Source organism: Schistocerca americana, chromosome 8 (genome assembly GCF_021461395.2).
Source record: "Schistocerca americana isolate TAMUIC-IGC-003095 chromosome 8, iqSchAmer2.1, whole genome shotgun sequence".
NCBI classification, from domain to species: Eukaryota; Metazoa; Arthropoda; class Insecta; order Orthoptera; family Acrididae; genus Schistocerca; species Schistocerca americana.
In genome coordinates this window covers 461105714-461249892 of record NC_060126.1, presented here as the reverse complement: position 1 = coordinate 461249892, position 144179 = coordinate 461105714, and the positions used below count along the sequence as shown (strand labels likewise).

General features: G+C 42.1%; 1 protein-coding gene across 1 annotated transcript; it reads right to left on the bottom strand.

Annotated features, from left to right (window-relative positions):
* Positions 1-28108: 28108 nt before the first annotated feature.
* LOC124544915 (cytochrome P450 6j1-like) lies at positions 28109-142957 on the bottom strand. The gene is made up of 8 exons (XM_047123654.1): positions 142915-142957; positions 116933-117342; positions 82509-82633; positions 66503-66762; positions 64440-64563; positions 56085-56303; positions 36498-36749; positions 28109-28719 (listed from the first exon to the last, which is right to left on the bottom strand). Exons 2-8 carry the CDS (start codon positions 117319-117321, stop codon positions 28547-28549), a joined length of 1542 nt encoding a protein of 513 aa, XP_046979610.1. The 5' UTR covers positions 117322-117342; positions 142915-142957; the 3' UTR covers positions 28109-28546.
* Between the last annotated feature and the right edge of the window lie 1222 nt (positions 142958-144179).

The window sequence follows — 144179 nt, the reverse complement described above, 5'->3', positions numbered from 1 at the left end:
CTACAGCGCTCCCAACACCTTCTCCAATCCCATCTTGACCGGTTCACCGCTTGGTGCAACCAGTGGTTGCTCAAGGTCAATCCCTCCAAAACCCAGGCGATCATTGTAGGCAAAACCACCCCTTCCTTCCGCCTCCTTGATTTCTACATCACCATCTATGGCCGTCATATCGCCCTCACTCCCACCCTTAAGTACCTTGGCGTCACCCTCGACCGTCGCCTCTCCTGGACTCCCCACCTCCGGGCAATCCAAGCCAAGGCACGCTCCCGACTCAGTCTCCTCAAGCTCCTCTCCATCCGTACGTGGGGTCTGGACCCCTCCAACATCCTCAACACCTATAAATCCCTCATCCGCCCTATCCTTTGTTATGCCCATCCAGCTTGGATCTCCGCCCCCCCTCCCTTTTATAAATCCCTCCAAATCCTTGAACGCCATGCTCTCCGTCTCGCCTATCGCATCCGTCTCTCCTCCCCCACGCGGATCCTATATGATCTCATCCCCTTCCCCCACCTCCTCCTTTTCCTTGAAAGGATACGGATCCTGTACACCTCCCGTAAACTCGACCCTCCTCACCTGCTCGTCTCCCCGATCCTCACCCACCCCCGCCCGCTGCCGCGCCTGTATTCCCATGTCCCACCCGGTCTCCATCTCTCAACCCTCCTTACCCTCTCCCAAGGTGGCTTCCGCCAGCTCCCCCTCCCTGATGATGTCCTCCTCCCCCACATCTACCCCTCCTATCAACTTTGATCCTCCCCCCCCCCACTTCCTGTGTCCTTTCCTTTAGGCACCCTCCCTCCCCCCCTTTCCCTTCTCTTTCCTTTCCCCCCTCCCTCCTACCCTCTCCCCCGGGCTTCCCCTCCCCCTTCCTCCCTCCCCCTCTCTCCTTTGCCCATGGCATCTCTGCTCTCCCCTCTCCCACTTCCCCTTCCTCCTCCTCCACCTCCTCTCTTGGCAGGTCCCCGGACTCGTACACGCTCAGTGAACAATCGCGCGCCGGAGATCATTGCCATCAGTGTTTAGTGTGTGTGCATCGTTTTGTGTTTCGTGCAGTTACAACTCAACTGTTCACATGTGCCGTCGCCGTTCTCCGTGTTTTGTGCGCCGTGTCTCCAAGTGTTAGTGTTTTTTCGTCCAACGTGAACGGCTTCTTGTTTATTGTTTTTTTGTATCTCCATTTTTTGCCCGCCATTTTTGTATTGTGTATATCACCTCTCTGTCATGTTTATTGTTCCACTTAAGGCTGAAGAGCAGCGTACTATGCGGCTGACAGCCCGCCTGTATAGGTGTTTAAAATTACAATAAAGGAAAAAAAAAGAGGGGTTTGAAACTGTCTAAAAATTTTTTGGTTCGTAGCTACACCTGTTCATTAAGAACAAAACCATCTTTTAGAGACAGATGCTTGAAAATCTCTAATTCTTCGAGCAAGTCTAGTTTGTAACCTTTATTCGCTTCATGAAGCAGCTCTACGTCGTCTAGTTCACGTGGCGTATGCTGTAAGAGCCATAGATGTTCGGCAAACGTGGAATTATGTACGTTTTCTCCATTTTTACCTAACATGTGTTCTTTATACCTAACTTTAATGGGTCTACCTGTCTGTCCAATGTAATAGTTTGGGCAGTCGTTACAAGTAATTTTGTATACACCGGACTTAGTGCCGAGTTCTTCTCGTGCTCCAATATTATGAATTACTCTTTGTTTCAGGCTATTATTTACGGAAAAGGCAACTCTGTAACCGTATTGTTTCTGTAAAAGTCTTACATGAAACGTTCCCCAAAAATGGAATAGAAATAAAGTTTTCGCCCTGTTATCTCCTAAAGTTGAACATTGTACAGCTGTTTTTTTCTTAACAATTTGGTCAATTAATTTAGGGTCGTATCCATTGTTAGTAGCTACTGATTTTAATAAAGATATTTCATTTTCTAAACAATTCTGTGCTAAAGGTGTGCTCACAGCACGATGAACTGCAGAATGAAAGAAGGCGATCTTGTGAGTTTGAGGATGACAGGAATCTGCTGGAATAATATTATCGGAAAAAGTTTCTTTACGAAAAATGTCGAAGCTAATAGTGTTACCCGATAACTTAAGTTTCAAATCAAGAAAATGGAGTTCTCTCTCATTGTTTTGTATCTCTTTTGTGAATTTCATTTTCTCGTGAGAACTGTTGAAAACATGAAACAGTTGTTGTAAATCTTGGTCACTCCCTTGAAATATTATGAGTATATCATCAACATAACGAGCATAGAAAGGAATCATATTACCCAACGCAGGATTGTTTTTGAAGAAATTTTCTTCTAACGCATTTTTGGGGAACGTTTCATATAAGATAAGAAGACTTTTACAGAAACAATACGGTTACAGAGTTGCCTTTTCCGTAAATAATAGCCTAAAACAAAGAGAAATTCATAATATTGGAGCACGAGAAGAACACGGCACTAAGTACGGTGTATACCAAATTACTTGTAACGACTGCCCAAACTATTACATTGGACAGACAGGTAGACCCATTAAAGTTAGGTATAAAGAACACATGTTAGGTAAAAATGGAGAAAACGTACATAATTCCACGTTTGCCGAACATCTATGGCTCTTACAGCATACGCCACGTGAACTGGACGACGTAGAGCTGCTTCATGAAGCGAATAAAGGTTACAAACTAGACTTGCTCGAAGAATTAGAGATTTTCAAGCATCTGTCTCTAAAAGATGGTTTTGTTCTTAATGAACAAGTGTAGCTACGAACCAAAAATTTTTTAGACAGTTTCAAACCCCTCCTTGCCTTAATGTAATATAGTCTGGCTGACCAGAAGTTAATTTTCTTGCTTGTTGATGCCGGTGAAATGCGCTTCTCCTGTCTTGTTGGGATTTTACGTATTTCTGATGTTTGTTGGTTGTGATTTTCGATGTGTATGTGTGGTTAATTGACTAGTATGTTTTTATTCACAACGACAGATGGTTTCGTTTTATTATAACATTTTGGTTGTTTTCGCTAGTATGTATTTCACCGCCTACGTTACGCGAGATTCTCGCACATTACACTAGTGCCCTCTCTCGTTAGATGTTCCATAGCGCAAGCTTTATCTGTTTGACACTAGGACACAGGTAAATTGGTTCTATATTTTCTATTTTACATAAATGTTTTTAAATGGCCTGATACGTTTTATTTATTATGACAGAAAGTTTGAATTAACACAACTTTTAATAATTTTTGATGCGCTTATGTATGTATTCATGGATTTTAATATGCGCGAGTGTCTGGCACATACAAGTGCCCCCTCTCGGCGAAACCATCTGCCCTAGTGCTTTCACACTCTTGTCTCGATAGTTCATAGGCGAAGTAATGGTGCTAAACTGTTCGCTTTGACCCTGTGCCCATAGTCATGTTGTACTAATGGAGAAGATGTGTCAATTATTGACGACGCCTTTGGCACAATTGTTTTATTAATCTCCATTACATGATGTAATTTCAGTAAGTAACTAAAGATTTGGTGCCTGTATTACTTTGGTAATTTCACTGTTACTTAAGCTTTTGTTTCTCACTTCCGATGCTATGGCTTTTCTAATGAAAGTGTCTTCCTGTTGAGGATTTTTTTACTTCCGATGAAGGTGTATTTATATGGACTGAAACCTTGGGCAAGAAATTTTAATAAAATTTTTATCCTGCAACTGTTTTTGGCTGTCATCCTTTATCGTGCAGAATTTCAACAGTTGCTGTGGCAGCCATGTTTAAAATCTTGAAATATCCCAACTGTCTTCTGTTGTATTATTCATGTGGAAGTGTGTGAAATTTTTTCTAAATGTTTATGAATCGTGTAACTGAGGTGGGCATTGGGAACCACTTCAGTATTCACCCATTCAGATGTGGGTAACCATCTAAAAGCTTCATCCAGGATAATCAGCACGCTGATCCTCATCACTAATCTGCTGCACAGATTCGGTCTGGAGCCAGCCCACATCATCATCCTGGAAGTAATGCTTCAACATGGGTCGGCTGATGTCTTTAGTTGCCATAAACAGAAAAAAATATTTATCAACTATTTTAGTGATTACATTCATGAGGAGAGGAATTTTCATTTTGATGTGCTATTTATACATAACTAGCAACCCACCCCACTTTCACATGGGTAGTGTTAAGTATCTACGATCGGACAAGTTCTCTCCTAAGGAGGTAATTGTATTCATAGACTACCGTGGAGAATTGTGACTAAAGTTAGGACAACAACCTGATGTAATGAACATCGTCACGTTCTGTGACACAAATGATGCAATCAGTGCCCATCACGAAAGTTCTTGGGAGGGACAAGCATTACCTGTTCCATACGTAACTGGTGCTTGGATTGACATCTCATGACTATGATGAAGCCTGGAGGTACTGTAACACCTCGTATGCCCTGTACCAGTGTAACTGTTAGTGAAAAGTGTGTCAAAATACCTAAAGCATTTCTTGCAATGTGCCTGAATACACAGGCAGGAACTGTGGTGCGGGACTTTAATTTTTAATATGTGTGGATGGAAAAGTTATGTATAGATTGTGGTGTAATAATTTCATATGACCCAATGGCTTTCACTTCATGTCCATAATAGACAAAATTGACTTGTGAGACCTCAGTTTCTGTCAGCATATACTGTTTCCAAATAACTTATCGGAATGTAGCCAGGTGACACCATCGATAACTGCCGATATTTCGACAGGGACTCACCCTTCCATTTTCAAGGCACAACTGCAGCAAGTAAGCGCTGTGCAAGCAATTGACTTGATCCATAAAGATGAGTAGACACCACAAAATGTATTAACTGCAGAATAGAACATGACAATAGGCCACACAGCCACATTAATGGTGTCTGAAAGTGAGCAGAGAATCATCACCACCACAGGAAACAGCAAAGAACAAACCATCACACTTTATTGTGCAGCAACAGCCCTGCTGCGACAGATGTCAGTTGACACTGCTCTCGCTCTTCTCCACTTAGCAGTCCTGATGCAGGGGCGTGGTATGCCTCATGAATTTCTGACACCCATAGCGTCACTCGTCAACTATCATGGATAGGCAGAATCTACCCCAGAATTCTACTGCATTTAGAAATGCCAAAACTATAAACAGCATTAACACAACAGCTGTAACAGGATATGAACAAGGAATTCTGTATGATGAAAAAAGGGGTGGTTTCATCTGAGTAAGGTCAAAAGTGGCACAGTCCCCGAAAATATCCTTAGCTTTCTGCAGAAGACCTTTCCGAAAAGTAACAAATTTCCAGATGAAATGCTTGTAACAAAGGATCTGAATAACAATTTCAAAGTTAGTGTCAACTTTGAGCAAAAAGATAAAGTAATGGATGACAGTGTATTACCCACAAATATTATGATACATCATCTTTTGTTCCAGGGAATTGACAAAATTCCAATAAAATAGGCTCTGCACTGAAAAATAAGCAGAAAGAACAAATGCTAAACAGTAAGTGCCAATGTACAATTCCTGAGAACTAATTTTGATGTATTGCTATTCTTTATAGAAGAAGTGAGGCCAGATGTGCTGTGTCTATGTGAGTGCGAGTTATCAGCACAAAAAGGTGAGTACTACAAAAAAAGAAAGGTGAATACTACAATTGTATTGAATTCCATAAACCAGGGTGACCTTGCAAATTTCTTCTAGGGAATCGTTTTTGACCAATTCTGAAGGTGTTGTTGTTGTTGTTGTTGTTGTTGTTGTTGTTGTTGTTGTGGTCTTCAGTCCTGAGACTGGTTTGATGCAGCTCTCCATGCTACTCTATCCTGTGCAAGCTTCTTCATCTCCCAGTACCTACTGCAACCTACATCCTTCTGAATCTGCTTAGTGTATTGATCTCTTGGTCTCCCTCTACGATTTTTACCCTCCACGCTGCCCTCCAATGCTAAATTTGTGATCCCTTGATGCCTCAAAACATGTCCTACCAACCGATCCCTTCTTCTAGTCAGGTTGTGCCACAAACTTCTCTTCTCCCCAATCCTATTCAATACCTCCTCATTAGTTACGTGATCTACCCACCTTATCTTCAGCATTCTTCTGTAGCACCACATTTCGAAAGCTTCTATTCTCTTCTTGTCCAAACTGGTTATCGTCCATGTTTCACTTCCATACATGGCTACACTCCATACAAATACTTTCAGAAACGACTTCCTGACACTTAAATCTATACTCGATGTTAACAAATTTCTCTTCTTCAGAAACGATTTCCTTGCCATTGCCAGTCTACATTTTATATCCTCTCTACTTCGACCATCATCAGTTATTTTACTCCCTAAATAGCAAAACTCCTTTACTACTTTAAGTGTCTCATTTCCTAATCTAATCCCCTCAGCATCACCAGATTTAATTTGATTACATTCCATTATCCTCGTTTTGCCTTTGTTGATGTTCATCTTATATCCTCCATTCAAGACACTGTCCATTCCGTTCAACTGCTCTTCCAAGTCCTTTGCTGTCTCTGACAGAATTACAATGTAATCGGCGAGCCTCAAAGTTTTTATGTCTTCTCCATGGATTTTAATTCCTACTCCGAATTTTTCTTTTGTTTCCTTTACTGCTTGCTCAATATACAGATTGAATAACATCGGGGAGAGGCTACAACCCTGTCTCACTCCTTTCCCAACCACTGCTTCCCTTTCATGCCCCTCGACTCTTATAACTGCCATCTGGTTTCTGTACAAATTGTAAATAGCCTTTCGCTCCCTGTATTTTACCCCTGCCACCTTCAGAATTTGAAAGAGAGTGTTCCAGTTAACGTTGTCAAAAGCTTTCTCTAAGTCTACAAATGCTAGAAACGTAGGTTTGCCTTTTCTTAATCTTTCTTCTAAGATAAGTCGTAAGGTTAGTTAGTATTGCCTCACGTGTTCCAACATTTCTACGGAATCCAAACTGATCCTCCCCGAGGTCCGCTTCTACCAGTTTTTCCATTCGTCTGTAAAGAATTCGTGTTAGTATTTTGCAGCTGTGACTTATTAAACTGATAGTTTGGTAATTTTCACATCTGTCAACACCTGCTTTCTTTGGGATTGGAATTATTATATTCTTCTTGAAGTCTGTGGGTATTTCGCCTGTCTCATACATCTTGCTCACCAGATGGTAGAGTTTTGTCATGACTGGCTCTCCCAAGGCCATCAGTAGTGTATGAAGGTGTATGTAAGGTGAACTTATGGCTCAACCATTAAACTTAACACTATTTTCCTGGAGTACACCTGCCTACCAAAAATAACATTATAAACTTGGCACAAAGTCACCCTGTAGGGGAGGGTGGCTTGCATCATTGTCTTGTTCTTGTTTTTTTCCTCCAATGCTAAACAGTAAGTGGCCTACGTGACAGCCAAGCTACAAGGAAGCTATGTGAGAATAAAAAGGTAAATACTCCAAAAGAATTAGACTTTCTTGAGTATTTAATGTTTTATTACAGGTTTTGCTTTACAAGATTACTGATCCCAAATTCTTTTTAACTCAAGAATACAAAAGCATTCTCTTTAATTGTTATTCACCATATAGAGGAGACTTTCAGTTGCAGACCGGCACAATGAAAAGACTGCTATGCATTTAAACTTTTGACCAAAAGGCCTTCTTCACCTAAGCATGATCCACACACGAGACCACTGTCTCTGGCTGCTGTGGCTGTTGTTGTTGTATCCTGAACTTTCCACTGTTTGAAAGAGTTTTGTTTTACTCTAACTATGGAATTTTCATTTTTTGGAGATAGTTTGTGTTTGTATACAAAATTTCTTCTTTTTATTTTTGCTACTTCCGAAACACACAACTTTTTTGTAGAACACTCACTCGAGCAGAGCCAGTTTGATTTCCTGTGATTTACCCAGGTGAAACTCTCCCTCATGTTGGACGATTACACTGTCCACTGTAGAGAGAGCTTTTGAAGAGAGTACAGATAGTGCAGCATTACTGCAGGAGTCATGCACAGATGGCAGACTCTCCAGTACCGGCTGTTTCAGTTTCATTGTCAATGAACAAGCCACTGTTCCTGTCCTGGCATGGAACGTTGCTTACATCTTCACTACTGTCACTAGAGCTGCCTGTTTTTGTTGGTCTCTTCTTTCCAGTTTTTTGCTATTGATGTGTTAGATAGTGAAGCTTCTGGTACAAATGACACTGATTGTGTGTCTCTTCCACTACATTGCTGAGCACTGACCAATGCTAAGTATGAAATGCGCTTACCAGGAGGAACATTCAAGCGTTTCTGCATCTTCGTAGTTTGTATTACTACACTACTGGCCATTACAATAGCTACACCAAGAAGAAATGCAGATGATAAACGGGTATTCATTGGACAAATATATTATACTAGAACGGACATGTGATTACATTTTCACGCAATTTGGGTGCATAGATCCTATGAAATCAGTACCCATAACAACCACCTCTGGCCATAATAACGGCCTTGATACGCCTGGACATTGAGTCAAACAGAGCTTGGATGGTGTGTACAAGTACAGCTGCCCATGCAGCTTCAACACAATACCACAGTTCATCAATAGTAGTGACTGGCGTATTGTGACGAGCCAATTGCTCGGCCACTATTGACCAGACGTTTTCAATTGGTGAAATATCTGGAGTATGTGCTGGACAGGGCAGCAATCAAACATTTTCTGTATCCAGAAAGGCCCGTACAGGACCTGCAACATGTGGTCATGAATTATCCTGCTGAAATGTAGGGTTTTGCAGAGATCGAATGAAGGGTAGAGTCATGGGTCGTAACACTTCTGAAATGTAAAGTCCACTGTTCAAAGTGCCGTCAATGCGAACAAGAGGTGACCGAGACGTGTAACCAATGGCACCCCATACCATCACGCCGGGTGATAACGCCAGTATGGCGATGACGAATACACGCTTCCAACGTGCGTTCACCACGATGTCGCCAAATACGGATGCGACCATCATGATGCTGTAAACAGACCTGTGCTCATCCGAAAAAATGGCGTTTTCCCATTTGTGCACCCAGGTTCGTCGCTGAGTACACCATCGCAGGCGCTCCTGTCTGTGATGCAGCATCAAGGGTAACCACAGCCATGGTCTCTGAGCTGATAGTCCATGCTGCTGCAAACGTCATCGAACTGTTCGTGCAGATGATTGTTGTCTTGCAAACGTCCCCATCTGTTGACTCAGAGATCAAGACGTGGCTGCACGATCCGTTACAGCCATGCGGATAAGATGCCTGTCATCTCGACTGCTAATGACATGAGACCGTTGGGATCCAGCATGGCATTCCGTATTACCCTCCTGAACCCACCAATTCCATGTTCTGCTAACAGTCATTGGATCTCGACCAACGCGAGCAGCAATGTCGCCATACGATAAACCGCAATCGCTATAGGCTTCAATCCACATTAATATCTGCAAGTGGGGTTGCCTCTACCCATCAAGACCCTGTCAATCGCTGTAATAAAGTAATGGAAGCCAATAGAGATTGGTAGCAGTCCCATGAGGTCCAAATGAATGTGTTGTAGCATCCGAATTGGGATGTCAAACTTGCCTAATGGTGGGCTCACATGTCTTCCCATCCTACTCCGCTGACGGTCTACACACAGCTTGAGACCACTGTCAGCAATCAGGGTTCAATCCAGGCCATACAAAGACTTCAGTCATTAACGGAACCAATGGACATGACATACACAGGGATGTGCCAGGCTGTGCGAACATCTGAATATAGTCAAACTCTATGGCTTAGAAATAAATGGCCCTGCACAGTCCTGCGATGTCACACCACAATTTACAATTCATAGTATGTACTTGGAAATATTGAAACTTAAGAGTACTTCCATTGCCTGTTAACAATTGTCATAATTCAACATGATTGTCCTGAGCTTCCGTAATTTATGCCATTTCAATAGGGTTTGACAGGGCATTAATCCTTGACAGGATAAAGTGACTAAATTCTCAGTCCCCTTAATTTGTTTCATAATTGTTGAAAATTGTACAATAAAATGAGTTTTCTGAAACGGCAGGGAGGGTAGGCTCTCCTGGGTTTCTAACTACCTCTGCCAGTGGCCGGCGATCCATATAGATCCCGAACTCCCATTCCTCTATGTCTAGTTTGAAGTACCAAATTGATTCATACAAGGTTAACATATCTTCGTTAAAGGATGACAGGTTTTGCTGGGAAGCTACAAATTCTTGGAAAAAGCTAAGGGGCAATGTTGTCCCTGTATACTCTTAGGAAGAATTCTGCCTATTGCCTTGTTGCTTGTGTCAGCCGTGAGGGTCAATGCCTGTTGCATTTCTTCCATCCATTTTAAAACCCTCTTTCCTTATGTATCCTTACAAGCCAATGTATCTCTTAGCAGCACTTGTACCTGTGCTGCTCAGGGTATGTGTTTCCTGTAATATTTATTGCACTGAGAAAATAGCGTAATTACTAGAAATTCATGGCACATGGTATTTTACAGATAGTTTTCTTCCTTTCTGTACCTGGTCTGATTCCCTCACTACTAATGGAGTGGCATAAAAATGTTATCTGCTCCTTAAATAAATTACATTTTTCTTTATTTACTAAAACTCCATGTGAGCCTAGTGTGTAAAGTAGTATTTGAATGTTTCTCATGCTCTTCTGCCAACAGGGAACAAACCAGAATGTCATCTAAATAATTGAAACATTGAACTGATAAAATGCTGCTTTGTTTGGGCAGCATTTTTAAATCTGTATGTTATTCTAACAAATTCAAACAATGTGATGGGCAGAATGATTGCTGTCTTATCTATGTCGGATAGTAACAAAGGAATCTGGTGATATGCATTTGTGCAGTCTCTTATACTGAAACTTTTTACACCTGCTAAGGTATGGGAGAAGTAAAGCAGGTACAGTATCGTGTTCCTATCTGGTACCACTTGGGAAATGAGTGCTCTGTAATGCCTGCAAAGCCTGAGTGACCCATCCTTTTTTAGAAATAAAAGGATTGGTGAAGACGAAGCACTGGATGGAGGTCTAATAATTCCTAAATTTAACAGGTCTTCTTCCATTTTCTTAGCGTTTCAGAGTTTGTCGAGCACCATTCGGCATGCTCCGGTGAAAACTGAAAGCCTGACCACAGTTTGAATGTGATGCCTTGTGTTATGTAAAACTCTGCTTCCATCCTCTTTGTCTGTCCTAGCCTTGACAGCTCAGTTTTCACACCTCTGACCTTTTACTGTTGTTGTCGATGGTCAGAAGTGACTTGTAGCACTTGTGTCTCCAGTAGTTGCTGTTTCAGCCTTTGATGTGATGGAGAGCATTGCTGGCCCTACTGAAATATTTAGTACTACTGTAAAGGAGTAGTCTGTCATTGGTGGCTAGATGCTTGGGGCACTGCCAGCAGTGCCTGTGGTGTTGCTAGAGGATCTGGAGCTTGCCCCCACTGATAAGACTTGTGATGTGTTTGTAGGAGTTGTGAAAACTGCTGTCTTCTGTGCTGACGCGTTTATTAATGTGACTAACGGAAAAATTGCTGCTGTATGCCTTGCCCTTCATCTTGTGATTTTTGTTGGCTAAGCTGCTGATGACTGTCAAGATTGTCCTGATGTGTGATGTATTTTAGTGCAGGTATGGCCTTTTTCAAATCTTGCAACTGCAATTCTCGGTCTAACACATCAGTCTGCAAGGGTGCATTTTGTCAATATAATGATGCAACTTCGTGATTAACAGCCCATAATTGTGAGCTCTTGTCAACAATGCCACTTTCTATTTGGCACATGCAGTCCATCAAACTGTTCCTGCTGTCTTGTTCTGACAGTGTATCGGTTGATCCAGCGTGTTCTCTTGTGTGCATTGATTTTTTGTACCCCCATCGCTGATTTCCAAGGTACCAAGGATTATTGACAGTTTATAGTGACTAAGGAAGTCTACACCTACAATCGAAACTGACAATTCAGTCACACAAAAATTCCACACAAAACTGAGTTGCAGTCCCAGGTCAATCGTTAAAAGTTTGTAGCCAATATGCTGCACTGGTGTGCCGCTAACAGCCCACAAGGATATCACCCCACATTTATTGACTCCACATGACTGTTCATAGGGGATGGTGTTAATTGCTGAGCCTGAGTCCATCAGAAAGTCAGAGTCAGGGCCACTCATAAATTCTCAGGGTCTTTAGATGGCTAAGCATCATGTGTGATTTAGTGTCATATCCTGGTAATTTGGAGTCCCACGCTGTCACATTGTCCAATGTGTCTACATGTGGTGGTTGCATCTGGTGCAGAAAAATGCAAATTGGATTGCATTTGTGTGCAGAAGCCATAAACAATACATGAAACCAATAGAAGCATGCTGAGTGATGTTCCTCCTTGTACTGAAGCATGCTGACACGTTCCATGACCTTGGAGATTTGCTCCTCAGTTTGGTCCTACAGAACTTGATGAGTAAATAGAATAAATAAATAAAAATTAACTGCTGAGTGGTGGGCCTGGTCCATGCAGCCAACACCCTGCATTCTAGATCTCATACTCTGCTAAACCAAGTTTGCTGCTGATAGAATTTCCCTGACTGATTACTAATGGTGTTTGCAGAGCCAATGGCAACTCCAGAAACCAGATCCTCCATAAAGTGGCATTCGACAACATATAAGTTTCCATAGATAGCCAAAGGTACCACCATTACAAACCTTCAACATCGCAGCGCGTCAGCAATCGTTGGTTAATATATTAAAAAACTAGAAACCCGCCTCGATTGCGAAAAAAGCACCTAGTGTTAACCTAGGTTTCGACATAGATAACTACACCTTCTTCAGAACAATAAAACCCACAAGTGCCTAAGAAGACCTTTGTCAATGATTAAAAGACCACCATAGCTTTGTATATATAGCTTAGCTTTGTATATATAGACTTTGTATATATGTACTGTTTGTGTTTGCCTTTTTTCATTTATAAATTTATAGCTATGGTGGTCTTTTAATCGTTGACAAAGGTCTTCTTAGGCACTTGTGGGTTTTATTGTTCTGAAGAAGGTGTAGTTATCTACGCCGAAACCTAGGTTAACACTAGGTGCTTTTTTTCACAATCGAGGCGGGTTTCTAGTTTTTTAATAATTTAATACCACCATTACTCTGATGATGCCTTATTGTTGAGCATGCTTTCATAATGTATCTGATACATCTGTAGTTCTGCTGACGTTGATAAATGAAGTAATATGAATTTTTTTTAGCACATTCATCTTGGTTGATGACAGGAGTGCTGCTAATATGTTACTAACTTTGAGGGTGTTGTGCTAAACCATTTAACGCTGTCATGAACTTATTATCTTCAGTGATACTGTAGTTTTGTAGAATTAATTCTATTATGCAAAGCCATGTTTGTGGTTCTAAAAGCTGACAGGATGGGAATTTGGGTATACCTTTCCTTTTATGTTGCATTTGCCCATCCATATTTTGCCTGAGATATTGGCAAACTCTCTTGAGACACTCACAGCATGGTTCAAAATGCAGGGCAACACTTATGCGTCTGTGTCTGCTGTAGAGATAGCTTTGGACATATAACTTGTGCATTTCTTGGTTGTGCAGATACTGGCAAACCTTGGGACATTTCTTGACACTGAAAATTGAAGCTCGGCATGGTAGATCTGATGAACAGCGTTCACTGATTGTGTACATAACCAGCACTGTCACAATCATACACAGTTCACCACCCGATGCTTGTGATGAAACACTAGTTACAGCTACCCATACTGGCGAAGTCAATATGTTGCATGTTCACTTCCCCATAACTGCTACACACACTTTTTTCTTGCACTCTTGGGTTTCGGATTTCTGCAGTTCATACATATCTTAGGAATTCTGGTAGGTGAGGTCCCTATCTTGCCATAGAAGTCGATGAATGTTCATGTGGATAGCTTACAGTACCTGTTTTGTGCGCTCACTGGGGTTACCAGTACAGTAAACTAATGTCCTTATTGTGTATATGCCTTTGAAGAAGCCACATTTTTTGTTTGTGTGAGGATCTTTCCCAATATCGACCATGTTTGGATTGACCATTAAACAGTTATTGCTTCATTGCCATGAGGTGTTCTTCACGAAGTGGGTTATGTAGATAGAAATTCTTTTCACAGAAGCTCTGGAAGTAATCTTTGTAACTGTCATACAAACTACTCAACAAATTTCTTCCCTGAAAAATATTATTCCTTTCATTACATTGTGTACTGTTAGACCAATATTTGGGTAATAATTCTTTAATTAACTCCTTATGTGACTGGCAATACTGTCCTGCTCTCATTTTCCATACGAGAGCATGCACTTCCGTTCTACCGGGACACAGTCTATCTTTCTCCTGTCATCTAATTTCTCTGGTAATACACCGTGAAACCTTTTTACAAACACCTTGGGATGTAGTCTCTCTTGTGATGTAAAATTGTGGAATATACACACCTCTAAATAGTGGTCCTCATTGCTACTGTTTTCACAATTATTATTGTTATTAATATAATAAGCTTTCTTAATTTTGAGTCTAACGTTTCTCCTAATCTTTCACCAAAGATGTCAGTGGCCCTGGCAGTAAAATCACTGGCCTCTTGCCAAATAGCAGCTACACTGTCAAATATCTCTTTAGTATAAACTTTTACAAAATTTTGCACTGACTCTATTCTGTTAGAAAACACTGACCCAGTTTCATTGAATTTCCTGTTTAACTTAGAGACCAACACATAATGTTTTTAAATCTCATTGGAAGTTTTAGTATTCTGTTTGAGGTCCTTGTTACATTTATCACGATTTTCAGCCTTGGTTACTCCAGAAATTATTCAGTCTAACAAATCCTTAGCTTCTGCCTCTGTTCCTCTAATATGTCCCCTATTCTTTCATCTACTTCTGTAAATATTTTGTCAGTCTGTCTGATTTATTCCTCTAATTTATCCTCACCATTTCCTCCTCAGGGGACACCGCCTTAACGTAGCACTGTCCGTGCGGGCGAGGAGGTTTGCGTGCTCCGGATCCGGAGGGCTATGCCGGCGGTAGCGTAGCTACCAGCAGGGTCACCCATGCCAGACAGGCCAAAGGGGAGGAGCCAGACAAAGTGTGTCCCACAATGATCCATCGCCCCCCTTTCCTATCCCAAACCTGTCCTCACCATTTCCTTTTCCTGTCATTCCCTGGTATATGTACAAAAGAGCAGAAAGATCTCTATAGGCGTGGAGAAGCCAATCTTTCTACGGGAGAAAATCCCAAATGAAAAATCCTGGTCCTCCAGGTTGGGGGTTGGCGACGGGCTACCAACCTGTCCTGGAAAAAAATAATCACCGGTACTAGCATCACAGAAGAGCCTCGGATAGGACTGATCTCTGTAAAACGACCTAAGCAAGAACATGGACTACGGAAGGAAATACAACTAGGGACCTGGAATGTCAGAAGCCTATACCAACCTGGGGCAGCAAAATGTGTAGTAAGGGAGGCAGATAAGTATCAAATTGATCTATTGGCCCTGCAAGAAACAAGGTGGACAGAAACCGGAGCTACAGAAATGGAAAACTATGTCATATTCCATGGAGCCTCAGAAACAAACCACTCACTAGGAACTGGTTTTGCAGTGAAGAAATCACTCTGTACCACTCTCATAGATTTTAAATCAATCAACCCCAGAATCTCACTCCTAACCATAGACACGGGAAAACACAAACTCACATATATAAATTGTCATGCCCCAACCGAAGAAAGCGATGACATCAAAAACGATATTTTCTACGAGGAATTAGAAATGGTTTTAGACAAAGTACCAAGTGAACATTACAAAATTATCCTAGGAGATTTTAATGGGAAAATAGGGAAAGAAGCAGCCTTCATGGGGACCAAAGCACAATTTACATGATGTGAGCAGTGATAATGGCACTAGGCTGGTTAGCTTTGCTACTGCAAAAGGCTTGTTTATAAGTAGTACTGATTTCGACAGGAAGAGAATATATAAAGGAACCTGGGTGTCTCCAGATGGGAAAACAGTGAACCAAATTGACCACCTAATTGTAGAGAAGAGAATAAAGAAGTGGATACAAAATGTTAGAACGGCAAGAGGTGCGGAATGTGGATCAGACCACTTCCTTGTCAGAGGAAGGATGAAAACAATATGGAGAGCCAGGAAGCACAAAAGAATGCAAAGAGTCACTTGATATGACCATTAGAGTCTGACTGAAGATAATATAAGAAGAACTTTCAAGATAGCACTAACAAACCGTTTTGAGGCTTTGAATGAAGAGGAAGGAGATACTGTGGCAGATCAGAACTGGAAGGCGATTGCAGAGACCATTAAAGAAACAGCCCAAAAAGTAATCCCAAAGCGAACTAGGGGAAAAAGAGTGTGGTTCAATGAGGAGTGTGAGGGAGCTATCAGGGAGAGACAATGGGCCAAACTACTGTGGATACAAAGCAATATGCAAGAAGAAGAAAAATCGAAGTTTGAAGAAACACGACGGCAGACCCAAGCCACATTGAGGAAAGCAAAGAGAAAATATGTTAAAAGTATCATGGAGGAAGCTGAACAAGACTTTCATGGAAATAGGTATAAAGAACTTTATAGAAAAGTGAAAAGTTTTAAAGGAGGGACATACCATCAACACAGATTCATAAAAGATGCCAATGGAAGAATGTTAACAGAAGATCAAAAAATTGGAAGAAGATGGATGGAATACTTCAGAGAATTACTAAACTCTGATGAACCAACTGAACTACTTGAGTTTGATGAACCAGTAACAGTAGACCCAGAATATCCTCCACCCACCATTGAAGAGATAAGGAACTAGATTAAAAACCTTAAGAATGGTAAAAGTCCAGGTGAGGACGGTATTCCTGCTGAACTTCTCAAGGCTGGAGACGAAATCCTCTGTTTCAAAATCCACAAGCTAATCGAGCAAATTTGGGTAAAACATGAAATACCAGAGGAATGGAAGGTAGCTGTGATATGCCCCATATATAAAAAGAAAGACAAATCCGTATGTGACAACTACAGGGGCATAGCGCTACTTAACACCTGTTATAAGATCTTCTCCAACTGCCTATTAGAACGAATAAAACCTATAGCAACAGACATAATTGGAGAATACCAAGGAGGTTTCCAGGCAGGGCGATCAACCACGGACCAGATTTTTGTCCTAAAACAGGTCTGTGAAAAAATGTACGAATACGGACGAGAGATACATCTCCTGTTTGTAGACTTCAAGAAAGCTTACGACAGTATACATAGACCTAGCCTGATTAGAACTATGACAGAGTTTGGTATACCAAAGAAGTTGGTCAAACTGGTAGAGGTATGCCTAAATGACACAAAACTTAAGGTTAAGGTAGGCAATCAAATGACAGAAAGCTTCCAAGTTGTAACAGGATTATGCCAAGGAGATGGGCTATCACCTGTCCTCTTCAACTTGGCACTCGAGAAGGTAATGCGGGATTTCAACAAAGAAACCACCAAGGGCATTCAAATTGGTAATGAACACATTACATATCTGGCCTATGCAGACGACATTGCACTATTAGCATGCACACAAGATGATCTGAAGAGAAGTATCCAGACCTCGGAGTTATTGACAGCTAGGATCGGTCTACAAATTAGCTCTGAAAAGACAGAGTATATGACCATAGGAAGAAAGATCCAGAATTCTCAAGATTTAATTGTGAACAACACCAGGTATAAACATGTGAAAGAGTTCAAATACCTTGGATCATTTTTTACAGAAGTAACATCAACTGAAGCAGAGATAAAAGCACGACTGCAGGCGGGAAACAGATACTATCACTCTCTAGACCCTATATTAAAATGTAGAAGTGTCTCGCAACAACTAAAGCTACGGTTGTATAAGACGTTAATAATGCCAGTAGTACTTTACGGTTCTCAAACCTGGAGCACTCGAAAACAAGACCTTAAGTGACTGCTAACATTTGAAAGGAAAGTCCTCAGGAAAATATTTGGACCAGTCAGAGATCAGACTACTGGAGAATGGAGAAGACGCCATAACACTGAATTAGAAGAGCTGCACAGGGAGCCTAACATCTTGGGAGTGATGAGAAGCAAAAGACTGCAATGGGCTGGACATGTTAGAATGGACGCAACAAGATGGCCCAAAATCACAATGGACTGGATCCCGTCAGGCAGCAGACCAGTGGGAAGACCTAGAAAGAGGTGGATCGATGGAGTGAGAGAAGACCTGTTGCAGCTGGGAGTCACGGAAAACTGGAGACAGGTAGCAGAAGACAGAGACGGATGGAGAGCTCTAACTGTGGTGGCGCGCGGTCCTCTGGGTTTGATCGCGTGATGAAGAAGAAGAATTTATCAGTGGATCTTTTATTAGTTTCCTGAATGAATTTCATCAGCTGTTGGTTAGTAAACCAAGCAATTTCTTCTATTTTCTTATTAGTTGCATCCACCTTATCTTCTCAGTTTCTTCTAATTTCTTGTTAGTTGCTTCTAGTTTCTTGTTATTTGCATCTATAGTTGTATTTAATTGTTTCTTAGCATTCCTAACAGTTTATTCCATTTTCTTTATTACAACTGTACACATTCCCTGCATATTAAATTCTGTGTCCTTACTCCACATTTTCTCACAATGAACACTTTCTTCCTTGAAGATGGGTTACCCCAGAACATTATTCCATATGACATTATGGAATGAAAATATGCAAATTATATCAACTTACTGATTAGTCTCTCCCCATGATTTTCAATGATTCTAAGTGCAAATGTGGCTGAAGTAAGTTGTTTTGGGAGTTCCAAAATGTGTTTTTTCCCATTTAAATTCTTATCGATATGACCCCCCAACTTTTCAGAACTGAATATATTGTATCTTTTTAAAATTAAGTGTGAGACTATTCACAGAAAACCAGTCAATGATATTTTAAGAATTCTGTTTACCACTTCTGTACATGTGCTTGTATTGATTATAATACTAGTGCCATCTACAAAAGAACTAATTCTGCTTGTGGTATACTAGATGGAAGGTCTTTCAAATAATATGAGGAATATTGGTGGACATAAGATTGATCCTTTAAGAACCCCATATGTGATTTCTCCCCAGTCATAATTATGTGCCGTTGATAAAATATTGATATATAAATACTAATGAAACATTGATATATCAATAATTATTCCAGAAACATTGATAATTGTTGGTGATATCTTTCCACTGATATATTGATATTGAAATGACAACATTGAGTGCTGATACAGGTGTGGTTTTAAAAGTTTTCGGAATGGAATAGAAAAAAGTACTTACATCACTGACACTTTTTTTTATTTTTCAATGTAGTCCCCTTGTAGATTAAAGCACTTGGTTCAATGTTCTTCCAGTGTCTTGATCCCATCTCGAAAATGAGTTTCCTCCAGGCCTGAAAAATAGTTGTCAACTCCAGCTATCAATTCTTTGTTTGAAGTGAATCCACCAAGAAAAATTTACAGTTTCAGGAAGAGATGGAAGACTGACGGAGCTATGTCAGCTAAATAAGGTGGGTGTGGCAACAATTCGTACCTTAGTTTGTGTAATTTTGCCATGGTGATGGCACATGTGTGCAGGCGCACATTAGGAGTTGCAGCACCCATCTTGCAGATAATTTTTTCATTTCTAATCCCTCAGTTAAAATGTGATATACTCTTTCAGATGACATTTGGCAAGCATGAGCAATTTCATGCACTTTCAATCGGCAATCCTCCATGACCATTTTGTGCACCTTTGCAATGATTTCAGGAGTAGTGACACATTTTGGCCAACCACTGCATGGATCATCATCTAAGCTCTCCCAACCAAATTTAAATTCATTTGTCCACTTGGCAACAGTTGAATATGAACTAGCAGAGTCCCCCAGTGTATTATGGAAATCAGCATGAATGTCCTTTGCTTTCATACCTTTCATTACAAAGTACATAATCACTGCTCAAATCTCGTTTTTTTTCCCATGTTCGCAAATCAATATGTGGGAACAACAACAGAGCCATGCCACTACTGCCACAGCTCTCTTCCAAGAGCATTGATGTGGCACGTGCAGTGTGCTCTTTCTTTACATCAGTATTCTTCAAAAACAGTTGCTGAAAATGATGAACAAAAATCTAAATGACAAGATTTGTCTTTGCAGTGAGTGGAGGTGCATGAGGGGAAATGCTGATATAATCAGCACTTGGCACTACCAACAGAAACCACATTTAACTTCACGATACAATTTCAACACTAGAAAAGCTGGGTCCCTGGTATTTGCAGAAATGAAAATACAGGGAAGTCGCCATGAAGTGCTCTGGACAAATCCAGTTTGTAATGAAACTGAACGATGGACCCATCGGACACCTTTCATCATGTGACACACACACACAGTTGCCATTGTTAGTAAAGTGTTAATCGCCAAGAATGAGCATGCATTGTCTTCCTTTCAGTTCTTGCTTTAAGAGGGATAAACTGGCTGCTAGCTTGTTGATGTACAGAGTATCTAATAATAGATCAATAATTAAGTATACTGCTCTAGAACTGGCAGTATATTTACAATCTGCAGCTGACATATCTTTAAACTGGTACAATAAAATGATATATCGATATTTTATTTTGATATATCAAGGGGCAATAATGATGTTTTTTTAACTATCAATATATCGTATTTAATATAATAGAGGGAAACATTCCACGTGGGAAAAATATATCTAAAAACAAAGATGATGTGACTTACCAAACGAAAGCGCTGGCAGGTCGATAGACACACAAACATACACACAAAATTCAAGCTTTCGCAACAAACTGTTGCCTCATCAGGAAAGAGGGAAGGAGAGGGAAAGACGAAAGGATGTGGGTTTTAAGGGGGAGGGTAAGGAGTCATTCCAATTCTGGGAGCGGAAAGACTTACCTTATATCTCTCTCTCTCTCTCTCTCTCTCTCTCTGTGTGTGTGTGTGTGTGTGTGTGTGTGTGTGTGTGTGTGTGTGTGTGTGGGGGGGGGGGGGGGGGGGGGGCGCGAGTGTATACCCGTCCTTTTTTCCCCCTAAGGTAAGTCTTTCCGCTCCCGGGATTGGAATGACTCCTTACCCTCTCCCTTAAAACCCACATCCTTTCGTCTTTCCCTCTCCTTCCCTCTTTCCTGATGAGGCAACAGTTTGTTGCGAAAGCTTGAATTTTGTGTGTATGTTTGTGTTTGTTTGTGTGTCTATCGACCTGCCAGCGCTTTTGTTTGGTAAATCACATCATCTTTGTTTTTAGAAATATATCGTCTTTCTAACATTTTAAAAACATCATCAATCCTACCCTGGAATAAACTGCCTGAATTAACTAAGTTCAACTTTCTGCATTATTTTGGTCACATATGACATTATCCATTGGTTTGCTATACCATCAGGGCCATAAAATGTCAATTCACCTAGGAGAATACTGTATTCACACAGTCAAATGGCATAGAGCGCTTGCAGAAAATACCAACTGATACTGTCTTATTATTTAATGCTTGTAAAATAGAATAACTCTTCTGAAACCCAAACTGATTTGCTAAGGATACTGTTGTTGCTAACATGAGATACTATTCTACAATACATCATCTTCTCAAACATTTTGGAGAATAATGTCAGAAGTGAAATAGGTCGGTAGTTATTGACATCTCTCTTATCAGTTTGCTTAAAGAGGGGTTTAAGAACAGCATATTTCAGTCCCTTTGGAAAAATGCCTTGAGATAGTGATGCATTACATGTTGCACATAAGACTGACCTTATTGCTGGTAACATATTTGTAGTACTCTATTGGAAACACTGTCAAAACCAGATGAATTTTTATTTTTACGAGAATGTATAATTTTCTTAATTTCAGAGGAAGAAGAAGTTGGTGATTCATAAAATTCAGTCATATGAATGTAAGTTACATTATCAGCATACTGCTGTTGCTCTCGAATGCTTTCTACTATATTTAAGAAGTGGTTATTGAACGCATTACTACCTGTGCCCTTCCATTCAGTTCAATAGTGATGTCTTGGTTTATGACAGGTTGTCCTGTCTCTCATTTCACTACATTCCATATAGACTTAATCCTGTTGTTGGAAGTCCTGATTTCTGACATGTGCATGGTCTTTGATTTTTTAATATCCTTTCTTGGTAGTGTTGAATAGTTTTTGTAATGTGCAGCTACTGCAGGACCCCTACCTGTTCTTGTCAAAACATACATTTCCCTTTTCCTTTCACAAGATACTTTAATCCCTCCAGTGATCCAAGGTTTTTATATGGTTGTTTAGTGTCCTTTCTCATTAGCTTATGTGGAAAGCTATTTTAAAATGATACGAATTAGTTATGGGTTCTAGTGTTGTAGGATTGCTGAATCAGGAAGAATCCGCAAGACTTTAAGCGTTGTTCCATCACTGTGGATGAAACATGGATACATTACCATACTTCTGAGACCAAACAACAATCTAAAAAATGGGTTACCAAGGAAGAATCTGCACCAAAAAAGGTGAAGACCATTCCTGCAGCCGGAAAGGTTATGGCGACTTTCTTTTGGGATTCACAAGGGATAATCCTCATCAACTATCTGAAAAAGGGTAAAACTATTACAGGTGCATATTATTCATCGTTATTGGACTGTTTGAAAACCGAGCTACAAGAAAAACACTAGTGAACCGGTGAACCATCCTTGCAACACTTCACACGATTCTGTTTTTGGTCAAGTGTGAGCAATCGCAGAACCCATCTTGCGGATAGCTTTCTCATGTCCAAATGTTTATGCAAAATATTATGTACCCATTCATTTGAGATGCCCACAGCACTAGCAATCTCATGCACATTAACTCTTCTGTCATTCATCACCATATCATGGATTTTATCAATGATTTCTGGAGTCGTAACCTCCACAAGAACGTTCAGCATCTCTTGTGCCCAGATGGCCACTCCAAAAATTTTGAAACTACTTATAAACTGTTCTAATTGAAGGTGCAGAGTCACTGTAATGTTTACCAAGCTTCTCTTTAGTCTCCTGAGGTGTTTTACCTGCTGTAAAGTAATGTTTGATCACCACACAAAATTCTTTTTCGTCCATTTTTTGACAATCACTCGGCTTCCTTGATTCACACGAATGCCAAACACAATGAAATAGACCAATATGGCTGAAACTTGGTGTGCGTTCTTTCCAAAGATGCTACTAACTAAACATGACCTCAATACACATCAGTGGTGCCATCTCTCGGATTCCGCATGGACTTTTCAAACGCCTCTCGTACATTACATTACATTAGTAACTGAAGTCTTCGAGCCAGTGAGGGGGGCGGATGGTCCTGCCTGCCCAGGTGAATCCTCATACAGCAGTCGAGGGATCCAGGGAGGGGACAGTGGTACATTACATTAGTAACTGAAGTCTTCGAGCCAGTGAGGTGGGCGGATGGTCCTGCCTGCCCAGGTGAATCCTCATACAGCAGTCGAGGGATCCAGGGAGGGGACAGTGGTACATTACATTAGTAACTGAAGTCTTCGAGCCAGTGAGGTGGGCGGATGGTCCTGCCTGCCCAGGTGAATCCTCATACAGCAGTCGAGGGATCCAGGGAGGGGACAGTGGGTTGTGAGGGGCCAGGGTAGCAGACCTGAATACCTGTTGCGGTACGTAGTACTTTTACTATTGATGGATCAGTACCAACAGGTAAGGGGACAGACTGGAGAAGATTAATGCGGGTTAAGTTGGCATTGGGGGAGCTGGCTCATTTGTAGAAGATACACACATTATCCGGCTGCATAACAAAAAACACTTTAGAGCTGCAAATAAAATGTGTATTGACATTCGCTACCACTTCCATATACAGGTTGATAGAATCTTCACACGAGTTGTCATCACTGACATCACATATTCCGACGCTGGCTCCTGATATGTCACTGAATCCTAACAGGTCTCACACACACCTGTAGCATGTGTAGCAGGGGGTCGGAGCTGACTGCGTGGGGTATTGGGCAGTTCTCCCAGAGACCACGCCGGTTTTAGGCGGCAGACAGATACTGTTTGAGGTGTGCCATTAATGAGCACTACGAACGTGTTGGTACGCCATGATATGATTCTGTGCGGGCCCAAGTATGAAGGTCTGAGTGCTGGTCGGACAGTGTCATCGTGCACCATGACGTGAGTGCACGACACTAAGTACTTATGCAGAAATACCGGAGGGAGCGAGTGCGGTTGAGGTGGAGACATGAGAATGTTAGCGATTAGCTCCTTAACATGCCCGACGAATGTCAGATTTGATCTGGAGGAAGTGAAGGCTCGACTAGCTCTGCTGGGAGTGTGATTGGTTCTCCGTACAGTACTTCTGCCAGGGATGCACCAAGCTCTTTGTAAACGGCCCGATCGCCTAACCTTACCTATGGTAAGGCGTCGGCCCACTCACCTCCGTGGCACATCAGGGAAGCTTTAAGCATTTGGTGCCAGTGTTTGACAAGCTCATTGCTCTGGGGGTGGTATGCTGTAGTCCTAAATCGTTTCACCCCACACAGATCACAAAGCTATTGGAAGAGGGCAGATTTGAACTGGCGGCCCTGGTCAGTGGTGATAGAAACTGAGCAGCCGAAGCGCGAGATCCAAATTAATAAAAGGGCTCGGCCCACTGCGTCAGCTGTGATAGTAATGAGAGGAATTACCTCTACCCAGAGAATAAACCTGTCAATGGCGGACAGTATGTAATGGAAGGGTCTCAATGGGGGTAAGGGCCCGACGATATCATTGTGTATGTGCTGGAATCATCTTTTTGCTACATTGAACGTACCCATTGGGGGCTGTGCATGACGTCCTACTTTTGTGCGCTGTCGAGCCACACATGCTTGCACCCAACTGTTTTATCACCCTGGACCAAATGAAATGTTCATATACCAGATGTGTGGTGGCGCGAATGCCAGGGTGTGCCAAGTCGTGGATGCTATTAAAAAGTCCTGGTGGAGAGGTGCAGGAATCACTGGACATATGCGTCCTGTTGAAATGTCACACCAGATGGGTGATGAAAACCCAGGAAGTGTCCATAACTCTATTTTGCATCCTGTTTTAACATCAGAGTGCAGTGTGGTGAGTTCGGTATCCTCTGTCCGCAATTTAGGGAGTTCGCTGAGGTCCAGTTGTGAAGATAAAACCGACACATGAGATAGAAAATCGGCGACGACATTGTCTGCCCCTCTGACGTAGTGTATATTGTTCATAAACTGACATATGAGGTCCATATGCTGAAAACATCTCGGGGATGATTCCATGCCTGGGATACGGAAAGCGTATACCAATGGCTTGTGGTTGGTAAATAGCACAAGATGGTGACCTTCGATATCATCTTGGAAATATTTGATAGCGGCGTAAATCGCAAACAGTTCTCGGTCAAAGGTCGACCATTTATGTTGGGAGAAAAATCTGAGCAGCTTTACAACAGAACCCATGGATTGCTGAAGTACCGCCCCCTCTGCTGTATCACTTGCATCTGTAGTAAGCGAGATGGGAGCATCGGAATGGGGTGAGCAAGTGTAATGGCTGTCTGTAAGGCTGACTTTAGGTTATTAAATGTGCAATGCATATCTGGAGTTCATGTGACTGCCCGAGACCCTGAAGTGTTTTTTCCTGCGAGAGCACCAGCCAGTGGGGCTTGTATGTCGGCGGTGTGGGGGATGTGCTTGCGGTAGTAATGGGGGCCCTGAAAATCTTTGGGCAAAGGCACCATACTAATGGCCTCGACCTGTTTGGGTAGGAGGCGGATGTCATCGGCAGAAACCCCATGGCCCAGAAAAGTGGCACTAGTGCGGCGGAGGTGTGACTTAGCATTGTTCACTGTGACACCATTTGCTTTTAATAGTTGGAGTTCATGTTCCTCAAGGGAGGAAGAAAAAATTAACAAAGTCATCCAGGTAGGCATGTGCAAAGTCCAGTTTTCCAACCAACAAGTCGATGAACCATTGCCACATCTGTGCAGCATTTTTAAGGCCGAACGGCATAAACAAATACTCAAACCACCTGAATGGGGTGATGATAGCAGTTTTTCCAACATCCTCCGGTGCCATTGGCAGTTGGTGATACAACTTGTGACAGTCGATTACATGGAAAATTTGTGCCCCGTGCAGTTGGGAAGCAAAGTCTTGAATATTTGTGATGGGATAATTATCTAGAATTATTCTGGTGTTAAGCACCTGATAGTCACTGCAGAGGCAGAAAGTGTCATCTTTCTTGGGCATCAAATGAATGGGTGATGACCAACTACTAGAAAAAGGGCAAATAGTCTTATTATCTAAAAGTTCCTGACTAATAGCTGTGGCGTGTTTAAGTTTTTCTGGATTTAAATGCCTAGCCTTTGCACATACTGGTGGACCTTCTGTGGTATTGATTCTGTGGACAGTACCATTGTTGACTGCGAATACCGATGGGGATGATGGACCTGCACCTGATGTACCATGACTAACCTGTACCATCTGGCCTACAGCGCTCTCATGGCTACTACTTAGAAGCAAGACTCTTTTCTTCCTACTCCTCAGAAAAGAGTCTTGCTTCTAAGTAGTAGTCATGAGAGCGCTGTAGGCCAGATGGTACAGGAAAAATTAGACACAGAGTACCAGGTCACAAGTATTGTGAAGCCAAATGTTATCCTTAACCAGATGGTGGAGGACATAGGGAATTTGTGCAAAGGTTTTGTCAAAGAGGATCAGGCTATTATAGTTGGTGCACCAGGGAAAAGACTGGATAAGAACAGTAAGTACAGCATTAGGGGTGACCTGAATGAAATATAAATAGCAACTACACCCACAAATGTGGGATTTGTGTAGGTCTTGCAGCATCATGAGCAGCCCTTAATAAATACTGCAGTGAACTGTTTGAACACTGAGTTGAGCAGGCTGCTGCTGTTTGTGGCAAACATTGAATTTCTTTGCTAGAAGTCTGCTGCATCCTACTGTGACTTACAACTGGTGAGGCTCTTCCCCTCCTACTTCAGGTAACAAGCCAAATTTGTTTGCTACTGTTAGTTGAAATGTAGATGGAGTTAGTTAAAGAGCTGTTCTTCTTTCACCCATTGGTTGTTATCTTCGCCAAGTTCCCAAAACCTCTTTCCTCTTTCAACCTATCTAGTACAAATTTCACATGAAATAATTCAACCTGAAGAGCACAAATCTTTGCCTTCTGCTCATCATTTCTCTTGTGTTTTTTACAAAGCATACAGTTACCTGTGAGAGCCTCATTGAGTTTCTCATTCAGTTCCCACTACAGTCACCCTAGTGAAATTCCAACCCACTTTCTACACATACCACTCTCCCTGCGACTCTCCTACGGTGACAGTCACTCTTCTCACACATTGTAACACAGATTACATGCTTAAAAATAGAATTAAATCACTTAAACTTTACACTACATGAATTTTCAAAACTTGTGAGCAGCAAAAATTAGACCTACATGTTAAATAAGTGCATATAATTCTTAGGAAAAACAATTTTATTTCCATTTTTAAGTTTTTTCCATTACTCTTAACATAGTTTGTTTACAAAAAGTATAACATTTATTTGTTAACATTGCTTTTTTTGTTATTTTTAATCCTCTCATACTGAAACAGGTAGTTTTACTCAATGTGCTGCAACTGAATGTTGCATGTACAGCAGATAAAAATGTTCTATTTTCTAAGAGGAGTCTCCTCTCCAGTATTATTTACTGTGATAAACACACTGAAAAATAGTCTCACAGGAAAGCATTTCTCCACAAATTATTTATGGTAGTTGACTCAACAAATATATTTTGCAATGTACAATCTACAAGTTTACATGAACTCTGCAGAGAAATAAACATAGGCAGGAATTTAATTTTAAATGGTCTCTCATATAAAGAATGCTCAGTCAATATGAGCCCTGTAAATCTTCATGAACAGATCACATTAAACAACACAAAGTTTTTGGCAAGTGATATACATAAAGAGATGCTTATCTCTACGTCATTAATACTCTTACAGTCTGTTGTATAAACAGAAAGCTGTACTCTTGAGAGCATATGGTAGCTCCTGAAGAGTGATACAGTGCATGGTAGATTTTACCAGTGAAACTGTTTGCAGCACAAGGTCAGAACCATGTTTAACTTAAAATCTAGACTCCCAGTCTAGAGTCTTTTCCACCCTATGAAGTGATTTTTAACTTAGCAATGACAGTGTGACTATGCTGCACTGGAAGCCAGAACTAATTATGGACTAAGACATCTTGTTTAATAAAGAAACAAGCAAGTCTAGTAACTTGAGTAAACTTCTTACAGATGCAAACACACAAGACCTTCAAGCCCATTTAAAGACAGTGTAGATCTACCGAAATTATGCTACTCTGGCATAGTTCCAAGACACACGTAGCCTACCTCTTTCAGAAGATATATTATAACACTCATGCATGGTTAATATCTTGAGTTCGGGAACATTACCATGACAATAATTTAAATAGTTGCTGATGAAGCAGTATCCGAGACTTCAGTAACAGTATGTAACTTACTTCCTGGCTTCAGTGTGCTGGATTTTTGGATTTTGTTTCCACTTTGTTAGCAGTACTTTCACTGCACTGTTCTACGACAACTGTCAATAGAACTAAAAGAATGCAATTATGCTGTGATGCATTCACTGACACACTATGGCAGTCCACTTCTGTGAGTGTTGTGCCTGGACTGTTGACTACCCAGGACTCATCACTGTGTTGCCAGCTTCTGGAAGCTGAGCAGCAGTGGCCCTTGTGGCTTCCGGAGGAAGGTTTTGGGGTCCAGAAGCAGAGGAACTGGCGTATGCACTGTGGGACCAACGACGAAGTTGCTGAGGATGTGCACAAGGCCAAGACGCACCTGCATCAGACCCATCCTCATTCCTGTAACAAAAGCATATGTTTGTAACAGCATAGCACACAGACATTACAGAATCTCTTGTGTAAACCGTGTAATAGCATATATGTTTGGTCCTATGTGGATATGTGGAACTTAAGAGTGGAATGTCGCCAAAAGGCAAAGTGTGGTATGGTAGATAAGGCAGACCACCCCAAATACATTCAGAATGAATAAATGTATCAAGGTGCACATTTTGTGAACTACAGTGGACAATTTTGTAATGTACGCAATTAATGACTCCAACTTTTTAAAAAAATACTTTTTTCATTGGAAAATGACTTCAAAGAGGAATTCAATGACATAATGTGTGGAAGACAATCAAACAGAAACAAATTAATAGCACTGCAAACCACTGTCCCACAGCCACGAGAAGCAGTGCCACCAGTACCTGCTCTAGTGTATCAAATGCAAACAAATACCTAATGGAGGTACGGTTTATGTGTTTACATTCATCCTAGAAGCCCAACAGTCTGTGCTCATCTGTTGTAGCAATCAGACAACTTGCCCTTGAAACTGTATAGACTTTAACAATTATAAGACATCCAAAAAAGTGTGTGTGTTCTGGCACCGCTTGGTGAGCAGATTTTTTTATCTATCCAGTTACATTATTTTAATATAATAGAGGGATACATTCCACGTGGGAAAAATATATCTAAAAGCAAAGATGATGTGACTTATCAAACGAAAGCGCTGGCAGGTCGATAGACACACAAACATACACACAAAATTCAAGCTTTCGCAACAAACTGTTGCCTCATCAGGAAAGAGGGAAGGAGAGGGAAAGACGAAAGGCTGTGGGTTTTAAGGGAGAGGGTAAGGAGTCATTCCAATACCGGGAGTGGAAAGACTTACCTTAGGGGGAAAAAAGGAGGAAAAAAGGACGGGTATACACTCGCACACACAACACACATATCCATCCACACATATACAGACACAAGCAGACATATTTAAAGACAAAGAGTTACATTATTACATTATTTTGTTGAAAAGTGGATATGGTTTTTGTTTTTGATGAAATCATAAAACCTTTGCAACCAATCCTTTCAAATATAATTTTAAAAAATTAGGAAACTGGAACTGAATAATAAAATACACCAACAGTAAAGAACAGTAACTGATGAGAAAAAAGCCACTAAAATTTGACAGTGGTAATATGCAGTATACACATCACTAAGAGGCAGCTTGAATGTGCAAGTGCAATCAGCCAGAGGAGTGTTCCATGAATACTATATTCCAATGCAGTTCATCCTTTCCACATTCTGCTTCATCAACAGCTCCATGTCAATAACTTCGAAAACCTGTTATGGTTCAGGGGCAGGCTTTTCAGGAATCACATAATTGGTCCCTGTATTATTGGTGCAACTTAAAATAGCCACAAGTATCCACAGTTAACAGATACGCTGCCACAAATATTAGAGGACACCCCACTGTGGTTTTAACGTGATGTGCGTCACACTTACTCACATAGATAGTTGCAACAGAGCTTCTTAACAGAAGATTTGGATATTGGTTGCACTGACTGTTCTGGAAACACAAAATGATTCGTATTCTCTTCAGACTTTACAGCTTGGAATTTTCATCTGTGCATTAAATTAAAACAAGAGTTCTACAAGCAAATACTGAAGAATCATTGAGATGTGATGCAACAAGAGCCTGTGCTATGATAAGTCCAGTTTAAATTAAGCACGAAGATGGATGTAGTTATGTATACTGTGAGACCAGCTGTCATACTGGAATGAAATTCATGTTACCTAAGCAACTCATAATTATGACAGCTAAACGCTCTTCAATATGCCGAGAAGCATGTGGGCTCTGAGTTCTTTACTCTTTCTGATTCCAGATCAGCATTCGAACTATTCCAAGGCATCTGCACTGTGGACAGTCCCACCAGCCAATAGCATAGATATCATGAATCTGAGGTTACAGATGATAAGCAGGAATCAGGAAGTTAAAATGTGCTGGGTAAAAGTCCACTGTGGCATACCTGGCAATGAAAGAGTAGATAAGCTAGCCAAAGCAGCTGTCTATGATTGAGTAAAAGGATACATGGAATAATCAGCCACAGATCTTTTAAACATAATTAAATCAGCAATGTGGGAGAAATGTAATTCTGAATGGCAACAAACCGTTAAATACAAAGGCACAGAAATCTTGCCAAAGTGAACCCACTGCTGATTCCAAGTTTCTGGCACAAGAAAAATCAGTGCTTCCAAAGACTGATGAACACTACAAGACACCTCACATTGAACCACAGCTCTTACAGGAAGCATCTACACCATACTGGTCTAGTGACATTCCTATTGTGCATTCACATCATTTTTGGCTATGCAAACAGATACTGTCTACAAGTTACCTCCTACATTGTCTGGTTGATTGAAAGACTTGACAATGTGTCACTCTTCATGCCTTTTCATTGGAGGAGCAGGTCAACTTCTAAGATGATTCTACTGTAATTTTATGTTTATATTGATGCATAATGTATTAAATCCAATGTTTGATGTGTTGAACCTTATATGTATGATGACACCTGATCCTGGTCAGATGAAAAAAATTGCAAAGACTCAACATTTTTAGCACAGTCAAGCACATGAACTGTTCCCAAGTTACATGCTTGTTTGCATTTGGTACAGTAGAAGAGATATTTGTAGGACCTCTTCTCTTGAAGGCAGAAGGGTTAGTTTTGCAGTGCTGTTACTGTTTCACCAACATCCACACATATTAAGCCTTTAAAATCCTCTTTAAAGGGTCTCCTCAATGACACAAAAGGTATATATTACCATTTTCAAACATGAAAGATTTGTGTCATATTTTGGCAGCTATAAAAGTTGAAAAATCTCTTGCCTACATCAGAGAATTTACCACACTGTCACCTATAACTTAGCAAAATCTGCAACTCAACAGGTTTACTTGTTATGATTGCATTTGAGTTGGTCTGTCTTAGCTGCCTCACCAATTGTGCCCACTTTTGCAGTTTATGAGATGACATAGACAGTTCTTGTTATGGACCTACTGTTCATAGCCAGAGTGTAAGTTTGTGGTTCCAGAAACCATACATAAGCAACTCCACTTCTTAAAGTTCTAAAGCATAATTTCTCAGATACAAATGGACAGAGCAAAAAAAAAGTTGTTACCAATATTTGAATTGAATTTTAGCTTGTCCTTTTCATACACTAATATAGTATTTTTAAAATAATAAATAGTAAATTCAAACAATGGAAAATCCAGGATGGAATGTAACAATATTAGAGAAGGAAAGTTGCTATTCAACATATAGCGGAGATCCTGAGTCAAGATAGGCACAGCAAAAAGATTCACACAATTATAGCTTTCGGCCATTAAAGCCTTTGTCAGCAATAGACACACATACACTCACACAAATGCAACTTGCACACACGTCTGCAGTCTCAGACAACTGAAAGCACACTGCGAGCAGCAGCATGATGATAGTGGCGACTGGATTGGGGGGGGGGGGGGGGGTAAGGAGGAGGCTGGGGTGGGGAGGGGGAGGGATAGTGTGGTGGGGGTGGTGGACAGTGAAGTGCTGCAGTTTAGACGGAGGGCAGGAGAGAAGGTGCGGACGGGTAAGTAGTAGAAAGGAGAGAAAAAAAGAAATTAAAAGACTGGGTGTAGTGGTAAAATGATGGCTGTGTAGTGCTGGAATGGGAACAGGGAGGGGCTGGATGAAGTTTGAGGCCAGGAGGGTTATGGGAACATACGATGTATTGCAGGGAAAGTCCCACCTGGCAATTCAGAAAAGCTGGTGTTGGTGGGAAGGATCCATATGGCACAGGCTGTGAAGCAGTCATTGAGATGAGGGTTATCATGTTTGGCAGCATGTTCAGCAACAGGGTGGTCCACTTGTTTTTTGGGCACAGTTTGTCGGTGGCCATTCATGTGGACAGACAGCTTGTTGGTTGTCTTGCCTACATAGAATGCAGCACGGTGGTTGCAGCTTAGCTTGTAAGTCACGTGACTGGTTTCACAGGTACCCCTGCCTTTGATGGGACTGGTGATGTTAGTGACTGGACTGGAGTAGGTGGTGGTAGGAGGATGTATGGGACAGGTCTTGCATTTAGGTCTATACAGGGGTATGAGACATGAGGTAAGGCATGGGGAGCAGGGGTTATGTAAGGATGGACGAATATATTGTATAGGTTCGGTGGATGGCAGGGAGGGGTGGAATGGATAGTGGGCAGGACATTTCTCATATCAGGGCATGATGAGAGGTAATCGAAACTCTGCCGGAGTATGTAATTCAGTTGTTCCAGTCCCGGATGGTACTGAGTTACAAGGGGAATGCTCCTCTGTGGCCGGACTGTGGGAAACTGGGAAGATAAGGCATGGGAGATTTGTTTTGTACCTACCCAGCAAGCCAGTAGTGGATTATGATTTCTGCTTTCAAAAATAGAATGGGCATTGGAAAGGACGGATATAACCAATGAGAAACTGGCTATAAACGAGGACTAAGATTTGGAACATTAAATATACAAACATTGACTGGAAAGGTGGAGGAGATGGTAGAATGATGGACAGAAGGAGTTAGCTGAAACAAGATGGAAAGGAGAAGGAAGGAGACAACTGAGGAAAGGCTACCGACTGTACTGGAGTGGAAATGAGGAGGGTAGGAGAAATGGAGTTGGAATAGTAGTAAGAGACAGATTAAAAGAGGAAGTGAAGAGAATAAGTGATAGGATGATGATGACCAAAATATCACTCAAGGGGGCGACCATAGAGGTAATACAAGTGTATGCGCTTCAGGTGGGTTGCACTTTTGAGGAGAAGCAAGTGTTTGAAGAGGAAATGCAGAAGCAGATGGGAAGGAACAATATAATAGTAACGGGGGATTTAAATGCACACATTGGAAGAGAAAGACAAGGCTGCATAAGTGTGCTTGTACCAGAGGGTTGGGGCTGCCGAAATGAAGAAGTTGAAAGACTATTTGAGTTCTGTCAAATGAATGGCTTGCTGGTTGGGAGCTCTTGGTTCAGGAAAAGCGAGAGCCACAAGATTACCTGGTACAGTCAAGACTTAAAGAGAAAGTCAATAGTTGACTACTTCCTGTACAATAGTGAGATGAATAGGAACATCACTGACATTAAGGTAATACCATCAGAGGCCTTGGATAGTGACCACCGTTTGCTGGTAATGAACCTGAGAGGGACTAAGGATGATAAAGGGACAGAAAACCAGGAAAGACATAAAAGAATATGGAAGTTGAAGGAGGAAGAAAGCAGGCTACAGTACCTACAAGTAGTAAAGGAAAGAATTCCAAAGGATGAACCAAAAATGGTAGAAGAGGGATGGGGTAGATTCAAGGAAACATTAGTAAGTGCGGCGGAAGCAATATGTGGGAGGACAAGCAACAAAAAGAGATGGAAAGAAACACCCTGGTGGAATGATAAAACAAAGGATATAGTACAGAAGAAGAATAGAGCCTTTAGAGTATGATTCCAGAAGAGAACAGTAGAGACAAGAGAAGAGTATCAGGCAAGAAAGAAAGAAGCAACAAGAGTGGTGGTGGAGGAAAGAAGAAAGTGGAGGAAACAATGGATCAGAATGATGGAGGAGTATAAAGTGGACAAGATGTAAAGAATGAGAAGGAACTCAAGAATATGTGGAAGGAGTATTTTGAAGAACTCCTGAACCTGAATGAGGACCTGGATGAGGGGGGATACGCTAAGGAGAAAAAAGAGGAGGAACAGCAAATAGAAAAAGACCTTACATGAGGAGAACTGGAAGAGGCATTAGACAAGGTGAAGGGAGGGAAGTCACCAGGTCTGGACGAGCTAAGTGTAGAGATAGTGAGAGCAGCAGGAGAGGTGGGGATGCAATGGCTACATCAAGTAATGAAAATTGTGTGGAGTCAGAAGATGATCACAGAAAACTGGAAGAAGGGAATAACTGTCCCAATCTTTAAGAAGGCAAATAGAAACGAGTGCAAGAACTATGGTGGGATAACATTGTGAGTCATTGTGCAAAGATTTTTGAGAAAATTTTGGAAGCACAAATTTGGGCATAATTAGAAGGAAGAATGAGAGAAAAGCAGCATGGCTTCAGGACAGGAAGGTCCACAGTGGATCTAATTTTTGCTGTAAGACAACTGCAGGAACAGCACTATGAATATGGAATAGATCTACTAATGACCTTCCTGGACATTGAAAAAGCATATGGTAGTGTACGTAGAAGCAAAGTGTGGAAAACCCCAGAGAACAGAGGAGTAGCAAAACAGATTATTTGGAGGATAAGGGAAATGTACCATGGTAGTGTGAGCTGTGTGAAAGTGGGAGGAGAGAGATCAGCATGGATTTAATGAAAGAATGGCTTCAGGCAGGGAAGTGCACTTTCACCATTACTCTTCATTGTAGTAACGAATGATATAATGAGTACAGTAGCACAAGTAATTGGTAAAAGGGAGATGAAAGCTATGGTGTTTGCAGATGATCTGATGATTTGGGGAAATAAGGAGGAGGAAGTAAAAGAGCAGTTGGACGTGTGAGAATGAACAGTACAAGAATATGGGATGAAATTTAGTATAAGTAAGATTCAGATGTTTATCACAACAAGAAAGGAGAGAGGAACAACTGGAATAAGAATTGGTGGGGAACGATTGAGGAGAGTGGAGAGTTTCAAGTACCTAGGAAGCCTTATGCAGGAAGATGGAAAAAACAACAGAGAAATAAATGAGTGGGGGAGAACAGCAGAAGCATTTTGTAAGTGTCAGAAGCCTGATATGGACCAAGTATGTACCCTAAATCAGTAAAAAGGTTATATACCGGTCATACTATGTCCCGATCCTGACGTAGGCATCAGAAACCTGGGTTATGAAAGGAAGAGAGAAAAGCAAAGTAGAAGCTAGTGAGATGAAATTCTTGAGAAACAGTATTGGAGTGACAAAGATAGACAGATTATGAAATAAGAGGATCAGCTAGTTAATGAAGGTGGAACCATTACAGGATGAGATAGAGAAATCAAGGCTGAGATGGTATGGACAGGTTAAGAGAATGGAGAAGAGGATACCCAGGAGGATACACAAGATGAAACTGGAAGGAAAAATACCAAGAGGAAGACAGAGAGACAGATGGCTAAAGGAGTAGAGGAATGTGTCCAGAAGAAAGGAGAAGACTGGACCAAGGTGAAGATGGAGAGATGGTGGCAAGACAGAAGACGATGGAGAGGCCTGTGTTCCATACAGGCCCGGCCAGAGGCTGGAAACTGTTCAAGATGATGATGATGATGGTGATGATCAGCTGTAGTGGTTCCCAAGGCTGTTGAACATATACAGAATTTCTGCTAATTGAGCTCTGCATCGTAAAACTGATTTAACCCTCTTCTGCATAATAAATCTGCACATCACACTTTTTACACCATTCAACATCCACTAGTTACTAAACTTCATTAACAAGATATTTTGTAGCTTCTACTGAGGGGGCTATAACTCACTTGATGCTAAAATTTTGTTCAACAGTAATTACAGTCTTTGCAGGAAAAATATTGTGCATCAGGGAAAGAGGTTATTTAAAACGACTCTTGACAGATTCATCAATTTATGCACAGTGTGAATTCTAATTGCTCTAATTTGCTTTAAAATGATATTTCAAACTATTTTTTTGAAAGGTTCTTAATTAAATACCTTGCACTTTGGTAACTTAGTTAGCTGCAAATACCTTTTTGCAATGATTTTATGTAATGACTCAAAGTTTCTGGGAACAGTTCATATAATGCATGCAATTTTTTGTGCAGGTGACTGAAGTACAGTACTTACCAATGCACTGTCTGGGCCCATCACCAAAGGGCAAGTAGGTGTAGTTAGGCCGCCCCTTTGAGTTCTCCTCACTGAACCTGTCGGGTATGAAGTGATGCGGCCGCTGCCAGTACCTCGGGTCGTAGTGCAGACCCAGCACCGAGATCACCACCCCTGTGTCTTTGGGCAGCACTACAGATGTGCCGGGGATCTGGTAGTCCCGTGTTGAGCGCCTGTCCAGGAAGTTGACCACGGGATACATGCGAAGGGCCTCTGTGAGCAGGTAAAGTTAAGGATCGGTAGGGCTGTGACATAATTCTGTTTAATCCTCCACTTTTTATGTCAGTTAAGATCTGGGTTCAAGAACATTTTTTGACATAAGTGACATATCATTTGCTCCCCAACCACCCCTCCCTCCCTCTCCTGCTCCCTCAGACATTACATGGCTGTATTCCCTTGGACTCCTGGTAAGAACTTTAAAAATAAATATAAAGCTAGACTTAGTAGAAATTGGTTATTTTCTCTTAAAATGAGTACTACAGATACATTCCTCTGTAATGGGAATAAATTTCTACATTTTATTTCAGTGCTAAATGTTACGAGAAAAAAACAATTCATATTTATTTAACGTAAATCTTGAGAGTTTTAAAAGCTTTTAGTGAAAGCAAAAAAATTAGACCTACAGTACTGTTCTAGCTTCAGTATTAATGTGCTACCAGTATGGCTAGAAAGAAATGAAACATAAAATTTGTTATCATTTTTAGTTCGATAACTGAGGTTTGCAATTCTCTAACTTGCACATTATTTCACTTTCAGTCAGAACATGTACTTATACTGAGATGTTAAACATAAGACACTATTTAACTGGGGAAAACTTACCAGTAAGCAGTTAAGTGTTAGGGAATTTTTCACACAAATAGTAGAAAATTGACAAACATGGCAAAAATTATTACATATGCAACCGGAAAAGTTAACACAAATTTGTGTGTGTGGTATGAAACCAAAATCAATGGGAGGACCTGGATTTGACTACTGATGACAGCACCAATTTAAAGTGACATGCTTTTCACTCAAATGGTAGTGACTGTAAATATTTGCACCTAGATCTGAGGCACAAGAGATTTATTATAATAAAGATTTTGTTATTATATGTGCAGGATGGGTCACAACTTATAACGAAAAGTCACATGTGTGACTTTTATTATAAAGAAGCAAAACATCTCATGGCAAAGTAGACATAGTAATCAACAAATATTTATCATCTGGTGTCTTCCCACAATTCCTGAAACTGCCAGAGACAGTACCAGTTCACCAAAAAAAGGTGACGAATGTGAATTGTCCAGTTTTTGATTAATTTCAATAATTCCAGCTTGTGGCACTAACACTCAGTGTCCTAAGCAAGGCATAGTAATCAACAAATATTTATCAAGCATCTATTAAACAAATGCAATCATTTTCTTTCTATGTAAACCCCTGTTGTGTTAAATTCTTATTTTAGCTGTTTTCAGTAATTTTCTTTTGTCTGGTTTTAGACCATCAATCCAGTTCAGCCAGTATACTGTCAACACATTTAGCATAAAACACAGACCCACAGTCTGTGAAGGTCCCTGAATTCTATGTTTATCCACTGTGACATGCTTAAAATTGGGCTTTGGTGTTGTTTGAAACTGTATAAATAATAATGTTATTGTGTGATTCCGTTGGATGGCTTGGTTGCTGAGACAATGCTGACACACGCTACAATTACAAAATCAGCTGCCTCCACTTAGGGTGGCTTTGCTGCTATTGCCTCAGCGATTTTCCAGTGGTCAAAACAGACTCCTAAAGAAGCCTTCGCTGCTGCCATGGAATCATGGCGCCAGCGTTGTGAAAAATGGGTACGTCTGCAGGACGATTACGTCGAGAAGTAAAGCCAGTTTCATCGATTTTGGGTGAGCAGTTAATTAGAAAAAAAATTGGAGGCCTTAGAACTTGAATGCACCTCGTAAAGCATTCTGGAGCAACTGAGGTAGCTCAGTCAAAGTACAAGGTCAAAACACAATGATGCAAGTAATTTGTGTCTTCTAAAGACAGTATTTTAAATGTTTTGGGCTTCCAGCCACATCAAGTGTTTAAAATACCACCTAGAAATCCAGTTATTTGTAAGTGACATGGTCCAGCTTTTTTTCACACTCTTACATTACATTCTCTTATTTTCTGTACAGAGGCCGTATTATGATCAGATGGTCAGCATTGTGATTGGAACCCTCTTTATGGAAAATTTTAAGGATATTGCCTTAGACAATGTCCATCTGAGGCCTAGTTGTTTCTTCCAAAACACTGATGACACATGTATCATATGGCCCCATGAACATGAAAAACTTTACATGTTCTTGAAACATATCAACAGCATTGATGTCCAGTTTTCTGTGGAAGTAGAAAAAGCTTCTTCAACACCCTCATCCACTGCAAATGAAATGGTTGTCTTGGCCACAGCATCTACAGAAAACTTATGCATACCAATCCATACTTTTATGCTATCGGGCATCATCACCCAACACGGAAGCACGCTGTGTTACAAACATTGGCGCATCAGGCAAGAATGCTGTCAGATGCTGATAACTTGCCCCATGTGCTGAGCTAACTACACAAAGTCTACAGGGACAACAGTTGCAACATTTATCAAATAAATGAAATGACCTCAAGCAAGAATCACTATGAGATCACTGGCGAGGTACTGGGAAAGAAACTTGCTTTTTTGCCATTTTGTGGCTCATTGTCAGGCAAGATACGCAGATACGCCACCTGCTGAGAAGTCACAAAATCAAATCGATAGTCATGTCTCCAACAAAAATTTGATAATTAGTAAAAAAAAAAAAAAAGAAAAAGAAAAAAGACCACAAACCCCATTTAAAAATTACAGAAGTCTATTAATGAGGTAACATATACACTATACACACTACAGTCAAATAGCACACTGAAGATTACTCAGCCACTGGAGGATTTCTCCAGCAATATTGTGGACGTCTAATTCCTCCCACTTTGAAGCCACAAATTACACAATTTAAAATATGTTCTATAGTTTGAAGTTCACCGTACTCACATAAGAGCATAAAATAAGGGCGCAACAGTAGCCCATCAGCAGTCAATGGCAATGGCCAAGGACAGCTTGCCTGAAAGCTCAGTGGCATTTTAACCATTTGACGCAGCAGGAATCTTGAGATCATTTTATTCAATGTTACCACCATCACTCTGCATTCTTACACCAATAAATTCCATTACAACTTTTGAAATATCTTTCCTTGGCAAAATCTAATTCCAGATTTGTAATCTATTAAACAAATGCAGTCATTTTCTTTATATGTAAACCCCTGTTCTGTTAAATTCTTATTTGAGCTGTTTTCAGTAATTTTCTTTTGTTTGGTTTTAGACCATCAATCCAGCTCAGCCAGTATACTGTCAACACATTTAGCATAAAACACAGACCCACAGTCTGTGAAGGTCCCTGAATTCTATGTTTATCCACTGTGACATGCTTAAAATTGGCCTTTGGTGTTGTTTGAAACCATATACACTCCTGGAAATTGAAATAAGAACACCGTGAATTCATTGTCCCAGGAAGGGGAAACTTTATTGACACATCCCTGGGGTCAGATACATCACATGATCACACTGACAGAACCACAGGCACATAGACACAGGCAACAGAGCATGCACAATGTCGGCACTAGTACAGTGTATATCCACCTTTCGCAGCAATGCAAGCTGCTATTCTCCCATGGAGACGATCGTAGAGATGCTGCATGTAGTCCTGTGGAACGGCTTGCCATGCCATTTCCACCTGGCGCCTCAGTTGGACCAGCGTTCGTGCTGGACGTGCAGACCGCGTGAGACGACGCTTCATCCAGTCCCAAGCATGCTCAATGGGGGACAGATCCGGAGATCTTGCTGGCCAGGGTAGTTGACTTACACCTTCTAGAGCACGTTGGGTGGCACGGGATACATGCGGACGTGCATTGTCCTGTTGGAACAGCAAGTTCCCTTGCCGGTCTAGGAATGGTAGAACGATGGGTTCGATGACGGTTTGGATGTACCGTGCACTATTCAGTGTCCCCTCGACGATCACCAGTGGTATACGGCCAGTGTAGGAGATCACTCCCCACACCATGACGCCGGGTGTTGGCCCTGTGTGCCTCGGTCGTATGCAGTCCTGGTTGTGGCGCTCACTTGCACGGCGCCAAACACGCATACGACCATCATTGGCACCAAGGCAGAAGCGACTCTCATCGCTGAAGACGACACGTCTCCATTCGTCCCTCCATTCACGCCTGTCGCGACACCACTGGAGGCGGGCTGCACGATGTTGGGGCGTGAGCGGAAGACGACCTAACGGTGTGCGGGACCGTAGACCAGCTTCATGGAGACGGTTGCGAATGGTCCTCGCCGATATCCCAGGAGCAACAGTGTCCCTAATTTGCTGGGAAGTGGCGGTGCGGTCCCCTACGGCACTGCGTAGGATCCTACGGTCTTGGCGTGCATCCGTGCGTCGCTGCGGTCCGGTCCCAGGTCGACAGGCACGTGCACCTTCCGCCGACCACTGGCGACAACATCGATGTACTGTGGAGACCTCACGCCCCACGTGTTGAGCAATTCGGCGGTACGTCCACCCGGCCTCCCGCATGCCCACTATACGCCCTCGCTCAAAGTCCGTCAACTGCACATACGGTTCACGTCCACGCTGTCGCGGCATGCTACCAGTGTTAAAGACTGCGATGGAGCTCCGTATGCCACGGCAAACTGGCTGACACTGACAGCGGCGGTGCACAAATGCTGCGCAGCTAGCGCCATTCGACGGCCAACACCGCAGTTCCTGGTGTGTCCGCTGTGCCGTGCGTGTGATCATTGCTTGTACAGCCCTCTCGCAGTGTCCGGAGCAAGTATGGTGGGTCTGACACACCGGTGTCAATGTGTTCTTTTTTCCATTTCCAGGAGTGTAAATAATAATGTTATTGTGTGATTCCGTTGGATGGCTTGGTTGCTGAGACAATGCTGACAGATGCTACAATTACAAAATCAGCTGCCTCTACTTAGGGTGGACAGTTTTTCTAACAGTTACTGTCAGAGTGGCAGGTGTTGGCCTTACAGCTTTAATTGGTGAAATGTATGTATATACCTTTATCAACAAACAATGGTATGGTGGCAACGGTGTTGGTGGTCATATTGAAAGCCATGTTTTTACTTGTGATGGAAGCTACCAATAATAATAATAATAATAATAATAATAATAATAATATAAAAAAATTGCAGAAAGTTTTGAAAATTCCTGGCAGACTAAAACTGTGTGCTGAACCTGGACTCGAGTCTGAGACCTTTGCCTTTTGCAGGCAAGTGCTCTACTGAGTGAGCTATCCAAGCATGACTCATGACCTGCCCTCACAGCTTCACTTTTGCCAGTACCTCATCTCCTACCATCCAAACTTACACAAGTTCCCTCTATACCTTGCGACAGTAGCACTCCTGGAAGAAAGAATACTGGGAGTACTTGGCTTAGGCACAGCCTAGGGAAGTGTTTCCAGAATTAATATCCACTTTGCAGTGCAATGTATGCTCATATGAATCTTCCTGGCAGATTAAAACTGTGTGCTGCAATTGGACCGGAACCTGGGACAGGTAGAGCACTTGCCAGTGAAAGGCAAAGGACCCATGTTTGAGTCTCATTCTGGCATAAAGTTTTAATCTCCCAGGAAGTTTCAAATCAATGCATACCCTGCTGCAAAGTGAAAATTCATACTGATTACATGAAGTTTCTGTTATTAAACCTCTAAGATCACATCAGACATATGAAGCTGTTGACCCGAAACCCTGTATGAAATGATAACCACAAGATAAGAACATTGCTAGAAAAAATTAGTGCACCTGGAAAGATGACATCAATTTTGATCCGATGACAACATATGCCACCTGTGGGATAGTAGATGTATTGATAATGGTTTCAACTTTGTCTGCCAACAGATAATATGGTGGCATAGCTACCTGACTGTCATCTGTGTCTACCTTTTAATAGGAAATGCTGATAGCCAGAAGGCTCAGTATAATGCAAATGTATGAAGCAAGCAGGCATCCATGCCACAGAGTTGCACTTGTGCTTTCTACAGCCAACTGAGCACATCTGAAAGATGCTAAACTGTGGCCTTCCAAATGGTGGTGGGATTGTCATTTTGGACAATTGTCTCACAAGCTTGATGTGCTGCATTACCTGTGCAATGATTCTGATATCAGTGGATGCATGAACATTCTCACACCCATAGATGAAGTTCTGGACATCCATGCAGCACAGATGACAACAAGAATTGTTGTGTTGTAAGGGCAGCAGTGGCAAATTGTACAGCTACCAAAGCATAGATAAATGGGTTTGTGAGCCCAGATGTCTCAGCACCAACTGTTGCAAACCAGTTATTAGCAGTGGGTCTACAGACACACAGATCTCTAGCTCATCTTTTCATGCTACGAAATTGATGTGCATGGCTTGACTGGTGCTGTCAAAGGATCACTTGGAAGATGGAATGGTGCACCGTGATCTTCAACAATGAAAGCAGATTCTGCCTGCATGCACATGATGGTTGTTTGTGTGTATGCTGTAGACCTGGTGAGAGCTGTCTCACAGAGTGCAGTCCTCCAAGACACACTGGCTCCACCCTACATCTTATGGACTGGGATGCAATAAGCTATGACACTCTTTCACCTTTGTCTTTCTGGAGGGAGTGCTAACCAAAGCTCAGTATGTGCAGAATGTTATTAGACCCATTCTTTTGCCATTCTTGCAACAGGAAGGTGATATGTTGTTCCAGCAGGATAATGCTCACCCACACACTGCCTGTGAAACTCAATGTGCTCTGGAAGACATGCATAAACGTCTGTGGCCAGCACAATCACTGGACTTGTTTCCAAATAAGCATGTGTGGGATATGATGGAATGAGAAGTGACTTGGGTGACTCATCAACTAACAACTCTTACAGGTCAAGCAGGCATGGTATAACAATCCCAGGAATTCACAATCTGTATGATCGATTGGAGATGCAGCACCTGCATTGCAGCCCACGGAGGCTACACAATGTTCTAATATGGGTGTTTCAGCATGGTTCAATACTGCGTACCTCAGAACTGCTTGTGTTATTGATCTATTAACATAGTAATTTTAAGTACTCCGTATTCACTATTGCAACAATAGATCTTCAGTGAATCAGAAATCTCTAAAAGAATGTATTAATTTTTTTTCCGGCAGTGTATATTCAAGGGATTGTGCGTTTAAGAAGCTACCAATGGGGGTAACAGCACTTCCAGGATAAAAGATGTACCCTGGCTTCATCTCTTACTAAGAAAGGTCAGAGACTCCAATGAACTTGCATCTCCACCTCTGATAGTTTTGAAATGAACAACTTTGCCAAAGGTGTTGGTTCACAGTTTGAACTTCAGTCCCTATAATCTGGAATAGCAGCATCAACATTGGCAGCTGATTTCCCTTGACAGCCTAAAGACTTTGATGTCTCGTGATCTGCCTCAGACTGTACAAAGGAATGCCCCTGTTTACAAATAAACTTATGTATGTTCACTGCAGGGAGGATTAGTGGTGTTTGCTAAGAAACTTCCATAAAACAAAAGAGTAATTCTGGATGAAGAAACTTGAAACATCTGAGATTGGGCTTTTAGGGATGTTCAGAGATCCAAACAACCTTTTGGAGTCATTATTTTAAATGTAATCTTTCGTGTACTGCTCAGTTCCTCATGTGTGAGGCACTGTTATGTTATGTTATGTGGTTTATTCATCTCATTACATACAATTTTCAAATCATTTGATTTGATGTACAGGAGACATGTCAAGGTTTACAAAAGAAACTTTTTTCACTTTTTTTGAGAGAAATACAAAAGTTTACATTATATTTTACATTTCTAAGTCACAGCTACACATGTACATAAAATAATAAATGTATTACAATCCCTGTGTTCAGATTGTGAAGCTGTCCTCAATGAATTCATCGACAGAATAATAACACTTTTCCACCAGGAGAGTAAAGAGCAATCTTTTCAGTGAACCAATATCCATTTTAAATATATTACTGCCTTTTATTTTATTGAAAATTTTTAACCCCATATACTCTGACGTTTGGGCATAAAGTTTTAAACAATGTGTTGGAAGTTTGAAGTTATCTCTGTGGCGAGTGCTGTAGTTGTGGTCAAAACAGAAATTGTCTAGTGTATGTTGATTTCTATATAGGAACACCACCATCTCATATATGTAAAGTGAGGGGATAGATAGTACTTTTAAATTTTTTAACAGTGGTCGACAGGATTCCCGTTTTTTTTGCAACACACATGTTTCTAATTACTTTCTTTTGTAATACTAGGAGCCTAGTGACATTTGCTGAAGTTCCCCAGAAGATTATGCCATAACGAATAACTGACTCAAAGTAGCAGTGATAAACTATCTTTCTGGTATCCATGTTTGTGGCACCTGACAAAATACACTTTGTATTCATCAGCTAGTCATGAGCCCAAAAAGTCGGTAGGTGGCCATTCAAGTAACTGAAAGCCTGATAAGCCTACATCAAGCACATTGTCATTCCATGCTGATTCAACTCTATGCCATAGTTCACCAACCATAGCTACTGGTAAGAGGTGCTGTGCTGGTCTGTTGGTGACTCATCAGTTATGACCAGATGTTTACAGCAGCTGAGAGATTTGGATAATGTGCTGTGGTTCAATGCCCTCTGTACCAAGGCAGATGAGGACAGCACAGGGTGCATGCAGCCTTAAGTTATCTTGTTGGAAGTTGACATGACATTGAAGGTTAATAAGATGGAGACCTTGAAGACAGGGCACAGACACAGGCCTTAATATGTCAGAAATGTGACACCTGCTTTCCAAATTACTGGCTATGTGAGTCAGAGGTAATTTTGTTCAGTACCCAGTGGCACCCAATATAATTCAGCCAGGGCCTGTATGATGATGTGTCCAATTTGGTTATACTCATTTTCCTGTGAGCCTCAATACATGGATACAGCCATCATGATGCTGAATGCAGAACTGGGAATTTTCTGAAAATACAACATTGCACCACTTCTGTGTTCAATATTGTCTTTTAGCACACCTCTATCTGCTGCTACATCAAGGGAAGCCTCAATAATGGTTGGCATGTTGATACTTACCTTGATGCAAACAGGCCCAGTTCCTTATTCAAGCGACTGATGACCTCAGAAGTTAAGTCCCATAGTGCTCAGAGACATTTTAAGCTTATTCAAGTTAAGTGACTTGGCCATTTGATACTGCACAGCTGAGCAAAAAGCAACTTTTGGGCATTAGTTGTGCAGTGCCACTGAGCTCTTATTGTCATTGAGTATGGTCCTCCCAAACCCATAGAGTCGCTATTCACATCCTGACCAATGTGATCAGCAATATCACAGACGAATGAACCACAGTCTCGATAAACCACAACTCACTGCTGTTGAAATCTGATAAGTGCTTGTAGATGTTACTGCTCCTGAAATGAGGTGTAATGCAAGACATAAACAAACAACATCCAGATGTGATTGCTGAATAAACAACCCGCTGTACAATTTTTCCTTATATATAGAATGCAGATGGCATTGTTCCCTCCTACATTGTGCAGTTGCACTGACATGCTAACCATTTGCACAACTGAGGAAAAGATATTTGGCACGTAGCATCTGTAGCCTTCGAGACTGTCCACAGATGAGGCTATTGTGTACACATAGGTGACATCAAAGTCTACTTATATCTATGGAGTGAGCATAGGCCACTGTGCATATTCTCAATGTCAAACTGGTCTGGTCATGTGATTTTAGTACAACACTTGTTGTCTGAAATTTGCAGTAATAGCAAAACTTGAATATTACACATATTCACCTTGTTTTATATATGTTTCTGCACATTTGAGTTTTAGTAATAGCTATGAAGCAGTACTGTCGTCATTACAGATATAAAGAGAAGTATGTGAATGTAGGACTAATTACTTTCCTTAGGTATGTATAACAAATATATAACTGTAAATGTCATATTGAGATGAGGCACTTTATATGTTGAAAAATACTGAGACACAATATTAGGAAGTCTTGTAGAGATAATTCTGCAATTTTATGGCCATGTGTTTATGAGACAAATACTAGATAAATTTGCAAGTGTGTTTGAGTAAACTACCAGTTAGTGTACACATAATGGTGCTATGTTAATATGCAGACAGAATTTGTTCATGACAGTCTGGTTGATATCCTCCAATTTATGCAGGGTTTCAAAACTTTGAACGTATGTATTCCTGCACAAGACAGTTTCCCATACCGCATCATTGTAACATAATTAATAAGAACAAATTCAACAATGTGAATCAGTGCAATAGAAAATATAAAAAAAATTGTTGGCTGTCAAGTCTTATCCTGTTATCAAAAAATTGTAATAAAGTGGACTCTCAGCTATGATGCTGTTGTGAGAAACCACAATGCCATTGCTCTTTACATCTTTAAGTCAACTTCAGTTTCTGGTATCAAATTGCTAAGAGATCTGTAAAACGCTTATACAATGTTTCACAGTACTTCTGACAGTGAGACAGAATTCTCATTCTGCACATCTCAATGCTACTCCGTACATATTTATACTCTATAAGTCTAACATAACAGTTGCGACACTGCAATTTATTTTTGTTAGCCACTGTGATGGCAGCACGCTAAGCATCCAGCAAGTTATACTGTTCAGTTCAGCGAAAGTGAACCATAATTGTTTATATAGGTTCATAGAATGGTTTTTACAAATGGGTGTATCGTCCATCACAAAAAATGCAGAAACATAAAAAAGAAGACACAATATTTGTCTATTTCCTAACGACCCTGGGACACAATTCTCTTATAATCTATTGATATTTACTCAATATTGTCATTTCCCTTTAAGAACAGAAAATGGCTTGTAAACACCTGAAGATCTGACCTTTTGCTGAAAGACATCATACATTTACTCAACTAATGAAGTTTTGTTCACTACACTTCCAGTCAAATCAGTGAATTTAGAACATAGGAAACTTCTATGGAATGTGTTACTCACATTATTTAATGTGCCAAACAAGCCACAACAACTGTAGCTGAAGGGAAAACCACACAAATGTGACATTTCAAAAGCTAGAAAACTTTTTCCCCACACAGAAGAAACCCATTCCACAATTGCTGCTACATCTCAGCCACAAATGGCAAGAGTTGTATGATGGAAAGTTGAGTGACATGTAAGAAAATGTGCATCATTAGACATCACAGAAAACTGTTAAGTTTCAAACAATGTGCATATCATAATAAGAACAGACAGCAGCAACATTAATCTTGCAGGCTGCTCTCTCACCATTAGGGGTGCTAATGGTGTTTCATCCATCAAGATGGTAACAACTTTCACAGCAGTGGCTGTCGTGACTGTATATGTTAAGAGTGTGGTGACACCATTTGAAACCTTTTATGAAATACACAGAGATCTGCTGACGATCACCACCAGGAGCAAAGATTAGCAACTAACTCTGAACATAAATGAATCTGATGTAATGCTTGTAAATAGATGAAAAGGTTTCATTCCTTGTGGCTACATGATAAGCAATCAGTTGCTGGAACCAGTCACTATTTTAAGTGTCTAGGCACTCCTGTTTGGAGCAATTTAAGGTGAAATGACAACATAAACCTAGCAGTGGGAAATGCAGATTTCAGCCTCAGATTCACTTGGAGAAATCCTGAGGAAGTGTAATTCCAGTACAAAATAGGTCGGTTACAATACCCTCTCGTGATCAATTCCCAAGTGTTGTTCATCAGTCTGGGACCCTTACCAAGTTTGAATTAATGGAAGAAATTCCATGAAGATATGCTCGATTCACCCCCATGTTTCTGTTTAGTCAGCACTAGGATATCATGGGAGTGCTTAACAAACTGCAGATGGAAATGCTAAAAGAAATACTATGCCTTCTCAGAGATCTTTCCTCAAAAACTTCATAGTGAACATGTATCAAAATGAATCAAACAATATACCTCTTTACCAAGAAATAACTGTCTCCATGATAACGATCCTCTTCCATAACTGAGTGGCCAGTGTGGCTGAGTGCCATGTGTAGGACCCAAGGTCAGTTCCTGGAACTGCAAGGGATTTTCCCTTGGTGGGAGGACTAGAATGGGATCCGCTCATTCTTGTGATGCCAGCTGAGGAGCTACTTGGATGAGAAGTAGTGGCTGCAAGGTTTGGGAAGCCAACAACAGCCAGGAGAGTTGTGTGCTAACCTCATGCCTCTCTGCACAACATCCACACAAGGCCTTATACAGGATGACAAGGTCAGTTAGCATTGCATGTTCCTCTCAACCTGATTGCCGAACTACAGTGATCACAATGCTAAATGCAGAGAAATTTGAGTCCATGTGGAGGGTTATTGACTATTTCTTCCCATGCAACATGAACATGAAACCTGGAACACGACACTGCTACATGATATAAACTACAATGCAGGCTTTTAATGGCTGGTCTAGTGTCCTTGGTGGCTTTTGTTTTATGGGCATGGTCCAAAACATAATTCTGTGGCTGATGTTTCATCTCCTAATGCTGTAGTCATCATCAGAGGCTATAAAGACTCAGATAGGAGTTTCAAACTTAAACAAGCTCAGTAAGCAAGATTGTTTATACCATGCAATAGGTGGATCACTAGACTGCTGGCTGAGATCGCAGTTATGCCGACTGGTGTTACGGAGGCTATAGTGAGGAAGAGTTGGTTCTGTTTGCCTTATTTAGCACTAAGGCACACAACAAGAACAACTGTCATCAGTGAAACATCACCAGCAGATCATGCATGAGGACCACCAAATTAATTTCTCTGACACTATGATTATCAATATTTGATCATTACTATGCTAGGATGCACAGAGAGGGCACAGAAATACAAAAGCAATCCCCAACACTTTGAAGACAAAGCCCGAAAATAGCTCAGGCCACAATTCTGAGTTCAAAAGACCACACCCGCGTATAGCTCGGGCTGTGATTTTCTCAATGTGCAACCCATCTGTCATTTGAATTCTGGACTCATTTAATATGAGAACAATGTACGGCCCTCTCACTGTCTCTTCCTTACATGTACCACCTCCCTGCGGGTTCGGGGGTAAGAATAGGCCCGCGGTATTCCTGCCTGTCGTAAGAGGCAACTAAAAGGAGTCTCAAACTTTTCGGCCTTCTGTGATGGTCCCCTGTTGGGTTTGACTTCCATCTCTCAAAATTTTCTGAAGAGCGAGCCGATTGGGGAAGGGCGCCTTACTTGGTGCATTGTGTCCATCTTGCGATCAGACCTTTCGCTAGCTTATTCGCTGTTGAATTGCAGTCCTGCCCGCTCTCCATCTCTTGGGCATGACTACATTCCTGCGTGCAGAGTACACCTTTCACAGTGCAGTGCCTCTTTCTGCACTGGCGGCGACCATGGACCAGATGTTACCTAACATCCAGCACGGTAGCCCGTCCGTTGCGGTGGGGCTGCCATGTACCCTGTTGGTTGTAGCCCCCTGACAACACAGGGATCGCTCTACTGATGCCTGCGCCGTTAACTCCCCACGTATGCCAAGGAGTAGATGCCTATCCTCCTGGGGTATCAGGACTCCCGGCAACAGCCATCCTGCCAGGTGGCCTTTGCTGTGGCTGGGTGGCGCCCGTGGGGAGGGCCCTTGTTCGGAGTAGGTGGCATCAGGGTGGATGACCCGCAATGAAGCGTGGTACATCGTCTCTTGCTGGTGGCCAGCAGTCTCTAAGCGTTCTCGGGCTCAATTTAACGCTCAGAAGTATGATCCGAAAACGTTCCCCTCCCTGGCCTCACCGTGGGAGGAACGTAAATCTCAGGATGGCAGTAGCAGTTATTCGCCCCGATTCTTAGTTTGTACGAGAGCTGATGGGGAGTCTTTTCTCTCCACAACGCCTCAGTTCGTCGTCGAGCATTTAGAGGACAAGTTTGGGGAGGTGGAGGGCTTGTCCAAAATGCGCTCTGGATCGGTCCTGACACAAACGGCATCCTCTGTCCAGTCACGACGGTTACTTGCTTGTGACAAGTTGGGGGATGTTGCTGTTACGATCACACCGCATAAGAGTTTAAATATGGTCCAGGGAGTTATTTACCATAAGGACCTTCGTTTGCAGTCTGATGATGAGCTGTGTGCCAACTTAGAGCGCAGAGGTGTACATTTCGTCCGGCGCGTTCATCGGGATCCGAAGGAAAATCAGATAGCTACCGGTGCCTTCATCTTGGCCTTCGAGGGTGATACGTTACCGGAAAACGTCAAGGTGATGGTCTACCGATGTGACGTCAGGCCCTATATTCCTCCCCCGATGTGGTGCTTCAAGTGCTGGTAGTTCGGCCATATGTCTTCCCGCTGCACTTCCAGCCTCACATGTCGAGATTGCGGACGCCCATCTCATCCCAATACTCCATGTGCCCCGCCTCCCATCTGTGTCAACTGCGAGGAGCACCATTCACCTTGCTCTCCAGACTGCAGAATCTTCCAGAAAGAACGCAAAATCATGGAATATAAGACCCTGGACCGACTGACTTATACTGAGGCCAAAAGGAAATATGACCGATTACACCCCGTGAGAATGACATCTTCCTACGCCGCTGCTACAACACCTGTGCTCGCCCTATCAGTTTCGCGACTTCCGGCCGGATCGCTGAGTGGTACAACTCCTCCTGCCCCTTGCCAGTGGGGGGCTCTACCCACCGGGTTGGTCCTGCGCCACCTACCACACGAGCAACACCATCCCCCCCATTAGGGACATCCGTCCCTGCTTCTAAGCCGGAGAAGTGTCCAACTTCTTCGGCTTCTCACGCTCGCAAGGGGTCCCTTGGGTCCCTCCCTTCCCAGGTTTCCACCAGTGGGAAGGCTGACAACCAACAGTGGTGTAAGTGCCTGCAATCAGCTGGTCGAAGGGCTTCACGATCCTCCTCAGTCCCGGAGATTGAATCGGTGAAGCCCTCCCGGCCAGTTAAACCCAAGGAGCAGCGTGAGAAATCCAAGAAGAAGAGCTCTCAGCCCAAGGAACTCACAGTGGCAGCCACCCCACCGCAACCTTCCAGCTCCGCGTCTGAGGACGAGGTGGAGATTCTGGCGTCTGCTGAGGACCTCGATCTCGCCGGTCCCTCAGACGCCATGGATAGCACTAGCACAGGTGCTCAATCGGAGGCAGCAGGTGACCCAGCGGCGTAATCTGCCTTCCCAGTCCCGTCACGCCTTTCTCAGCCATGGACAATACCATTCTCCAGTGGAACTGCAGCGGTTTCTTCTACCATCTAGCTGAGCTCCGCCAACTTATCAGCCTTCATCCTTTCTTCTGCATTGCTCTTCAGGAAACTTGGTTTCCAGCAATGCGAACCCCCGCCCTCTGTGGCTATCGGGGTTATTATAAGAACCGGGCAGCATATGAAAGGGTGTCTGATGGCGTCTGCATCTATGTCCTTAACTCTCTTCACAGCGAGTCTGTCCCTCTACAAACAGCTTTAGAGGCTGTCGCTGTTAGGCTATTACCGTCTGCAGTCTTTACCTTCCACCGGATGGTGATGTCACGCAGCATGAGCTGGCTGCGCTGCTAGCCCAATTGCCATCACCTTTCTTGTTACTGGGTGACTTCAACGCCCATAACCCTCCGTGGGGTGGATCAGTGGCAACAGGTCGAGGCGCCACCATTGAGCATTTATTGGCACAGCTCGATCTTTCACTTCTAAGTGATGGTTCCTTCACACACTTCAGCATGGCGCATGGCACATACTCCGCCGTTGACCTTTCGATCTGTAGCCCTCGCCTCTTACCGTCTGTCCAATGGAGTGTGCATGACGACTTGTGTGGCAGTGACCACTTTCTGATCTTTCTGTCACTGCCACCACATCACTCTTCTGGGCGCCCCAGCAGATGGGCTATGAATAAGGCTGACTGGGACTTGTTTTCCTCCACTGCCGCAATTGAGCCTCTCTCTAGTGATGACATTGATGCGGTGGTTCAGTCGGTCACCACCGGCATCGTTACTGCCGCCGAATCTGCCATTCCCCGTTCTTCTGGGTCCCCTCGGCGGAGGGCTGTGCCTTGGTGGTCGCCTGAGATCGCTGAAGTGATTAAAGATCGCCGGCGGGCGCTCCAGCGTCACAAGCGACATCCCTCCATAGACCACCTTATCGCCTTCAAATGGCTGTGTGCACGGGCCCGCCTCCTTATCCACCAAGGCAAGAAGGAGTGCTGGGAGCGGTATGTGTCCACCATTGGCCTCCATGTCACTCCATCACAGGTCTGGGCCAAGATTCGACGTGTCTATGGCTATCGGACCCCTGTCAGCATCCCTGCGCTCTCCCTGAATGGAGCAGTTTGTACTGACTCCGACGTCATTGCAACCCGCTTAGCAGAGCATTTTGCTCTGAGTTCCACTTCTGCGAATTACCCCCAGGCCTTCCGCTCTATCAAAGAGTGGATGGAATGTCGGAGCCTTTCTTTTCGCATCCACACTTCTGAATCCTACAATGCTCCATTCAGTGAGTGGGAATTTCACAGTGCCCTTGCCGCTTGCCCTGATACCGCTCCCGGGCCAGATCGCATCCACTGTCAGATGCTGAAACAGCTTTCAGTGGACTGCAAGTGACACCTCCTCGACCTTTACAGCCTCATATAGTTCCTCCCACATCCAGGAGAACGGCGTGCCACAGGGTTCTGTTTTAAGTGTCTGCCTGTTTTTAATAGCCATTAACGGGCTCGCTGCAGCCATGGGAAATTCTGTCTCCGCTTCCCTGTATGCTGACGACTTCTGCCTTTACTACAGCTCTACTGGCATTGCAGCTGTTGAACGTCAGCTACAGGGCGCTATCCGCAAGGCGCAGTCTTGGGCTGTAGCTCATGGGTTCCAGTTTTCGGCAGCCAAGACCCGCGTTATGCATTTCTGCTGGCGACGTACTGTCCACCCGGAGCCGCAGCTTTCTCTTGATGGCGAACTTCTTTCAGTGGTGGAATCACACAGGTTTTTGGGGGTTGGTTTTCGATGCCCGGTTGACTTGGCTGCCTCATATGCAGCAGCTCAAACAGGTGTGTGGCGGCATCTCAATGCTCTGCGATGCTTGAGCCACACCCGTTGGGGTGCCAACCGATCTACCCTGTTATGGCTCTACCAGGCATTAATCCAGTCTCGTCTGGATTATGGGAGCCTGGCTTATGGCTCCGCATCCCCATCTGCGTTGCGGATGCTGGACCCAATCCTCCATAGCGGGATACGCCTTGCCACTGGTGCTTTCCGCACCAGCCCTGTGGACAGCATACTAGTGGAGGCAGGTGTCCCTCCACTGCAGTTACGATGCCAACAATTACTGGCTGCTTATGCTGCCCATGTTTTTAGCTTGCCCGGGCATCCAAATTCCTGTGTCCTGTTCCCGCAGTCAGTCGTCCATCTGCCAGACCGTCGGCCCTGGTCGGGTTGTCCAATCACCGTATGCGTCAAGGAGCTTCTCTCCGGGCTTGGGTTTTTCCCTGTTCCACCTCCTTTCCGGGCACCTCTGCTTACACACCCGTGGTGTGTGCCTCGCCCTTGCCTTCAGCTCGACTTGGCACAGGGCCCAAAGGACTCAGTCCCTCCAGAGGCCTTCCGCTGCCGCTTTTATTCCATCCTGGCCACGTATCAGGGCTCTGGCATTGTTTACACTGATGGCTCGATGGTTGCTGGTCGAGTTGGTTATGCACTAACTCTAGGGGACCATTCCGAACAACGTTCCTTGCCGGCTGGCTGCTGAGCTGGTCGCTATCTTTCGAGCCCTAGAGTATGTCCGCTCCTGCTCAGGTGAGTCCTTCGTTATCTGTAGCGATTCCCTGAGTGGTTTACGTGCTCTCGACCAGTGTTTCCCTTGTTCTCGTCTGGTGATGGCTATCCGTGAGTCCCTGCATACTCTTGTGCGTTGCGGCCACTCTGTGGTCTTCGTGTGGACCCCAGGCCATGTTGGGATACCTGGAAATGAGAATGTTGACCGCCTGGCGAAAGAGGGCACTAGTAAATCATCTCTGGCGATTGGCCTCCCGGAGACTGATTTGCAGGCAGTCTTACGCCGTGACGTTCTTTCGGTTTGGGACACTGAATGGCGCAATCTGCCCACGCCCAACAAACTCCGTCCAATCAAGGAGACGACGACTGTGTGGCAGTCATCCATGCGGGTCTCCCGCAAGGAGTCTGTTGTCCTCTGCCGGCTGCGCATTGGGCACACTCGGCTTATGCACGGCCACTTATGGTGCCGTAAGGATGCACGTCTATGTCACTGCGGCTCCGTTTTATCTGTGGTCCATATTTTATTGGAGTGTCCACTTTTAGCTATGCTCAGGCAGTCTTTTGCACTGCCTGACACGCTCCCTGCCCTTTTGACAGATGACTCTGCTACGGCTGACTTAGTTTTATGTTTTATTCGGGCAGGGGGTTTTTATCATTTAATCTAAGTGTTTCTGTTTTATCTTATTGTTTTGTGTTGATTCTTTCCTTTGGCCTACGGTTTTAAACTGATTTTTTAATGTGTTTTAAGTGGTTGGCTTTTCCTTTTTTATTTCTATGGTCGGCCAACCACCGTCACACTCTGTGTCATTTTAGTTCATTTTGTCTGGTCTTTGTCTCAGTTTCTCTTGTTCTGTGTTGTCTGTGCTCTATTCTGTTAATCGTTTTTATTCTCTGTGGGTGTTTTTAGTACTTGTAAAAAGTGACTGATGACCGTAGCAGTCTGGTCCCTTTAATCCCACAAACCAACCAACCTTACACGTACCATGTTCTTTTGTCAATTTATAGATTTATTTCAAAAGTAATGTTATCAAACACAACAGCTGCTGTCACGAATGGCTGAGCCAGTATATCATCACACTGATGTAATTTCATAAATGCGCTCACAGTTTGCTGTCATTCTGCTACAAATATCTCATGTTTGTTGAGTGAGCAAGAGATTTCGGAAGCTCAAGTGGAATAAATTGTTCAATAACTCACCATGTACTTTTTTTTGGAAGGCTAGGTATACTTTGTCATCATTGCTTTAAAATTTGTTATCTGAAAAATAAATCTTTAAGCTTGGTCTTTTTTAATCCATATTACTCCTGAAAATATTTTAATTTCATATGTGTCAGTATTGCTTTAAATAATGTCATAAATGTCCAGTTTTCTAGGCTCTACATGCTTCTAAGTGGGTTGTCTCCAAAGTGTTAAATAAAACAGAACAACAACTGAAATTAGACATCTTAGGCAGCATCCTGATGATGACATGAAATGACCACTGCAGTTCAGCTTGCTTAGTTTGCTTATGTTTGAAACTGACCCCAGATTCTTTATGACCCCCCTATGAGGTCTCCCACAGTAACTGATAGAAACCTTGGGCACAGATACATGCCTTGGACCATGGCCTAGTGCCCACAAAGGAAAGTTCATCAAGGATGCTATGTATCCTACCCCAACATTGTATGGTGGATGGTGTAGTGCAAAAGTAGGTGTTGAAGTCATATATTCATGTGCAAGTATGTGTTTGCAGCTAAAAATTTGTGTGTTTCCATCTATCGTCTAGATGATAGAAGGACAAATGACGAGAAACTGACCACTGACGGCATTGTTGAGGTCGGTCATCTCTGCAACTGCTTCATATGTGATGCCACCATGCTTGGCGGCCACCTCCTTCACCTGCTGGCGGATGCGTTGCTGCAGCTCCTGGTTCAGAGCCAGCTCGTACAGTGTGAACACCATGGTTGAGGCAGAGGTCTCGAAGCCAGCCATTAGGAAAGTCAGCACCTGTGCCACCACATCTTTCTGGTCAAATCCTGGCCACAAAAAGAAACATGAGTTTAAAATATTGGATTTGATTAAGTGTAGTTGTGATCCATCACAATGGCCAATAATTGTCTATCTTGAACATCACACACAGATGGCATACTGAGAGAGTAGGTGAAATGGTAGAACACTGAAATCATGTCTGCATGGATGGCAGTTAAAGTTCTTGTCCGGTTACACATATTTATTTTTTTCTGTTTCCCACAAACTAAACAAGGAAAATGCTAGGGTGGTTTCTTTGAAAGGTCAGCTGCTTTTCTTCCCCATCATACTGCAAACTGAGTTTGTGCACTATCTCTGATGACCTCACAGTTGACTGGAGGTTGAACCCTAACCTTCCTTATGTGCAAATTTTATACAACATTTACAATAAAACCTAGAAACTCATCATAATACATTCTAAGAGAAAACAAAACGATGCACCATGAAGGAATTATCCGAAGGGACAGAAATTTGTAGATGTGACATAGATGTACTGACAAGCAAATGATTTCAATTTTAGAAAAACTGAATGATTTATTCAATAGAAAGAGCTCCACAAATTGAACAAGCCAATAATATGTTTGTCACATCTTGTCCTTATGCCTTATGCCAACTTCTGTCCAGTTGGTGCATTAACTCATCGAAATGCCAAGCTGATTGGAGGGCTGTCCCCATAATGCTTCAAACATTCTCAATTGGGTAGAAATCTGGTGACCTTGCTGGCCAAGGTAAGATTTGGCAAGCATGAAGACAAGCAGTAGAAACTCTTGCCATCTGTGTTTGGGCATTATCTTACTGAAATGCAAGTTCAGGATGGCTTGCTGAGAAGTGCAACAAAATGAGGCTTGAATATTGTTGACATAACACTGTGCTATAAGTGTGCCGTGTATGACAAAGGCTTCCTGCTACAAAATGAAATGGCACCCCTGACCATTGCTCCTCTTTGTAAGACTGTATGGCAGGTGACAGGTAGGTTGGTGTCCTGCTGCATTTGCAGATCTCCAGACACACCTTTGCTGGTCATCGAAACAAGACTCATCAATGAAGACAATTCTACTACAGTCAATAGGATTCTAGGCCCTGATGACCAGTAAAGACACGTCTAGAGACACCCGAGGCAACAGGGGATACCAAACTTTCACTCACCATATCACCCAACTACTAGAAGTGATGGTCTGGGTTGTCATTTCATTTCATTACATCTGTGGCACTCTTACAGCCCAGCCGTTGTTGTTGTTGTTGTTGTGGTCTTCAGTCCTGAGACTGGTTTGATGCAGCTCTCCATGCTACTCTATCCTGTGCAAGCTTCTTCATCTCCCAGTACCTACTGCAACCTACATCCTTCTGAATCTGCTTAGTGTATTCATCTCTTGGTCTCCCTCTACGATTTTTACCCTTCACGCTGCCCTCCAATGCTAAATTTGTGATCCCTTGCTGCCTCAAAACATGTCCTACCAACTGATCCCTTCTTCTAGTCAAGTTGTGCCACAAATTTCTCTTCTCCCCAATCCTATTCAATACCTCCTCATTAGTTACGTGATCTACCCATCTTATCTTCAGCATTCTTCTGTAGCACCACATTTCGAAAGCTTCTATTCTCTTCTTGTCCAAACTGGTTATCGTCCATGTTTCACTTCCATACATGGCTACACTCCATACAAATACTTTCAGAAACGACTTCCTGATACTTAAATCTATACTCGATGTTAACAAATTTCTCTTCTTCAGAAACGATTTCCTTGCCATTGCCAGTCTACATTTTATATCCTCTCTACTTCGACCATCATCAGTTATTTTACTCCCTAGATAGCAAAACTCCTTTACTACTTTAAGTGTCTCATTTCCTAATCTAATCCCCTCAGCATCACCCGATTTAATTTGACTACATTCCATTATCCTCGTTTTGCTTTTGTTGATGTTCATCTTATATCCTCCTTTCAAGACACTGTCCATTCCGTTCAACTGCTCTTCCAAGTCCTTTGCTGTCTCTTGACAGAATTACAATGTCATTGGCGAACCTCAAAGTTTTTACTTCTTCTCCATGAATTTTAATACCTACTCCGAATTTTTCTTTTGTTTCCTTTACTGCTTGCTCAATATACAGATTGAATAACATCGGGGAGAGGCTACAACCCTGTCTCACTCCTTTCCCAACCACTGCTTCCCTTTCATGCCCCCTCGACTCTTATAACTGCCATCTGCTTTCTGTACTAATTGTACAGATTTTATTTTATTTTATTTTTATTTTTATCGTATTTTACCTCTGCCACCTTTACAATTTGAAAGAGAGTATTACAGTCAACATTGTCAAAAATTCACAGCAGGCCAGGTTAAAGGAAGGTATCAAAACGTTTCAGAGATATGCTGCTAGATTTGTCGCCAGCAGATTTGATCTACATATGAATATTCTGGAAATGTTCTGTGAACTCAAATGGGAATCCTAGGATGTGAGAAAATGTTCTTTTCACAATTTTTACTATTGAGGAGATGTAGAGCACCAGCATTAGGAACATACTGAAGAACACCCTTACTGACATCAACAATCATCATGCATAAGGATGGCAATGACAAAATGAGAGATAGGGCTTGTATGGAAATGTATAAACAGTCCTTTGGCCCTCGCTCCATTTGTGAGTGTGACAGGAGAAAGAATGACAGCAGTGGTACAAGGTAATCTCTAACATGCAACGTATGGTTGCTTTCAGAGTATGTATGTAGATGTAGATGTAGACCATTTGAATTTGGCAGTTGAAGACAGCTCACTGCAACAAACGATCTATCAAATGCTAAAATGAATAAGTTGCTTCCTGAATGCAGATATGTAAGAAAGTGAAACATAGACCTTATTAAAGGTTGGCATGTTATTCGGATATCCACCAAGACACTTGCGCATAGCTTAAGTCACATCGACTGTCGAGATATTAGGCATATTAACTACGAGGGCTATTCAGAAAATAAGGTCCGATAGGTCATGAAATGGAAACAACAGTGAAAATCTAATGAAGTTTTGTACAGATGTGTTGGACAGTGTCTCTAGTATGCCTGTCAATTGCATTGAGTTGCTCTTTTCAGTTCTGAGCACGACAGTGTCTCCCGCCAAGTATGGGTGTCTGTTGAGAGGTTCCGCCTGATATGCAACCCCATGTAACATACCTATAATGCACTTTCTTCGTATGATAATTATTGGTTGCACACTCCAGGGGCAATAAGGATGCCCCTGCAGCATTTTTGATGGATAGGTTTGATCATCCAATATACAGCACAGACATGGCTCCCTCTGATGTTCACCTCTGCTCACATGAACTGCTGGATATGAAGACAACATTCTGGCACAGACAACGAACTGCAGACCAGCATAGAGAAGAGGCAGAAAGCACAGGTGGCTGCCTTTTGTGACAAGCGTACTGGAAAGCTGGTACAATGCTATGACAGATGTCTAAGTCAGAGCAGTGACTATATAGAAAAGTAGCTGACAGGTTGCAAATAAAACATTTTTGATTCTCACTGTGATTTCCATTTCATGATCGATTGGACTTTACTTTCTGAATAGCTCTCATTCATACATAGGAAGTTAGGACAGTAAAGAAAGAGTGTGAGGTGGCATCACATTTGTGTCTGGAGTGTGCAAACGGAGGAGGGGGGGGGGGGGGAGAGAGAGAGAGAGAGAGAGAGAGAGAAATCTGAAATAGATTTAGATGGACCTAATTTTTTCTTGTATTCTTCAGAGGGGAAAAAAACTGTTACTAAAAAAATGAAATGAAAGTTTCTAAGAATACATTATCTGATCAAAAGTAACCAGACACCCCCATGTAATGTGGAATTGGCCAGTAGCTGTCATGAGAGGCAATTACAAAGGGAGGTGGGGAGTATTGTGTTGTCAGTAGAGAAACAATAACAGCAGAAAGGGTAGGTCAGAAGAGCTCAGACTTTGAACATGGTCTAGTCATTGCATATTGCATGAGTCCATCAGGGACATTTCAACCCTTCTAAATCTCGCTGCCTATTGGTGATGTGATTATGAAGTGGAACAACCACAGCTAAACCAAGACCAGGTAAATAATATGTACATCTGGAAAGGGACTGTCAAGCATTGCAGAGGATGGTTGTACAAAACTGCATCAAATTAGTGAAAGAAATCACTCATGACATCCAAAGTGCTGCCACCAGTCCAGCTAGCACAATGACTGTGTGTTGGTAGTTAAAAAGATGAGGTACAATGGTTAGGCAGCTTCTCATAACCCACACATTTCTGTAGTCAATGCTATGTGATGCTTGCATTTGAGTAAAAAGCAATGCCACTGGATAGTCAGCGACTGGAAATCAGTGATTTGGGGTAATAAGGCACTATACACTGTGGCAATCTGATGTAACAGTTTGGGTTTGGCGAAGGCCTAAAGAACTTCCTAAGAAATTTTGGTCTTATGTCAAAGTGGTAGGTGGATCAAAACAAAATGTCCAGACACTCTGTGACCAAAATGGAACTGAAACAGAGGATGACAGACTAAAGGCTGAAATACTAAATGTCTTTTTCCAAAGCTGTTTCACAGAGGATGACTGCACTGTAGTTCCTTCTCTAGATTGTCTCACAGATGATAAAATGGTAGATATCGAAATAGATAACAGAGGGATAGAAAAACAATTAAAATTGCTCAAAAGAGGAAAGGCCACTGGACCTGATGGGATACCAGTTCGATTTTACACAGAGTACGTGAAGGAACTTGCCCCCCTTCTTGCAGCGGTGTACCGTAGATCTCTAGAAGAGCGTAGCATTCCAAAGGATTGGAAAAGGGCACAGGTCATCCCCGTTTTCAAGAAGGGACGTCGAACAGATGTGCAGAACTATAGAACTATATCTCTAACATCGATCAGTTGTAGAATTTTGGAACACATTATGTTAGAGTATAATGACTTTTCTGGAGACTAGAAATCTACTCTGTAGCAATCAGCAAGGGTTTCGAAAAAGACGACCATGCAAAACCCAGTTCATGCTATTCATCCATGAGACTCAGAGGGCCTTAGACACGGGTTCCCAAGTAGATGCCGTGTTTCTTGACTTCCGCAAGGCATTTGATACAGTTCCCCACAGTCGTTTAATGAACAAAGTAAGAGCATATGGACTATCAGACCAATTGTGTGATTGGATTGAAGAGTTCCTAGATAACAGAACACAGCATGACATTCTCAATGGAGAGAAGTCTTACGAAGTAAGAGTGATTCCAGGTGTGCCACAGGGGAGTGTCGTAGGACTGTTGCTATTCACAATGTACATAAATGACCTAGTGGATAACATCGGAAGTTCACTGAAGCTTTTTGCGGATGATGATGTAGTATATTGAGAGGTTGTAACAATGGGAAATTGTACTGAAATGCAGGAGGATCTGCAACGAATTGACGCATGGTGCAGGGAATGGCAATTGAATCTCAATGTAGACAAGTGTAATGTGCTGCGAATACATAGGAAGAAAGATCCTTTATCATTTAGCTACAATACAGCAGGTCAGCAACTAGAAGCAGTTAATTCCTTAAATTATCTGGGAGTAGGCATTAGGAGTGATTTAAAATGGGGTGACCATATAAAATTAATCGTTAAAGCAGATGCCAGACTGATTCATTGGAAGAATCCTAAGGAACTGCAATCCAAAAACAAAGGAAGTAGGTTACAGTACACTTGTTCACCCACTGCTTGAATACTGCTCACCAGTGTGGGATCCGTACCAGATAGGGTTGACAGAAGAGATTGACAAGATCCAACAGAGGGCAGTGCACTTCGTTACAGGATCATTTAGTAATCTCAAAAGCGTTATGGAGATGATAGATAAACTCCAGTGGAAGACTCTGCAAGAGAGATGCTCAGTAGCTCGGTACGGGCTTTTGTTGAAGTTTCAAGAAGATATCTTCACTGAGGAGTCGAGCAGTATGTTGCTCCCTCCTACGTATATCTTGCGAAGAGACAATCAGGATAAAATCAGAGAGATTAAAGCCCACATGGCATACCGGCAATCTTTCTTTCCACAAACAATATGAGACTGGAATAGAAGGAAGAACTGATAGAGGTACTCAAAGTACCCTCCGCCACACACTGTCAGGTGGCTTGTGGAGTATGGATGTAGATGTAGAACTTTACATGCTATCATGTGTAGTGCCAGCACTGAAGTACAGAGGTTGTGGCATTATGGTCTGGAGGTGTTTTTCATCATTGTGCTGTAGTCCCCTCCTTGTCCAACAGAAAATGCTAACTACTTAAGGACATGAACACATTTTACAGCATTGAGTACTGTGTACAGTAGAGGAACAGTTTGGAAACAATGATTGTATGAGCATAACAAGCCCTGTAGTAAAGCAGCATGTCTGAGGCAATGGTTTGTTGACAATAATATTCCTGAAGTTGACTGGTCTGCCCAGAGTCTTGACTTGAACCCAATGAAAACATTTGGGATAAGTTAGAAACATCAACTTTGTTTCAACTCTCTGCCGTTCCTCCACAAACATTCAGTCACCTCACTGAAAGTGTACTGAGCAGAGTTCAAGCAGTTACAAAGGCAAAATCTGGACACGCACCATATTAATGTCCTTCTAATAGCTGTCCAGATACTTTTGCATAGATAGTATAATTGGAGCGGTGGAACAAAGAACCTTTGCTGACCAATCAGTGGTAAACATATACCCTTGGTGAATTTTGCAGATTGCCATGGAACAGAAGACATTTAGAGGCAGTCCTCCTGTGGGGGACTTACTGCCACATCTGATATGAGTCACTTTTATGTCTCCTAGGAGACTGCCTCGTGAGGAGTATAAAGTGATGACGATGAGTGAATCATTGCTTTTAGACTGTGGTTCCGCCCAGGTGGATTGCTACCATACATGCAACCCATGCTTCCTGCCATCATGCACTCAGTTAGAAAGCAACAAGATGCTTTACCATCAACACACACCACTTGGTAATAAATGCACTAAAATATCTGAGTAAATGTCAACCTGCCCACACTCTATTTATCTCACTGTAAAAGTAACACTCAGGATGGAGACACAGATTACCATAAATTCAAGAGAAATACTGCTTGTTTAAAGTTTAGTTTGTTGATGAAAGATATTGCTATGTTCAGATGCTTCACAATAAAATATAAAGTCATTTTTAAAAGGTAACGACCATCACAATTATTCATGTGGATGTACAAGCAGTTGTTGAGGTACCTAAATTACGATCTTGCTGCTAGCTCACCTAAGCCTGTTTTTCAATTGATTGCAAACATCATACTAAGTAAAATTATTTTAATAACCGTACCTAATTACAACTTGACACACAAAGGATTTTAATTTAATTACTGTAAATAAGCTCTTCGAGTTTGAAAGCAAAATAAATCTATCACCACAAATGATTTGCCTATAGTGCTGTTAATGACGGTTGCCACATTAAATAACTTCCCAGTGTGGAGCTGAAAAATTGTTCAAAGGTGTATAAGGTATTTATAAATTAATTATACAAAAGTAACCTTTAATTGTGGAAAGAGTAACTAACTTATAGAAATATTTGATACAGTGCTGACTGTATATCTACAAGTTTTATTCCTGCCTAACACCATTAGTTCCCGAATTTCCCACTAGATAGCATGCACAGATGAGTTACTGCACGTCATCATAGGGTCATATAATGGTCAGAGCATGCACAGTGTTGTTTATGTTTCATGAATCCAAGTACGCTACTACAGTCGAGACAATTCAGGACGAAATATCGCAAGTCACTGCCTTAAAGGCAAATGGTTAGTAATTGGCGCAATCATTTCACCAAAATTGTCTGCACATCACATAGGGTCGGCCAGCAGTCTTGGATGATGCTATTAAAAAAGTTCTACAGTGTTACAAAAGGTGGCCACACCGAATATTGGTAAATAAAACTTGAAGATATACTTAAGTCAGTGCTCTACCATACATTTCTTTAAGTTATGTACCTTTTCCACAATTAAAGATTACTTTTGCATAACTAATTTATAAACACCTTGTGTATCAGCAAAATGCTATGTCATCCAACCATCTCAAATGACAAAGTCAGTGCATAAGTAGTTATCCAAGGCACTAAATGTGAATTCCAACCTACTTCTACATAATAGGAGTAGTGGCAGAGTGTAGAATGTAACTACAGTACGTACTAAATTCCTGGCCAGTCTCATCTCGCAGGCGCTTTGACTCATCCGTCTGTCCATCACGGACATGCATCAGCATGTCAATGGAGTCCTCTCGCACTATGCCATTTTTCTTGCGGTAAGCCATTGTCTGTAAACAACGAAAGCCATCATAGAGCAGATTAACTTTTAGGAGTTCATAACTGGAGAGTGGTTTCCTCAAGAAGAAGTTTATGGAATGTAGTTGCACGATAAACACACTGAGAAAATTTTTAAAGCACTTCAGTAAAACAAGCACACATGTGACAGCATGTGTACCTAATACATTCCAAAACACTGCACACAAAAATGGGATTATCTGATGCTCATACCTTAGGTTTTATTGGTGATAAAAGCATTTTGGATAACCCTTGGGCTAGGCACCATTTGTATACCCACTATCCTACAATACAGGGTCAAAGAATGAATATTATGTACTTCCTCCTTCTTAGGCAAATGGAGCAAATTGGCTGGTTCTTTTTGCATTTAATGTAGTCTACGGTGGGCTTGATGGGACTTATGGAGGCATTAGTTCATGGGCAGTTACCTGGAAAACTCAACAAAAAGGTTTTTTACTATATTGTCACCGTCACCAGCAGACCAAAACCCAGCTGAGCATTCAAAAGCGGCTATGCATACAAAATGGCTGAAATTTTTACAATTTATTTCTCAGATCCCCATCCTTGACCAGTTTTGAAAACTTTCTTGATATCTTTATCCATTTCCGAGATACAGAGGTTGAAAGTTATCCAATTTGTACACATAAAATAGGCATGTGAAATCTGGTATGGGACGAAAACACAGTTTATAAAGTGATGTTTCTTGGAGAAACACGCTGAAAAGTATCTCCATTATCATCACAGAACTCCATGTTGTAGTACTGAAGCGCACAAATTTTTTTGCAGATGAAGTTCGGTCTGAGGTGTAAAATTTACTTTGCATTATTTAAGTTTCACGTAAGTAAACTACCTAAATTTTACTGACCAATACATTTCTTTTCATATGAGTTACATGCCCTGCTCCAGCAGGGAAAAGTAGGGAATGAACAGAAAAATGCTCCTATCAGAGCACAAAAAATGCAAATATGTTCCTTTTTATTTAAGAGAATGACTGGAAAGTGAGGTACCAGGTGCCTCATTCTATCTTCCTCACCACCTTTAAAAATTTTCCCAATAATCTTGGCATGCAAACATATTTGCACCACTTTTTTTTCTGAGGTGGGAATATGTGGGTAGAGGCAAAGAGATGGGAAAATAATAAATACTGAGAGATAGTAGGCAGTGATTGTGTTATAGAGAGAGTGAAGGAAACAGTGCAGTCTGAAAGAAACACAGGGACACAGTGGCAGTGGAACGTGGTTGTCAGTGAAAGAGCAGTGCTGGGAAAAGAGTGAAGGAGACATTACCGGAGGAGGGGGGGGGGGGGGGGGGGAGGATTAAAGAGAAAGTGAAATGGATGGGAGGGAGCCAATGATAATGAGAGAGTATATGACAATGACAACAAGGAAGAGAGAGATAGTGACAATGAGAACAGACAGCAGCAACAGGAAGGAAAGAATGAGATATTAGGAGTGAGAGAGAGCAAGAGGGAGACAGTGACAGTGAGAGGTGACAGCTGTAGTAGGACAAAATGAAGGGGACTATGGCTGTGACACAGGAGACAATGACAGGGATTATGAGAGTGAGTTGAGCTGAATTAGTGTAGGTATGAGCGACTTACAGCAGTGAATTGATGGGTGTGAGTGAGCCACAGTTAGAGGAACTTGTGAGAGTTTGAGGTGAGTAGCATGTCAAAAAGAGTGTGAATATGTTTGAATACCAAAATTTTTGGGAAAATTTTTAAACATGCTGAGGAAGGAAGAATGAGGCAGCTGGTACCCAATTTTTCTGTCTGAGTCTTATAAATAAACAGGAACATAGCCAATATTTTTTTTGTTCTAAGAGGACCATTTTTCCTCTGGAACCCAGTGCTTGAGATTTGTGCATAACATATCGGAAAAACACTTTAGGTGCTGCGCACTTTAAAACTAGAGCTTTTTTAGGTGGTCATACCTCTTCAGTAGTCTTATAAAGGAATTCCTCGAACTCCTTCCTGATGACGCTGATGTTGAGCTTCTCGAACAGCTTGGGTGCCAGGAAGCTCATGGCCTGAGCCAGCTGCCCCACCAAATCGTCGCGCATGATCCTTTTCAGGCTCTCCCGCATGGGGGCCTTAGGGTCCTGCAGGGCGCCACCCTTCGTGCCCACAAATGCCGAACACACCGCGTCGGTCGTGTAGCACGCCATCAGCTCCTGCACTTCCACGTTGCTATCTGCAACAGCAAGTTTTAATCTTCAGTCCAAACACTGGTCTGATGCAGTTCTACACACCACTATCATATCTGCATAACTACTGCAACCGACAACCATTTGAATCTGCTTACTGTATTTAAACTTTGGTCCCCCTACACAAAACCCACCCCTCACTCCACCATTTACCTTCATTACTCAAATAACTGCATTTTCATGCAGCAGGATGGTCACCTGATTCCTTGTTTTAGGTTTGTGATATTTCTCCTCATTCAATTCAGTACCTTTCCATTAGTTATCCAATCTATGCATCTAATCTTCAAGTTTCTTATGTTGCACAACATTTCAAAAGTTCATATTCTCTTCGTATTTGAACATTTTTTTGTTGCAGCTATATAACAAAGCAAGATCATACAAGTCCGCTTCTAAGTGTCCGTTTACAGGTTCCTTTCAGATACTGTAGAAACCAAAGCAGGGGCACCCATAGAAGGGGGCTAGTGGTGGCACCCATCCGTACTTAAACTCATTTAGTTTACAAACATGAAGAAGGACATGGAGTTTGAAAATTATCACTAAAACGACCTGAAAATATAGATAAAACGTCGTAAAAAATGATACACTGGTAACGTGATTTATAAATATAAAAATAGTTTGAAAAGTAGCGTTCAAATGTTTTGTGATGCAATATGTCTTAAATTAAGAAATAAAATAGATCAAAGAAACATTTGACGCATTTCATTTGCTGTACATGATTTTGGATACCATTCAAAGGTACGCCAAATGTTTCTCCAATTATTTTCCCTACTGTTACGTAAATCATTTCACAAAACTTTGGATCTACTTTTTAAAATTTATTTCTTAATTTTCCAATTTTGTTTGGGATGCGCGATCTTATTGACGCCATATTTTCTCCGCCAGCGTCTTCTGGTCTCGAAATGTCCTAAATTTCATTTGAATGAAATCATTTTGACAGTTAAGTATCACACCATTGTAATTTCTTATGCGCAAAATAGAAGATTAACACCTCATTCGTCTTCCTAGTTTCTGTTATTCTCGAAATGTTGCAAAATTTAGTACTTGTTTCGAAAGAAGTCATTTAAAAAATCCAGTATGACACCAATGCAACTTTTTCGAAGCAGACACGTCCTGAAGAGATGAACTTTTTGACACTTCATTTACGTGGCAGCTGTTCGTGAAATATTTCAGTTTTCCTTCAAATCACTAATTAAGTTTTTCTTAATTGCCCTGATTATTTTCAAACAAGTAAACACTTTCTTAAAAAATTAGACCTGGAGACAGTCAATTTGGTACACTATTTCTCCGTTTCCAGCTCTTAGTTCAACTATGAAACTCTGCACAAAATTCATTTTGTCATTTATGGGGCATCTAGTTTTCCCTCATCCCAAACACTTGACCAAGAAATGAGCTTCAGCAACGAAAAACTATATTGGGGGTTAGAACTGAAATCACAAAAAATTTAAAATCGGAATGTTTTCTTAAACTCAATCTTTGAAGATATACGAAAATTGTTGTATAACCAACATATTCCAGTGTATACTGAGGTGACGAAAGTCATGCGAAACTTACCAATATCGTGTCGCATCTCCTTTTTCCCGGCGCAGCAACTAGATTTCACATGGACTCAACAAGTCGTTGGAAGTCCCCTGTAGAAGTACTGAGTTGCGAAAGTGTCGCCGGAGCAGGATTTTGTACACGAGTGGACCTTTCGATTATGTCCCATAAATGTTCGACGGAATTCATGTCGTCTGATGTGGGTGACCAAACCATTCTCACGAATTGGCCAGAATATTCTTCAAACCAACCACGATGAATTGCGACCAAGTGGCATGGCGTTTACTCATCCATAAGAATTCCATCGTTGTTTGGGAACATAACGTCCATGAATGGGTGCAAATGGTCTCCAAGTATCCGAAAACAGCCACTTCCAGTTAATGATCGGTTCAGTTGCACAAAAGGACCTATAGTTCGCGCATGCCCACCCAGACGCGGGAGATTGCTGCGTTACCAGTTGTACCCGACAAGAGAAGCAGCGCCATAGTATAGTTCGCAAACTTACGTTTAGGGGGGAGCGCGCAGTTTATGAAGTAAAGCCACCACGGCCGCATTAACCCTTTCGCTGCTACAGAGACGTGCTCCCCGTATTCCGCGATGTGCGCGGTTTTGTCATCATTGCATTGCTCGCCTGTGCAGATACATGGTGTTTCGATTGCTTTGACATACTTTATCATTCAATTTCATAAAAACTATTTGGCCCAAAATTTGATTTTTACACATCTTCTTGACTGGTACCTTCCCCCCATAAATTACTTAATTTTGTTTCTATGTTCAACGCAGTTATTATGCAGCATTAGATGTAGTAAACCATTGCACGAAATTTTGAAGGGTTTGCAGATTTGACCTCTGCGTATACTTTACATATGGTCGATTTTAGTTGCCACTAGAAATTTCAAAAAATTACATTCAAACGAATAAAATTCATGAAGTAAGACACTTCGTAATTGTTCTTAAATAAAGAAAATATTAAACACCGAACAAGTTTTGAACTCAGAACCTTTCGCTAAGCAGCCACAAACTTTAACCATTACACTAACGTAGCTTGTCATTCAATGCTACTCCCGGAGGACTTTAAAATATCACGCAAAATACCGACAAACACTGTTGGTATGACTCACGTTTCGTCAAAGTACAATAGGAAATAAACAATTACCGCTGTTCTTTATTGCGAAAAAGCGCCTGAATTAGGAGGCTTATCGCTTGTTTGGTTTAATTAATTAATAGAATATGAAGCAATTGGTATAAAGAATGCTTTTTCCAAACTTTCTATAAAAGAAAGTCTGCTATGAAGACATTGCTTTTGTTCAATTACTTTATTTATGACTGAACGTTTCTAAAACTGAAGACACTCGTCCGTGCTCTGCACTGCAGTCGAGCTCTGGCAATGTCGTTCTCTGTTCATTGGCTGACTATGTTTTGTGACGTCAGATGCGCAAAACGAACCTAAACTTGGCTACCGTCATAAATGACGCGCACTTTAGTCTATTCCATATAAACACAACTGACATCGGGACTCATCTGATCAGGCCACTGTTTTCCAGTCGTCTAGGGTCCAACCGATATGGCCACAAGCCGTGGAGAGACGCTGCAGGCAATGTCGTGCTGATTGTTGTTGTTGTTGTTGTTGTTGTTGTGGTCTTCAGTCCTGAGACTGGTTTGATGCAGCTCTCCATGCTACTCTATCCTGTGCAAGCTTCTTCATCTCCCAGTACCTGCTGCAACCTACATCCTTCCGAATCTGCTTAGTGTATTCATCTCTTGGTCTCCCTCTACGATTTTTACCCTCCACGCTGCCCTCCAATACTAAATTTGTGATCCCTTGATGCCTCAGAACATGTCCTACCAACCGATCCCTTCTTCTAGTCAAGTTGTGCCACAAGCCCCTCTTCTCCCCAATTCTATTCAATACCTCCTCATTAGTTATATGATCAACCCATCTAATCTTCAGCATTCTTCTGTAGCACCACATTTCGAAAGCTTCTATTCTCTTTTTGTCTAACCTATTTATCGTCCACGTTTAACTTCCATACATGGCTACACTCCATACAAATACTTTCAGAAACGACTTCCTGACACTTAAATCAATACTGGATGTTAACAAATTTCTCTTCTTAAGAAACGCTGTCCTTGCCATTGCCAGTCTACATTTAATATCCTCTCTACTTCGACCATCATCAGTTATTTTGCTCCCGAAATAGCAAAACTCCTTTACTACTTTAAGTGTCATTTCCTAATCTAATTCCCTCAGCATCACCCGACTTAATTCGACTACATTCCATTATCCTCGTTTTGCTTTTGTTGATGTTCATCTTATACCCTCCTTTCAAGACACTGTCCATTCCGTTCAACTGCTCTTCAAGGCCTTTGCTGTCTCTGACAGAATTACAATGTCATTGGCGAACCTCAAAGTTTTTATTTCTTCTCCATGGATTTTAATACCTACTCCGAATTTTTCTTTTGTTTCCTTTATTGCTTGCTCAATATACAGATTGAATAACATCGGGGATAGGGTACAACCCTGTCTCACTCCCTTCCCAACCACTGCTTCCCTTTCATACCCCTCGACTCTTATAACTGCCATCTGCTTTCTGTACAAATTGTAAATAGCCTTTCGCTCTCTGTATTTTATCCCTGCCATCTTCAGAATTTGAAAGAGAGTATTCCAATCAACATTGTCAAAAGCTTTCTCTAAGTCTACAAATGCTGGAAACGTAGGTTTGCCTTTCCTTAATCTTTCTTCTAAGACAAGTCGTAGGGTCAGTATTGCCTCACATGTTCCAACATTTCTACGGAATCCAAACTGATCTTCCCCGAGGTCGGCTTCTATCAGTTTTTCCATTCTTCTGTAAAGAATTCGCGTTAGTATTTTGCAGCTGTGACTTATTGAACTGATAGTTCGGTAATTTTCACATCTGTCAACACCTGCTTTCTTTGGGATTGGGATTATTATATTCTTCTTGAAGTCTGAGGGTATTTCGCCTGTCTCATACATCTTGCTCACCAGATGGTAGAGTTTTGTCAGGACTGGCTCTCCCAAGGTTGTCAGTAGTTCTAATGGAATGTTGTCTACTCTGGGGGCCTTGTTTCGACTCAGGTCTTTCAGTGCTCTGTCAAACTCTTCACGCAATATCATATCTCCCATTTCACCTTCATCTACATCCTCTTCCATTTCCATAATATTGTCCTCAAGTACATCGCCCTTGTATAGACCCTCTATATACTCCTTCCACCTTTCTGCTTTTCCTTCTTTGCTTAGAACTGGGTTTCCATCAAAGATCTTGATATTCATGCAAGTGGTTCTCCTTTCTCCAAAGGTCTCTTTAATTTTCCTGTAGGCAGTATCTATCTTACCCCTAGTGAGATAAGCCTCTACATCCTTACATTTGTCCTCTAGCCATCCCTGCTTAGCCATTTTGCACTTCCTGTCAATATAATTTTTGAGACGTTTGTATTCCTTTTTGCCTGCTTCATTTACTGCATCTTTATATTTTCTCCTTTCATCAATTAAATTCAATATTTCTTCTGTTACCCAAGGGTTTCTACTAGCCCTCATCTTTTTACCTATTTGATCCTCTGCTGCCTTCACTATTTCATCCCTCTAAGCTACCCATTCTTCTTCTACTGTATTTCTTTCCCCCAATCATGTCAATTGTTCCCTTATGCTCTCCCTGAAACTCTGTACAATCTCTGGTTCTTTCAGTTTATCCAGGTCCCAACTCCTTAAATTCCCACCTTTTTGCAGTTTCTTCAGTTTTAATCTACAGTTCATAACCAATAGATTGTGGTCAGAGTCCACATCTGCCCCTGGAAATGTCTTACAATTTAAAACCTGGTTCCTAAATCTCTGTCTTACCATTGTATAATCAATCTGATACCTTTTAGTATGATAGCAAAGGCAATCGCGTCAGCTTTCTGCTGCCATAGCCCATTAACGTCAAATTTCTCCTCGCTGTCCCAACGGACACGTTCGTCGCACATCTCATACTGATTTCTGCAATTATTTCACGCAATGTTGATTGTCTGTTAGCACTGACAACCTTACACAAACGCCACTGCTCTCGCTCGTTAAGCAGAGGCCGTCGGCCACTGAGTTGTCCATGGTATTCTCGGCATACTCTTGCTTCTGACAAGGAAACCTCCCCATCGCATCCCCCTCAGATTTAGTTATAAGTTGGCACAGTGGATAGGCCTTGAAAAACTGAACACAGATCAATCGAGAAAACAGGAAGAAGTTGTGTGGAACTATGAAAAAATTAGTAAAATATACAAACTGAGTAGTCCATGTCAAGATAAGCAACATCAAGGACAATGGAACTCACGGAGCGCCCTGGTCTCGTGGTTAGCGAGAGCAGCTGCGGAACGAGAGGTCGTAGGTTCAAGTCTTCCCTCTAGTGATAATTTTAATTTTTTATTTTCAATCTTATGTTTTCATCACTTTTTTGGGAGTGATTATCACATCCACAAGAAAACCTAAATCGGGCAAGGTAGAAGAATCATTTTACCCATTCGCTAAGTGTACAATTTAGGTGGGCCGACAACATATTCCTGTCATGTGACGCACATGCCGTCACCAGTGTCGTATAGAATACATCAGACGTGTTTTCCTGTGGAGGAATCGGTTGACCTTGCGATCAAATGTTTTCGGTTCGTATTGGAGAGGCACGTCCTTTCGTCTACTAATCGCACGGTTTTGCGGTGCGGTCGCAAAACACAGACACTAAACTTATTACAGTGAACAGAGACGTCAACGAACCAACGGACAGATCATAACTTTGCGAAAATAAAGAAAGTAAAATTTTCAGTCGAGGGAAGACTTGAACCAACTACCTCTAGTTCAGCAGCTACTCACACTAACCACGGGACCACGGGGCTCCAAAGCTCATATTATCCTTGATGTTGCCTATCTTGCCCATGGACTATTCAGTTTGTATATTTTATAAATTTTTTTCATAGTTCCACACAACTTCTTCTTGTTTTCTCGATTGATCTGTGTTCAGTTTTTCAAGGCCTATCCACTGTGCCAACTTATAACTAAATCTGAAGGGGGTGCGATGGGGAGGTTCCCTTGTGAGGATCTCGAAAGATTGAATTCCCTAACGATTTCCGATATGGAATGTCCCATGCACATAGCTCGAATTACCATTCCACGTTCATTGTCTGTTAATTCCCGCCGCACAGCCATAATCACGTCGGAAGCCTTTTCACATGAATCGCCTTGAGTACAAATGACAGTTCCGCCGATGCACTGCCCTTTTATACCTTCTGTATGCGATACTACCGCCATTTGTATGTGTTCGTATTACTATCCTATCTGAGTGTGCTGAGGTGGTCTCAAAAGAGAGGGCACGTCTGTTGTCGGACAATACATGCTTGTAGGTAGAAAATCTTTGTACATTTGCCGAAACAACTGGAGCTTACACTTTGATATCTTCCTTTTGTTTTGTAAACGAATCTCAAAAATTCGCACACGAATACTGATTGTTCAGAAATGGGTGTAATGTTTGGTACAAGGTAGATATTTTTGTTTTAATACCTTTATATAGTACAAGTTTACAACAGCAAGCAACGCGACAATGACAATAAGCAGATAAGTCCAATTTATTTACTACATTTACGAATAGGTTCCTGAACAGATACGTTTTTCCTAGAGATGTGTGCATTGTTGGTTTTTGCCAACATTAAAAGAATGAACTTTTTCAAGAATGGACGTTAAACACAAACATGTAAAAAATAAAATCTTAAAACTATACAGTTTTATGTTAAGCATTATCCTACAGGTTGTGCATGGGTGGGAACACGATCTAGTTCCCATGTAAATTGAGCTGGACGTCGATGTTAAAGCATATGGTATTGGTTAAAAAGAAAAAAGTGAAAATGTTATCCATACAAGATTTTTAACAGCAAGGAAACAATTAGTTGAGACAATAGGGCTTACGATGGTATTAACAAAAAATAACGAAATTTGCGCGAAAACGTAAAATATGAGGACGCGGAGACCGGTTTTACTACAATTACTATACTGTTAGCTGGTTAATGCCTATATCATAGACCAGGTACTAAAGTGCACTGTAGAAACTAAAAAAGTAAATGGTGAGCAGATAACTCTTTTCCACAAAGTTTCTAAATCACAGGTATGGGGGAAATGTTTCGCCCCTATCGACGTGATAAAGTGTGGGCATTCCTGAACCAAAGCATCCACCAGATTCTTGGCTGCTGTGTCTCACCGACAAAGTGATTTAGGTAAGAAAGAAGTGAGCACATGGCAAATTGGTGAAAAAAATTTGACTCTTTTAAATAAACAATATGAACTGAAGCTGTGCCTTTTCAATAACAGAAGTAAAGATTAGCTCAACAGAAAAAAATGTAGTACAGTATAAAGCAAAAGAAGCTGAATATTAGATTGTAGACATCAGACAACAGCAGATGAAATTAAAGAAAATAAAAACAGAAGTAAAGATTAGCTCAACAGAAAAAAATGTAGTACAGTATAAAGCAAAAGAAGCTGAATATTATATTGCAGACAACAGCAGATGAAATTAAAGAAAAGAAAATCTCCGCCATTGCAGTACTGCAGAGAAACTCGTGTCACTGAAGCATCAAAAGAAATTGGTGCTAGCAGTTGTAACATAACTTGTATGCTGCTGAGAATTTGGTCAGATTAAAGTTTGAGAGGTGCAATGTAAGAGTTGGCTTCGTTGGGGCATGCCAGTGAGGCATATGATGGAAGGGGCTTTCACTGTCATTCACGACCAGTGGCAGATAAACGATGGTTTTTCTCGAAAAAGTTGATGGTCAGGGTGAGCTTCTCGTCAACTGAAAGTATGGTTCAATATGTAAGACGTGTGCAATGGCGGCGTTTGCTTCATTTTGGAAGATGGCGATAGCTAAATATTTCTTAACTCTGTAATAATTTGATGGTTCATCATAGGACAGGTACAAAGATGACAAGAGTACTCACGACACTGAGTCCCACCTTTAGAGACATTACTATTATAATTATCATAAAAACTATACACGTTAAGTGATCACCATAAACAAATATGTGTGTTCTTACAAATGTCGTTAAAATTAGTAACTGCTGAACTTCTCATAGTACTGGACGATAGTTTAGGGCTGTAGCTACCATTCCTGAAAGCCACACATTTATACATATTTTATTTACAAACTTTTTCGGGTTTATATATTTCTTACTACCGTATGTGAAGATTTCAGACCATCGTACTCTCCAAAGTTAAAACAGCAAACGAATGCAGTATGGCAATTCTCATATCTCGCCGTTACATTACCTTATTACACTTGTCTTGATTATTAACTGTTTCCTGAATTATTTAACTAAAAGTTAGTTTGGCCAGTATTAAAGGTAGTTGTAACTTAAAAAAGGGGTACTGTCCATAAAATTTGATACCATTGGATAAGGATAAGATCTGACGTATATTCTTTGTTATTTGTCATAAGTGCATATGCAACAGATCTGTGATTATTTATGACTAAAGTTTTACGTACAGAATATTGTGTTTGGACTCTACAGAACCTGAAGGAAGCTAACATTTATTTAAATCATGTGCCTAATTTGTATCTTTGTTATTACACAAATGGTTTTCATTTTACAAATTTAAGTAAACTGTGAATGTTTTTGGTAGGGAAACACTAGTTCTGACCGGCGCGAACAATGAGGTGATTGGGCATTCTGGCTCACGAAGTGGCTCTTGGGAGCAAGGAAGGACTCAGGGGAAGTTGAGTTTGCAGACTGTGTCGAGCTGGCAGATGGGTTCAGTACTCAAGATTTGTGCAGGACAGTCTTCAGATAACACTTGGTTTACCTGATAACGCGGTAAAAGCTTTATTTTGGGTGGCTAGTGACCACGCGAATACTTTAAGATTCGTTCTGAGTCAGTGGGAAAATTTTGAGAGCTGACTGGAACTTTGACATTTTTGTGAGAATTAGATGATATACAGGATTGAACTTTAAAACTTAGTTCGATTGCACCCTTGGAATTCAAACCAAATAGAATGCAAGGATCTACTCATGAATTCACTCATGTTAATATGTTGAGTGCCATAAGTGGGCTTTATGAGTTGGCGAGCAAGTTCTGTTTGGTTAATGAAATGAGGCTCTGTTTTTTGCGCACCGGCGTTGTATGGATAGCACCTGGGGATTATGCTACCATTCTACACTGAAGAGCCAAAGCAACCTGCCTAATACCGTGTAGGGCCCCCTCGATCACGCAGAAGTGTCGCAACGTGACGTGGCATGGACTTCACTAATGTCTGGAGTAGTGCGGAGAGAAATGACACCATGAATCTTGCAGGGCTGTCCATAAATCCGTAAGAGTACGAGGAGGCTGAGATCTCTTCTGAGCAGCAAATTGCAAGGCATCCCACATATGCTCAATAATGTTCATGTCTGAGGAGTTTGGTGGCCAGTGGAAGCGCTTCAACTCAGAAGAGTGTTCCTGGAACCATTCTGTAGCAATTCTGGATGTGTGGGGTGTCGTATTGTCCTGCTGGAATTGCCCAAGCCTGTCGGAATGCACAATGGACATCAACGGATGCTGGTCGTCAGACAGAATGCTTACATACGTGTCACCTGTCAGAGTCGTATCAGGGGTCCCCTATCATACCAACTGCACACGCCCCACACCATTAGAGCCTCCACCAGCTTCAACAGTCCCCTGCTGACATGCAGAGTCCATGGATTTTTGAGGTTGTCTCCATACCTGTACACTTCCATCCGCTCGATACAATTTGAAATGAGACTCGTCCGATCAGGCAACATGTCTGCAGTCATCAACAGTCCAATGTCCATGTTGACTGGCCCAGGCGAGGCGTAAAGCTTTGTGTCATGCAGTCATCAAGGATACAGGAGTGGGCCTTTGGCTCCGAAAGCCCATATTGATGATGTTTCGTTGAATGGTCTGCACGCTGACACTTGGTTGATGGCCCGGCATTGAAATCTGCAGCAATTTGCGGAAGGGTTGCGCTTCTGTCATGTTGAATAATTCTCTTCAGTCGTCATTGGTGCAGTTCTTACAGTGTCTTTTTCCGACCGTAGCGATGTCGGAGATACGATGTTTTACGGGATTCTTGATATTCACAGTACACTCGTGAAATAATCGTACGGGAAACTCCCCACTTCATCGCTACCTTGGAGATGCTGTGTCCCATCACTCGTATGCCGACTGTAACACCACGTTCAAACTCACTTAAGTGTTTATAACCTGCCGTTGTAGCAGCAGGAACTGATTTAACAGCTGGGCCAGACATTTGTTGTCTTCTATAGGAATTGCTGACCAAAGCGCCGTATTCTGCCTGTTTACATATCTCTGTATTTAAATCCGCACGCGTATACCAGTTTCTTTGGCGCTTCGGTGTATTTACGCATATAAGCAAGCTTCAGTGCATTTCAGAATTATATTATTTCACGTTTTATTGGTTTATTGTAGGACCACCGTTTTTAACAGTTTCTATGTTTGACTGAATAAAACAGTTCATTCAATTTAAACCTTTTGCTGACAATTATACATTAGAATAAAACATTTTTATTATTTCTATTACTAAGTTTCATTGCATTTTGTTCGACTTAAAAAACTGCATTACCTACCAATGCTTAGATATTTAGACATCGGGAGCACTGGTGTAAGTCTTTTGCTGTGAGTAGCTACTGGGCATGAAAGCAGACATATACAGCCTGACCCTAGGACTATATCAAGCTACATTTCGAAATAGAGCCGCGCGTTGTTCAAGCACTGCCGATATGGGCATGTAGCACACTCATATTCTTACGTATGCTTTCCTGACCCATACTGGACAGATAGGACTACTGTGTCTAATATACAAATAAAATTGGATTTCTATATGCACCAGTGGCAAGGAATTTTGGAGTGGCCGTTAACATCTCGGGAGGTGTAATTGCTTTTCCCGTCACTGTGTCATGCTTCGTTAATTCGTGTCGCCCAAAGGCCCAATAAGAACTTGAACCATATCCACTCTTCCTCAGACAACTCTGAAACGAATATTAGTCGCTGAAGCTTTTCGAAGAAATTTCAAGCGTCCTCACTGCTCCGCCAGCGAATCCAATTTCCTCTCTAAATGACCGTTTTACTCTTTCTGTACCATTCATTGGCATGGCGAGGCCACAGAGAAAGCAAGAAACGCTGATTTCCTTCTAGCACTCACCACCGCGACAGTTTGTTCTCTGTACATGCAATAGTGACGTGCACTTTTTGGCATGTCTGACAACAAGCGGCTTTTCAGTTCGGTTTAGCATCAGATGTTAACGAAAGTATAAATGGGAACAAATATGCGTGTCTCTGTCATTAGGATAACTGATCTCAGTCTGGTCATTTCGCTCTCCTGGCAGGTATTTTCACTTCTTGAGCAGGTGACAGAACAACAAGTTGTGGCAGAGAGGGGATGCGTGCTTACTAAATGTTGGTAAAATTATAAATGACATCTGAAACCGATACATTTTAAATATGACAAAAATAATTTAAAACAGACAAATATGAAAATTTTTGCAAATGCATTTTTCCTAGCAGTTAAACTCTTTGACAGACCATTGTCAGAGTCCGGTGCATGAAGTGAACGAATTGAGACTGAGGCAGAGTTTCGACACGGGTTTCTGCGAACAAATACTGCATGGGCTACACGTCTCCACTGCCTGATAAAAATGTTAAGCACCCATGAGGGGAGGCGAAAACGAAATGAAACATCGCGGGTTGAAAGCGTATGTGATGTTATTTCAGTGATTACAATATCCAGTCATATTTACAAAGAACTTGGCCAAACGACCCCGTTTATCAGTATGACTTTGCACCCTCCATGACACGGATCCCTGCGCTAATTGGGTTAGGAAAGTTGTCATAAAACAGTTGTATCGTTTCCTGAGTCAACCTGGCCCAAGACTGTTGTAACTGGTCCTTGATATCCTCGATATTTGCAATGGTTTGGAGTTTACATCCAAGCTGATTCCACACATTTTCAACCGGGGCTGTTGATCTTGTTGGCCATACGAATACTTCAGTATCACGCAGACGCTTCCCAGAAATCGTTGTCACGTGTGGACAAGCATTGTCCTGTTGAAAAATGGCGTCACCATACTGTCGTATGAGAGGTAATACAAGAACACGGAGGATGTCCGATATGTACCATTGTCATCAGAGATCCCTCAATTACTATCACCCATGATCTGCTCCATGACTCCCCACACCCTGACACCAGGAGTAAAACTGTTGTGCCTCTCCAAAACATAGGAAGAATGTGACCCCTCTCCTGGTCGCCACCATACTCACCAATGATAGTCATTTGTGGTACTGCAGAACCATGATTCATCGCTGGACACATTGCAAAGCTATTCATCAGCAGTCCATGTTTCCCAGTCACAGCATCATTCCAAATGTACGCTACACTGGAATGGTAATTCCATATTCCGGAAGCTGCTAGTGTGAGACCATTGTTGTGGGACGACACAGAATGCTCCAGGAAGTCCATTGCTTGTTTCTGAGTGGTAGGCGCAGATGTGAAGGGATAACGACTTGCTTGGTGCACAATACAGCAAATCTCTCCTGTGTTCAGACTTGGTCGACTGGAACCTCGAGGACGAGTATAGTGCCCTCAAATTTCCATGAAGTCCAACATCGCGCCACTCTGATCCCCACAAATCTGAATATTGCACGAATTGACCGTCCAACTAAAAGTATACCCAGAATGAGTTTTCCTTTCAAACTCATTCAGGAGCTGACAACACTGACTCCATGTCCTTCACAGTAATCACTCAACGTCCGACGCTGTTCACGCAACTTATATATCAATCAGGCCTGGTAACAACACTAAACATGAACAACATTGATGCACTCTGGTGGCTGTTCCACATGTCACAGAGAATTGTAGCTTTAATCGTTTACATACCTGCTGATAAAGTGTACGTGTATGAAATTACACTTACAGTCACCATGTTATCTGGGTGATTCAGTTTTTTTTATCAGACACTGTAGATGAATAGCAGCAGTGAAGCATCAAAGGCTGTTGAATCTGTGTGAATTGTGATGTGCTGTGTCTATCGTCAGTGGAATACGGCTAAAATCTGTTGCATCCCACCAGCAATATAAACAGTGCGTTTCGGGAGACAAATTTTCTCAAAACGACAGTGCAAAAGTAGTTCTGTCAATATTTGATTGAATACTTTAACAATACGAGGGTAAGTAAATTATTATCTGCAGTTTAGTTATATTCTGATAATACTGTCGTTTTACATTGATGACGCATGCTTTGTTTATTTGTTGTTATATCTTTGCAATTTTCAAGCTGCTGGGTTAGTTTCGTTATCGCTGCCGGCCTGTTAATCATGGCTGCTCCGCTGTCTATTTGCACCAAAGAAGAGCAACGTTCATTGATCCGTTTGTGGTCGGAAGGTGTATCAGGGGTCGAAATTCATCGAAGACTTTTGGACAATACGGGAACAGCGTTTTGCCACAACGGAGTGTCTACGAATGGATTGAAAAATTCCAAAATGGTCGTACAAGTGTTACGCACGATGTAGGAGCTGGACGACCGTTTACCGCCACAAATGAAGAAACCATTGAGCGTTCACGTGAAATAATTCTCTTAGACAGGCGATTATCTATTGACGAAGTGGCACATCGTCTGCAAATTAGTCACGGTTCTGTCTTCAAAATCATCCACAACAGACTTGGGTTTCATAAAGTTTGTGCAAGATGGGTCCCAAAACAACTCACACAGTTGCATAAACAAACGTGCTTGGACATTTGCAAAAAAACATTCGGATCGCTATGGTAATGAAGGGGACAACTTCTTAGACAGGATCATTACTGGTGACGAAACATGGATCCATCATTACGAGCCGGAGAGTAAATGGCAGAGTATGGAGTGTAAACATCCAAATTCGCCGTGCAATAAAAAGTTCAAGACCCAACCGTTCGCGGGAAAACTGATGCTTACGGTTGTATGGGACGCACAAGGTCCAGTACTGGAAATTATGGGGAAAGGGGCACAACAATGAACAGTGTACGTTACAGCGAGATGCTTACTGCCAGGCTAAAGCCTGCAGTTCGAAGCAAACACTGAGGATTGCTGTCAAAAGGTGGTGTGTTGTTGCACGACAATGCCCATCCGCATACTGCTGCCCACACTGCTGCAACGCTCCAGAAACTCAAATTTGAAGTACTGGATCATCCTCCATATAGTCCTGATCTTACCCTTCTGACTTTCACTTGTTTGGTCCACTCAAACAGGCATTAAGGGGCCGTCGATTTGCCTCGGACGAGGCAGTGAAAGAAGCGGTGCATTCCTGCCTCAGGGCTCAACTGAGAACCTTCTTTTATGAGGGCATCAGGAAGCCTGTACAACGATGGACCAAGTGCGTTCAAATGCAAGGAGACTATGTCCAAAAGTGATGTTATTGTAAGTTTCCTATTTGATTACAATAAAATTTTATAAGTACTTTGCGGATAATAATTGACTTACCCTCGTAGATTCATCCTCTCTCCTAGGTATGGACAACTACCACTTTGCATCATTTTGAAAGACATTTTCTAATGAAGTGCTGAAGTTTGTAATGAAGTGCTGAAGCGTTCCAGAATAAGTGACTGTACCTTGCGGGATACAAATGAGGGCTGATGGAAATGTAAAACTGAGATGTACCTACATTGAGTAGGCCTGCCTCTTGTGGTGCAAACAGACCTTTGGCTGGGACAGAGCGTACGACAAAAGGGGCCATCGCTCAAAAACTATTGCTTTTTCTATACATACGTTTCAGGACTTTTTTCTAGTTTTGACCGCTATGTACTATTGCCTGTACGATAATGCGACGTTTTGTGTAGTGTATACGTCGGTCCTACGGCTTATCTTAAACATCGTACAGACATTGTGAAACTCAGAATTGAAAGAGAACTCAGGTATGTCGACAACAGGCAAACACAGAGGGACAACATTATAAAATAAGCTGGAGAAATATGGATATCTGCAGCTGAAAATTGTTAAGTCATGCAAGAGTCCTTCATTCAACAGTGCATCTCAAAGTAGCTGTTGAATATTGATATTGTTCGTTTTGGACAACTATAGGTCACATGAACATTAAATTCCATATTTTTCTTTATTCATTCATATCATAGCAATCTTCAAATACGGTAATATAATACAAACAACAATAGTGATAACATTGAAAAAGCTGCCATACCTTCTTTCGTAGCTGCTGTCAGATGTTCAACCAAGTCCCGTCCACACTCTTCGACCAACTGGAACATGCGCTTCATCTTACCGGAGGTGAAACCTGGTGTCATCACACTACGTAATGTCTTCCACCTGTCGAAGGAGACTCATCTTTACTCTACTTCCATATGTACCTCACCAGATTGTACAGGGTGCTTCAAAGTGAGTATACAGGTTTTAGGGCTTTGCAGCATTCGTTACTTTCAATATATAATGTTAAATAGTATGTAAAATGAAAGACCAACTCAAACAGTTTTTCTTACAAGTGTTCAATGTGACCACCATTTGTCACACATCGAATCGACAGACGAGTTCTTCCCAAGCCGTGAGCAGTGTATCTGGACCAGGTGCGGCTCGTGGTTTCTATACTGAGGAAGGCTGCGGCATTTATCGATCGGAGCCAACATACCTCGGGTTACGCTACAGATTACTCTGACATAAACAACTAAGAATTTAGGGGGAGGGGGTGAGCAGATCACTCTCTGCCCATAATTTTACGTACTGTATCTTCTATAATCAGGTATTAAATATCGTTAGAAGCTAACTTCGAGTTAAAATCTTTGGTTAGTGTTTTTATACGTCATCATTACATTTTCTGACACTGTGCAGCAAATCATATGAAAAGATATGTTTCGGAGATATCTTTAATGCGGGTCTGGATGCACAAAGTTCTTTCACTTTCATCCTATGGCCGTGTTCCAAGTTTTTACCTCTTAAATTGCACACTGAATTCATATTGCGCTTGTTTCACACTGACGGTATGTCGCAGATATTCACCAGCAAGTAAAACTCACTAAAATCTTGCAAAATATACTCCGAAAAAGAAACTTGCTAATATCACACGGTATCAACAAATGCCGTCAGCATCAGCAAGCAAGGAAAGTAAAGTAACGGGAGAAATTTCGCGCGCTTTGTCCTCTAACCAATTATGAAACTCTCGCTAGATGGCAGTACTGGTATGTTACTGTAGTGTAGTGCACTCTGGCGGGATATTTGCAAACTTATTCTAAATGTGGATAAAGTAGCCAATGGCAAAAACAAAACAACTATGTAAAATATTACCAAAACAATAATACTAAACGTCGATTAATGACGCGTCGAAGCGTAGTAGAGATGTGCAGAGACATAGATTGGACAGCGAAGTTTCGGCCACTCTACATTCCTTTATTACATAGATGGTGGAACCTGAAAAATGTGTGGCGGTTGGTATGACACCCTTAGGCTACAAGCTCTGAGCCTTCGGGTCGCCCATAAAGAGCAGTACTATGTAGAAGCCACGCCCCCAAACCGCTACTACATGCAGCTTACGGACGTTCCAAGGCGCAGCCTAAACACTACTAACCGTTCGGAAAACATCTATCGATACAAGCAGTTCCAAAAACGTTGACCGTCGTAATTTTAATCGGAATGGGAAATATGCAAAATTCGTCCTGATAATTTAAATTATGTAATACGTTCTTGCGAAATTTACTTTAACATATATTTTGGGGCGGCTCCGCCTCAGAGCCTTTAATTACGAGCCGCGCCTGGTCTGGACTATTGTTGCGACAATGCTATTTCTAGAGTCTGGTAGATCAACTGGTAGCGGAGGCACATACACATGATTCTTTATGAATCCTCAAAGATAAAAACCATCGTGTATGAACATGGAGGTCATCCGGCCCCTTATGGCCAATACAGCAGTCGGGCACAAAGTCGTTTAACCAAACGCATACTGAGTTATGCCAGTGAGGCGGCGCACCACTTGCTGCCAAATTAAGTTCTGTGTTTCACCTTCTTTCAGATGAGGAGAGAGCCATAGTTCTAGCGCATTAAGATAAAAAACACCAGTTACAGTTGCTTCACCGGAAAAGAAAGGTCCATAAATTTTCCATGCCGCGGAGAGTGGCCGCGCGGTTTGAGGCGCCATGTTACGGACTGCCCGGCCCCTCCCGCCGGAGGTTCGAGTCCTCCTTCGGGCGTGAGTGTGCGTGTTGTTCTTAGTGCAACTTCGTTTAAGTAGTGTGTTAGTCTAGGGACAGATTGCCTCAGCAGTTTGGTTTCTTAGGAATTAACACACGTTTGAAATTTTCCGCCGGGACATGGCCGGAAATGCATTCAATTTAGATAGGAAGGTCTCTTTGCAGTGGTAGGCCTACTGTCTCATGGCGACTTGCTGACTCTCAGACTTACCAAACGAAAGCGTCGGTATGTTGATAGGAGACAATAAAAAACACACACACACACACACACACACACACAAATTTCAAGCTTTCGCAACCCAAGGTTGCTTCATCAGGAACGGACTCCTTACCCTCTCCCTTAAAACCCACATCCTTTCGTCTTTCCCTCTTCTTCCCTCTTTCCTGATTAAACAACCTTGGGTTGCTAAAGCTTGAAATTTGTGTGTGTGTTTGTGTATGTTTTTATTGTCTCCTATCAACATACCAACGCTTTCGTTTGGTAAGTTACAGCATCTTTGTTTTTAGATATATTTTTCCCAATATATATATATATCGCCGCACAGCAATATTTCTTTTGTGAAGTTGACACATAAAACTGTAGTCTTTCGGCTTTAGAGATTGTAGCAACTGCAAACCATAAGGACATAGCTGTAAGCATCTCCTTAAAAGTCTGCACACAGGCATCACTGGAATTGCTATCTTACGACTAGCCCTCCTAACAGATTTCTTGGGACTACGCGTGAAAAACTCACTCGTTCAACACGTTCTTCAGTCAGTCTTGGTCGTTCCATGCTCTTTCTTTTGCTTACAGGTATACAAACGAAACTGAGTTGCCCTTTCATTTAATGTATCATGTATAATTGCAAGTTGAATGTGATTCATATTACAAAGCCTCAAAACCGGTATTTTGATTTTGAAACACCCTGTACTTCTGAACAAATAACGAGGAGGAGGTGTCAAAGACACTCACCAGCATTTGTCCCCTTTTGCCTTATATTCCTTTCATTCTTCTATATTGCCATGTATAGCTTCAAGCATTGACGCGAAACACTTCACGAGCTCGTGTCTTTTGTTTACTTTGCATAACAAAATATAGGAAACGATCTAGGCATTCAGAAACATGGAGCACATACTTATCGTTATTTTTACTTAGGATAAGTGCACTATTTGCACTGTCTTAGGTGTCCCCCTTTCCTCCAAAAGCAGTGTGGCTATGTGGAAGACGGATAGGAGGGAGAGAGGGAGAGAATGCATGAAGAAGCTGGCAACAGTTCAGAAGATGTGGCAAGTACAGAGACTATGTGAGGAACAGAGTGTCACGCTAAATCACATTATCAGAACTCGCAAAGAACAAGTAGTCTACACACAAGCTGCACTTAATGCAGATGCTGAAATGCGGGCCACAGGAAAAGATGCGTAAGCTGTGGAAAGATTAGAGAGACACTTCATTAATTCTCTGATATGTGTCTTCTATTTAAGATAATTATCCACATGTAATCCAAGAAACTTAACATCTACTCCTTGTATTTCATTGTTTGAGTAGACTATTTTTAAAGCTTTCGGGGCTATGTGACAAGCACTAATTGTAAATATAATACATAAAAAAATGGCTCTGAGCACTATGGAACTTAACAGCTATGGTCATCAGTCCCCTAGAACTTAGAACTACTTAAACCTAACTAACCTAAGGACATCACACAACACCCAGTCATCACGAGGCTATAATACATAGATTTGCCTAAATTTAACGATTCTCTTTTTGCCTTGAAATATATATTAACGTTTTTAAGGATTTCATTAGCTTTCCTTTCTGTGAGAGGGCTTCTTACATCTGCAACAGGGATAAAATTTACATTTTCTGACCATTCAAGCAGAAGGTCATTTATGTATAGTAAATCAGAAACGACGAGAACTCAAAATAGAACCTATCGTACACCAAATTCCAAGTGTTCAGGGCTTAGGTGGGAATTTCAGTGATTTTTGCGTGATGAAGTCAGCCCACAAGTACGCTGTATTACAATTGAAAGTATGTAGCAACACACTGAAATTAAATGCATTAGCAAACGGAAAGTATTTTTATTGTTTTAATTATGAAAGTTGCAGAAAATATAACTTTAAAGAAACAGAAAAAGTGCAGTGCTGTCCCACACGGTAAAGCTGAAATTCAAGTTCTTCGAAGGGTACAACTTGTCCCTCTTACATCAGACTTCTCATAATCTTATACAGGGGATAGGCAAAATAATGTGAACAGTGGTAGTAATGGGATAGTTGTGTTTGACTGTCAACAACGCAGGTAAGGCACGTGTCGTGCTGGACAGGGCGTGTTCAGTACGGACTAGGCATCAGTGCAGGTTGTTTACGAGTACTGCACACTTCGTATCTGCATTCAGAGGCCGAGGTCGACGTTCAATGAGAGACTTAACAGAGTTCCAGAGAGGAAAGGTTGTGGGGGCCCGATTAGCTGGAGGCATCAGTAACCAAGAAAGCCAACTTATCGAATGTTTCAAGAGCAACTGTTTCAACAGTCGTGACAGCTTGCCCAAAACATGGACAGACATCATCTTGTAAACGTAATAGTGGGCGCAAATCAAAATTAAATGACACAGATGGTCGTATGCTAACACGAATTGTGTCAAAACAACACAAAACTAGGGCGGCTAAAGCGACTGCAGAGCTCAGTACGCATCTTTGAGACCCCTAATCTATCGACACTGTGCGCCGAGAAATCCATGAAGCGAATATCCGTGGACGAGCTGCTATACCGAAACCATTAGTGACGACAACCAACGCAAAGAAGGGTAAAACATGGCGTCAGGAACATAAATGCTGGACGGCTGATCAGTTTTCGTTATTTCCAACATCGGGCCGCATTTACGTCTGGAGAGCGCCAAACGAAGCCTGCAATCCTGATTGCTTGATTCCGGCGGTTAAGCACGGAGGTGGAAGTGTGACAGTGTGGGCAGCCATATCATGGTATTCAGGTGGTCTCATCATTACTCTCAAAGGCCGTGTTACAACCAACGATTATGCGAACATTTAAGGTGACCAGGTGCGCCACATGATTCAAATGTTGTTCCCCAACAATGATGCCATATTTAAGGTCGGTAATGCACCCAGTCACACAGCCAAAACAGTAAAATCGTGGTGTGATGAGCATGCAACTGAACTGCAGCGCCTTCCCAGGCCAGCACAGTCCCCAGACTAACAACATCGAACCCTTGTTGGCGGTATTGAAGCACAGACTCCAGAGCAGATTTCCGCCTCCTCGTCACTACAGGAGTTAGAAAAGGTTCTGATCGCAGAGTGGCATTACGTTCCACTGGAGACTATACAATGCCAGTATTCCAAGGAGAATCACAGCTGTGTTACGGGCAAATGGGGATCCAATTCCTACGTGAGCACAGGTGTTCACATTATTTTGTCTATCCTATGTACATTTTAGATCCTCGTTTCTCTGATTTTATTTTCGTTCATATACACTACTGGGCATTAAAATTACTACACCAGAACATGACGTGCTACAGACGCGAAATTTAACCGACAGGAAGAAAATGCTGCGATATGCAAATGATTAGCTTTTCAGAGCATTCACACAAGGTTGGCGCCGGTGGCGACAGCTACAACGTGCTGACACGAGGAAAGTTTCCAACGGATTTCTCATACACAAACAGCAGTTGACCGGCGTTGCCTGGTGAAACGTTGTTGTGATGCCTCGTGTAAGGAGGACAAATGCGTACCATCACGTTTCCGTCTTTGATGAAGGTCGGATTGTAGCCTATCGCGATTGCGGTTTATCGTATCGCAACATTGCTGTCGCGTTGGTCAAGATCCAATGACTGTTAGCAGAATATGGAATCGGTGGGTTCAGGAGGGTAATACGGAATGCCGTTGCTGGATCCCAACGGCCTCGTATTACTAGCAGTCGAGATGACAGGCATCTTATCCTCTTGGCTGTAACGGATCGTGCAGCCACGTCTCGATCCCTGAGTCAACAGATGGGGACGTTTGCAAGACAACAACCATCCGCACGAACAGTTCGACGACGTTTGCAGCAGCATGGACTATCAGCTCTGAGGCCATGGCTGCGGTTACCCTTGACGCTGCATCACAGACAGGAGCGCCTGCGATGGTGTACTCAACGACGAACCTGGGTGCACGAATGGCAAAACTTAATTTTTTCGGATGAATCCATGTTCTGTTTACAGCATCATGATGGTCGCATCCGTGTTTGACGACATCGCGGTGAACGCACATTGGAAGCATGTATTCGTCATCGCCATACTGGCTATCACCTGGCGTGATGATATGGGGTGCCATTGGTTACACGTCTCGGTCACCTCTTGTTCGCTTTGACGGCACTTTGAACAGTGGACGTAACAATTCAGATGTGTTACGACCCGTGGCTCTACCCTTCATTCGATCCCTGCGAAACCCTACATTTCAGCAGGATAATGCATGACCGCACGTTGCAGGTCCTGTACGGGCCTTTCTGGATACAGATAATGTTCAGCTGCTGTCCTGGCCAGCACATTCTCCAGATCTCTTACCAATTGAAAATGTCTGGTCAATGGTGGCCGTCCAACTGGCTCGTCACAATACGCCAGTCGCTACTTTTGATGAACTGTGGTATCGTGTTGAACCTGCAAGGGCAGCTGTACCTGTACACGCCATCCAAGCTCTATTTGAGTCAATGCCCAGGCGTATCAAGGCCGTTATTACAGCCATAGGTGGTTGTTCTGGGTACTGATTTCTCAGGATCGGTGCACCCAAATTGCGTGAAAATGTAATCACATGTCAGTTCTAGTATAATATATTTGTCCAATGAATACCCGTTTATCAACTGCATTTCTTCTTGGTGTAGCAATTTTAATGGCTAGTAGTGTATTTTCGTTCTCTACTCTTTGTCAATGTGCCATGGGCAATACAGTCTTCTCAAAGTTTCTTCCATCTGCGAAACCATACATTGTAAAACGATTCAGCCAGATCCTACACACACACACACACAAACACACACATCTGAGGCTTTATTTTACCTACTTGAGCCCTGATTTCGTCTAAAATCAGTTATGGCATCTCTAGATCAGGTCTGTTTGCGGCGAAGAAAGCACACAAAAAACGTCTGCCGTTGTCAAGCACATGAATCGTAATTACGAGAGGTGCTCAAAAAAATGTTCAAATGCGTGTGAAATCTTATGGGACTTAACTGCTAAGGTCATCAGTCCCTAAGCTTACACGCTACTGAACCTAAATTATCCTAAGGACAAACACACACGCCCATGCCCGAGGGAGGACTCTAACCTCCGCCGGGACCAGCCGCGCAGTCCATGACTACAGCGCCTAAGACCGCTCGGCTAATCCCGCGCGAGAGGTGTTCAGCAAGTAATGCAACACATTTTTTTCCATGACCAATTTGGGTTGAAAAAATGCGGATCTTGTTGTGGGACATCGTGGAATATTCCTGCTTCAGTAACTATACCCGTTCGATGAAGTTCCAATAGGTGACGACGATGTACGTAGCCTTAAAAATGGCGTTCGGCGGAAAACCAGGCCATCGCAGATATTCATAGGCTCTTGCAGAATGTCTACGGAGACCTGGCAGTGAACAAAAGCTCGTTGAGTCGTTGGGCGACGAGTCTGTCAGCATAGCAACGAAATCGTGCAGAACTGTCCATACCCTTCTTGCCGTCCGGCCGCACATAGCTGTGGCTCCTGCAATGTTTGGATGAACGGAAACTCTAGTTAGAGGTGATGCAAACGAACTTCTCCATGACATCGCAAGGCCTCATACAAGCCTGTGACCCGAGAGGAGCTCGCGAGTTTGTTCTTCCTCATCCACCTTGCACCCCGGATCTCGCACTTTCCGACTTGCGTCTGCTTTACCCAATGGAGAATACACTCTGCGGGAAACAGTAAGCTGGTGACGGAGAGGATAATGATGCAGTAAGACACTGGCTCCAACGTAGACCAGTAGAGTGGGACCATGTGGGCATACACGCCCTCCCAGTAATGTGGCGGAAGGCCGTCGCATTGAACGGATATTATGTTTAAAAATAGGGTCTCGTAGCTAAAAGTATTATTATCCCGAATAAAACCCACCTGCTTTCAGAAAAAAAGTGTTGCATTACTTACTGAACGCACCTCGTAATTCAAAACCTCAACCATTTCTTCCATCAATACGAATACAGTCACTGCGATACCTTTTCAGCATTTCGGTTTGAGAGCTATTAGTAGCAATAAGAACATAGTCTTCTTTTGTGGGGAGTGATGCCTTAGGCTACTTACATCTTGTAGCTTGTAAAATAGCACATAGAGGTTATCGCTAGTATTGATACCTTCTACTTTACGTCTTGTGACATCTGAACGTGAATTATTGTGTTGCTAAATGTTACATAAGCCGTTTTTGCTACCAGATGGATTTAACTTAGAAGTAAGAGAAGTGTCTTACTTTGTCGTTACTGCATGGATCTGAACTCTGTTGATATTTCTTTCTGTTTTCGTCATGCCTTAATGACTTACAACATTCTGATGACCCGCATGAGTAGTCACATGTTGATTTTGCAGCTACAATCTCCGGTCTTGGTTACTTCCTTGCTGCTAGAACAGACACGTAGTCTATCTTATTACACCCTTGCGCTTTCATGTGGCTTAAGCCCTTACTTTCAAGTACATAATGCCCTCAACGATAGCATACAAAGAAATGCCATGTGGCACCTGAAGTACAGGGAGTTTCAGATAGAATGACTTGATTTTGAACGGTAATTATTACGAAATATGACGACAAGGAAACGTGTGTTGTTTGACTGGACGTGGCCTAGAGTTTCAGAAAATCATCGTTAGATGTCAGTCAATGCGTCTGTCTTCTCAGTTTGCAGTCAGCCAGAAGTAAGACGGTGTCCACTCAGCAGAAGACATGTTGTGTGCTGCGGTTTGCAAAGAGTGACTCAGTTATTTAGGTCCAGCGTGCTTTTCATCGGCGGTTTGGCGCTGATCTGCCTGCACACAAAAATAATCGTCGTTGGTATAGCCAGTTTGAAGAAAATAGTTCAAATGGATCTGAGCGCTATGGGACTTAACTTCTGAGGTCACCAGTCCCCTAGAACTTAGAACTGCTTAAACCCAACTAACCTAAGGACATCACACACATCCATGCCCCAGGCAGGATTCGAACCTGCGACCGTAGCAGTCGCGCGGTTCCGGACTGAGCGCCTAGAACCGCTAGACCACCGCGGCCGGCCCAGTTTGAAGAGACAGGATGCTTGTGCAAAGGTGAGTCCAGGCCGACCTCGCACTTCTGATGACATGGTGGAAAAAATTCAGCAAACGTTCAAACGCAGTACACGAAAGTCTATTCGCCGCGCAGGCAGAGAACTGGCAATACCTCATACGACCGCCTGTCGAATGTTAAGGCGTCGTTTGGTGTGTAAACCGTATAGACTACAATTCGTGCAAGTTCTTCGGGTTGGTGATAAAAGGAAACGGGCTGACTTCAGCAATGCACTGCTAGAGAACATGGAAGGCGATACATTTTTACCACTATTAATTTTCAGTGATGAAGCAACATTTCATGTTAGCGATAAAGTACACTTACATAACGAGCGCGTATGGAGACTCGTGAAACCTCATGACATTATTGAGCTCGAAAGAGACTCACCTAAAGTGGACGATTTTTGTGCCAGTTCTCGCGGCCCTTCTTGTTTGAGGAAAACATAGTGACTGGAATGAGCTATTTTCAAACGCTGCAAAACTGGCTTTTTCCACAACTTCAGGAGTACTCCGATAACTTCATTTTTCAACAGGGTGGAGATCCACTACGCAGGCACAACAACGTACGTCAGATTCTCAATGGCACTCTGCCTCAACGCTGGATAGGGCGCGCGGGACTCCGAGACTCTGCCCTGCATTCTTGGCCTCCGAGATCGCCAGACATGACCCCATTGCGATTTTTTCTTGTCGGGATGTGTGAAGGAAAGCGTGTTCGTCTCCCCTCCCACACCTTTACTTCATGACATAGAAGAAGTGAAGAACAGGATAACAGCTTCTATAACTCCTGTAAAGGGAGACCCGTTGTGTAAAGTTTATGACGAATTTAGCTATCGTCTAGATGTTGCTCGTGCTGCTGCTAGTAGACACATCGAGTATTTGTAATAGCATAGCTAAAACTTTAAGATGTTGTGCGTATTTTACGATTTGTCCAATGTTTATAGTATGTTTTTATCAGTAAGTGTGGAGTTTTGAAACCAGGTCATTCTTTTTGAAACACATTGTGTGATACGATCCAGTTCTTTTACGATTAAGTTATGTTTCATTCAGTCCACTACATCCAGTCACTGAGTTTCTAGAAAAATGCAATCCAGTCTGTTCTGACGCGATCGAAACGTCATGTCTCTACGGTTAGTGACCAAAACAGCATTTCTTAGCAATGGCCGAAAGAACAGACAGCGGACAGTTCATTTTATTGCTACAACTATGCTCTGATTCATATATGTCAGTCACAGCTGCAAAATACTAACGCGAATTCTTTACAGACGAATGGAAAAACTGGTAGAAGCCGACCTCGGGGAAGATCAGTTTGGATTTCGTAGAAATATTAGAACACGTGAGACAATACTGACCCTACGACTTATCTTAGAAGAAAGATTAAGGAAAGGCAAACCTACGTTTCTAGCATTTGTAGACTTAGAGAAAGCTTTTGACAATTTTGAGTGGAATACTCTCTTTCAAATTCTAAAGGTAGCAGGGGTAAAATACAGGGAGCGAAAGGCTCTTTACAATTTGTACAGAAACTAGATGGCAGTTATAAGAGTCGAGGGACATGAAAGGGAAGCAGTGGTTGGGAAGGGAGTGAGACTGGGTTGTAGCCTATCCCCGATGCTATTCAGTCTCTATATTGAGCAAGCAGTAAAAGAAACAAAAGAAAAGTTCGGAGTAGGTATTAACATCCATGGAGAAGAAATAAAAACTTTGAGGTTCGCCGATGACATTGTAATTTTGTCAGAAACAGCAAAGGATTTGGAAGAGCAGTTGAACGGAATGGACAGTGTCTTGAAAGGAGGGTATAAGATGAACATCAACAAAAGCGAAACGAGGATAATGGAATGTAGTCGAATTAAGTCGGGTGATGCTGAGGGAATTAGATTAGGAAATGAGACATTTAAAGTAGTAAAGGAGTTTTGCTATTTGGTGAGCAAAATAACTGATGATGGTCGAAGTAGAGAGGATATAAAATGTAGACTGCCAATGGCAAGGAAAGCGTTTCTGAAGAAGAGAAATTTGTTAACATCGAGTATTGATTTAAGTGTCAGGAAGTCGTTTCTGAAAGTATTTGTATGAAGTGCAGCCATGTATGGAAGTGAAACATTGACGATAAATAGTTTAGACAAGAAGAGAATAGAAACTTTAGAAATGTGGTGCTACAGAAGAATGCTGAAGATTAGATGGGTAGATCACATAACTAATGAGGAGGTATTGAATAGAATTGGGGATACAGGAGTTTGTGGCACAACTTGACTAGAAGAAGGGTTCGGTTGGTAGGACATGTTCTGAGGCATCAAGGGATCACCAATTTAGTACTGGAGGGCAGCGCGGAGGGTAAAAATGGTAGAGGGAGACCAAGAGATGAATACACTAAGTAGATTCAGAAGGATGTAGGCTGCAGTAGGTACTGGGAGATGAAGAAGCTTGCACAGGGCAGAGTAGCATGGAGAGCTGCATCAAACCAGTCTCAGGACTGAAGACCACAACAACAACAACATGACAGATGAAATTATAAATGTGTTGGGGTTATATGAATAACATACACTCTTGTTCAGAAAGAAACATAACAAAAATGGCTCTGAGCACTATGGGACTTAACATCTATGGTCATCAGTCCCCTAGAACTTAGAACTACTTAAACCTAACTAACCTAAGGACATCACATACATCCATGGCCGAGGCAGGATTCGAACCTGCGATCGTAGCAGTCGCGCGGGTCCGGACTGAGCGCCTAGAACCGCTAGACCACCGCGGCCGGCGCTGAATTACAACAGGCCTATATCACTAACGTAGATTTGCAGTAGGGTTTTAGGACATATACTGTATTCGAACATTATGAAGCACCCTGAAGAAAACGATTTATTGACATACAGTCAGCACGGATTCAGAAAATATCGTTCTTGTGAAACACAACTAGCTCTTTATAGTCATGAAGTAATAAGTGCTATCGACAGGGGATGTCAAATTGATTCTATATTTTTAGATTTCCAGAAGGTTTTCGACACCGTTCCTCTCAAGCGTCTTCTAACCAAATTGCGCGCGTACAGATTATCGCCTCAGTAGTGCGACTGGATTCGTGATTTCGTGTCAGAAAGGTCACAGTTCGTAGTAACAGGCGGAAAGTCATCGAGTAAAACAGAAGTAATATCCGGCGTTCCCCAATGAAGTGTTATAGGCCCTCTATTGTTCCTGATCTATATTAACGACATAGGAGACAATCTGAGTAGCCGTCTTAGATTGTTTGCAGATGATGCTGTCATTTACCGTCTTGTAAAGTCATCAGATGACCAAAACAAATTACAAAATGATTTAGATAAGATATCTATCTGTATGGGGCGAAAAGTGGCAATTGACCCTGAATAAAGAAAAGTGTGAAGTTATTCACATGATTACTAAAAGAAATCAGCTAAATTTCGATTACTCGATAAGTCACAAATCTGAGGGCTGTAAATTCAACTAAATACTTAGGGATTACAATTACAAATAACAGAAATTGGAACGATCACATAGATAACATTGTGGGTAGAGCAAACCAAAGACTGCGATTCATTGGCAGAACACTTGGAAGGTGCAACAGGTCTCCTAAAGAGACTGCTTACACCACGCTTGTCCGCCCTATTCTGGAGTATTGCTGTGCGGTGTGGGATCCGCATCAGGTGGGACTGACGGATGACATCGAAAAAATACAAAGAAGGGCAGCTCGATTTGTATTATCGCGATATAGGGGAGATAGTGTCACAGACATGATACGTGAATTGGAGTGGCAATCATTAAAACAAAAGCGTTTGTCGTTGCGACGGGATCTTCTCATGAAATTTCAATCACCAGTTTTCTCCTCCGATTGCGAAAACATTCTGTTGACACCCACCTACATAGGGAGAAATGATAATCACGATAAAATAAGAGAAATCAGGGCTCGCACGGAAAAATTTAAGTGCTCGTTTTTCCCGCGTGCCGTTCGAGAGTGGAACGGTAGAGAGACGGCTTGAAGGTGGTTCATTCAACCCTCTGCCCGGCACTTTATTGTGAATAGCAGAGTAATCACGTAGATATAGATGTAGATGAAACCGAAGGTAATGGGTAAGTGTGACTTGAGCAGACGTGCAGGAGGCATCAAAGATGCATGCGCGGAGCGTACTGTCGAATCAGTGAGTTTGAAAGAGGGCGCGTTATTGGCATGCTAGAATGTGATGCATCCAGCCGGGAAATTGCTGCTCGTATGCGACGAAACGTTTCGGCATTGCAACGGGTGCATGCAGAATGGTTCACGGAAGGTCACAGAACACGACGAGATGGGTCAGGTAGCACCATCCAGACTGTCCCCTATACAGCAGCCAGATCCGCAAACTGGAAGCTACATCAACACATGTTAGACTGAAATGAAATTCAGTAACGATAAGAAATTTAAGTTTTTCTGGATAGTAATATAATATGAATCTGCATTATTAAAGAAATAAAAATATTTATAGAGAACTGAAAGCATCGCCTGCAATAGAAAACAAAAAAATGACGTGATGTTATTAAAGGGCAATAAGGACAAATTTTCTTTAACTAATTCACTTATTGTAATACGTTTATTTGAGGGAAACAGCTGAGCAAACGTACAATGCGAAAACAATGGTCTTGAATCTGTCATGTCGCTAGTAAAGCCACGGATGCAGTCGAATAACTCCGTTGTCTAAAATCAACGTTATATAGAAATAAGTGAAGGTTGTTTTTGTGGTGTCACCGCCAGACACCACACTTGCTAGGTGGTAGCCTTTAAATCGGCCGCGGTCCGTTAGTATACGTCGGACCCGCGTGTCGCCACTATCAGTGATTGCAGACCGAGCGCCGCCACACGGCAGCTCTAGTCTAGAGAGACTCCCTAGCACTCGCCCCAGTTGTACAGCCGACTTTGCTAACGATGGTTCACTGTCTACATACGCTCTCATTTGCCGAGACGACAGTTTAGCATAGCCTTCAGCTACGTCATTTGCTACGACCTATCAAGGCGCCACATTCAGTTACTAACAGATAATATTGTGAATCATGTACCGTCAAGAGCGACGTTCATCATTAATGGATTAAAGTTAAGTATCAAACTAGCTATGTCCGCTTTCTGAATTCTCATTCCTTGTCATGTTCCAGACCTCACGTCAGTATAGTCCTTCCCTCCTCACGCCAGCCTGCGTGAGCTAAAACGCGTGCATTTCGACCTCCTCTAGTAACACGGTGTTGGCTCTCCTGCCAACCCAACAGTTTTGTTTATGTATGCTCTCATAGTAGCTCACGAAAATTAAAGACTATACGAATGTCATAAACTAGAAATGCCTAATGAAAGCAGTAAGATATTTGCTTGTATGACATACTTCGTTAGTATTTGCATGGGCAATGGCTGAATTTTAACTTGTAAATTCTTCCATTAAAACGAGGTTACAAAGAATTGTGGCTGTTTCTGTGTGATTAGTGATCTATATGCTGTTGCAAACGTCTCAGGAAGATAATGTGTCGTTATTCTTTGTCCTGTCTGTTTTTAACCAAAAGATTTATTAATTTCGTAAATGTCATTCAAACCATTTTTTAAAAATAATGTGATGTGTATGTTTGTCACAGTAGTTATGGAGGAAATAAATGTTGCGCTGTTTTACGGCTGTAAAACATCCTTCGTGCTGTGCTTTCTACCCTAAAACGTTTTCAGAAAAACTATTCAGTGAATAGCACGCAAAAACAGCTTGGATCGATCTAGCAAGAACAAAGTAATTTTGATGCCCTCTGGAAGTATAGTGAACATTGGTGCTTGTTTCACATATACTGTCTGAGTTCTGAAACGTGTCAAGTATACTGTGGTTCCTTTTTCTGCAAGCAAATTATTCTTTGAGGGTAAGTTTATCCTGTTTTAGCTTTGGGTGCTTTTCCTCACATAGAAGTATGTTTCTTCATAGGCTGTTCATCTGAATACTGAGTTCTCGTATTTAAAGAATTCAGTGCTAAATTGTTTTCTCTTAGGTTTGCTGTGGTAGTACCTGGCACAGCTGAGGCCAATTGTGCACGTTTTTTGTAACGTGCATTTTAACTATCTGGCAAAATTTAAGACCTAGCAAGATATTAATTTAAGATCCACTCCAAGTGCAGCCGAACGCGGTAAACCACGTGGGTCAACTGAAACGATGCCCAGGCGCCGAAAAAAGACCGGGAAAACCGGGGGTAGTGGGCAGGACTTGTTCCGGGTGAAATCCTAGCGCTAACGATTCCTTGCGGAGCTAGTGAGACCGCACAGCACTGCTCTGCGCTGGACTGTCCCGCGGTCTGATCCAACGTAAACAAAATATTCTATTTTAGAAATAGTTTTATGTAAGGGATATAGTGTCTGATTATTACTGTTAGTAGTTACAATTTAATATTTTTTGTTATACTTCATGCAGCAGCTTTTTGTATCCGTTTTCAGAGTTTAGAAATCGGATCCTTAGTTTGGTGTTTTAATTTTAACTGACCAAGTTTGAAAACTTATTAAAAATAGAATTAAGGTTATAAAGCTCTTTAATTCTTCAAGTCAACATTGTTAAAGAAGACAATTAACATTTTACACGATTTTCTTTTTCGAGAAAACCGATTTTGTCTAGGTTTGGTGCAATATTCTGAGAGACTACTAACCTCAAAGAATTAGTCAAATTTTTATCGCCAAGTAATGAACGGTTCTTAGTTTTAGCAAGCTTTAAAACAGAGAAAAAGCGCTCACAAATACACATAGAACCAAACATTGAGAGAAATTTGGCCGCGTGCTTGTGCAAAAGAGGATATTTCTCTCGTGGAAGACATCTGTAAAAGTCATCCAAAGTTTTACACATAAGAAAGCGGTTCTTCAGGCGGATATCGCACTGCGGTTCAATCAGCTCTAGTTGAAGCACTTCCGAGATGTCCTCTGCTCGAAGGGAAAACGGGCGAACAAACATATATAAGACCCTCACTTGTCTCCAAAAATCTGTTTTCAAACTGTTCTTGTAATTCGTAAATGATTTGAACATAATCTGAAAAATCCACATCTTCTTTAATACTGTCTAGTGCAGGAAAGTGTCCAATTCTTCTCGCGCAACTGTTTTCCCCACAGAATAAGTTTTTTTAAATGCTTGAATCATCTGCACTAAATCAGCAACTGAGTGATTTTCGCCTTGGAGTGAAGTGTTCAAAGTATTTAAATGACCAGTAAGGTCACTCAATAAAGCCAAATTCGCCACCCACTTAGAATCACAAAGTAATTCTTCTGAACGTCCTTCCATTTCAAAAAGGTATATATTTCACCCCTTAAGGAGAAAAACCGATGAAGCACCTTTCCTCTGCTCAGCTATCTTACTTCGGTGTGGTAGGGGATGTCCGGGTATTCCGCTTCTATATCAGCCAGAAATTCTTTAAATTGGAGATGTGAGTCCATGCGATCGAAGATAATTAACCGTTCGAAGAACTGTCCATAACATTTTTTATGTTGACAATCTTCGCCTCCTGGTGTATCAGACAATGGACTGCCGCGAATAAGGAACAGCCGACTTGAGCCATTTTTGGCCTGACTTAACCTAGGAATCCAGTGCGTGTCCCTCGTAGCGCAGGGGCTCCATCCGTTGTTACACTGGTCAGGCGTTCCCATTTTAAACCCAATGACTAACACGTTTTGCACGGCTAGAAAAATATCCAAATCCGTGGTTGTCTTTTAATGGTGTAAGGTCGAGAGGCGCGGCGGGCGGTCGGGCGGTCCGCACGGCCAGCTAAGGCCGTTATTACACTATCAAATTTTTTTGTCCAATATCTTTGTCAAAGATATTTGATAGTGTAATAGGGACTTTGTCAAATGTCGTCCAATATTTGATCAAATCTAGGGCCTCGCTGTATATTTAATCAAAGAATCAGCTTGTCTTCCGTTCACTGCAATGTAACATGTTACCACATGGAGCGCTAGCATCGCTGCAGCGTTCTGTCGTCTGTAGTGTTTTTATAACCATTGCCGGTAAATACAATTGGTGTTTGCCGACAACTACAAAATTAATAGAGATGTATGAAGCTGACGAGGCGCTTTACAACGTGAGGCACCCTGAATACAAAAATAGATTAAGATTGGAGACCTAACCTGACCTAACCTAACACAACCCTCTCCTGTAGCAAGGAATCGGAGTGTTACAGTGAGCCTGTCTTCTGAAGATGTAGCAGTTATTAAGTGAGTATTGTGCTTTGTGATATGAGGATACATTTCATTGAGCACATACAGAAATGTATGCTCATCCATTCTTAAGTAACTGATGTACGACTTGACGTCTTCCACTGTAAGCTCACGTAACAAGTTTTGTTGAATGCTTTTATCGTGTCGTCGTAAAACCCACGGCTTCACCCAGAGTAGATTAGTTTTTCGTTCCATAGATCCGTGCTGAGGAGATCCTCGTGGATGTGGAACATGTCGATTTTTTAAAGCTGAAATAACAATACTAATAGTATGAATAAATACAATACATCATTGAAACAAATGATGTATTTATTCATACTATTAGTATTGTTATTTCAGCTTAAAAAAAATCGACATGTTCCACATCCACGAGGGTCTCCTTAAAAATTTCGCCAATGGAGTAGGAGTAGTTGGCCAGTAGTAAGTTTTTCAGGCTCCTTTTAAACTGATCTTTATTTCTAACTAAATTTTTTATGTTTCCTGGCAAATTATTGAAGATGAGTGTTCCTGAGTAGTGGACCCCTTTTTGAACTAAAGTAAGTGCTTTTAAGTCCTTGTGCAGATCATTTTTGTTCCTGGTATTGTATGTATGAACTGAGTTGTTTGTTGGAAAAAAGAGATATTATTTACGACAAATTTCATTAAGAAGTAAATATACTGAGAGGCAGTAGTTAGTATACCCAGTTCTTTGAAGAGGTTTCTGCAGGAGGTCCGTGAATTTACTCCACAAATAATACGTATTACACGCTTTTGGACCTTGAAAACTTTTGTCTGACTTCACTCCAAAATATTATCCCATATGACATTATGGAATGAAAGTATGCAAGCTTTTTCATTTTTATGTTGCCTATGTCTGCTAACACTCGAATTGCAAATACAGATTTGTTAAGGCCTTTCTGCAGTTCTGTGGTGTGCTCCTCCCAACTGAATTTATTATCAAGTTGTAATCCCAGGACTTTTAAGACTGTCAACCTCGTATGTATGGTTCCATTTTTCCCCCACTTCTTTTCCGCATGTGCACACAATGCAATTGGAGTACGTAGAACTGCTGCGGTTAATAACAAGTTGTTGCAGCCATCTTGAACTTTGACGAAAAATTTGATGACAGTGTAATACCCCTTGTAGCGCTACGTCAGAGATCTTTGTCAAATATATTGGACGGAATATTGGATCAAATCTTTGACAAAGAAATTTGATAGTGTAATGCCGGCCTTAAGCGACACGGGTCGGCCACTGCGACAACACACGAATTCGCCCGGGGCGCTGGCCGCGGACGATCGCAGGCGCTAGCGCCCCAGGGGCCCAATTTCTACGAGCCTGTCGTACACCATCAGGAATGACAGTCCGTCGCCATTTATTACATCAAGGGATGCGTGCGCATCGTCGACTTTTCCGTCCACCTTTGACGAATGCGCAGAAATATGTTAGACGGCAATGGCGTATGGGACGACGTCACTGGGGGCAGGAATGGCATCAGATAGTGTTTTCCGACGAATACAGGTTCTGTTTGTTTCAAAATGATTGCCGCATTTTGGTTCGCCGCAGACAGGGGAGTGGCGTCACGTTGACTGCATTCGCACAAGACACACAGTGCCTACTCAAGACCTTATGGTGTCGGGTGCTATTGGGCACAACCACAATTCACAGCTGGTACGTGACCAGGCCACTGACAAGTGTGACCAACACGAATAACGTCCTGCGACTCGTAGCCATACCCTTTCTGCACAACAGCCCAGATGCCATTTTTCAGAAAGACAATGCACGACTACATGTTGCTGCCTGAACACATTCCTTTTTGGCGCCACAGGATGTCAGCCTTTTGCCCTGGCCCGCCATAACACCAGACTTTGTCGCCAATAGAAAATCTGTGAGATATGGTAAAACGATGGGTGTAGCGCTGCTACCTAATGCCTACCACCACCGGTGAACTTTGGAACCAGGTGAATGCAGCGTGGATGGCTATACCACAGAACGTCACTCGCGTCTTCTATGCGTCGACGCCATCACGCATGGTGCAAGTTATCAGGGCCCAAGGCGGACCCTGTGTCTACTAGGCAACAGGACACATACTGAACTGAGGTTATTGAGATGCTAATCATTTCTTGGGAACATACTAATGTACAGTCGTGGACAAAACGAGCGAGACCCGTCGCCTTTTCGTTATGCTGACCCGCACAGCTTTAAAGTCTGCTACACAGCATAACAGGCAAGGCGACGAAGTGCTACCAACATACTATGCACAGGCGAGAAATTGAAAAACCATCCGAACTTTGTCAGACTGTTTTCAGTCATGTTTTAGACTACATTAACGCTGATTAGTGTGTTAAACACAACACATAAATATAATACATAAATGAAAGAAGAAACGCTAATTAGCATGAATTGTATTAATAAAAATGAATTTCAGCTCATTGAGATAACATAACTGTTTTAGTAAGACAGTGCTCCAGATCGTTACGAATTAGCAAAATATTATGCGCATTCGGCCGCGAAACGGTCTGTATCAACGTTCAGACCAGTCATACTGAATTACCGTTGCTGACCTAAAATGAGAGTGTGCGAATGTAGCAATGCGTGAAGATTCATAACGAAATTCAGTTAAAAATTATTAAGTGCCACACTTAATTCAGTTGTTGACAGAAGCGGAAAAAGTAGGCAGTAATAAGTATGAAATTCTACAAGAGTTGCATATTGACATCCACAGGGCACTGGTACAGAATAAAGGTAGCAATAAAACGTGTTGGGGACGCGAGAATTTCTGAAAATTGCTTTACTGATAGTCCATCTGCCTCCATCGAGATTAGAACCGAAAACAAACCAGACCTCCCTTGCAGTAGCAAAACACCCTTCATTACGCTAGCAGACAACCCAGGCAAACTGCCCTCTATTATTACCCCGGACATCAATAAGCCGACAATGAAAATTGCAATCTGATCTGCAGTTTCTGTTGCATAGAGCCTTCTGGACTCAAAAACATGGATTTTCTACTTTTATTTCACCGCTTATGTGACAATCATTCGGGATGTTTATTCTGTACCGGTGCCCTGTGGATGTCAATATGAAACTCTTGTAGAATTTCATACTTGGTGCTGCCTACTTTTCCGCTTCTGTCAATAATTGAATTGACTTAAGTGCTGGCACTGAATGATTTTTCACTGAATTTCGTTATGAATCTTCAAGCATTGCTCAATTTTTACACTGTCATGGTAGGTCAGCAACGGTAATCCAGTATGACTGGTCTGAACGTTGATACAGACCGTTTCGCGGCCGAATGCGCATAATTTTTTTGCTAAAACAGTTATGTTATCTCGATAAGCTGAAATTGATTTTTATTAGTACAGTTCATACTAATCAGCGTTTCTTCTTTCATTTATATCTTATATTTAAGTGTTGTGTTTAACACACTAATCAGTATTAATGTAGTGTTACACATGACTGAAAACAGTCTAACGAAGTTCGGACAGTTTTTCAATTTCACGCCTGTACATAGTATGTTGGTAGCACTTCGTCGCCTTGCCTGTTATGCTGTGTAGCAGACTTTAAAGCTGTGCGGATCAGCATAACGAGAAGGTGAGGGGTCTCGCTCGTTTTGTCCACGACTGTACATGTCCTGTGAATATGTACATCCTATCTCTAGTTGTTCAAGATGTTCGTTTTTTTCTGAACATGAGTATTTAGTGTGTGTGTGTGTGTGTGTGTGTGTGTGTGTGTGTGTGTAACAGACGTCTTCGAGTATGACGGTTCTTTCTGTATACTCTGTGGTGTTAACGACGTACTGTAATGCGTTGCTCTATGTAATTGTGGGTATTAAACATAGGCTGCCTTATTCCTGCTTTTTCGTATTTAGGATTGCTCATTTTGCTGCACTAGTTCCAACAGTTTTGGGCCCAGGTACCGGTACATGCATTCGCATTCCGATATACAGAGGGAAAGAATCATATGAATAATCCTCAAAGTGTGCAGTGAAAGCTGTCGGTACGAGCCGGTTGCAGCGTAATTTAATACTGCCTTTACTACAGCGACTTGTAGGTAGCGAGAACTATGCTACATGGAAATGTGTAGTGGAAGGCTACTTTCACTTGAACGATTTACAGGACATAGTGAATGGTACACTGAAGCCCACTGAGCAAAATTACGCAAATACGGATCGGTAGGCGTGATCAAAGCTGACTTTATTGATTGATCCAGTGAACTTCGTATACATAGAGGAAGTTTTGGCGCCCACAGAAGTGTGGGACAAATTACGGAGCCCCTTTGAAGATGGTAGCCTTACAAAAAAAAGTCAGATTACTCTGTAAACTTATAACCACTCGGCTGGATAGGTGCAAGAACGGGGACGAGTGCGGCAACAAGATAATCGAATAAGGAACATTGGGTTTGACACTCCGATGAATGGAGAGACACATTGTTACTAGCAGGACTGCCCGAAAAATATGTACCCATGGGTATGCGGTTAGAAAGCTCAGGCATATCGATTACAGGAGACAGCGTGAAAGTGAAGATCCTGCAGGACGTGGAAAATGTCAGCGTCCCTTACTTCGGAAAAGGAAACAATTGCAGCACATTAGCAAGAAAAACAAGAAACTAGTCAAGTGCTACAACTGCCAGAAGACGGGTCACACCGCACGCCAATCCGCCAAAGGTTACGTACAAAGGAAAAAAGGAGTAATGCCAATAGTTCAGGGAGAAGAACGGTTAATTTATTATTCTTTTGGAGAAACGAGTGATAGAGAACTAGAATGGATATTAGTTTCAGGAGCATCAGTGCATATTATTAGAGACAACAGAGTTCCTTATGATGTTACTAACGAAGCAGACGTGGGTACACCTCCGTTCCGATAGTTGAGTGGTCAGTGCGACTGACTGTCATCCCAAGGGGCCTGGGTTCGATTCCCGGCTGTGTCGGAGATTTTCTCCGCTCAGGGATTGGGTGTTGTGTTGTCTTCATCTCAATCCATCAACGGGCAAGTCGCCCAAGTGGCGTCAACTCAAAAGACTTGCACCAGGCGACCGGTCTACCCGATGGGAGGCGCTATCCACACGACATTTTCATTTCCAAGTGCTGAGCTTTCTGGGGTACTCTAGGAAATGTGTGTTCTCAGAGCAGGAAAAGCTACATTTTATTTGTTAATATACTACTGGCCATTAAAATTGCTACACCAAGAAAAAATGCAGATGATAAACGGGTACTCATTGGACAAATATATTATACTAGAACTGAATGTGACTACATTTTCACGCAATTTGGGTGAATAGATCCTGAGAAATCAGTACACAGAACAACCACCTCTGGCCATAATAACGGCCTTCATGCGCCTAGGCATTGAGTCAAACAGAGCTTGGATGGCGTGTACAGGTACAGCTGCCCATGCAGCTTCGACACGATACCACAGTTCATCAAGAGTAGTGACTGGCGTATTGTGACGAGCCAGTTGTGCTCGGCCACCATTGACCAGACGTTTTCAGTTGGTGAGAGATCTGGAGAATGTGCTGGCCAGGGCAGCAGTCGAACATTTTCTGTATCCAGAAAGGCCCGTACAGGGCCTGCAACATGCGGTCGTGCATTATCCTGCTGAAATGTAGGGTTTCACAGGGATCGAATGAAGGGTAGAGCCACGGGTTGTACCACATCTGAAATGTGACGTCCACTGTTCAAAGTGCCGTCAATGCGAACGAGACGTGTAACCAATGGCACCTCATACCATCACGCCGGGTGATACGCCAGTATGGCGATGACGAATACACGCTTCCAATGTGCGTTCACCGCGATGTCGCCAAACACGGATGCGACCATCATGATGCTGTAAACAGAACCCGGATTCATCCGAAAAAATGACGTTTTGCCATTCGTGCACCCCGGTTCGTCGCTGAGTACACCATCGTACGCGCTCCTGTCTGTGCTGCAGCGTGTAGGGTAACCGCAACCACGGTTTCCGAGCTGATAGTCCATGCTGCTGCAAACGTCGTCGAACTGTTCGTGATGATGGTTGTTGTCTTGTAAACGTCCCTATCTGTTGACTCAGGGATCGAGACGTGGCTGCACGATCCGTTACAGCCGTGCGGATAGGATGCCTGTCATCTCGACTGCTAGTGATACGAGGCCGTTGAGATCCAGCACGGCGTGCCATACTACCCTCCTGAACCCACCGATTCCATATTCTGCTAACAGTCATTGGATCTCGACCAACGCGAGCAGCAATGTCGCGATACGATAAACCGCAATCGCGATAGGCTACAATACGACCTTTATCAAAGTCGGAAACGTGATGGTACGCATTTCTCCTCCTTACACGTGGGATCACAATAAATTTTCACCAGGCAACGCCGGTCAACTGCTGTATGAGAAACCGGTTGGAAACTTTCCTCATGTCAGCACCTTGTGACTGCTCTGAAAAGCTAATCATTTGCATATCACAGCATCTTCTTCCTGTCGGTTACATTTCGCGTCTGTAGCACGTCATCTTCGTGGTGTAGCAATTTTAATGGCCAGTAGTGTATATAATATTAAAATCATACATCAATGACATTACTAGAAAAAGCACATAACTATTTTAGATTTCATCTATATCTGGGGCATTTATAAATGGTCTATTGGTATTCGCTTTAGGTGCATTGCAGCCAATCCTACATGACTGAAGTATCGACCGTATAATATTATTGAAATCGTTCCACATGTGGATGTTAACGGCTACGAAAATATATCTACAGTGGATGGTTCCAAGTTACAACGTCATTTTGCTAGGAAAGTTGATCTTAATGTAATTGTAAATGGAGAACCAGAAAGTATTACCGCACTTGATGTATACTATATAAAAATGTTGAACTAACTTATCTGTATTATCTGTAAGTGAAATAGTCAAGAAGGACAACCGAGTTATATTCGATATAAATGGAACAAAAATCGTTATCAATATGGGGAAATTATAGCTACAGAGACAGATGAAAGCGGAATTTTCAAATTAGATACTGCGAAAGACATAGCTGAAGATGTAAACCGTTCTGTGTACTCTGAAAAGGGCTGGTTATGGCATAGAAGGCTTGGGCACCTAAACCGTAAAGGCATGTCATTGCAAAAGGATACGGTAAGAGGAATGGAAGATTGTAGTACATGCAAGGAATTCTGTGAAATCGGCATACAAGGGAAACAGACTAGATTACCCTTTAAACCTAGTTAAAGCAGAACTACAAACGTCTCGCAGTTAATACACACGGATGTTTGTGAGCAAGTGTAGTGTGAGTATATAGGAGGAAGCCACTATTTTTTAGCTTTATAAACAACTATTCGAGATATAGAATTTTTTAAAATTTTTTAAGTTTTAATGATCAAATGAGTGATATCTTTGAGAACTTCCGCAATGTGGTAGAAAGAACTGGGAAAAGATAAAAATTGTCAGATCTGATAATGGGACTGAGTATACCAACCGAAAGTTCAAGAAATGTTTGAAGGAAGTAGGAATTAGACACCAAACCACTATCAGACAACAGTGCAGCCCAGTATGGAATTGTTGAGACAGCAAATTCGACTATTGCTCTAAAAGAAAGAAGAATCTTAACTGGTGCTGGGTTAGATAAATGTTTCTGGGCAGAGGTGGTGTCGGCAGCAGTATATTTGATCAATTGATCGCCTATCAAAGCGAAGAATAGAACTCCATACGAATTGTGGACACAGAAGAAGCCAAATACAAGCATCTTATAAAGTTTTTGGATGTGAGGCTGTGGTGTAGCTCCAGAAACAATCGAGGGGAAAACGGGACCCAAAGTCTAAGAAATGTATTTTAGTAGGCTGTTGTAAGGGCTCAAAAGACCACTGACTCATGAAACCTACGAATATAAAGATAGTGATACGTAGAGATCCCCAAAGTTCTTCCTCAGCGTGGAGAGTCATTAATGTCAAAACTATCATTTTTAAAAGGAGAAAACTATTTTCTTGCCGTGCTCTATCAAATGGCATTACAGTGGAAACTCGATGAACCGTCATCTTCGGTACCGTGGTCGTGACGGTTGAGCGAATAGACGGATAACAAACACTGTATTCATCCAAAACATAACCTCAATCAATTATTTTATGTATAGACACGTATCACTCTCAAACTAATATAATAATATTTCGGAGCGAAAACAAATTAAACACGATTGTAATAGCAAATAAAACTATTTATTACATGATAAAAGCATCCGTACAGTAGCTACAAAAGTTGCAAAATACGTAATGTACAGTACTGTACTGTACTGTACTATAAACTTACAGGTGAAATAGTTTATCTAGCTTGGAAATAGTCAATTTTTTCTGCCTTTTTATGTTCGAGCTTTCACCGCGGCAATATTTCGTATTTTTCGGAGCAGTAGTGCCTGCGTTGCATTAGCCTCTTCTTGACTTTCAAACCATTCTGTACACTTGGACAGCATTGTTTCGGCCTCTGAATGGCTAATAGTTTGTTTTTCTTCATGGTTTGAACACTCGTCTTCATCAGCCCCTTCTTCCTCTTCTTTGCTGGCACTTACGCTGGTAACAATTTCATCACTCAAAATTTGAAAATCCCCGTCCACTTTGTCACACTCTAACCACTCTGATACTTCTTCTGACGTCAAATTTGTGCTGATTTGTAAATTATTGCACAAATTGACCATCTCGTCAACTGTCACACACTCAGGTTCCTCTGATTCTTCACCTCTAGGTTGAGGCCAAAGTTTACTCCAGCCGTTCTTGAGATTTGACACTGACAAATCACTCCATGGGTTGGCAACATTGAAAATGGCATCTTTAATATTGTTAGACCTCCAAAACTGTTTTACAGATGTTGATTCATCAGATGAGAGCAAACTTTCGATAAATATTTTTCTATAACGACGTTTCATGTTTTCGATGATTCCCTGATCCATGGGCTGTATAAGTGAAGTTGTTTGCTGGAAGGAAGAGACATGTTATGTTGCCGTCATCACTTTTCATTTCACAAGTATGGTGCGTTGGGGCATTGTATAATAGCAACAGCGCTTTCTGTGGCAACTTTTTTTCAGCCAAATGTGCTCTAACTTGAGGTACAAATTGTTTGTGAAACCAGTCAGAAAAAATTGATTGATCCATCCAAGCACTCTTCTGGGCGTAGTATTGTGCAGGAAGAGCATTCAAATTCAAATTCTTGAATGCACGAGGTTTTCTTGATTTCCCAATCACAAGTAGGGGTAGCCTATGATTGCCGGTCGCATTTGCGCAAACCATAGCAGTGATGCGATCTTTTTGTACTTTGAAACCTGGAGCAGCTTTTTCAGAGAGTATGCTAATGTCTTTTGTGGTAAAGCCTTCCAATGAAGCCCAGTTTCGTCACAATTGTAAACTTGCTCCCTAACAAGATTCAATTCAGCCATTTATTCTTTAAATTGTTCCCGGAACTTAGCAATTACAGAGCTATCCGCGCAGAGTTTTTCTCCACTGATATCAAGTTAGCGAATGCCATGACGAAATTTAAACTTGTCGAGCCATCCGATACTTGCTTTAAAAGACGAGTCATCATCAAGTTTGTTGTTCATTTCAGCAGCCTTGGCCATTATTATAGGCCCTGAAAGTCGAATCCCCTGACTTCTTGCTTGTATAAACCATCGGTATATTGCAGTGTCCAATTCATCATATTTTGCAGGTATCGTGTCGAAGGTGCATGGGCAGCTGTCTTTCTTGTTCGCACACTCCATCAATGCTCTGCATTGTTGACACATGTTGTTCTATTTCATCAGCATCATGTTTTATATCGTTAACTGTTGTTCTTCCAATACCATAAATCAGCGCTACACTTGTCGCAGTTTCGCCCTTTCTTAAGCGTTTTATAATTTCAAGTTTTTGATTAAGTCCTAAAACAACACGTTTACGTTTTTCAGACATTTTATCAAGTCACTGTATCTCACACACCTGCACTAAATACGGTAGTGTAAAATATTAGTCAATAAAGTTTATTCAAGTGGAAAACACGTAACAAGGCACAGCCCACTAGATACACTGCGACAATTACTGTCTTCTCGCCACAACTGGAAACCGATCCAGTGGTGATTATTGTTGACTCATAAGTGATACAAAGACAAGAAAAGTGGGAGATGTGTTAGCACGTCAACTGAAGGTCATATTTTATGTATCATTCTACGGCGGGCGGGTACATTCACTTCCCACTAAAATAGAGTAAATAAACAAAGCGAACGCGTCACTGCACCTTAGAGCATTCTGTTATTACAGTATTATTCTGTTACAGCAGTGACGGTTAACAGAAACTGACGGTTTAAAGAGTGACGGTTAATAGAGTTTTCACTGTATCCCCATTCACGCAACAAATGTTCCAACTGCCTCCGCTGTTGTCACCCCTCTACTCAACTCAGAAAAATAAGTCGCAAATGTTCCGATTTCTTCACTCGTCCCTCCATTTTCTAGCGTCTACAGCTCCACTTACTATATCCAAATAACAAAATGACTTTACGTAAACTCAAAGAGCATCGGCGAACTCCAAATAAAAAATTATTATTATTATTCTGGATTTACAATGTGAGTACATTTTTCCAGCACCTATTCTAGATTACAGTAAGTATTGTTCTCCACTCTTCTCTATTTGTCCATAAATCTTCAGGAATGTTGTTCTTCCTCATTGCTGACTGAACTCCCTGTATCCATGTATCAGGTGGTCGTCCCCTTTTTCTTCTTCCAATTGGTACCCAGTCGATTATGCATTTTGGTAGCCTTTCCTGTTCCATTCGTCTGATGTGTCCATACCATTTAAGTTGTTTGTGCTCGATGAAATCAATAATTGAATTTTTACGTTTCATCTTGTCTCTGATTACTTCATTTCTTATTGTTTCTCGTCTTGATATTCTTGCTGAACGTCTCCAGAAATCCATTTCTGTGGCTAATAATTTTGATTTCAGTTGCCATTTTGTTGTCCACACTTCTGAACCATATGTAATAATGCTCCTAACTATTGTTTTAAAAATCCTTATTTTGTTATCAGTTGTTATGTGTTTGTCCCAGAGAATTCCATTCAATAAAGAGATTGTCCAAATAAAAAATAAATAGATTAATAAACCCATGGCAAAACCGGAGTTCCAACGTGCAAAACGAAAACGCTGGGAACTTATGCACCAGCCTAACATATAGGGATGTTAAATACAGCTTGCCTTATTCCTGCATTCCTTGTTATTCAGAATTACTTATTTCGCTGCGCTAGTTCCACGAAAACCTGATTAAACTGTATGCCACACAAAATACCCAAATGTTTCTAAAATATGTGCACTCCTAAAAGTGGAACGAGACACATACCTCTCCTGGATGTGCCTGTAATACGTTTTCCGTCCAATTATTTTTGTGATCTCAGGTCTTTCCGCACCCTGTATATGTGTATTTTTTTTACCGTCATACGTCATGTTTGTGGTGGTATGGCCCTACCTGGGATTCAACGAGGAGGAAAACCTCGGTCTTTAAACACATCACAAAAATTCAGGGACGTGAATGAGACCTAGGCGCTCGAGAGACACAAAAAGACCACTACAAGGCGTCAGACCACTGAACAATGAGTGTTTGTCTGCTGTCTCGAATAGCTTCAGCTTTTCCTGTGAGAGAACAGTTCCGTGGAGCCGTAGTTCCACATCAGTCTAGACGCGAGTCAATTGTTTCAAAGCCCTGATAAAAGATTACGCAACAAAATTTGCATTTATTATTGCGATTGTTCTGCTATTCGTATGGCAGCCAGAGTGGCGCACGTTTTGGAAGTTTATGTGAGCCTCACCAGTATTACGTCATAGTAATGTTTTTGCGATTAAAGAGATCAGCGTTTGTGTGATGGGTTATTACTATTCAATTCGGCAGAAGAACAGGAACTTACAAATTTACGTGTATTTCTCTACAAAATTGTTTGATGTTTCATGTCGGTGTTTACCAACATAAAAACCTGTTGGCAAATACTTTACGGGTTACCTGTGACTATTTGTCTGGTGAAAGCACTCTATCACCACGTTTAAAGTGCTTACAAGATATCAGAAGCGGAAATGTTATGTGGGACACGATTATACAGGGTGCCCCAGGAGGAAAGGCCAATATTCAGGGATATGACAGGAACGGTGATTCGATTTTGTATGTAAATTACGTAAAATCATTGTACGAGTCTTCAGGTATTATCACTAGTCATTGAAATTGTCCATCTTGATCGCTGTTAAATTTTTTAGGGTTTCGTATCTCACTCGACAAAAAACGAACCGTTATACGATGACTTTGTTGTCTGTCTGTCTGTCTGACTGTTAATTACCCCATTTTCTCAGGAACATGTATGTGTATCAAGATTAAATCTGTATCACATACTGAGGTCTATGGTCTCTTGGCTACGTAAGAAACGTTTACTTCTAAATCAACGCAATCAAAGGATGCTGCCATTTACGTCACATATTTTGACACTTCGAAACTCTTTCATGAAAACCTACAGTGTACTTGTTGCCCTAGAATCATGAAATGGCGAGAATTAAGTTTTCACAGCACAACTAACGCAACGAAATGTTGTTAATTTGTAAGTATATCACACGAAAAAATATTTTGTTTTTCATTTGTTGTCCGACTGTGTCTGTCTTCCTGTCTGTTAAGACCAGGAACGGGTGGGCATATAAAGTTGAAATGTATGTCGCACACTAAAGTCTATGCTCCCTTGGCGGTGCAATAAACATAAGCTTCAAAGTCAATGCAATGAGAAGATACAGCCATTTATATATTTTGGTTCTCGCAAACTCAATCATTAAAACCTAAAGGGTACTTACCTTTGACTCAGAATCGTGAAATTTGGTAAGAAACACTTTTGAGGTGGTGGAAGAAAAACTCGCAATAAGTCTTGAGGCATTATCTAACTACTACGATACCCCTCCAAAACACAAGTGTGTGCATTCCACTTACGGAACAGAGAGGCGCGGAGGAAACTGAGAATAACCTGGAGAGGTCAACAGCTGACCCACTGTGACACCCCAAAGTACCTCGGAGTGAATTCGGACTGATCCCTCACCTTCAAGGACCACTGTGCAGATACAAAAATGAAAGTCAGTGCGAGGAACATTATTATTAGGAAACTGACCCACAACAACTGGGGAGCCACACCCACAGGTCCTCCGCACATCTGCCCTCGTTTTGTGCTTCTCCTCTGCTGAACATGCAGCACCTGTATGGCAGAACTCCAGCCATGCAAAACAGGTAAATATTTCCCTAAATGAAACAGGACGAATTGTAAACGGCTGCTTGCGGGCAACCCCTATTGACAAAATCTACCACCTCATGGGCGTAGCACCTCCAGACATCTGAAGAAGAACAGCAGCTGAAGTGAAAAGAAAGAAGCAGGAGACGGATCAGAGACACCCCCTGTTTGGATGCGAACATCAAACACCAAAACTCTAGTCGAGAAAAAGTTTTCTCCGGACAACGCAACCAATCCAAACATCACCTGCAGACCACAGGATACAACTCTGGCATAGCTCATCATCAGGGAAATAATGGGACATCCCCAAGGAAGACTTGCTATAGGTCATCATCTCCAATACACAACATGGAAGGTACTCAATAAACTGAGAATTGGAGTATCTCGGTGTAAGGAGAACATGAAGAAATGGGGATACATTTCAGGGGACGAACTATGTGAGTGTGGTGAACCTCAAGACCATCAGCATCTTCTCAACTCCAGGAAACTGTCGGAACCTGTGTCCACGGACGATCTGATTATCGCCAATGATAACGCAGTCTGTGCAGCGGAATTCTGGGCAGCACATGGAATATAAATATGCACATATTCTCTGTAATACTTGTAATATATATGTACGATATAGTATGTATGATATGCTATGTATGATAAATTATATTTAATATGTTATATGGGACACATAAAAATAAATAAATAAAAATGCAAAAGTAAAGGGGGAAAAATCTGAAAATTGACTTAAAATTAAAACATTCTCAAAAGCCTCGGAATTCCCAGGACTGATCTGTTGCCAATGTCACTGTTGATAACATGTAAAAATCGTCGAGATCCTGAATTCCTGGTATGGGTGAATTGTTACATTATAAGTTTGTACGATACCTTCAGTGCCCCAGTCCTACTCGGACCTGGCCATTTCTTTTCTTTTTTTTTTTTAAACATAATTTAATGTGTTTCGATCACAGTCATCAATAGCTGTGATTCTGATGATGGCTTTGGCTGAAACACATTAAGGTGTATTTTTTTGTAAATAAATCTAAAAGAGCAACCAAAACGGGTAAATATAATGACCGTCATTCGAAGCAAAAAGAGTTTAGCAAACATTGGCTCTGAACTGCATACCTTAGCAGCTGCGAGGACTTGTTCATCTTCGATATTGTGAAACGTCTCTTCTACTGCAAGCTCTTAGGTTTTCTTATATTTGGAGGCGGCATTATGGGCGAAGACAAGAAACAGATGTTCAGTAAAAAACGGTTCTATTAAGTGCATACCTGAAGAACTATGAGCACTTTTTCAGTAGATGACATGTGTTCCACAGTACGGAAGATGAACAAGTGATGGTAGCTGGAGGTATGCCTTTTAGAACCCTCGTTATTAGGCTTGTTTGCTTCGAATGATCGCCCTTGTCACATCTCAGAATATTGGCTATTCTTCCTGGGACACCTTGCATGTATCTAGTATGACAATAAATGATCTTTGTTAATTTTTAACTGTTCATGTAGGTGTGTAAGTATTCCATTTAAAGTACTAAATGGCTCTGAGCACTATGCGACTTAATTTCTGAGGTCATCAGTCGCCTAGAACTTAGAACTAATTAAACCTAACTAACCTAAGGACATCACACACATCCATGCCCGAGGCAGGATTCGAACCTGCGACCGGAGCGGTCGCTCGACTCCAGACTGTAGCGCCCAGAACCGTACGGCCACTCCGGCCTGCTTTAAAGTACTAAAGTAGGGTGTAACTTTTCCATATAAAGTATACTTATAAATCAGCATGCATTATGGGGGATACTTTTGCTCTACGTCGTGCGACTTCTTTTATAAACTGTGACTGTTGACATTTTTTAAAATATCAGGAATCCAATATATAGATATTTAAAAAAGTATCGTTATAGGCCCTCGATTTATCGGAGAATAGCATCGATATATAGCCGAGAAACACATCGACGGACTGTGCTATAAAAAAATCGGATGCACATTGTAAATATACTGCCGGTTTTAGAGCTTTATATTTAGGAATTGATTTATTATCAGATATTCTGTACACCAACAGACTACCAACCTACTGATCCCTCTCGGAGCAAGAATTGAAAGGATGCACGTTCACGCTTGGCGGTAATCATTTTGCTAACAATGGAAACTGCATGTAAGTGGTACAATATAAGGTGTCCGATGCGATCGTCATTCGGTTTCGTCACATATCGGATTTGTCCGGGACACTCCATGTCGACTTCCCTGTTTTTTCATTTCTGCAAAAGCCAGCGACCAAGCTGTTACAGTGTCGACATTACATGATGAAGTTAAACGCTGCGGTTTCTGTTGGTAGCGCTGGCCGCCGATTACGTCAGCATTTCCCCTCACACGTCTCCGCCCTCCGCAAAGACCAACTTGTTATTTACATTTTTGTTCATCATTGTTAACGATGTTTTTCAGACAATCATTAAGTGGTTCTCTGCAAATGGACTCTCATTAAACTTTGACAAAACACAGTATATACAGTTCCACACAGTAAATGGGATGACCCCATTAATAAATACCGACTTCGATCAGAAATCGGTAGCTAAAGGTAGAATATTCAAAATTTCTAGGTGTATGCATTGATGAGGGGTTCAACTGAAAAAACACACTGAGGATCTGCTGAAACGTTTGAGTTCAGCTACTTATGCTATTAGGGTCATTGCAAATTTTGGCGATATACATCTGAGTAAACTAGCTTACCACGCCTATTTTCATTCTCTGCTTTCGTATGGCATCATCTGGGGTAACTCATCATTGAGTAAAAGAGTGTTCATTGCACAAAAGCGTGTAATCAGAATAATTGCTGGAGCTCATCCGAGATCATCCTGCAGACACTTATTTAAAGCGCTAGAAATCTTCACTGTAGCCTCACAATATAAATATTCACTTATGAAATTTGTTATTAACAATCCGAACGAATTGAAAAGTAATAGCAGTGTACATGGCTACAACACTAGGAGAAAGGATGATCTTCACTACTCAAGGTTAAATCTAACTTTGGCTCAGAAGGGGGTAAATTATGCTGCCACAAAAGTCTTTGGTCACATACCTAATAGCATCAAAAGTCTGACAGATAGCCATATAGCATTTAAAAGGAAAGTAAAAGAAGTTCTTAATGGCAAATCCTTCTACTCATTAGATGAATTTTTGGATATAGTAAGTGGGTAATTTCCCAACCTCCACAAATATATATCAGTGATACTTTGTCTAATGTAATATCGTGTATAGACACCTTTTATTAACCTGACACGTTCCACATCATTACGAAGTGACTTATTCATGATCTATGTAACAAGTACTAATCTAATCTAATTTTCAGCAACTGTTTTTGAAGAATGCCAATGTGAAAAAATATCACACCAGTTGCATTAAAATTTTTTTTTAACGCAACAGGCGTGCTATTTCTTCACATTGGAAATCTCTTTACTCCATTTTTGGAAATCTCTTTATTCCATTCACATTGCTAGTCCCCAGTGCAACAGGACCATTTCTTTGTGCCACCTACAGTTGCTTCACACAGTGAAAGAGAAAGACTGGAAGCTATGAAATCTCAAAAAGTAGTAAGACTTCTTCATGCAGTGTTCTACTACAATTTCAAATATTTACCGAAAATTGCGCAAAAAATATAATGTGAAATATGACGGGTCAAACATATTGCCGCATATATCGATAAGTTTTGGAAAAATTATCAATATATCGATATTTTACCAACAGTCCAATTTTGTAGTCCTACTATAAACTAACTGAAGTAATTCTTTCTCTTACCTGGGGCTAATTGTCCATTGTCCATACAATTCTCTTACCTTGGACCGTTGACAGAGAAGATTGACCGCCCGGCCACGGAGTCGTCAGTTTCCGGTAGGCCAAAATTCAGCCGGTAGAAGGAAGAAAAATCTGAGGCCAAGACACGACCCACGAGTTCGGGATCCTTGACCATCAGGAGCGGCTGATCGAAGGCGAACATTCCCATGAAGGGCTCGTCCCCTGCCCGCAGGTAGCACTCGTATATGGGCTCCCCCATGTGCTGGCGGCCCGTCACGACGCCGCCCATGTTGCCGACGACCAGCGTCGGCTTCATGTAGGGCACCCCGAGCTTCCTCCAGAGAGAGTAGTGGCGCGTCGTGTACCAGTAGAGCAGCGGCAGCAGCACGAGCAGGCCGTCCAGCACCCAGCTCCCAGTCACCAGCGCCATGGTTGTCCTGCGGTCCGGCTGCTACTGCGGACAAGAGAACACTGAAATGAGTCAGCTCTCAAAGTCGTCACATTGCGCAGCGTCATCTCAAGGCCGTTTGCCCCTCCACTTCTGCAGGCGGGCTGGCGAGCGTTAGCGCAGCAGCGTACATCGCAGTCTAGCACAACACTCGCTATACTCCGGCTCGTTTTCGTTACCCACAGCGATAGCAGCGCGCCAAGCGGCCAGCAAGCGAATTTCTGAATACAACACTGGATGAGTGCGAATTGGTCTGCAACATAATAGCAATATTAAGGAGCGTATTTAGTGCCATGAAAATGGACAACAGCTAAAAAGTGACACCACAATTGCCGTTATTTACACTACTGGCCATTAAAATTGCTACACCAAGAAGAAATGCAGATGATAAACGGGTATTCATTGGACAAATATATTGTAGTAGAACTGACATGCGATTACATTTTCACGCAATTCGGGTGCATAGATCCTGAGGAATCAGTACGAAGAACAACCACCTCTGGCCGTAATAACGGTCTTAATACGCCTGGGCATTGAGTCAAACAGAGCATCGATGGCGTGTAGAGGTACAGCTGCCCATGCAGCTTCAACACGATACCACAGTTCATCAAGAGTAGTGACCGGCGTATTGGGACGAGCCAGTTGCTCGGCCACCATTGACCAGACATTTTCAGTTGGTGAGAGATCTGGAGAATGTGCTGGCCAGGGTAACAGTCGAACATTTTCTGTATCCAGAAAGGCCCATACAGGACCTGCAACGTCCGGTCGTTCATTATCCTGCTGAAATGTAGGGTTTCACAAGATCGAATGAAGGGTAGAGCCACACATCTGAATTGTAACGTCCACTGTTCAAGGTGCCGTCAATGCGAACAGGAGGTGACAGAGACGTGCAACCAATGGCACCCCATACCATCACGCCAGGTGATACGCCAGTATGGCGATGACGAAGACACGCTTCCAATGAGCGTTCACCGCGATGTCGCCAAACAAGTATGCGACCATCATGATGCTGTAAACAGAACCTGGATTCCTCCGAAAAATTGACGTTTTGCCATTCGTGCACCCAGGTTCGTCGTCGAGTACACCACCGCCTGCGCTCCTGTCTGTGATGCAGCGTCATGGGTAACCGCAGCCATGGTCTCAGAACTGATAGTCCATGCTGCTGCAAACGTCGTCGAACTGTTCGTGCGGATGGTTGCTGTCCTGCAAACGTTCCCATCTGTTTACTCGGGGATCGAGACGTGGCTGCACGATCCGTTACAGCCAAGAGGATAAGATGCCTGTCATCTCGACTGCTAGTAATATGAGGCCGTTGGGATCCAGCAACGGCATTCCGTATTACCCTCCTGAACCCACCGATTCCATATTCTGCTAACAGTCATTGGATCTTGACCAACGCGAGCAGCAATGTTGCGATACGATAAACCGCAATCGCGATAGGCTACAATCCGACCTTTATCAAAGTCGGAAACGTGATGGTACGCATTTGTCCTCCTTACACGAGGCATCATCACAACAACGTTTCACCAGGCAACGCCGGTCAACTGCTGTTTGTGTATGAGAAATCCGTTGGAAACTTTCCTCGTGTCAGCACGTTGTAGCTGTCGCCACCGGCGCCAACCTTGTGTGAATGCACTGAAAAGCTAATCAATTGCATATCACAGCATCTTCTTCCTGTCGGTTAAATTTCGCGTCTGTAGCACGTCACCTTCGTGGTGTAGCAGTTTTAATGGCCAGTAGTGTACTTTCCTAAGGATCCTGGGAGGTAGGTAACGTTACTTTACAGGGCAGTTTATTTACGATTCTCTTCTACCGTGCAGACATGTGCCGAATAACGTTTTCCTTTAATAACAAAAAATTTGCTAGTGAACACCAGAATTCCGGACGTTTTGGAGAAAGACGTCATGTGTCTACCTAACGAATTGGAGTCTCGTCCAGTAAACTTTCAGCCCAGACAGTGAACGTGGAACGTAGGAAACCTATACGTAATGTAATTCCTGCATTATTTAACGTACCAAGTAAGCCACCACAGCTGTAGCTTAAAGGAAAAGTACAAAGACGTTGTAATAAATCGTCACAAGCAATAAAACTGAATCCCAACACAGAAGAAATCAATTCCACATTTGTTGCTAACTCTGAGGCACAAACGGCAAGAATCTTCAACACATTCGCTTTTGAAGAAAAAGTAATTACATTCACGAAAATATGTATGTTTCAGAAAGTCGAGTGAAGTGTGAGAATGAGCGAATCATTAGACTCCATAATTTTTGCAACTATCAAGGAAAGTGCCTGTGATAATAGAAGCAGACAACAACAAAAATATATGCTTCTCATGCATGAAATATGTATTTAATATTCTTTCGCTTTCAGCGAAATAAGCTGCGAATACACACATATTCGAAAGTATTTCTTCATGAATAAGTTGTAGCTGTGTCATAGAATCGATGAGATTTGGCTGTTTTTCATGTCCCTTGGTAATTTATGAACGCGTCGAAACCAAAAGTGTGACCCCTATTTCGTTATTTAACTAGACAATAATTAAAAACAAATATGGTTACGACGCATGTGTCTGTATGCTTTGTCACCGCTTTGTAGTGTCGCTCCGGCTGTCAAATTGTGGTTATTGGATTAGACTGTGCTGTTCACAAGCAGAGAGCAGAACGTGTACTCACAGTCTTAAGCCCGCTTTACAGCGAAGCGAACTTGCGGCTTTCTGGCGTAAGTCGGCCAGAGTGGCCGAGCGTTTCTAGGCGCTACAGTCCGGAACCGCGCGACCGCTACAGTCGCAGGTTCGAATACTGTCTCGGGCATGGCTGTGTGTTATGTCCTTAGGTTAGTTAGGTTTAAGTAATTCTAAGTTCTAGGGGACTTATGACCTCAGCTGTTGAGTCCCGTAGTGCTCAGAGCCATTTGAACCATTTTTTTTGTCTTTCACACATATGGTGATGATGATGTTGATGATGTTTGATTTGTGGGGCGCTCAACTGCGCGGTCATCAGCGCCCGTACAAAGTCCCAATTTTTGCACAGTCCAATTTTATTTCACAGTCCAATCTAGCCACTGTCACAAATGATGAGGATGATGATAAAACAAACATCCACTCCCCGGGCAGAGAAAATCCCCAACCCGGGCGGGAATCGAACCCGGGACCCCGTGATCCAGAGGCAGCAACGCTAGCCACTAGACCACGAGCTGCAGACATTTTCTCAAGTATGGTGAACGACACTCATTGAAGGTTATTTGACGCACGTATGCACATAAATTCAACAAAGCACATTTCGATTACTTATTGAGGTGTGATTCGAGCTCTATTAAAAAATGCGATACTCACATTAAAGATGCAATTCTGGCTGAGGTAAAACTAGAAGTAACACTTTGACACTTGGAAATTATCGGTTACATCTTTCCAACGATTATACGACGTTCTGAAAAGTACATTTCAAAATTTTTGTACATGTTGGATGCTATTTACGATGCCATAAAGACTAATTTAAAACCTAATATCTTCATTCTTGTACGCCAAATACTACGAACTATTGAATTTATTCTACACCGGATTTTGGAATTATGTTTTGTCAAGTGCATTTAAAGACACTGTAACATGTTTTATTTCCTTTATTAAAAGCTACTCTCAATCTGGAATAATACTGCCACCAGAAACCTTGTTACTTCCTTTCTCAAATCCACTTGGCAAGTATTTAAAAAACATTGAAGTTTTCAGTACTAGAATCTGAATATACTGCCACCATTGCATTAATTTTCACAATTTTTAGAATAAAGAGAGCTGCTGTGGATCCACGAATCTACTTTTCATTAATTAAATAATTCTTGCTTACACACAAATTTTATGCATGCATGGTATGGTAGAAACATCATGTACTTTCACAACGTAGCTTCAACTATTATGTGCTCATAACCGTTATCGTCGAAGTTGCGCGTCCTTCAACTGTAGCGTCATAAACCATACTCGAAACAACGTGTTGTAGGGGTAGCGCGAGAAAGACCGCCTATTGTTGTCCCCCTCGACGATTGGCTGCTACGTTCGAAAGTAGCGCGCCAAAATGATAAACGTCGGTTATTAATATTAGAAAAACTAAACAGTCGATTTACTTGCATTTCTTTTAAAAGCATCTCTCAATAGCAGGCTTTCATTTCATTATTTTAAAAGTGTTAATTACCAGCAGAATAATAAACAGTTGCTAAACGTAAAGGCAGAAGAAGCACTTCGATGTTGGGATCGCGGCTAATTTGGGTGGCGGGCGAAGTGGTTCGGCTGTAAGATCAGAGCTGGTTCGGCAGTCTCTGAAGACAGACATGTTGTCTACCTTGGTCGGTATCAGTTAATCTATGGTTATGTGGACATGTAATTGAGAATAATTTGATAGTAACTACGCAGATACGTTGTTCATTAGTTTGCTTAATTTCCATGAAAGAGTGAAGAGTGGGGATTTGACACATGAAGTGGATTATAATTATGCAGATTCTAGTGTTCTGCTAATAAAAATACGAGTGGCATCCCATATAAACAAATTAATTGAAGATTTAATTATTTATACAATATCAGTTCTTCGCTAAGAGTTTTCTACAGCTTCAGGATAACGGATACACGACCTAGTGCTCCTTTCTGCGAAGGGGACAACAACTATAGAAGACTGCAGGTTGGTGAACATTAATTAGAATGTATGCATTCCACCCAGGGCGATAGAAGTAAATAGGCGCCTCGCGTGTACTGCAGTCTTAGAACAAATGAGACCAGTGACAAGTCATCTGTGGTAACACAGAGGAGGTACGAAGGACAGAAATTTTCAAGGGAAGGGATTTATCATACACGTATGTATCTCCCTCTTTTTTTTCCACATGGTGTCACGAAGTTAAAGCGTTTTTCCCTTCATCTCATATATTCGTAAAACTTGCCGGATAATTCCAATAACTGATGACAGACTTCACGGTACACGCCACAGTCTTTTAGAGATAGATGCACCTAGCTGTCTTAAATGCATTCGGCATCTTTTTAATACCAAACACCGTATTGTAGCAGACATCTCCAAGCACAAAGGCGTCGTGGTATGCACGCCTCCCTTAGATGGAAAAAGTCTGATGTGTTTCGTACATAGACTAGATTCAACTTAACCTCCCGTAGCCGCGCCAAAAACTGACGAAGGAGATAGGATGCACTGTGACAAAACTGTCGGCCGATGTTATAAAGCGACCTCTGGCAACAGTGGTACCATTGTAAATGTAGCACTAAGCTCCCTTTAGACCGAAGCAAACGTGCAACATCGGACGAGAATTCTCTGGTGTAAACGTTAGGTGCGCGTGGACAAAAGCACTCGGGCGAGTTCTGTAGGCATACGATTGTGCTCGCTTGCGTTCCACTGGTTGTCGGTCTTTTAAGGATCCTACACACGCACCAATTTATTTGATTCTGCCCCACCCCCCACTTCCGGTGTCCTTTCCTTTCGGCACCCTCCCTCCCTTCTCTTCCCTTCCCTTCTCTTTCCTTTTCCCACGTCCCCTCCCTCCACCCCTCTTCCCCTGGGCTTCCCCTCCCCCTTCCTCCCTCCCCGCCTCTCTCCATTGCCCGTGGCATCTCTGCTCTCCCCTCTCGCTCTCCCACTCCCCTTCCTCCTCCTCCCCTCTTGGCAGGTCCCCGGACTCGCACACGCATAGTGAACATTCGCGCGCCGGAGATCATCGACATCAGTATCTCGTGTGTGTGCTTCGTTTTGTGTTTCGTGCAGTTACGACTCCACTGTTCACATGTGCCATCGCCTTTCTCAGTGTTTTTTGCGCCGTGTCCACAAGTGTGTTTTTATCGTCCAACGTGAACGGCTTCATGTTTATTGTTTTTTTGTATCTCCATTTTTTGCCCGGCGTTTTTTGTATTGTCTGTATCACCTCTATGTCATGTTATTGTTCCACTTAAGGCTGAAGAGCAGCGTAATGTGCTGCTGCCAGCCCGCCTGTATAGGTGATTAAAATTACAATAAAGGAAAAAAAAGCACCAATTTATCGGCCGTCCGGTCGACCAACCGACCAATTTCGTGGCAGCTTACACACGTCCCGACTGACTGCCCTCAGCGATTACAGCGACGCCCAGTTGTGTTTTGTTTATCTGCACCAATGGTTCCCAGCCTGGAGGTAATTACCGCCTGAGGGATAAAATATAATTTTCTGAGGGGTACAAACAAAAGTGTTCAAACTGTGTCGGTCACAAAATTAAATTGTTAAAAAAGCGGTATTATGACAACTATTTCGTGAGACTTTAATATTGGTTATATAAGTTATGAATATTAAAAAAAATACTAACATTAAGCCGGCCGGAGTGGCCGAGCGGTTCTAGGCGCTACAGTCTGCCTCGAATCCTGCCTCGGACATCGATGTGTGTGATGTCCTTAGGTTAGTTAGGTTTAAGTAGTTCTAAGTTCTAGGGGACTGATGACCTCAGAAGTTAAGTCCCATAGTGATCAGAGCCATTTGAACCATTTGAACTAACATTAATGAGTGACATAGTGTCATGAAGGTTTCAGCTTGCGAAACGAATATATGAACAGGATCTTCCTCAGACAGTTCACTCGCTATACACGTACTTTGTACCATTGCTCTACGACAGTAAAAGTGACATATACCCGTACATCGCAAATGCCTACAGCGCTGCTATCGAGCCTACAGTGTAGGCCATACACTGTAATATTATTGCGTTGTTATTATTATTGGTAGTGACAGTGGCCAGACAAAACTTTAGCAACCTGAAGTCTTCCAATTTCTACCAGTTTAGAAATGAGGAGCCCATCAATCAAGTGATTTAGCAGTAGTAGGCTTAAGTACAGTGGACACGTTTTAATTTCGTGCCGGCCGGAGCGGCCGTGCGGTTCTAGGCGCTACAGTCTGGAGCCGAGCGACCGCTACGGTCGCAGGTTCGAATCCTGCCCCGGGAATGGATGTGTGTGATGTCCTTAGGTTAGTTAGGTTTAATGAGTTCTAAGCGACGGATGACCTCAGAAGTTGAGCCATTTTTTAATTTCGTTGATTTTATATGGCTGTGCAGGGTGTGGATGTAGCAAGTGTTGTCAGGGAGAGGAGGGTTGTAGAGGAGGCTCTTTCGTAACAAATGTCTACCCTCACTGTGAACAGTTAGATCCCTTTTCTGAGTAGGAGTTGTAGGTAGTAATCGTGATATGCACTTAGAATTGCTTCATCATTCTAATAAAAAAATAAATAAATAAAAACGATTTGTTATTAGAACTAAGCAGTACTGTCTCATTCTCATTAATTCGTGGTTTAAGAAATCACCTGCAAAACCTAAATATATTTTACTTTCACCATTTTAAAATTGCAAGCGTGCAAAGAAAATTCATTTTCGCTCTGAAGTTTATTCAGACGTTAATATTTGAGAGGAGGGTGTGGTTGAGGGGGGAGGGGGGAGAGAAGGGGATTGGGGTACTAACTGATATCTGATTGCATTCATAGTTTAAAGGCACATTTTTAGCCATAGCATGTAAATCTATTTTTTCTTAATCAGAGAACCCTGTTAAATAAAGCATGAAAGCCAATGCAAGTTATCTTGTGTGCGGTCGCATGTGATCGCTGGTAAGACACAGAAAGGATGTCCAGTCTTTTGTAGATTACTTCTTCTGTTATTTGTTCTGGAATGGAGTCGAGGGAGAGCCTCGCGCGTTAGACTGGCTGCTCTAATTTAAACTCTTTAATTTTATAAAAAGTCACTGTGTACTGCAGAGCGCATATTAGTAATTATATAAGGAAATTTCCACTGCGCACGGACGAGATACCGACGTGCGGATAATCAACATATCACTAGTGATTAATATTGTATTCCCAATGTAAGTAGCATAGTGCACTTCAGTAATTATAGTTATGATTAACGTTATTGTAATTTCATTATTTGTTTAATCCATGATCCTAAAATATCAACATTATATGTAAACTGTGTTTTCAGTATTTATCTCATTTTAGCTCAGAAATAATGTGGCCCACGAACCTCCTCCTTATGGCGACGAAATTCTCAAAGTATATGTCCGATGCCCCCTTATGTTTTAAATATATTCACTGATTTTTAAACATTTCCATCTATCTCTATTCGGTTCAACAAAAATTATAAAAAAAAACAAAATAATATAAATAATCGTATTTACATACATTATATATATATATATATATATATATATATATATATACACGTCCCATTGTACCAGTTACTAGGGTTTCCTCCTGTTCCATTCACATATGGAGCGCGGGAGGAATGATTGATTGAATGTCTCTGTGCGCGCAGTAATTATCCTAATCTTATCTTCAAAATCTCCATGTGAGCGATACGTAGGGAGCTGTAGTACCGGTATATTCCTAGAGTAATCATGTAAAACCGGTTCTTGGAACTTTGTTTATCTTACGTTCGGTGAGTTAAAGTTAATGCACTACGGTATCCAGCTTGGTTTTACGCAGAAAGAAAACTGGGGTTTGCCTGGTTGCTTATTAGGCAGTAGGCCAAGTAAACCGAGAGAAAGCTGCGGACAGAGAAGTGGCTAATGCAAAGAAAGAAATTCACCCACGATCCGTTACTTATTTGGTGCTGGGAGTCGACAGTTTCGTAACTGTCTAAGACACATGCATTTTGGAGCCGTTGAACGTCATCGAACCATTCTTAACGAAAAAGAATAGTCATGAGAGCAGTAAGCTGTGGACAGAGGTTGTTAGTTACATCACGGTTTCTAGCCACTGGCAGAAGTTGAGAGGACCTCAAATTCATTGTTGTATCCCTAAGATTATTATCTAAAATGATTCCTGAAACATGGTTATAGTTGCCTGAGGAAATACGTCATGGTAAAGTAAAGTAAATACAAGAAAAGGTGCTCAGGTAGAATTTATTAATTTATTTATATATGTAGCAAAGAAGATGCCCATATGTGTGTGTGAGACACTCGTTTTAAATTAGGAGGAGAAAGACTACAAATAGTGGTGGCGCACGTCATCTTATAAACACAATAGGTACTTCAGAAATGAAGCACTTAGCAACTACTAGCAATGTAAAAAAGGAAAAAATCTCACACTGCTCTTCGAACAAGTAGGCCTGCGTATAGGCTCGATTTTTTAACTCTTACAACAATGAAGTAAGTATTTTTTATGAACGGATGTCCATTGTCTGTATTTCAGTTTTTAGGTTTTACTTCTAGTAAGTATCGAAATGAAATCTAAGATCTAATATCTCTGTATTTTGCTTTCATTTCCGATAAGTATCGTAAATAAAATCTAAAAACTGAAATACATATTTTATGAATGAAAGTCCGTCGAACTTCTGTATCTTCTATTTTCTGTACGCGTCACATGAAACCATTATGGATTCTTTAAAAAATGAAACAAGTGTTTCCTTTCTTGTGTCGCTATTGGTATACTCCCCGAACGACGTGTTCCACAAACATCTACGGTCTTCATACTTCTCTAGAAACTCTCTCATTAAATGTTTCGATCGCCTCGCCCGCTGTCATGTGTATTACAGCAGCATTTAATCCCGCGCAGAGACAAAAGACGAACTTTGTCGGGCGATTATCACGACAGCGCTGCATCCGGCACAGTTTGCTGGGTGGGTGGTTCTACCCGACCGACACCCCGAAAAGGAGAATCCATTGGTCGGTTGGCTAAAGGGCCTACACATATCCACTTGGTCGATCTGTCGGTTGGTTGATGGGCTTGTGGGGGGGGGGGGGGGGGGCTTTAGCGAACCACCAGAGGAACTTCGCATTTCGAGCAACCAAAGGAAGTTTGCATTTGGTCTGTTACAGCTGTAGTAGTAGTGATACGCGTCTCGTGGTCTCGCAGTCGCGTTCTCGCTACCCGAGCAAGGAGTCCTGGGTTCGACCCCCGGTGGGGTCAGGGATTTTTCATTTGCCTCGATATGACTGGGTGTTAGTTTTGTCCTCCTCATTTCATCATCATTCCTGAATGTGGTGAGAATCGACTGAGCAAAGGTTGGGAGTTTGTTCAAAAAGTGGTTCAAATGGCTCGGAGCACTATGGGACTTAACATCTGAGGTCATCAGTCCCCTAGAGCTTAGAACTACTTAAACCTAACTAACCTAAGGCCAACGCACATATCCATGCCCGAGGCAGGATTCGAATCTGCGACCGTAGCGGTCGCGCGGTTTCTGACTGAAGTGCCTAGAACCGCTGCTCGGCCACAGCGGCCGGCTGGGAATTTGTACGCGTGCTGATAACCACGCAGTTGAGCGCCCCACAAACCAAACATCATCATCACCGGCTCTAGCAGTACGGAAAGCTTTCGTCTGTTATCTCGTCTACTTTTCTTGTTGCCGATGTGACTTGCGCTAGCGATGCAGCAGGGATTTGAAGAGAATGTAGGTCAAGGTGAGGTAAAGCGGACTTCTAAGGGGAACCGAACTTTCACCAAACCATGGTTATTGATAGATGCATCCCCCTTAGACGTTTTGAATCCACGTATTATAAGGAATCACATCAAATATTATCCAGTAAAAAATAAATCAGGCGTCCACAAGGAGGTGCACAAGGCGGTACTTCTTCCTGTTGTGAAATCTGGTTGCAGGCTTGTAATTCATTACAGAATCTTCTCGAATTTCTGGCAGGGATCGTCTCCGACGACACTAAACTTCAGGTTAACACCGCTTGGCGGGACAGGAAATACTGAGACTTCAGCAATGACCACCTGTCTTGAGATCATTTTGGTTTTCGCGCCGTTCACCACCTATATCTCTCTAACGTCGATCAGTTGTAGAATTTTGGAACACGTAATATGTTCGAGTATAATGACTTATCTGGAGACTACAAATCTACTCTGTAGGAATCAGTATGGGTTTAGAAAAAGACGGTCGTGTGAAACCCAGCTCGCGCTATTCGTCCCCGAGACTTAGAGGGCCATAGACACGGGTTCACAGGTAGGTGCCGTGTTTCTTGACTTCGGCAAGGCGTTTGATACAGTTCCCCACAGTCGATTAATGAACAAAGTAAGAGCAAATGGACTATCAGACCAATTGTGTGATTCGATTGAGGAGTTCCTAAATAACAGAACGCAGCATGTCATTCTCAATGGAGAGAAGTCTTCCAAAGTAAGAGTGATTTCAGGTGTGCCGCAGGGGAGTGTCATATGACCGTTGCTATTCACAATATATATAAATGACCTTGAGGATAACATGGGAAGTTCACTGAGGCTTTTTGCGGATGATGCTGTAGTATATCGAGAGGTTGAAACAATGGAAAATTGTACTGAAATGCAGGAGGATCTGCAACGAATTGACGCATGGTGCAGGGAATGGCAATTGAATCTTAATGTAGACAAGTGTAATGTGCTGCGAATACATAGAACGATAGATCCCTTGTCATTTAGCTACAAAATAGCAGGTCAGCAACTGGAAGCGGTTAATTCCATAAATTATCTGGGAGTAGGCATTAGGAGTGATTTAAAATGGAATGACCATATAAAGTTGATCGTCGGTAAAGCAGATGCCAGACTGATATTCATTGGAAGAATCCTAAGAAAATGCAACCTGGAAACAAAGGAAGTAGGTTACAGTACGCTTGTTCGCCCACTGCTCGAATACTGCTCACCGGTGTGGGATCCGTACCAGATAGGGTTGATAGGAGAGATAGAGAAGATCCAACGGAGAGCAGCGCGCTTCGTTACAGGATCATTTAGTAATCGCGAAAGCGTTACGGAGATGATAGATAAACTCCAGTGGAAGACTATGCAGGAGAGACGCTCAGTAGCTCGGTACGGGCTTTTGTTGAAGTTGCGAGAACATACCTTCACGGAGAAGTCAAGCAGTATATTGCTTCCTACGTATATCTCGCGAAGAGACCATGAGGATAAAATCAGAGAGATTAGAGCCCACACAGAGGTACACCGACAATCTTTCTTTCGACTAACAATACGAGACTGGAATAGAAGAGGGAACCGATAGAGGTACTGAAAGTACCCCCTGCCACACATCGTCAGGTGGCTTGCGGAGTATGGATGTAGATGTAGATGAAATGATGCTGCTTCTTTTAGCCTAGTCAACAAAGACCAAAAAAGACAGATGGGGGGGGGGATAGGGTAGTCGCAAATTCTGACCGGTGGGAAGTGGGTGTTGGGATGGTTTAAAGGTCACTTTTTAATTTTTTTAATAGCTCGAAAAACGCGGCTTCTAGCGAAAATGTTTCTTGATACCAAATTAAACTAGATTGAATTTCCTACAGAAAGCGTCCATAAAACTTAGTGAAACACTGTAGTTATTTCTTGAGACGTACTGGGTTAGGTAGAGTGGAAAATCACCTATTCTATCATCAGTTTGCAGACCTGTGAACGGGGGATGTGAATGAACATAATACGACTGGCGACGTGTAGTCTGTGTATAAGCTGTGTAGTACCGTATTACTCATCTCCCCCTACACCCAGTTACATTCCAGAACGCAATTTAGCTCTTAATACGGCTCTACTGTACTTCGATGTAGTATACTCATTTAATGTTTGTTTTTAACCCACTTTTTGAAGATAAACATTGATTTTATACCGTTATAACAATATTTTAGAGAAATTAGTTAAGCCTAGAAAATCGTTACCATGCCATATTTTGGGATAAATCAGAGAAATTGGCGGATATATTTGAATCATCAATATGTAGTTGGCATTCCAAGTGAAATAGTCTGATATAGTTTAAGGCATGACGTTGGGAATGTGAGAGATAAGTTGATATAAGCGGGAGTATATAAAATGCAATGTGCATCATGTGGTGCGAAATATGTAGGACACACTGATCCTTCCAGACTGGATAATAACGATAAATCTATTGTAGCTAAATGCATATGTGAGACAGGCCACCTGCTAAAAGCCGCCCTCTTTAGAGGATTCGGAGGTGGTTCATGTAGTGAAGAAAAGAAGGAAGAGTGGTTCGTGTTTAGCGTTGCTAACAGGGCTGGTAGGGTATATAAAGGGCGTCTAAAAAACTGTAAATATCAATTCGTCAAGATAGATTTGATTATTTGCTTAATGTCAAGCAAGAGAGAGTGGTAAGGGATAGGCTTGCGTATTCAAGTACAGAGATATGTAAACAAGTATAACATGGGGTCGACGCACGAGCGATGGGACACAGCGTCTCCGAGATAGCGATGAAGAGGGGTTTTTCCAGTATGACAATTTCACGAAAGTACCGTGAATATCAGGAGTCCGGTAAAACATCAAATCTCCGACATCGCTGCGGGGGGAAGAAGATCCTACAAGAACGGGACCGACGACGACTGAAGAGAATCGTTCAAGATGACAGAAGTGCAACCCTTACGCAAATTTTTACATATTTCGATGCTAGGCCATCAACAAGTGTCAGCGTGCAAACCATTCAACGAAACGTCATCTAAATGGGCTTTCGGAGCCGATGGCTCACTCGTGTACCCTTGATAACTGCACGACACATAGCTTTACGCTTCGCCAGGACCCGTTAACACCGACATTAGACTGTTGAAGTCTGGAAATATGTTGCCTGGTCGGATGAGTCTCGTTTCAAACTGTACCGAGCTGATGGACGTTTACGGGTATGGAGACAACCTCATGAATCCATGAGCCCTGCATGTCAGCAGGGGACTGTTCAAGCTGGTCGAGGCTCTGTAACGATGTGGAGCGTGTGCACTTGAAGTGATGCGGGACCCCTGATACGTCTAGATACGACTCTGACAGTTGACACGTACGTAAGCATCCTGTCTGATCACCTGCGGTCGTTCATGTCCATTTGCATTCCGGCGGACTTGGTCGATTCCAACAGGACAATGTGACATCCCACACGTCTAGAACTGCTACAGAGTGTCCCCAGGAACACTTTTCTGAGTTTAAACACTTCCGCTGGCTACCAGATTCCCCAGACATGAAAATTATTGAGCATGTCTGGGATGCCTTGCAACTTGCTGTTCAGAAGAAATCTCCACCCTCTTGTACGCTTACGGATTTATGGACACTCCTGCAAGATTCATGGTGTCAGTTCACTCCAACACTACTTCAGACATTACTCTAGTCCATGCCGCGTTGTGTTGCGGCACTTCTGTGGGCTCGCGGCGGCCCTACACGATATTAGGTAGGTGTACCAGTTTCTTTAGCTCTTCAGTGTATGTGAGCAATTTGCGTAGATAACTGTTGGCAACATTGTTTTTTCATAGCCACTGTGCTATCTCAGGAATATAGTGGAATGGCTGGTGGCTCCGTGTAGTGGCGTTAAGCAAATGCGATCAGTGTTACAGGTTTTAAAGCAAGACAAGAACTTTATGTTTGAATACCTTTATTTGTTTCATGACTAGTTTGTGGTTTTCAAGTGAGTGTGTATGAAGGGTTGATGCAGGGATTTGGCTGCCGAAACATGTGGCCGTGGACACTATTCTTCACATTTCCGCATTGTATACTAAATAACAATAATGATAACGATTATTGTCACAACGCTCTCTAGCTAATACTAGAATTTTGGCTAACTTTCGTCGTCGTTTGAGACCATAGTTGGCGGTCGACCACAGTCACTAACAACCACGCCCCCCCCCCCCCCCCAAACAGTCTCTTAGGAGCTGCAGAACATTTTACTTCCTAATGTGGTACTATTAGCAGTGTTCCTCATACTGTGTTCCACGGGACCTTGGGGATCCGTGATCACTTCAGCGTTCCTTGAAACGTGTCTTTTCTAAGAGTCAAGCAAAAAATTAACATTGAAACACTGAAAAAAGAGAATGACACTGTCACGACCACGTACTAATTTGGGTAGTCGGCACGAAGCGACACGTAAAGCGAATACGGCTGTATCTATCAGGAAGGCGACGGAAACTTAATAGACGGCAATCTCACCAACGAAATCATGCTATGGCATTTTCTAAGCTTGAGGTCAATAAAAAAACTAGTTTTCGACGCCACAAAACGAACCCATGGATTTCATTAATAACAAATCATTACTTAAACTGACGGCAGTTGATTCCAGAGGGCTGGTCCCAGGACTGACTTGCGCTATGTAAATACACTAACGGAAAAAATTCGCAATACGACAAAATGATTAACGTGAAGTTTGAAATTTCAGGAATACATTTGTCTATGTAACATATGTAAGTGATTAACATTGAAGATCACAGATTAATGTAAGTGCGAGGCCCAGTGTACACTATGTGATCAAAAGTATCCGGAGACCCCCAAAAACATATGTTTTTCATATTAGATCCATTGCGCTGCCACCTACTGCCAGGTACTCCCTATCAGCGACCTCAGTAGTCATTAGACATCATCAGATATCAGAATGGGGCGCTCCGCGGAACTCACGGATTTCGCACGTGGTCAGGTGATTGGGTGTCACTACACTCTGTACGCGAGATTTCCACACTCCTAAACATCCCTAGGTCCACTGTTTCTGATGTTGCAGTGAAGTGGAAACATGAAGGAACACGTACAGCACAAAAGCCTCCAGGCCGACTTCGACTGTTGACTGACAGAGTCCGCTGACAGTTGAAGAGGGTCGTAATGTGTAATAGACAGGCATCTATCCAGACCATCACACAAAAATTCCAAACTGCATCAAGATCCACTGCCAAGTACTGTGACAGTTAGGCGGGAGGTGAGAAAACTTGTATTTCATGGTCGAGCGGCTGCTCATAAGCCACACATCACTCCAGTAAGTGCCAAACGACGCCTCAATTGGTGTAAAGAGCGTAAACATTGGACGATTGAACAGTGGAAAAACATTGTGTGGAGTGACGAATCACGGTACACAATGTGGCGATCCGATGGCAGGGTGCGGGTATGGCGGATGTCAGCGTGTGTCGCGGCAACAACAAAATTCGGATGCGGTGGTATTATGGTGTGGTCGTGTTTTTGAAGGAGGGGGCTTGCACCCCTTGTTGTTTTGCGTGGCGCTATCACAGCACAGGCCTACATTGACGATTTAAGGACTCTCTTGCTTCCTACTGATGAAAAGCAATTCAGCGATGGCGATTGCATCTTTCGAGACAATTGCGCACCTGTTCATAATGCACGGCCTGTGGCGGAGTGGTTACACGACAATAACATCCCTGTAATGGACTGGCCTGCACAGAGACCTGACCTGAATCCTACAGAACACCTTTGGGAGGTTTTGGAAAGCCGACTTCGTGCCAGGCGTCACCGAGTGACATCGATACCTCTCCTCAGTGCAGCACTTTGTGAAGAATGGGCTGCCATTCCCCAAGAAACATTCCAGGACCTTATTGAACATATGTCTGCCAGAGTGGAAGCTATCATTAAGGCTAAGTTGGATCGACACCATACTGAATTCCAGCATTACCGATGGAGGGCGCCACGAACTTGTAAATTCAGCCAGCTGTCCGGATACTTTTGATCACATAGTGTATTTAGCACTGAGACAGGTCGGTTGCAGGCTCTCAACTGTCATCCTATCCAATACGCGGCCATCACTGGCACCGAGGCAGAACCGGCGTTCATCAGACCTCCACCCTGCCCCCTAATGACCTCTCGCTTGACACCGCTGAAGCCTCAAATGGCTCGGGGTCAGTGGATGCGCTCTACAGGCCGTCCGGCTCGGAGTTGTCCTTGAAGTAATCGATTTCTAACAGTTCCATAAAATGTCACTATGGTGCCAACTGCTTCTCAGATTGCTGCTGCAGGTGCATTACGATGTGCCGGAGACACAAGCTGAACACGATCGTCTTCCCTCTCGGTATTGCCACGTGGCCACCTGTAGCCTGGTCTCTCTCGACCATACAGCGCATTGAACAAAGATTATGTTGGAAGATAGGGTTTTGTAGCCAAAAGAGTGGGGAATAATATGGTGTATTGGAATCCTGAATAAAATCAAAATAAATGTTGCATTACTTACTGAAACGTACCTCGTAGTTTGCGGAATGTGTCCACATATACCACTGAAGGCACCTGCAAAATTATGTCAATGTGCAACACTTAGTTTAGGGGATGACGTCATAGATATTTAGTTGCGCGAAAAACTAGCTTCTCCTTAAAATAGGGCGCAATAGAGCTTTAACATCAGGCGTAACGTTTTAATTTATTACTTCTGTTACTAACTTTATTCGGAACAGTCTTGCAGCCAATATCTACGCACAGTGTGATCACAATTAAAATTCTAGTTTCAAAATGCTGTAAAAAAAAAGAAAAAAAAGCATTTGCTCAGAGTGACGTCAAATTTGAACGTAATATTATCCAAGAAAGAGGAAACGTTACGGAGACAAAAAATAAAAATACGAAAATTAAAAAAATTAAAAAGTAATGAATGGCAGAGCGGTTCTAGGCGCTACAGTCTGGAACCGCGCGACCGCTACGGTCGCAGGTTCGAATCCTGCCTCGGGCATGGATGTGTGTGATGTCCTTAGGTTAATTAGGTTTAAGCAGTTCTAAGTTCTGGGGGACTGATGACCTCATAAGTTAAGTACCATAGTGCTCAGAGCCATTTGAACCATTTGAAGTTCTCTGTTTGCAAACCACCACTTGACCCCTCCTGCGGTGCTGTGGCCATGTTTTATACTGACGTCATTTCCTCCAGATCCTTGGCAGACATCGGAACAACGCCGTTTTTCTTACCCTTGAGTGTCCGTAACGTCTGTAGAGTTACTGGCGCACCGTCACCATGGTTGTGAAAGAGCTTTACCAGCAGCGCACGACACACAGTCATGCCGAGCGTCTCAGACGCGAAGTGAGGAAAAAATCTTGTACCCCACGTCTTATTTTGCATAGTCTGCTGTTTATAGTGCGGTCTACTGATAAAATTTTAGTTAAGTTTTTTGTTCAATAACGTTGCCCCCTTCTTCGATAGTATTCCTTTCAAATTTGACGTTCGTTTTTTACATCGTTTTGAAACAAACTTTAATTATATTCACCCTGTATATCACTGAACATACCTGGAAAATTATATCACTGTACGACACATGGTTCATGACATATGCTGTCTGAAACGTTGAGATGCACGGGGAACTTCCTTTTGCTTAAAATGGAACGCAAATTACTCAGCCTGTATTCATCCAGTGTTTCATATTGAGAGCAGTTAGGGACTTCCAACAAACTCTAAAAATAATACCAAACCTTTTATAAAAATTTTCTCCCTTATATGGTTCACATCATACACTGAGGTGACAAAAGTCATGGGATAGCGACATGCTAATACACAGATGGGCACATCGCGTCCGCAAGGTATAAAACGGCAGTGTAATGGCGGAGGTATCAGTTGCACTCAGGTGAGTCATGTGTAAAGCTTCCCGACGTGATTGTGGCCACTCGACGAGTATCAGCAAGTTTGAATGCAACAACAGTAGTAGCATGGGAGATTCCGTTTCGGAAATCGCTGGGAATTTAACATTCCGAGACCCACAGAGCCAAGAGTCTGCCGAGATCACCAAATTTCTGGCATTACTTCTCACCGGGGACAACGCAGTGGCCAACGACATTCACTTAACGACCGACACCAGCGACGTTAGCGAAGAAATTTCAGTGCTAACAGACAAGCAACAACGCGTGAAATAATCACAGAAATCAATGTGGGGAAGTACGACGTACGTCTCCGTTAGGGCAGTGTAGCGAAATTCGGCGTTAATGGTCTGTGACAGCAGACGACCGAAGTGAGTGCGTTTGCCAACAGCATGACGTCACCTGCAGCGCCTCTCCTGGGCTCGTGACCGCATACGGGTGGACCCCGGACGACTGGAAAACCTTGGCGTGGGCAGATGAGTGCCGATTTCAGTTGGTAAGAGCTGATGGCAGGGTTCGACTGTGGTGCAGGCCCCACGAAACCACAGGCCTAAGTTGTCAACAAGGCACTGTGCTTCCATAACGATGTGAGCTGTAGGTACATGGAACAGAGTGGGTCCTCTGGATGATCGGCTACTTGGAGACCATTTGCAGCCACTCATGAACCTATATCCCTAACGTCGATCAGTTGTAGAATTTTGGAACACGTATTGTGTTCGAGTATAATGACTTTTCTGGAGACTAGAAATCTACTCTGTAGGAATCAGCATGGGTTTTGAAAAAGACGGTCATGTGAAACCCAGCTCGCGCTATTCGTCCACGAGACTCAGAGGGCCATAGACACGGGTTCACAGGTAGATGCCGTGTTTCTTGACTTCCGCAAGGCGTTCGATACAGTTCCCCACAGTCGTTTAATGAACAAAGTAAGAGCATATGGACTATCAGACCAATTGTGTGATTGGATTGAGGAGTTCCTAGATAACAGGACGCAGCATGTCATTCTCAATGGAGAGAAGTCTTCCGAAGTAAGAGTGATTTCAGGTGTGCCGCAGGGCAGTGTCATAGGACCGTTGCTATTCACAATATACATAAATGACCTTGTGGATGACATCGGAAGTTCACTGAGGCTTTTTGCGGATGATGCTGTGGTGTATCGAGAGGTTGTAACAATGGAAAATTGTACTGAAATGCAGGAGGATCTGCAGCAAATTGACGCATGGTGTAGGGAATGGCAATTGAATCTCAATGTAGACAAGTGTAATATGCTGCGAATACACAGAAAGATAGATCCTTTATCATTTAGCTACAAAATAGCAGGTCAGCAACTGGAAGCAGTTAATACCATAAATTATCTGCGAGTAGGCATTAGGAGTGATTTAAAATGGAATGACCATATAAAGTTGATCGTCAGTAAAGCAGATGCCAGAGTGATATTCATTGGAAGAATCCTAAGAAAATGCAACCCGAAAACAAAGGAAGTAGGTTACAGTACGCTTGTTCGCCCACTGCTTGAATACTGCTCAGCAGTGTGAGATCCGTACCAGATAGGGTTGATAGAAGATATAGAGAAGATCCAACGGAGAGCAGCGCGCTTCGTTACAGGATCATTTAGTAATCGCGAAAGCGTTACGGAGATGGTAGATAAACTCCAGTGGAAAACACTGCAGGAGAGACGCTCAGTAGCTCGGTACGGGCTTTTGTCAAAGTTTCGAGAACATACCTTCACCGAGGAGTCAAGCAGTATATTGCTCCCTCCTACGTATATCTCACGAAGTGACCATGAGGATAAAATCAGAGAGATTAGAGCCCACACAGAGGCATACCGACAATCTTTCTTTCCACGAACAATAAGAGACTGGAATAGAAGGGAGAACCGATAGAGGTACTCAAGGTACCCTCTGCCACACACCGTCAGGTGGCTTACGGAGTATGGATGTAGATGTAGATTTTCCGACACAAAGTTGGAACCTTTATGGATGACAATGCGCTTTCCCACTGGGCCACAATTGTTCGCGATTTGTTTGAGGATCATTCTGGACAGTTCGAGCGAATGATTTGGCCACGCAGATCGCCCGACATGAATTCCATCGTTTATGCGATATAATCGACAGCTACATTCGTGCACAAAGTCCTCCATCGGTAAAACTTTCGCAATTACGGACGGCTATAGAGGCAGCAGGGTTCAGTACTTCTGCAGGGGACTGCCAACGACTTGTTGAGTAGGTGCCACTATGCCAGGGAAAAGATGGTTGTAAGGGGTTCACCACCCTGCTGGAGCAAATGTAATTTCGATGTATTGCTCACGCGCTGCTTGCGACAGATAATATCTTTGCTGCAAAAGATTCACAGGTCAGAGCCATAGAGTAAAAATCTATGGAGTGAGCATTGTGTTCTGCGCATGTTGTCAACATTAACCCAGGACTGTCAGTGTTTTTCGGGACTTCGCTGTGCATGTGTGCTTTCCGCAGCGTTTGAAGTTTATAATATGAAGAGTTTTTGATGTTTCACCGTTTGTTGACGGTTTAATAGCAATGCCGAATTACTGTTGTTGCTACGGATGCAAAGAAAAATATGTAACTGTTCATGGGTACCCACCATGTAACTCTAATTATAGTTATCATATTAGTAAGAGACACTGTACATGTTAAAAATTTCGAGACGCATTATAATTAAGACTTGATTCTGTAAACCTATTGTTCTACGATTTTATGACTATATAATAGATATTACGGCTCGTACAAAAGCTTACAAACAATCGCTTCCTCTTGTAAATTTGCTAGTGGAACAGGAAAGGGAATGGTTAGTTGTTTCAGCAAATACTATCCTCAATGCATTTATCAGTCGTCGATTATGTATATAGAATCCTCAGTCTACTATATTTAATAAACTGGGAGCAAGTACGTAAAATGCGTTAAATAAATACTTCAAAGTGTCACCAGTAAGAAAAATTGTGCTTTAGGTCGCAAAAACGAGAAAATAAATACGCAGAAATAGCAGAAAAAAGGACGAATTAGCAGGGATATAATAGCTAATGTGTGGCAAATGCGGTGTTTTTCGGACACTTGCAAAAGTACTAGCGTGCTGTCAAGTCGTTTTACACGACTATCACTGCAAAAACGTACGTCAGGTTCTGTAATACTATAAAGTGCCGTATCATACCGAAAAATACCAAAAATCGAGTCCGACTGAACTGTGACACCTATCGCAAAGAAGCAGAATGCAATATCACTTGCCGTTAAAAGCTACGAAGCTGGTTTATTCCCGGTATCAAATGGATACAGTTAAAATGTCTGCGCAACATATATAAATAATCCACGACACGTACGAAAAGAATCCGTCTGTACTAGGGATGTAGTGACATTCTAATTATACAACGCGCTATACGGACAAACACACGACGTCCCGAGAACACGTGACCAGGCCGGCAGTGTATGTTGACAACACAAAATCTGTTCTGCGCATGTGAATGCTCATTCCAGAGATATTTACTCTATGGTCAGAGCAGTCTTGGCAGTTGCAATCACTCGCTGCTACAGAGCAGTTGTGGTCCTCCGCTGGTACAGCGCAGTTCATAGCCATGTATTTTAGGTAAATTTTATTATTTTTGGCATGCGCGGAGTTACTTGTCTGAGATATTAATATGAATTTGTTTCAATCTTTTTGAGATTCGTCAGCATCAGTTGACCCACATTTGTAATATTCAATTTTTCATATAATAGACTGCAGATCTTTATCAATAATGTAAAAGATTTTCAGTGCATAATTTTTACCAGTCAACAAAAGAAGGTAGGAATAATTTTGCCTTAAGTCATTGCCAGTCCCGATCCAGTCATTTATTTAAATATTTCAGAAATTTTCTCAGATCATAGTCATGTGTTCCTTAGTGATCAGACGTCCAGCTGTGCAGCTATGTCAATAAGCAAAGTCAGTTTTCTATTAATTCAGATCTCAGACAAATGTTGTCCAGTATTAGTAGATAGGCCAGCAGTGTACTAAGCCTTGCCATTTACGAGCAGATATATAGACAGCGTTATCCGGCGACTCCATCATGAGGTAAGAATTTTTCAGTATTTCTCACCGACAGATTCAGATTGATTTCACAGGACCATGGCGTAGCGCTGCTTACGTCAAGATTTATCAGTTTTCATCAGTTGAGATACTAAAAAAAATTATAATTTTATACGGGAAGGTTACAAGGTTCGACACGATATTAGGTGATATCCTGTGACTTGTCATCTCAGTGTGTTTTTAACACATTAACTCATTTCTAATCCGACGTTTGAAGTTGTTTTATACATTGAATTTGACTTCGTAAAGAATCGGAGGTTTACTGGTAAGACCTGTATTACTAAATGACTAAGATGGTGTACTATCAGAGTTACAGGTTACCTATCTCATAACTTCCATGGGCAACAAAGATTTGATTTTCAGTATTTCATATTATTATTGACCGAATTTAAAGATTTTTTAATGATTTCACAATATACTGATTAAAGTTAAAACTATAATACAAGAAGTCAAGGATTACAATTAGAAGCTGTGTGTATGTCTTCAGGGTCTTCCAACAAACTTTACATACAATTTCGAAACACTGCGACTGACGTTCCACACAAAATAACGAAATGAAAAATATTTTTAGCTTCTTAAATTTTCGCTGTTCATGTAGCAAAACCTCAGTATCAGGCACGACGATTTTATTTATTACTTCTCTACCAATAATTCAAACCGCAACATATTTTGTAGACAGTATCCACATATACCAATGAATTTACCTGCAAAATTATATCATTTTACAACACTTTGTCGGCCGGGGTGGCCGAGCGGTTCTAGGTGCTACAGTCTGGAACCGCGCGACCGTTACGGTCGCAGGTTCGAATCCTGCCTCGGGCATGGATGTGTGTGATGTCCTTAGGTTAGTTAGGTTTAAGTAGTTCTAAGGGACTGATGACCTCAAAAGTTGAGTCCCATAGTGCTCAGAGCCATTTGAACCACATCACATAACTCAGGAGATACGACGCGAACAATGAGACGCGTGAAACGGAGTTCGAGTCTTAAAAAAAGTCGACGATGGAGTGGATGTAGCGATTAAATACCAAACACTTACATAAAGTTCCGCAAATTGTTATTTGTTTGATCAGGAATCGGCTTTCAGGTTCTTAGGGTACTGTCAGGTAACAGCTGAATGATGCATCTAACGTGCGACTAACACAGTCATTACTGATAAACAATACATAAAATTATGACACACAGTGTTTCTAAAGGAAGTATTACATTTTATGATACAAAAAATTTATTACATTTAACCAGAAAATTGTGATTGCTGTGATGTGTGAAAGTCGTTAGACTTAACAACATATTTAAAAATAGTTGACTTTGTTATCGTAATCTGACATTTTCATAATGCATTTAACGGAAGGTTCAAATGGCTCTAAGCACTATGGGACTTAGGGGCTCCGGAACGCCCTATACTTGCAATGTTAAAATAACGCTTATAAATTACATTTTTCCTCACAAAGTATTTGATGTAGGAAGTTGAACTTTTTACAGATTATTTACTGGAATATGAGCTACAATTAACACAGGGATTTTACAAAATTTTAGTTCAATTATTAAAGATGATTTTTTTTCAATTGTAATGGAAATTCACAACACTTTTTGCAATTTTTTATTTATATATTCAAAAATATACAGTTTTTTGGAAAAAGGCTGTGTTAAATTATGCAGAAGGTACTGTGTAACATTTACTGAAAGTTTGAAACAAATATGTTTGGAAGATCCTTAGAAAACATGTAATTAGTATGAGAAAATAAAAGTTTTGGGAATCGAGCGACAAAGATTGGATTAACTTTTTAGTGCATTCCAGATCCATAGGATGGATTATCTTCATCCTCTGCAAACTCCTCCTCCAGCTTCCTCTTGTTCCTCCTCCTGTTTACTCTTGCTTGTATTTCTAGACTCTTTACAGCCCTGTCTGCAGCCCGAAGGCGTTCCTTGTCTAAAGCAAGCATCGCTCGTTGTTGTGTTCGTAGATTTTGCTACCATTTTCTTCAGTTGCAGTTACTGCAACACTGTTCCAAAAGGTGGTCATGTATGAACACTTATCACATTTCAGTTGTATTTCACTACCAAGTCCTACGTGCTTTATTATGGAGAGTTCCAGACCAACTTCACTACAATGAATACATCTTACACAGTTTGAAAAAATTCCTTTGAGAACCGACATATCAAATATTTCATTCACATCCGATTCGCCCATAAAACATTCATAGTTTTCACTCATTGAACCAATCTTCTTCTGTGAAGTATTTTCTTTCCCACTTTGACTGCTATGGGCAGGTGTACTTGATAGGTTAGGTTCACTCACTTGGTTATCGTCTTTATTGTTTACAGTAATAACACATACCTTTGGCTTTCCAACATTTCTCCTATTCTTAAAAGCCTTCAGAGGATTTCTAATAACTTTACTTTTACTCATTATTATACTTCAGCAAAACAGAGACTCAAGAAACAGAATTAATTACCAATATTTTCGAGATAACGACAGAGTAAATAAACATGAAACAATCGACAATCACACCAGCGATATATATTGAACCATCGCAGGTTAGCTACAACACATACTTTATCTCACATCACTAAAATGTACCTGATGAACACGGACGTTAATAATAACACCATTTGACAGCAGTTTAACAGCGCCACAGTGGGTCACGCCCATGTAGAACACATTTCAAAAAAAAATTTAAAAATAGTTGTAGTCTTCGGAATTGAATAAATTATATATCTATTAAAAGGTAATAGTCTGCAGATTCAGAAAACGCAAAAAAGTAAAAATTGAACTTTTCATGATTTTGAGCCTTTCCGGAGCCCCTTAGCATCTGAGGTCATCAGTCCCCTAGAACTTAGAACTACTTAAACCTAACTAACCTAAGGACATCACACACATCCATGCCCGAGGCAGGATTCGAACCTGCGACTGTAGCAACAGCGCGGTTCCGGACTGAAGCGCCTAGAACCGCTCGGCCACAGCGGCCGGCATTTAACGGAATGGAAAGTGGAAATCGTGTTCGGCGATTTAAAATTAAGGTAGCATTCTGTGTGATGCTTTAGTGATTTCAAGCATGTTTTAAGAAATGTTTTCGCGTATAAGACACTTCGGCGTTAGGATTCATAAAGGGCACTCGATGACCTGTATGGAAAAAAAAGTTCTTTGGAACGCCAGATAGGAAACAGGAAGCAGTAGACAGCTACACAAGGACCCGACGATTAGGTCAGTTATACTGTGTCGCTTCCTAGTGTCACATGTAGCGCCCCTGTAGCATCGCCTGCCGGCAACGGAGCACAAACACTCACCGTTGTTGACTGCGACTGTAGTTTGGGCACTGAAGCGATGAGATACTGTATCTGCTGGAGGCGCAGGTCTCGCCTTATGTACCAGAAAGTGCGTGCTGATAAGCCGCCTCACCGTGACGCAGCGGTTCTCAGCTGTCCACTATCAGCGACATATATGGCTGGGAAAGAGATTGTACACCGTACGCCACGTGTTGATGATAGGAAATTAGTTCCACGTGTTTTACTGGAATGCACCGCCGTAGCCGTCTGAAATGTAGCTGTTAGGGATTTGCGGAATCCGACGAACTACTATCTTTCAGTAGCACACTGCAAATTATTTACTGTATTTTGCTTTTTTTTTTATACAGGGTGTGGCAAAAAAAGCTTGCTGATTTGAAAGGTCAATAAAACAAACGTTACATATTTATCGTTTTAATTACTTTTTATGTTATCAATTTAAAATTCCACGCATCAAATACGATATTCGGCAGGTGACACCTCGCACTGTCAATATACGAGGTGCTTTCAATAGATCGAAGTTAAGCGCTGTTGGGCGTGGCCGGCACTTGGATGGGTGATCATCCAGCCACCATGCGCTGTTGCCATTTTTCGGGGCGCACTCAGCCTCGTGATGCCAATTAAGGAGCTACTGGACCGAATAGTAGCGTCTCCGGTCAAATAAAACCATCATAACGACCGGGAGAGTTGTGTGCTGACCACACTCCCCTCCTATCCGCATCCTCAGCTGAGGATGACACGGCGGTCGGATGGTCCCGATGGGCCACTTGTGACCTGAAGACTGAATGCTTTCAATAGATAATGTACCACTTTTCTTTTTCAGCCAATTTCGGTTAAAAAAAATGCAGAATTTATTTTGGAGATTATTCTCACTTCAGCCCCAACAGTTTAATGAAGTTCCGATAGGTTGCGGCGCTATAGTGGACCTCAAAATGCGTCCGTAACGGAGGTGCGTCCCAGGCCGAGAGCCATTTCCTTTTGGCGGAAAATCAGAGCATGGCAGATTCGTAGGCTCTTGCGGAATGTCTACGGAGACGTGGCAGTGAGCGAAAGCACGCTGAGTCGTTGTGCGAGGCGTCTGTGATCATCGCATCAAGGTCACGCAAACCTGTCCGACCTCCAACGTGCCAGCCGGCCGCACTCAGCTGTGAATCCTGCAGTGTTGGAACGTGCGGACACTCTCACTCGAGGTGATAAACGGCTCTGAGCACTATGGGACTCAACTGCTGAGGTCATTAGTCCCCTAGAACTTAGAACTAGTTAAACCC

What these genes read in the sequence shown, in the direction of transcription:
- LOC124544915 (XM_047123654.1), bottom strand. Translation starts at nt 117,321, where the DNA reads ATGGCGCTGGTGACTGGGAGCTGGGTGCTGGACGGCCTGCTCGTGCTG. An exon ending in GACAGCAGCTACGAAAGAAG is followed by an intron (nt 66,763 to 82,508) that starts GTATGGCAGCTT and finishes TTGCTGTTGCAG; the next exon opens with ATAGCAACGTGGAAGTGCAG. An exon ending in CCTCAACAATGCCGTCAGTG is followed by an intron (nt 36,750 to 56,084) that starts GTCAGTTTCTCG and finishes ACCTGCTCACAG; the next exon opens with AGGCCCTTCGCATGTATCCC.